Consider the following 113,528-nt stretch of genomic DNA (forward strand, 5'->3'; position numbering starts at 1 on the left):
CCTTGGCTCTTTCAAGGGCAACACACTCTCACTCCATAATCGTCCAATAGCGACGTTTGGTCAGTGTCCGTGGCGTCCAATTGTGACGCTCCTAGGCTCCTTCAACGTCATAAAGGGACGCAAATAGCTTTCAACTGATTGCAATGTATTCCCATCTGCGTCGGGATTTGACGCTCATGGAAGCACGGCATTCGTTTGTGTCGGCTGCCCTTAAAGGTAATGTGAGCGTCCATTCCCATTGGATAACGGAGAATTGTACACCCGGATGTAAGTATTCCTCTTACTGTCGATTGATTTTACAGTGATATCTGCACTACTCATCGACTAAAAAACACCAGATTATCCTTGTTAATTACACAACATTGATTGGCTTAAATTGTGTGCAATGCTTTTGTATTTTTCCCCTTCGATTCGGAGAAACACATATTTGTTCTGAGTAAAGGATGGCAGAAGACACTACACTACCCAGAATCCCCAGCTATCGTTTGGACTACACCATGCTCTGTTTGACAAACCCCGTGATAGTCCTCAAGCTCTGTGATTGGAGAGTGTGCTCCGAGGGTGAAGCCGATTCTCGAACAGCACTTGAAATGGGATGGAACCACGGCAGACTGTCAAAACTGGATTTGAACGGGTCCACCGCGTCCCCATCCCCCACCCCGTCCCCAGAACTACACATGCTGGCTATTCTGTTTCGCAACATGTTCTCTATGGCACGTCTCTACTGGGAGTTGTAGTTTTAAAAGACGTTTTCGTATTTCCCATAATAAGAAGTTGCCAGTATTAAACTGTGTACATCCCTGGAGGTTTAGGGGACAGGAAACACTCACATTTAAAACATATAATTAATAAATGGGTGAAAAGGGCCCTTTATGGGCAGTATTAATATATATACCCACACGCCAGCTAAGGTCAGAAGAGCTTTATTTAACAGCTGGTCTTATGTTTGTGACCCCTGTGATAACATTACATTACATTAATTGATAAGCCTGAAACATGCACTTGTCAAGGTTCAGAGGCACATTTTGCAAATACATGTATGGCAGTAGCCATCGATCATCTTAAAATAAGATATACTTTATTGATCCCAAGTTGGAACATTTGCGTTACATCAGCATGTGTAACAGTTAAATATGCAGTTGTTGTTTATTTGAAAATCATTTAGTATAATCACATACATTCTGTGTTTTATATTCAACAATTCTGTGTTCTTTATTTATTGATTGTTCAATACCTGACAAGGCCGGAGATGAAATATCTACATACATCTATAAGAGTATAATACATTATGTATAATATCAGTTAAAATAAGTGCTTCAACATAGTTAACATTGCTGGAGGTATGCACACATATTGATAGATGTCTTGTAATGCACTATTGAGGAACCTGCGACCCAAGTTTTTCATTCAATGCATAACTACACCACAGTTGTGTAGGCCTATGATATGTCAATAAACCTAAGAAAATCTTGAAATCTTGAAAGGGATGTGCAAAATAGTCATTATATACAGTCTTTACTTAACTATTAGTAGAGAATAACGAGTAATGAATATACTTTATAGGGATCGTATTAATATCTAATAATAAAAATAATTAAATTCAATAACATGCTTTAACCACCAGGTGTCCCTTTATATCAGCTGTGCACCTTTATGGTGTAAATACAGCCTATCTACCAATTGGATCAAATATAAAAGTGAGCCGAATTAGTGTTGATACTGCAAGGAGACGTATTGTGTGAAAAGAAATGTAAGATGTTGTTTAATGGCTGATATATTTATGATCCACGTCACGTTTTAAGTTCCTCATGTTTGTCTAGAGGTCTTCTCATCAGGGCTCTATAAATACAGAACTATGGCAGATATGTAATATTTAATGCAGCCGAACCGTGTATTACAATGCCGTTATGTGATGACTTTCAAAGAGAAAAGCAAGCACACTCGGAATAAAGTATTATTATTATTTTTTTTAAATGTTTTCGGTCTGTTTCCGGTATTTGTTAATGACGATGTGCTATGAGATGTGTGACTGGAATTGCACAGGGGAAAATAACGTAGGCTATCTTTAGATGCGGATTTTGTTAAACTAATATGTTTACGCTGTGGACCAACACTATACATTGACGGGGAAGGGGGCAGCAATAAAGATAACACCATTAAACAGTTACACAACATAACAGAAATAATATCGATAGCAGCGTCCCTAGCAACCACCTTGGTAACAATGAAAACGTCGCGATTTCCTGAAGCAATCTTCGTAATAACTAGCAAACTAAAGATCATGTACATCCACTGCACACATAATCTGAAATAACAACTCATATTTCTCGCATCAAATGACATCAAAACGCATTTTAATGGCCAAACTAACTTTAAAATAGGCATTTTCTACCGAGAATAAAACGAAGTTCGGCCATGTTTTCTTTTTCTGCAGGGAGAAATTTGAAGATCACATGACATAGACGCCAGCCATTGGAATGAATGGTGAAAAAAAACGGGGTTTGTCAAACAGAGCACATGGTGTAGTCCAAACGATAGCTGGGGATTCCGGGTAGTGTCGTGTCTTCTGCCATCCTTTACTCCGATAAAATATTTGTTTCTCCGAATCGAAGGGGAAAAATACAAAAGCATTGCACACAATTTAAACCAATCAATGTTGTGTAATTAACAAGGATAATCTGGTGTTTTTTAGTCGATGAGTAGTGCAGATATCACTGTAAAATCAATCGACAGTAAGAGGAATACTTACTTCCGGGTGTACAATTCTCCGTTATCCAATGGGAATGGACGCTCACATTGCCTTTAAGGGCAGCCGGCACAAACGAATGCCGTGCTTCCATGAGCGTCAAATTCCGCCGCAGATGTGAATACATTGCAATCAGTTGAAAGCTATTTGCGTCCCTTTATGACGCTGAAGGAGCCTAGGAGCGTCACAACTGGACGCCACGGACACTGACCAAACGTCGCTCCTGGACGCTTAGGGAGTGAGAGTGTGTTGCACACGCAGATACACAATTGCGCCATCTGGTGTCACAAACGTGTGCCTGCATTAGCTTTGTTACGGCAATGGATTGTGGGAGATTCTCATAGCACGTGAGGATCTCTTGAGGGTAAGGTGTCTGTATTATGTCGGTGGACAAAATGTATGTTTTTATTTTATTAGGACAATAACGTACTGTTGTGTTTGTTTAGTTTAATGTTAATTGTTTAATGCTCACAGTCACAGCAACATGTTTTTTGTGTGATTGGCTATTTGTTTTATTTGATTTATCAACGTGATCATCAATAGCTAATCTGAGCTAATAAGCTAATGTGAGCAGCATGGTGCTATTTCTCCAACAGAACCCAGCTCACGTGTCCTTTTATGCTGTCCATTGAAATGCAGGTATGTGAGTTTTGTACACCAGTTTATTTATGTTTAATGTTTCACATTGCTCCACATGATGCCTCGACTATAGTCTTCCATGTTTCTACGCTTCTTCCTCTGTGTCACAGTTTCGGGAATATCAAGAATTCAAGATCATGGCACAGGGCCTTGGTCTTGTCATAGACCTCATGTGCTTTCTCGTTACTTCGGTAACTTTTCAGTGTGTTCTCAACTGCTGTTTTGTAATCTACTGCCTGCACCAAGTCAATTGTTTCTTTCTGCAGGTATTTGTGCAGGCCCTGAGTGGTTGAGAGCAGTGTCTGGAACATGACAGCATGTAGATGGTACTGCATTTTCAAAGCTTGCTTTCCAGTCCCTTTGCTAGAGGGGCTGAAAGGCTCCCTAAAGTCTTGATCAAAGCAGGGAGGTTTTTGACATGCCCAGCGAACAAGTTGTTTGTGTCCTACCTGTTTCTGAAATGTTTGCAATCTCTGATGGTGGACAAGAGATGTGGAGAAGAAAGAGTAGAGACACTCCAGGAGATCAACGCAGGTATGTGAGTTTTGTACACCAGTTTGTATAAGTTTAATGTTTCACATTGCTTGTGAAAAATATACTACCACTATACGATCACTGATGTTTTGTTGTTGACTGGACACTTATTTTGTAAAAGAGATAGCATGAGAGGATCTCTTAAGCAATGCAGCTCACATGTCCTTTTTATATGCTGTCCATTGAAATGCAGGAAAGTAATCACCAGCTCTGAGTGATCTGTTGCCGAGGGGACACTACACCGGAGTTACATAAGCAGAGATAAAGTGCTATTTTGGGGGAAACTCACCTTCTATGGGGTCCCCCAGGAAGATTTTTTTTAAATATTGAAGTTAAAAGCATCAATCTTGTGCAGTTTGAGAGCAACATCAAGAGATATGGATACATCTCTCAACACCCATATGTAAAGAAAAAATCAAAGAATCAGAATCAGAAACGGGTTTATTATTTTAAAACACTTCATTTTCCAATTAAATCATAAACTATGTCAAATTATTAGAAGTTGTTAGTAATCAGATTAAACAGAAAAAAGGGATGGAAGGAGGAAATAATAATCCCTCATCACTTGCTGTTTGTGGTTGAAATGATCTCTGTTGCTGGCCAAACATGCTGGATGGAAAGCAGTGATGTCTCACTTGCCTTGGCCCTGTATCTGCAGTCCCTAAATCAGTCATGTTACCCATTGACTCTTGTCTGTTCTGGTGTTCCTGTTCATTGTTGTCTCCATTGTCGTTCTTGTCTGTTGTATCTCCTTCTTGTGTGTCCCTTTCTCCTGTTCTCCTTTCTTCATCCTCTACTCTGTTTGGCTCATCTGTGATGACTGTGTAGGTAAACACAAACAAGTATGTAAGTCAATCAGTTTCCAGCTCTGTCAAATAAATGAATTTCAAGATACACAAATGTGTCTTCATTAAAATGAGTGTCACCACACTGTCACAAAATGTAATACTAACCAATTGAAAATAGTTACATTTACATTGGAAACCTCTTGTAGATATCACTATTAAGAGTAGTTATTTGCCAATAGGACAGAATCATTCCTACAAATGCCGTTTGAGTAATTCACTTAATATATTCACTTTAATATAGTCATTTTCACTTAATACTCTAACGGAGCGTCCACACAGCAGCGTGCGTTGATGCTTGGCGTGTCTGAAGTTTGTGGATTTTTTGCGAGCAACGGGACCAACAACCAATCACATAAATCTCCCGCCCCCGACATACAAAGCAATAGCAATGTTAAAACGAAGTAAACTGGATATAAAATCCCCAAACAGGCGAAGACCTACCAGTTTCATCCACTGTCTCTGCCACCTCCCTCCATGCCTCGCTCCTCCGGTTTGTATCCCGGTAGATGAACAGAGACTGATCATACAGCACCGGCTGATTCACTACCGCTATAATGAATTTCCCTCCATTTTTTGGAATATGAGGAAATGACCTGCATAGTCTCTCCCAGCATACACGCGGTTTGATTGGCTAGCGCTTGTACTGGCAGATTTGCATAAACGGGATTTCATTGGCTGACGCCTCCGTCGAGGCGTCAAAAGTTGAACATTGCTCAACTTTTGAAGCCAGCAACGCCAGCAACGCTCCACGTCGCTTCCCAAATTGCAGTTTGGCTAAAAGTGACGTCACCCCATTCAAAGTGACGGCCCGTCCACACAGCGGCGTGCGCTGACGCTTGCCGGCGGGCGTGTCTGAAACTCGACCAACAACCAATCACATGAATCTCCCGCCCCTGACACACAAGCAGCGGTTTGATTGGCTCGAGCTTGTACTGGCATATGATTCGATTGGCTGACGCTTCTGCCGAGGCGTCAAAAGTTGAACATTGCTCAACTTTTGCAGCGAGCCACGCCAGCTACGCTCCGCGTCGCTTCCCAAGATGCATTTCGGCTAAAAGTGACGTCACCCTTCTTGACTCTTAATGAAAAGAAGACAGAGATTATAATATTTGGACAGTCTGAACTCCTGGATGGCTTTAATAGTGTACTCGGCCCCTTAGCCTCCTACAGCCGTCCCTCTGTCAGAAATCTTGGAGTCATCTTTGATAACTGTTTTAAATTTGACAAACAGATAAGCTCAGTTGTCAAGACAAGTTTCTTCCAGCTGCGGCTTCTGGGGAAGGTAAAAGCCTATCTTCCTAGTAAGGAATTTGAACAGCTAATCCACTTATTTATCACGTCTCGTTTAGACTACTGTAACTCCCTCTATATTGGTGTTGACAAGTGCTTGATCCGTCGCCTGCAGCTGGTCCAAAATGCGGCTGCACGCCTTCTTACTGGGAAGAGACGTTATGACCACATCACACCCGTTCTGGCAGACCTTCATTGGCTTCCTGTCAGTTACAGGATCCAGTTCAAGTACTTACTTGTTGTTTTTAAATCATTGCATGGACTGGCACCACATTACCTGTCTGAGTTGTTGCACCGCCATGCTCCTGCTAGAGCATTGCGCTCAGCTCAGCAGAATATGTTGGTGGTTCCTCGGAGCAGGAAAAAAACCAGAGGTGACAGGGCCTTCAGTGTTGCAGCTCCCAGACTGTGGAACAGCCTCCCAGCACATATCCGGACTGTTGAGTCTATTGAACTTTTTAAATCCCAGCTAAAAACTCACCTCTTTGCACTGGCTTTTAATACTAGTTGAGCATTACATTTTTATATTTGTATGTGTTTTTTATTTATTTATTTTTTATATGTTTCTAGTTATTGTGCTTTTTATTATGTTTTTAATTATTGTTTTTATTATCGTACTCCCATTGGGTTATTCACTATTGTAGTTACTGCCTGCCCTGTACAGCACTTTGGTCAACCGAAGGTTGTTTTAAATGTGCTATATAAATAAATAAAGATTGAGATTGAGATTGAGATTCAAAGTGAATGGTGAAGCGTCAACGCACGCCGCTGTGTGGACGTGCCGTGAATGGGCAGAAGCTTGGAAGCTTCAACGCACGCCGCTGTGTGGACGGGCCGTAATTAGAGATGTCCCGATCCGATCACGTGATTTTTAAAAGATCGGAATCGGGAGAAAAAGATCGGGGATCGGGAATCCTTAAAAAAATTATTTTATTTAATGTTACAAAACAAAAATGACCATGTTCACGTCTCAAAGTCATCCTGAGGCCTTAGTTTTGGTTTAAAATTACACAACATCATGTATGTGTTGCTTCTTTTGGGCTTGTTTTCATAGACCAGGGGGGTATACTGCGAAGCAGGATTTTCGCTTAGCCGGCTAAATTCAGGGAAAACTCCGGCTTTCCGGTCATCTGAAGCTGGTTCTCTTTTTAGCAAGCTAGGTCTCCATGGTAATATATGCTAAGCAGCTAACCTGGTCGGGACCAGGTTAGGTTGCAGGCTAAGAGCTCAACTCAGTGAAAGCACCGCCTGCTGACCAATCAGAGCTCAGTGTGCGGAGATTAAAGCGATCAAGTCATATTACAGGAGAAAGGAAATACAGAAAAACTGCCGTCGCAGGAAAGACGGCCGGCAAAAATCACCGACTGTGTGAACGTGAACATGAATAGAATATCACCTCCATCTTCAGAGCAATCTGACTATTATAACATTAGCGTTAAGAAAGCTTACTTAAATATCGGCCACAACATAAGTAACCGGATCAGAGTACATTAAGTACAGTCCGCGGCATATCACTTCATAATGTATCATATATCTCCTGATCTGAGTCAGCTGAGCCGTATCTGGCCGTGCAACACTCACAGTGTCACAGACTGGATGCAGAAGTATTATTTTAAGCAACACATAAGTTGACGAAACACTCGAGACAAATGTAATTGAAGTCAGATCGTGTTTTAGACGGGGCAGTGATATCATAAACCTGTTCATGTACGCATTCAAACACTTTTTCTGTTCCCAGCTGTATTCACCTTGCAGGTGCAGCTATGTGGCTTTTATCCTGGATAAAGTGTTTAAGTCATGGATGTTTAAAGTTTAACTTCTTCATTTTTGACTAGTATTAAAGTTCACTTTTCATTCAGGAAGTATGACGCTGTGCTGTCAGTACGCTTCTCCATGTTTGTGATTGGTCGAATGCTCCAAATACCACCGCTTTCATGTGAACGCGCACCTAACTAGATAGGACACGGCTGGCTTGAGCGATCCACTTGATAACCAGCGTCGTAGGACCGTTTAGCGAGAGCGCGTATGTTTTGGATTAGGCCAACCGGCTAACTCAAACATATCCAGGTTAGGTTGAACCAGGTTCGTAGTATAGGCCCCTGGTTGCTTATTTCTCTCAAATCTGGCAACAGAGTGGGCAGGGCGCAGTGTCTAATAGTAGCAGTAAACTAACGAGAGGCTACGTTCAGCTGGTGACTCGGGAGTCGGGACAGAGAAAATGTCAGGAGTTTGGAAAGTATTATAAAATTGAAAGCGAAAGCAGTGTAACAGCCAGATGCAATGTTTGCAAGAAGGAGGTTCCGCATGGTGGAAAGAACAGAGCTACGTTCAACACAACCAATCTAATACGATTGTTTGTTTTTTCATTTTTTTCTCCGTTTTCTTTTCAAATTGAATTTATTGAAATCTCCAATATCAACGTAAGAGCTTGTGCCTCTTCGGGGGGTGCTAACACTTAAACATAAACGTTATCGTTTACTTTCTCCGTCTTTATATGTAGATATTACTTTTCTCCGTTAATCTCCGTCACGTTGTTTCCAAAGCAACAACAACTTCCTGTCAACAGCGCTACCTCTCCTTCAAAATAAAAGCATGTCCACAAATAGGAAGCCAAGCCAAATTACACTTAAGACATATACAACTGCAACGAAAGTAACAAACACAATGCGATATCCTTTTCAATTTCAAAGAACACAAATTAGGTTACATTAACAAATAACTATAAAACAACAATACTGTAGGAAAACAAAATTAATGCCGTGAATACACTGAAACACATGTGTTGAAGTGGTTCGCTGCTGATTACTATTGAATTGTGTTACTCCAGTAACATGGAAATATAATACTTTGTTTATTCATGTTATGTTAAGCTGCTGTTGTTCATTGCATTATTACTAAACTAGGCTCTTAAGGCTAGAATTCCGCACTAAGCCACATTTTTATTTTATTTTATTATTTGTGACTGAATGTGAACTTGTGAAGCTAGTCAAGCTTTCCAGTAGAGTTATTTTTGTTTTGTTACTGCACTATCTGCACTCAATTTGTTTACATGGTTATTTTGTGGTGGACCACTGATAAGCTTTATTTTGTTTTGATCCAATGCTGCACAACTGAACTGATCCAATGCTGCTGTGAAAAAAGAAGCTATATCCATGTTGGATAGAATGGATAGTTGGGTACTGTCATTTAAATAAAAAAATAACCTTAAAGGACAACTTGAATGCTTTTTTCCTTTTTTTCTCTTAATGCATTGCATAAAGATCGGATCGGGAAAAATCAGTATCGGCAGATTGTCAAAATCAAATGATCGGAATCGGATTGGGAGCAAAAAAAGGTGATCGGGACATACCTAGCCGTAATATAGTCATCTTTCTGCATTCAACACTAAGGAAAGCTGTACAATTTGACATGATAATGAGGAAAAAAGGCCTCCGACAATGCAGATCATTTTTTGATCATAACATTTTTAAGATGGGAGTCAAGGCTTAATATTTGAGAGTGTCCCTTGCCCCCTTTCAGGAGCCCCACTGGATTGGCTTTGATCTGAAATATTTGTATAAAAAGCTTGTTAGCTGGCTGTCCATCTCATAATGTTCAAATAGAAACTAGCTGTCAATAGGAAATATCAATCAGAAGAATTATAATGGGCAACAGCCTCATCCGTGGCCGAGGCAAAGCAGCGGGTGTAGGAGAAGTTCGGAGAAGACATGGAGAAGGACTTTCGGGCGGCACCAAAGTTGTTCTGGAAAACTGTCCGACACCTCAGGAGGGGGAAGCAGGGAACCATCCAAGCTGTGTACAGTAAGGATGGGACGTTGTTGACCTCAACTGATGGAGTGTTAGGGCGTTGGAAGGAACACTTTGAGGAACTCCTGAACCCGACAACTCCGCCCTCTATGTTAGAGGCAGAGCTGGAGTATGACGGGGGATCAACACCAATCTCCCGGGGGGAGGTCACTGAGGTCGTCAAACAACTCCACAGTGGCAAAGCCCCGGGGGTGGATGAGATCCGCCCAGAAATGCTGAAGGCTCTGGGTGTTGAGGGACTGTCATGGTTGACACGTCTCATCAACGTTGCGTGGAAGTCGGAAACAGTACCGAAGGAGTGGCAGACCGGGGTGGTGGTTCCCCTTTTTAAAAAGGGGGATCAGAGGGTGTGTGCCAATTACAGAGGCATCACACTACTCAGCCTCCCCGGGAAAGTTTACTCCAAGGTACTCGAAAGGAGGGTCAGGCCGATTGTCGAACCTCAGATTGAGGAGGAACAATGCGGATTCCGTCCTGAGAGTGGAACGACGGATCAGCTTTTTACTCTCGCAAGGATCCTGGAGGGGGCCTGGGAGTACGCTTATCCAGTCTACATGTGTTTTGTAGACTTGGAGAAGGCGTATGACCGGGTTCCCAGGGAGTTACTGTGGGAGGTGCTGCGGAAGTATGGGGTGAGGGGGTCTCTACTCAGGGCCATCCAATCTCTGTACTCCCAAAGCGAGAGCTGTGTCCGGCGCCTCAGCAGTAAGTCGGACCCATTTCCGGTGAGGGTTGGCCTCCGCCAGGGCTGCGCTTTGTCACCAATCTTGTTTGTAATATACATGGATCGGATTTCGATTTTCGTTGTCATGGGGGAGGGGGTCTGCAGTTCGGTGGACTAAGGATTGCACCACTGCTTTTTGCAGATGATGTGGTTCTAATGGCTTCATCGGTCTGCGACCTTCAGCATTCACTGGATCGGTTCGCAACCGAGTGTGAAGCGGCTGGGATGAGGATCAGCACCTCCAAATCTGAGGCCATGGTTCTCAGCAGGAAACCGATGGACTGTCCACTCCAAGTAGGGAATGAGTCCTTACCCCAAGTGAAGGAGTTCAAGTATCTCGGGGTCTTGTTCTCGAGTGAGGGAACAATGGAGCGTGAGATGGGCCGGAGAATCGGAGCAGCCGGAGCGGTACTGCAGTCTCTTTACCGCACCGTTGTGACGAAAAGGGAGCTGAGCCAGAAGGCAAAGCTCTCTGTCTAACGGGCCATTTTCGTTCCTACCCTCACCTATGGTCATGAAGGATGGGTCATGACCGAAAGAACGAGATTGCGGATACAAGCGGCCGAGATGGGTTTTCTCCGCAGGGTGGCTGGTGTCTCCCTTAGGGATAAGGTGAGAAGTTCGGTCATCAGGGAGGGACTCGGAGTTGAGCCGCTCCTCCTTCGCGTCGAAAGGAGCCAGTTGAGGTGGTTCGGGCACCTAGTTAGGATGCCACCTGGGCGCCTCCCTAGGGAGGTGTTCCAGGCACGTCCAGCTGGGAAGAGACCAAGGGGTAGACCTAGGACCAGGTGGAGGGATTATATCTCTTCGCTGGCCTGGGAGCGCCTTGGGATCCCCCAGTCAGAGCTGGTTGATGTCGCCAGGGAAAAGAAAGTTTGGGGCTCTCTGCTGGAACTGCTACCCCCGCGACCCGACCACGGATAAGCGGGAGAAGATGGATGGATGGATGATTACACAAATGATTTGTTTGCAACTTATAGTTTTATTTTTGAAATTAATTTTATTTTGCTTGACTTAGTTTTTTTTTCTTTTAAACTCATAGTTTTGCTTTATTCTGAGAAAGTGTTGCTTTATTTTTATGATACAAAACTAATCCCATATTAACCCTGTGACGTTTCACTCAGAGGTCAAGGAATAGGAGATTTTAATTTAGGAGCTGATTTTTGGATCATCGGAACGCAACCTGCCTCTTCCTTGAGACTTCCTTACAGAGCCCCTCCTCCAACACACACGAACGCGCACATGACCCATGAGGGCACGAGATAAATTTGTGCACAGATGGAAGGCTGACAGGCAGGTAGGCCATCCAGTTATTTTAGCCGGGCCGGCTAAAATGATTGGTCATGCTTTTTACAGCACTACGGCTTCCACAGATGACATTTTTTAATGTATTTATTGTCAAAGCATTTCATGTATTCATTGCTATCAGGATGTTAAAGGAATGGTCCACTCATTAGATAATTAATCAAAACTTCAGTATTTAGTGAAACGTTATGTTTAAACCATACCCTGAAGAAATCAGCGATATTCCCCGGTAAATAATGATTTTATAGCTCTTTTTTATCAAGACCTGTATATTCCGTCTGGCCGCCGCCATGTTTGCCATTTTCAGTAGTCACGTGATGGTCGTGACGTCATCCATGCGTTCACTTTGTCAACACACGGAAACATGGCTGAATATTTGAGTTCGGACTCGTCAGCAGAGGAACAAGTTTTGACCAATGTGAAGAGATTGGATGGGGGAATTCAGCCATACATATCAGTATGACAATACGACACCCTCTGTCCTAAGACCCTCACATCGTACAAGGAAAAACTTCCGAAGAAAACCCACAGTTTAAAGGGAACATGGGAGAAACCTCAGGGAGAGCAACAGAGGAGGGATCCCTCTCCCAGGACGGACAGACGTGCAATAGATGCCGTGTGTAAATTGAAAAGATAATACATTTGCAACATAGGTAGTCCAGATGTTTGGAAATGCATGTGTGTATAACAGGAAGATGATATAAGATACTATATGTATGCATGTAGTACCACCCTTGCTAGCGATTCCCTCTCTAGTTTAGCATACTCAGCTTCGTTGTCCCTGGCCATAGAATCACGATTTTATGGGGCCGGAAAAACTGGGGTAAAATACACACTAGCCGGTACTACGCTATATGGAAAGGCCACCAAAAACTGTCCTGGCCTGGACGTTAAAAAGGGGCTAGCCGCTGCAATGGAAATGCGCTATAACATACCTTATTCTTACTCCGAGCACTACTTCTGCTCCTCCGTCGCTTCACACTTGCAGAGGGCGATTTCTCAACTGGCCGAACTGGTGTCCTGGTCGGTGATGACACCAGAAAGACCGATGGTACTGCATCTCCATTAAGTAATGGTTGTTCCATAAATCCCATGTTATGTTTTATCATACTCTCAGAGTAGTCGTCCGGAAATGTGAAATGTTCGCTGCATACATGAGCCTGTGAATCTTTGGGTTCGGGCCGGCCACATTTCGCTAGCCATGCCTCCGAATGTACTTCTTACGCTTACCTTTTGGCAACAGATGGAACCGAGCATTCCGTGGATTGTTCCTATCAGAATTGTGGCAATATTTCGCGATACAGTGAGGCATATTTGAAGAGAGAAACTACAGTAAATAACATGGAGATCAACGTGTCTTCGAAAACCAAACGCATGGTTTACGTCACGTCCGGAAAATGGCGGCGCCCACAGTGTTGATGTTATTTCGGTATATAATCAGTTTAAAATCACTGATAATGTCATCGGATTAAAAAAAAAAAGAGAGAGACTGGCAGAGACTGGTCTGTTTTATCGGATGACAATTATTTAAAAATGAGTGTCATGAGCATACCATTCCTTTAAGAGCATTCCATGGAATATAACAAAAAGTGTTTCTGAAATAAATTACACCTTTAATTACACCTTTAATAACGATAACACGATAACAACTCAAAACCCAATGATCACTAATGGTAAACTCAAACACTAAAAAAATTGTTTTATCTAGATCAACTCAGTGAGAAATTGTTTGCAAAGATTCCACTCTTCAAGGGTTAACATGAGGAATTATAATTCCTGGGCACTGAATTCATATGAATAACAAATATTCTCTCTTCAGTGAAACTGCTGTTAACTTTCTGTTGCCTTTTTACTAGAGTGGACTCTCACTTCATACATCAACAACTTCATCTGATTACTTGTGTGCCTGTTACATTTATCAAAAAAAGTATATATTCTAAGATTATACTTGTTTTACTTTAACAGGAATATGTCATGTACGTTTTGTTGTTACAATGTGATAATGTAAAGTGTGAATCCATCATAGGATGTATGCAGCTTTCTGTATAAAGAGCATTCCCTGTCCCTGTGCCCGGATATTTTCTTCAAGGCCTGTTTTCACTTAATGTGCATACTGTCTCTAGACCTGTGTTACCAGCCGTCGGAAAAGCAGTGACCCAAGCCTTGTTATACTCATAGCTTTATCTCAGAAAAAGAAACTCATTTTCAGGACGTCTCACGATGCCAGCAACATGACCCAGTCGCTGCCAAACCTGCAGAGTCCGGAAGTCCTAGTATGGGGTTTCCTACTGTGAGACTCAAATCTACACATGGTTTACAGGAAGTGTGGGTCATTCCTCTTCCTGTCTAATGTAATGAATTGTGTTCTGTCTCATGTTGATTCCACCAAAACATTGTGTGTTGTCATTGGTGAATTGCTTTATTTACACTAACTTTAATAAAATAAAATAAACGCCTTGTTTTGATTGACATAATTCATCTTCGGTGTAATGGCTTGTGTATTTCAGGAATGTTGTTCAGCCAGTAAGGAATTGATAATGGAACTGCCTTTCATTCAAAGAGCTCTTTGATTCAAGGCTCAATATGCAAATATAAGAGTTGAGAATATATACTCAGATAGTGTACTTGAGTACAATTTCAATGTATATATAAAAGAGGGTGAGAGGAGAGAGGAAGGAATGAATGGAGTGCAACTGCAAACAAGTAAACATTGTGGTAAATAATGCAGAAATAATAAGCGTTGCAAGTAATCCTTATGAAGAAGGAAAGTCGCTCAATGATTCACACAAACATTTTCGGGAGAAACATTGAATGTAAACAGAATATTTTATGTTTACTAGATTTCTCTTCAGGGTACCTTTACATTTTAAACGATGTAATAATATGGAGGTGTAGACATAGAGAAATGTCACCTCATCTCTGAAAACTGACATCTCCTGTAGGTTGCAGTGCTATTGAGCAAATCACTCACCATTTTAATTGCTCCATAGCCGGTTCATAGACTGACAGTACAAACCCCATGTGTGATTCTGCGTTTGTGTGTAGGCATGAGTCTGCAGCTGCTCCCTGTTGTATTGAAAACATCGAGTGTAGTAGCACTGCCTGAGGAATAAAAAAAGATTCATTAACAATCCTTTAAATACCATCACCTTTAATCAGATTTTCATTCTTTGTTTGTTTGGTTGTTTGCTTAGAAGGTCATTACCACAACAAAGAATGTACATGTTATCCGATAGCTAATTTCCATATAAAAGTAAAAATCAATTGTAGTTTCTACACCTCATTAAGCCTGCGTATTGTTATGTTTCAGTCTCTCTCTCTCAAAATAAATCCTCTTTTTGGTGCAGCTCAGTAGTAATGATACATTGTAGTTTAAAGGGTGGGCAATAAAGAAGCTTATATAATGTGTACAGCATTCATGTAGACTGCTATATTCCAGTGATTATACAACTTGAATAATTGCACACACACATCCTCAACTAAAATGCTTTTAAATAACTTGGGCAGTTACGTAAAGACAGTCAGTTTTGTTAGTATCATTTTCAAATCTCAAGACATATGTGGTTATGGTTGAATAGTAAAATGCAAATAAAACAATACCCACAGCAAAATTAATCAAATAATAAAAGTGACAAAAAACTGATCCGCATCAATGTAGAACTATGTGCAAAAGTAAATAAATATCTCAGAGCATTTATATATTTTAATGCGGTTGGTTGTGATTATTCTAATTGGCACAAATGAGCCTTTTGTATCTTTGAGTTTACCAGTGGGGCTTCGTCTAAAAAAGTGTTACTGTTGTGTTTCACCCTCACAGACTGCCACCAGTAGGTGTCGTAGGTACATTGATAATAGCTCAAAGTGTCACGGTGGGTTACTTAAAGCATTCGATGATTCGAGTACCATGTTTTTATGCACCCGAAAGCTGTAACTATGCACTTGAAGCTTTCATTGAACCCCCCCCCCCAGCAGCATGATATGTAGCTTTTGTCTGCATCTCCTAAACCGGTAAGTCACTCCCAGATCTTGAACCGGGATCATCGTCACTCAGCGTCTGCAGGCTATTGTGGTGATAACCCTGGTTGCACTCTCAGGGTAGAGCCTTCAAGATTGACAGTGCACGCGGGTGTCCCTTTGTGTGGAAATAACTCTAATAAGTAGAGTTGGAAAGCAAATTCTCAGAAGGTGGTCTCTCCGTGACAGATCTTCCAAAACAAAATGCTCTTTTTCTATTTTTCTTTTAAACATCATAACTGGCACAGGCGCATTCCTGTACGCGCGTAACCGGTCTCACGCCTGCAACGTGAACGCGCTCAGCAAAGTGGGTCTCACTGGGAATTTGAAGACTGGATAGTTTATATTCATATTTCAGATCAGTTGATTTATTTAAAGAAATGGAAATGTCATCTTTCCTATTGCTTCTTCAGTTCCACGTGGCCAAATCACTCACCAGCCCTTGTAATTGTTTTATTCAAATATTGATTTCAAAGTCGGTATACAGGCTTACCCATAATGTATAACATCAGAGTTTACTGTATGTACTTGTTGGAAACCTGATACGAGTAAAATGAATTTTTTTTCGGTGAATTTGTAGTGTTTTTGTTCAACAACTGTCAAGTCTCAAATGTTGGGGGGAAATTACTAACACATTTTGTGCCTGCAGGATCTGGATCGGCTGACGGCGGGGGGAGCAAACTCCATCCCGCAGATAGGATCTCTGGCAGGCGGAGTGGCAGGCAGCTTTCTCCGAAAGGGCTCGGGCTGGTTGGTCGGCACTCCTAACAAGTCCCGCAGAAACTTCAGAGGGGCAAAGTCCACGCTGAGTGAGAGGGAGACAGGGGGAAGTTAATGTGTGAGAGCGTGCTGGGAACCAAATCACATCATTTTAAAGAAATGCTTCAAAGATGGCGGTGGTAATCGAGACGGGAGTTTCAGGTGCCTTCGGAGTGCAAAAAAGTGGATTTGTGGAGGTTTTGGTGCGGGAGCGGTGGCACAAAGTTTTGGTCAACTTAAACGAGGAAGCGCTTACGTTAAGCTGCGAGGAGGGCTGCGTAAACGACAACGGGGACGACAATGTCAACTCCAACGGGGTTACCAACGGATCCTACCTGGACAACAATAACACCAACTCCAACAACGGCCCCCAAACTGTGCGCACCGCGTTCACGGACCTGCCGGAGCGAGTGCCCGAGGCGATCGCCAACAGAAAGCGGTGCGTCAAGCTGAGCAAGCAGGAGATAGGGGGACTGGGGATCAGCATCAAGGGCGGGAAGGAGAATAAAATGCCCATTCTCATCAGTAAGATATTCAAAGGGCTCGCAGCGGATCAGACCCAGGCTCTGTACGTGGGGGACGCCATCCTGTCCGTGAACGGCATGAACCTGCGGGACGCGACCCATGACGAGGCTGTGCAGGCGCTGAAACGGGCCGGGAGAGAGGTGACACTGGAAGGTAGGCAAGCTGAGACTGTGTGGATGGCAAAAATCATTTTAGACAGAGATGTGAATCAGAGACTGTGCATTGGAATCCTAACTTTTTCATACCTCATGCCCCAATTCCTGTCGTGCATTGGACAAGATAAGGTCTTATTTTAGGAAGAACGATATGAGTGTGTGTACTGATATGTTTTAGTGAAGGAGTGTACAGCAAAAGAGATCAGTGTGTGCGTTTCAGCTTTTTCATAGGTTCTTTTGGAGACCCAATATAACATTACTCAAAGATCCCCAAGGACACACACACACACACACACACACACACACACACACACACACACACACACACACACACACACACACACACACACACACACACACACACACACACACACACACACACGTGCTTTCAACCTACCTAGTTGCAGAGAGGGGTCCTGTGAGATTTTAACATCCCTCTTGTTTTATTATTTCCTCTACTGGCGTTGGGCTGGTTTATGCATTATTCCTTTGCAGACCAGTCAGTGGTCCTCATGACACAACCTATTGCAAATATTTGAATTGTACCTGCCAGTTAATTGCATTCACTCAGTATCCCAGATGCAAATCACTCCCTAAGAGGAACAGAATGAAAAGCAGCAGGGCTCTGAGTGTTGAAGCCTGGGAATGAAAACCTCTGCTAGAATGTTATTTATTTTCTATCAAAGATATGAAGTGCTGACTGGTAGCAAGAGTAAAGGTAGCAGGTGGTTATGACACCAGCCTTATCCATATCTCATCTAATCACATTTGTTTACATTTTTCATTAACAGTGCCTCACTTTGTAGGCGCCAAACAATCTCCCACGATGGGAAACTGTCGTTAAGCTTTTCAAATGTATTTGATCATCAGCAGAAGAGGGGGAACTACTTTATACATTTTATACACAATTGGGTGGTAATCAAGTTTCTGAATGGCTGTCTTTTGCACAAAATAAGTTAAGATTCAGATCAGTATGTTAACACTTACTAACTATGCAACCAGAGGGGCCATGGGAAGATCATACAAGGTCAGCTTATATCGTCTCTTATCCTCTCACGCTTGAACAAATCAGCTCTCGAGTTCCTGAAGTGTCTCTCACTTATAGACAACACACACACACACACACACACACACACACACACACACACACACACACACACACACACACACACACACACACACACACACACACACTTTCAACTCACTCACACAAACTGTGCAGCCCAGTTAGTTTTGTGCAATTTTTAGCCAAAGTGAAGATAAAATCAGGATAATTGCAGTGAAGATAGAATCAGGATAATTGCAGGCACAATCCACCCTGAGGGAAGGACACTATTTCGTCCCCTGAAAACCCACACATACAAACACACATATACTCAAGTATTCAAGCAGAAATATAAAAAGCATTCACACACCGGAAAATGTAACACACAAGTGCCCAGCCCTAAGATTTTTATTCCTGTTCCTGTGACCCAAGATGGTAAGAACAAAGTGTCTCTTACTCTCGCACACACACATGCACACTTACACACAGACACACACGCAGACACACACACACACATGGTGATGATCCTTCCCAGGGGGACATAAGCGGCTACATTGCAGAGGAAAAAGCAGGTCCCAGCTGAAAACTTACCAAGATAAGACAGGAGGAGAGAGGGAAAGAAGCAGGCAAGAAGGAAGGAAGAGAGGGAGATGGGAGGGGAGTCGGAGCTAAAATGTGAATTTAATGGGCAAAGTGCTGTGAGGGAAAGAGATAGAAAGAGACTGAATGGAAGGGGAGCTAACAAGGGAGGCTAACAGTCTGATATTAAGATGACAGCCAGGGTTAACTTAAGGATAACAGGGAGAAAGAAGTGCAATTTAACACAGATAATTTGCGTTTGGCAAAGCAGTGAAGCATAGAGGAATAGTACAAATGACTTCAAAGTGTTTTCAAGGGGTTTCGTGGATCTTAATGCGTAAGCCATCATGTTAACTCTAATTCCAAATAAAAAAACAATTAAAATGGGAGATGTATTCGATTTTACGCCTGAGTATGAAGCATCTCTAAGACAGATTCTGAGAAAGAGTATGAGAAGGAAACATCTAATTCAACTGATGGTGCACGTCTCGAGAGGGTTCTGCAACTCTGTGTGTACAATACAGAGCATGTTTGTGCATTTTGTGACTGTGTACGTAAGAGAGCTTGTACGTGTGTGTTTGTGATTTCAACCATAGATTAGGCAAGCCCTACTGGAACCTTGTTTAAAGAAATGGAGAACACATTTAGCTAGAATAGGCAGCGACTTTTCACTCCTTCAGGCTATGTTAGAGCAGTAGATTGACCCAGTGGCCGAAAACTGAGAGGACCACAGTTCAAGCCCCACTGTCTGAGAGCATCTGCTGTGTTAAAGTGTCCCCTGAGACACTGGGTTTGTCCGGCTCTGTTCTGTTGCTCAGCATGCAGCTTGACATGTTGAAGTGAATTACCCTTTAGGGACCAATCAGGGTGCTTCTGCAGCTGTTCCACAAAGCGCCTATGGAACTGCAGCCAGTGCTATTATTGAGGTCCAGTGAAAATCTGTTGTTCACAAATAACGCCTTTGATTATATATCATAGGAAAACAATAAATAATACAGTCACAGGTTTGTACTTGCAATTTGAGAGTCACACTGGAGATCGCTAGGTTAGCTAACAAGGTCCATCTGAAGCACTGTCTAATCAGGGCACCTTATCTTAGTCACTTGTATTACAGGAGCCATCATTTATGCTATAAGTAACACCTGTGCCTTTATGCTACTATGACTAGTCAAAACGAATGGGGGAAAAGGCCTATGTTACTTGCTATTGGTAGGAGGTTGTGTTATAATTAGACATCACAGTCTGATCCTAAAGCAAAACAGCACCCGGCTGCCCACCATCCTCGAAAACAAAGTGCTTGCTGAACTGTAAAACAGTGTTTGAACCCCCTCTCCCCACGTGTTGCCATTGTTAGATTTATAGAGAGTTGCAGCCAATGTTTTAAGCATATTTTTGTTACAGACAATATGCAAAGCTTTTTGCCTTGTTCTTTCACAGCAGACGTTTAGACCTGTCGATAATAGAAAACTGTCATAAGTGAGATGTCCACTTGAAGGAGAGCAATAATGGAAAAAGCTTGAACTTCTCTCTCAAAAAGACATGCAAAAAAGACCCAATAGCTGCTTTCACACCAAGTACTTTGCCATACTTAGTTCCCAGCACTTAGTTCCCCCATGGAACGAAAGAGCAGATCGCGTTCACACCGGAATAAGTCCCTGAGGGAAGATTACGCAAAAGAATCCGCTGACGTCACTTCTTCTTCTTCTGCTTTGGGTTTACTGGCAGGCCGTAAACAACTTCACGGCGTATACTGCCACCCAAAGTCCCTGGCCGGAAGTCCCCGGAGTTGGGGACTGGCCTTCCGAGTAAATCGCCAGAACGCCGACACCTCCTCATCACTCCACCGCTCCCATGTTTTTTTTTGTGTTGCCATAAGTTAGTCTCTCTCCGTTGGTGCACTGGGCTAATGCTAATGCTAATAATGCTAATGCCAGCAAATACAATGGCGGCTTCACAAAACTTTTCTCAGTTTTACGGGGCGTGGTTTGCAATCCGCCCAGCCAATCATAAATTGGAACTTTTTTCTCCCCAGGAAAGTACCACCTCTCTAGCAGGGACTGAAAAGGGGGTAAAAGTTCTCATGAACTAAGTTCTCTTTTTGGTGTGAATGCAAAATCCCAGGAACTATCGGAACTAAAAGGGAAAAGTTTGGGGAAAAGTACTCCGGTGTGAAAGCGCCTATAGTTCAAGGTTCAAGGTTTTTTTTAGTCATACGAACATAACTACAGTGTAGTTATGCCGATGAAAATCTTGTGTCACAGGCTTCTCCAACAAAGCAACACAATAACACAGATAAACAGAAAAAATATAGTGCAAGTAAATAGTAATACAAAAAGAAAAATAGTTTTAAAATAGTGAAATAGTGCAATAAGAGTCTATATGCAAGTTATTGAAATAGGATATTTAGGTAAATAGATAAATAATTTAAAAATATTTTTTAAGTAGCAGCCAGATGAATATTAGGGATGTTGTTTCAACTGTTCAGGTGTTTTAACAGATTTTGCTTCAACAGTTTTAACAGTCTTATTGCCTGTGGGATGAAACTGTCCCTGAGTCTGGTGGTTTTAGTCCGGATGCTGCGGTAATGCCTGCCAGATGTCAACAGGTCCTGCCCATACACTGTAACTTTATTTCTCTCCCTAAATGAATGGCCAATTGACAACCTATGAGATGCCCTTGATGAAAACATCAGGAGCCATTTCCCCTTTACCTGCCGGTGGTAATAACTTCATGAATGGTGTCAGTAATGGATAACTACTCTTACAGCTCTCAATTCCCAGTTTGCACACCCTTGATTACTCTGCTCGCCTCGTGTTGTTTTTCATAATTGTTTTGTTATATATGCAATGCTGATTGAAAATGCAGTTGAATCATGGGGGTGTTAAGTGTATCTTTTCCCTCAGAACAAAGAACACTTTCATAGGATAAAAAAAGATGAGAACAATTCCTTTGGAGAATTGCGTAACTCAATTCACTTTTCTATAATTAAAACTGGATAATTTCATATGTAAAGCTCTTAACACGTTTTGATTACAGTCTATTTTAGAGCCAGAAGGAGATGTAGATGATGTCTACCCCACACAATGAGGGTCAGATTATTCATAGTATAACTGTATGATTGATGATTATACCTGTTTGATCATTCATTGAATTACGTGTAGGCTGAACAAAGACTTAATTCCCATGGTTGACTTGCTGTAACCTGACCACAAAGTAGTACAGGTTGACTATAGCTAGATTAATTGAGAATACTCATTATATTATTCCCATTAAAGGTGTGTCAAAAGTGTTCTGCAGTTTTCTTTAACAGTAGGCTGTAATAATACCTACTACTGTGAAGCCTATCAAGGCTATCTTATGCAAACGCTAGAGCTGATAGAATGCAACCTTACCATAAGATCTGCCCTGCTTTGTTCTAGCTGCCCCTGGCAAGATTTCCACTCTTGCAATTTATAGCTTTATTGATGGTGGGTTTACCATTTCATATGTAACAATGTGTACATTTTATTCCATCACAAACACACTGTTTAATACATTCCATATGCCCTTTCTGTTAAGTTTTGATTTCAGAAAGTAAAAAGACACAGTCGCCAAAACCTTTTAAATTCCATATTTTTCTCATACTCCCTACCCCTCTCACATCTATGGTAGAGAAATCAAAATGATGGTTGCTACACTAAGAGTACACAATATTGGGGTGAATGGTTCAGCCTACCGTCAACTAACTACTGGCCCCCATATATAAATAATTGAGACAGCTTTTTGTCAGAATGCATGAATACGAGTGGGTATAGTGGGAGAAAAAACAATCCAGGTTGAAACTGGTAGTAGTTTCACTTTGTAAGGAAAATCTATTTCAGTGTGGACACACAGCATCAGACTGTATCATTTGTAAGCATCATGTCCAAAAAGCTGTTATTTAAAAGCAGAAGAAATCAAGAAAAGAGTACAATTTAAGAACATCTGCTACACTTTGGCTGACAGGAAATGAGTCAGTGTCCTGTAAGCTCCCCTGTTGATCCTTTAACAAGCCCTACCTGTCATCACCTGATATCTGGATGAGTGTGTGTGCTGTTGTCAGCAGTGTGTGATGCAAAGTGTGTGGTTAGGAGCTTGTGACGGTTTATATGTAGTCTAGACTGATGCTACACTCAATACTGGTGTGTGTGTCCTGGTGTTAGCATTGTGTGACTTTTATGCCTAAAAAAGATTCAACAGGGTGATCAAAAGTGACAAATAAGAAGTCTGTTTTGCAGCTTCACTGATTGTTGAATCAGTTTTGGTGTAGATGATTACAAAGATTTACATGTTCTGTAAAGCATCTGTTCTCACTTTCTGTGTGTGTGTGTGTGTGTGAGTGAGTGAGTAAGTTAGTTTATGTAGTCATTTATTGCAATAATGAAACCTGCTCAATGAAACACACCGCTCACTGGTTTAAAGATTGATGATAATAACGTTTCCTGTCTTACAGCACAGCGCAGATTACAATGAAAACTGGCAGGTTAACCACTTGAAATTATTTTTGACTTTTAAACAATGTGTCCTGGTCTCAAACAGAAAGTGGGGAAATAGCTACACAGATGTGGCTGTGAACAAAACCTTCTACCCTACAAACATTTGTACTTATGCTATACTTTAATAAGAGCATCAACTATAAAGTTGAATGTAGCATAAGGTCATTCTTTACCGTACAAATAATACACTCAGTAAATAATGCACATAGTTAAGCCTCAGCACTATTTGAGAAAATGGGATTTTAGTTGTTTTTCTCAGCGCATTTAATCCTAGTAGGGAGATTATTTGTCCATTAATATCCATGGTATTGTTTACTGTAATGGAGATGTCACATATAATAGTCTTTCTGTAACGCAGTGTGGAGTAAACATCTACTGTATGTGTATTTTCATCTTTCTGTACAAATTTACATTTTTAAATTCCTACGTACAGCCAAAGTAATATGATTTGTATACAGAAGACCTACTGTATAGCTATTAAACTATAGGTTCCAAAACAGTGTGTCAGCTCACCTTTGCCATCTCTTTAACATTTTAGCAACAATTACCATCATCTTCTTTCTGATTTAAAATATATTCAACATCTCTTGTTAAAAGTTCAGTGCTGGCAGAGAGTTAGTAACTGTTTGACATCAAGTGCAGTGTCAGTGAGTTATTCTACCCACGCACATTTCAAATGTATTGGTCAAATTCCTCCTATAAAAAGGGCCTCCATCCAAGTCACTGTTCATTGTTCAGTTAAGGCGATATTTGAACTCTTTGATATGTTGGTCAAAATCTTACGAAAAGACGTCTTGAGGGTGGATTTGAAAAGGTATTTTGTGCTGCCACAGGGTCCAGCTACCTGCTCAGTGCCGACAGAGTAAAAGCCTTCATTCTGCGATCAGAGGAGTCTTTCCCCTTTTCCTGCCTCTTTGCCCCGCTCTGTTCTTATTCCAGCTTTACCAACGTCAAACCTTCTACTTTCTCTCCCACAGGCTCAATAAAAGGAGGTTTCTTTTTTTCATTGGTACACCTCCTCACCAAATAACAAATCCCCTTTATAAGCATATGGTATAACTTCCAGTGACTTCAGACACCATTAAATACTGTTAAGCGCCATTATGTAAAAGACACAATGAGAAGTGTGTGTGTGTGTGTGTGTGTGTGTGTGTGTGTGTGTGTGTGTGTGTGTGTGTGTGTGTGTGTGTGTGTGTGTGTGTGTGTGTGTGGTGTGTGTGTGTGTGTGTGTGTGTGTGTGTGTGTGTGTGTGTGTGTGTGTGTGTGTGTGTGTGTGTGTGTGTGTGTGTGTGTGTGTGTGTGTGTGTGTGTGTGTGTGTGTGTGTGTGTGTGTGTGTGTGTGTGTGTGTGTGTGTGTGTGTGTGTGTGTGTGTGTGTGTGTGTGTGTGTGTGTGTGTGTGTGTGTGTGTGAGACATCTGAACACCTCTGAAGAAAAAATAGCCTCATTTTGAAAATGTGTTCGAGTTGAGCACAGTTTAATAATCCGTGTTTTTTATTGAATGGTTTTCAAACTGCATAAATGAAGTAGCTTTTTTACTGGTTGGTTGAACAATTTTTCTCTGGTGATACATTGAGACATCTAAATCACAACTACTGAAACAGCAAGCTTCTGTTTCTACCCTCAGTGGAGACTAAGAGTCATACTGAAAAAGATTGAGTTGCATCTGTATGGGCATGATCTCACTTTTTTCTTAAGCACGAGACAGAAAAATGGAAACTAAAATCCGACAGATGGGTGATGGCAGCCTTTCATTTGGATCTTTTGGTTTTGATTTACGTAACTGCTGCTTTCAAACGGTATAAGGCCTATCCTCTCCGAGTTGTTATTGTGCTATTGAGGTTATTGTGCAGAGTTGGCCGTGTTGGTGCTGTAATGGAATAGAAACACGACCCATGGGAACGCACACACATTCACACACTTCCACTGTAATGATCACACCGACTCCATCCCATTTATTTTCCCCTCCGCTGGAAACAGCCAAGCTTTATTTCTGGGCGCAGTGAGGCTGCTGGTCCATGAGTGTACATTTGCTCCATTCAAAATGTCATTGTAAAGGTTAACCAAAGACAAATCAACCACTAAATATGTTTGCGTAATAGCTGCATTTGATTGATTGAGTGTTTTCAATTGAGTCAGGTAATAAAGTGGACTGTAAATCACAGAGACTAAGCTGTTTGGCCATTGGTGAACCTCTCATCTCATTCCTCATTAGCAATAGAAAGAATCGTTTTCATTATCAATTAATTGATTAATCATTTAAAATATGATAAAGGGTTTATTGCCAAGGGTGATAGTTGATGTCTTCAAACTGCCAGTTGATGTATTTAGCCGATAAGATTGTATCATGCATTAATTATATTCCCAACAGCCACTGTGTTTGTATTGTTTCATTCTCTTTTATAAAGCTTATCACATCTTTATATCAAATCTTTGAAGAAGCACATTCTTGTTCACTGACCATTTTGTTGTGTTGCTTCTGTTGGCCGCTATCTTACAATTAAATAGTACATTTGAAAACAGGAGTCTAAAAATATGCTTACTTGCTGAACATTTTTGTTTGTCAGATCCTTTCCAAAGTCTGTCAGAAGTGCTGGATTATCACTGGCACAGACAGTAGGGGTGTAACGGTTCACAAACATTTCGGTTCGGTACGTACCTCGGTCTTTAGGTCACGGTTCGGTTCGGTACATTTTCGGTACAGCAGAAAAAATTATCACAAAAAATAACATTTAATAACAATTATTATTAAACTGTGAATAATGTATTCACTTAAATAAATACAAAATATAATAAAATAAACATTAAGGTGCAGCATTTCGATGAACTGAAATAATCTGTATTTGAACTTTACTGTAGCCTACTAGTACTCACAAAACATAAACTATTAGTTTTGGGTTTTTAATTATTATTAAACTATGAATATTCACTCAAATAAATACAAAATATAATAAAATAAACATTAAGGTGCAGCTTTTCGATGAACTGAAATAATCTGTATTTGAACTGTACTAGTACCTAAGCAGCCAGTTTGACATTAGGACTTGCTTGTCATTGTATTTTCATGTTTTTTTAAAGAAAAATTAACTTGTCCACATTGCTTGCCGAAAGGGCATATCTACTGGCACTAGCAATGTCTCCTGCTGTGGAGAAAACCCTCTCGCTAGGGACAGAGGTAGCAGATACAGCCAGGTAGCGCTTTGCTAACATGGCAACATAAGAATATTTGGCGTTTGTAATAGCTTTGGCTCAGTCTGAACTTTTTGCGAGTGGTGGAGGCTTACATGCTAGTGGGAGTTGGGTTTGCACTTCAGTCTTTTTTCTCTTGGTACCGGTGATATTCACGTTCGGGTGATGCCTTTTCAAATGAGTGTGGAAGTTTGATGTATTGCCAGCCGCGTAACCAATTTTAGTTGAACAATGCCGACAAACAGCTTTGGTTCGGTCCACCTGTCTTTGTCCGTCATCCTGTACGTAACTGCGAAACCAAAATGTTCCCAAACCGGAGACTTCAATAATACTGGAGGATTTTCGAGCTCAACTTTATCTGCATTCGCCATTTCGACAGTTCCTCAAATTACTGACTACATTTGAACGCATCCCTGTGACCAGCTCTCATAGTATTCCTCTCGTCCAATGAAATGACTTGCTCGCTCTATGAACCCAATGTGAGCAAATTACTCTGAATGCTGCGACGCAGCACCTGAGATTACTTCCAAGAAGTTGTTCACGTTCTCAATTTTTTACGTTTAACGTTATATTCGTTCGGTACACTTCGGTACACACGTGCCGAACCGAAGGGCCCGTACCGAATAATTTCGGTACGTGTACCGTTACACCCCTAACAGACAGACATTTGGGGGATTTAATGTATGTGCTGTTCCTTTGCAGCTTCATCATGCTCTGCAGCACAGAAGATGAGGCAGACAGTGTGCGTGTCATCTTCGTACTTTGATAAATATATCTCAAATTTGAAAGCTTTGTTACACTTGCTGCCATTTGCCTCTTTTCTATATTAAATCCTAAATGTGCTTTTGTGTCACATAGAAGTATGGCTCCTTAGAAACATCACCAGACAAGGTTTTCATCATCTGCAGTAGAATTATTATTTTCAGTCCATTGAATTCAGTTGTATAGCACCTTTTATCAAATAGATTTTCCGCCCTTTAATCTGATTAGACTATGCGGGTTATTCTATGCTGCTGTTGTGCACCGACTGAAATGCTAGAGAGGTTCATGTTGTTTATGTTTGCTATCTCTCATTCCAGGCTTCTTGATTGTTTGCACCTGTCATCCATCCTGTGTCTCCTGTGCTCATCAGTGTCAGCCCCGCCCCTGATTGGTCCCACCTGTGTCTTGTCACCCTGTGCTTAAATTCCCCTGTCTCCCAGTGTTCTTTGTCAGTTCGTATTGTCTTATGCTATGGTCAGGTCGATGTTTCTTGTGCTCGTGAAAAGTTTCATTCCTCACTTCGTGAGCGCTTTCATTTTTTGTTCGCTATTTTTGTCATCTCGGCTAGAGATTGATAGTTACCCTTTTTGTTGTTCACTGCTGTATTGGAAAATAAAGTATCTTACAAATACTTTACCTCTGTCTCCCGGGTCGTGCAATTGAGTCCTACATCCTAAGTGTCTGTGTTCGTAACAGAACGAACTGACCATTATGGACCCAGCAGACCCAAGAACGCTTCACACCGCTCTGTCAGCACATGGCGCTGTTCATCACGAGGAACAGCTGGGCATAGTCAGCCAGGAAATGCAAGAGATGAGAGGACGCCAGGCCGGGATTCAGGAAGACTTATCAACACAGATGCAACAACTGGTTGCCCAAATGAATACTTTTTTCACTCACCAACAGACTGCTCCTCCGGTGACGTCATCCACAGCTGAGAGGTTGCCTGTCAATACTCCAGCTGACTACCCAAGTCAGGCTGTTTCTTCCCCTTTACAGCTGGCTCTTCCGGAGAGATTTTCCGGAGACTCCTCGAATTGCAGAGCATTTCATTTCATTTAATTTCAAACCTTTATTTATACAGATAAATCCCATTGAGATCATTGATCTCTTTTTCAAGGGAGACCTGTTCAAGTAGTTCCACATGAAACATAAAAACATAAACAGAACAACAAAAGGACATCATACAGCATCATTTACATAATTATCCACATAAGCAGGTACCAACAGCTTCCGATTGAGTAGCATCCAACTGAGCTTTAAAAACATTTAGAGGCACCAGATTGTTCAGTTTCCAATTAATTTGCAGACTATTCCAAGACAGAGGAGCTGTGCATCTAAAAGCTGTCTTCCCTAAGACAGTATTGGCAGTTGGCACATTTAATAAAACCACAGCATTCGATCTCAGGCAGTAGCCACTTACAATTCTCCGAGAGATCAGGGAGCAGATATAAGATGGAAGTTTCCCTAACATGGCTTTGTATATAAAAATGTACCAGTGACTGAGCCTCCGTACAGTTAGTGAAAGCAAACCAGCCCTTGCATACAGGGTACAGTGATGGGTTAATGCTTTACAGTTTGTCACAAATCTCAGTGCACTGTGATACGCAGCATCTAACTTGACCAGGAAATTGGCAGGTGCATTCATATACATCAGATCCCCATAGCCCAACACAGGTAAAAAGGCCACAGTGACTAGCCTTTTCCTGGCCTCAAGCGAGAAACAGAACTTGTTCCTGTAGAAGAAACCTAGCCTAACCCTCAGTTTTTTTAGCAGGTTATTGACATGAAGTTTAAAAGTGAGACAATCATCAAGCCAGATACCAAGGTATTTGTAACAGGCAACAACTTCAAGTTTTGTTCCTTGCGTAGTTACAATATCTAAAACAGGCTCTGGTGTCTTTTTGCTTTTGAAAAGAGCATTACCTTGGTTTTATCCACATTTAAAAGAAGCTTTAATTCAGAGAGCTGAGTCTGAATAGTGTTAAAAACAGCCTGTAATTTAACAACAGCCTCTTTAATGGGGGGACCTGCACAGTACATCACAGTATCATCCGCATACAAATGTAAAGTAGCTTCATCCACATTATCACCTACACTGTTAATATATATGGAGAATAAAAGTGGTCCTAAAACAGAACCTTGTGGTACACCATTAGAAATGTTTAACCACTCAGAAGACAGTCCATCAAAAATGAACACATTGGGACCTTTCAGAGAGGTAGTTCACAAACCACCCCACTGCAAGGCTGGATATGCCAATACTGAGTAGCCTCTGCTTTAAGATGCGATGATCAACGGTGTCAAGCGCTTTGGAAAGGTCAATAAACAGAGCTGCACAACTCTGCTTATTATCTAAAATACTAGTAATGTCATTTACCACTTTCATTGTTGCAGTGATGGTGCTGTGTTGCTTTCTGAAGCCTGACTGATGCTTAGACAGGATGTCATTTATACATAAAAACTCCTTTACTTGTTCACTCACAAGTCGTTCGAGCACCTTAGCCAGAACTGACAATTTAGAGATTGGCCTATAGTTATTTAAAATAGTTGCATCCCCTCTTTTCAGTAAAGGCAAGACATAAGCAGACTTCCATACTTTTGGAATTGTGTTTGTGCTGAGGGAGAGGTTAAAAAGAGAAGTAAGAGGTGGAGCAATAAAATCTGCAGCTATCTTTAAAAAGAAAGGTTCTAAGTTGTCCGGGCCAGCCGGTTTCCTAGGATCTAACTTGGATAATGCTTCATGAACAATACCAATAGTTAAAGGAGTAAAACTGAAAGGGTTTTCCAGACCACATTGTACAGAGTCAAGGATTGGAGCGTTCACAGAAGCAGAAGTACAGTCAGTGACAGAATCAAACAGAGAGCCACAGGACACAAAATGCTTATTAAAGCAATTTAGCATAGTAGCCCTGTATGATATAATGCCAGATGCGGTGGTGAGGCACGGAGGTAGCTCATTTGGGATATCACCAGTGGAAATCGATTTTATGGCTTTCCAAAATTTCCTAGGATTATTCAGGTTTTCTGTGGTAACTGACAAATAGTACTTTGATTTAGCACTTTTTATTTGAGATGTGAAGCTATTTCTTAGCTGCCTAAAACGTAGCCATTCTACCTCTGAGCCTGATTTCCTAGCCATAACCCAAGCATTATTTCTCTCATGAGGTAGACTGGACAGCTTAGCAGAAAACCAGGGATTGTTTCGTCCCTTCACTCTAAATTTACGCAGAGGTGCATGTCTATCTATAATTTTCATAAAACCAAGATAAAAATAAGACCATGCAGTTTCTACATCAGCACACAGATTGATTTTACCCCAATCAAAATCAAACAGATCATGTAAAAAACCCTGCTCCACAAAGTGTTTTTTGTCTCTCTTTGTGATGATACGTGGTTTAACCTTTTGGACCTTAGTGTCCCTAATTGTGGCTACAACACAGTGGTCACTCACATCATTAGCAAATACTCCCACAGATGAGTATTTATGTGGAACATTTGTTAAAATTAGATCAATTAAGGAGGATTTATTTGGGGACTTAATATTTGGGCAAGTAGGACTGTCTATAATCTGGGTAAAATTCAAAGAGGTACACAGGTTTTTAAAATCCTCTGACACAGAAGTTAACCAGTCCCAATTAAAATCACCAAGCAGCACTATTTCCTTGTAGGAAAGTTGTGATAACAGTTTTGCCAATGACGATAAAGAGTCCTTGACAGCCGAAGGGGCCCTGTAGCAGCCCACCACCATGACCTGTTGACCCTTTGTTACCTCAATATTCACAGCTAAAAATTCTAGCTGTTTACTAACAGATTTGGAAACCATATTGGTTACACAAAACTTATTTTTCACATAAATGGCAACGCCACCACCTTTTTTAGGCCGGTCAGTACGATATACACTGTAACCATTTATGTAAATGTCAGAGGCCAAAATGGATTTATCTAGCCACGTTTCTGATAAGACAAAGACATCAGCATCAGTCGAACTCGCCCAAATACGGACAAAATCTAATTTAGGTAACAGACTACGCACATTTAAATGAATTAAACCTAGCCCAGATCTAGATATAAAATCAGCAGGAGTAGCTATTTGACTAATACTGCTAGGTGGACCTGGATTTGGCTGTACATTTCCTGATAGTAACAACAATAAAAATACCAAGCACCTTTTCCTCTTAATCAACACATTATATTGTTAGCTATTCTAGAGTCACCAGCAAACTTCGCGAAAGTGAGATTAGAGTTTAAAAAACAATTCTGAAGGACCATCGTGGCAGGCATGTGAGAAAGACAAACATTTTCCGAAATGAATGTCCGCGACAGTGCAACCAGCAATTGTTTGTGCAACACCTCCGAAACTGTACAAGGGATGTCCACAGCGGGCGGCAGAACATACCCGAATCCAGTAGATTGTTCAGGACGACTAGCGATCTTCTCCTTGTCCAGCACAGCCAAGAAAAGGCACAGCAGAAACACGACACGCGCCATTCTCCCAGTCCAGCACAACAGTATCCACGCTGTTCCCGGAGCAAGGTGGAACCAGGCCTCAGCTACAGCAGCACAGCAGAACAGAGCAGGTGGAACCAAGCCTCAGCTACAGCAGCACAACAGAGCAGAGCAGGTGGAACCAGGCCTCAGCTACAGCAGCACAACAGAGCAGAGCAGGTGGAACCAGGCCTCAGCTACAGCAGCACAACAGAGCAGAGCAGGTGGAACCAGGCCTCAGCTACAGCTGTGCCTTTCTGGTACAGTGCGATCTGCATTTTCAACACAACCCAGGAGCTTTTTCATCTGACCATGGTAAAGTGGCGTTTATTGTGTCACATTTAACGGCAAGAGCTGCAGCCTGGGCTACTGCAGAATGGTCTAGACTAGAGACACCGAACTATGTTACTCATTGGCCGATTTCATAGAGACTATGAGTCACATTTTTTACCACTCATCGCCTGCTACAGAGGCCAGCAGAAGACTGTTTCAAATACGTCAACCCGACCGTCAGGTGGTTGATTATGCCATCGAGTTTCGTACAGCAGCAGCGGACAGCGGATGGAATGTTCCGGCTCTTCGTGACGCCTTCATGACGGGACTTTCGGAACCGATAAAGGACCAGCTGGCTCTACTGGAGACACCCCGGGATCTGAAATCCCTCATCGCTGTGGCCATCCGGATCGATAACCGTCTTCGGGAAAGAGAGAGGGAGCGTCGACGCAACCGAGATGTTATTCCCAGCTTCCAGAATTCATCTCGGAGGGTCGCGCTGCCAGCTGAGGATTTCCAGCCCATGTTACCGGACCGTCAGAGGACTACACTTCCGAATGACTCTGGTGAACCCATGCAGCTGGGAAGAACCAGGCTTTCTCTGGAGGAGAGGCAGCGCCGTCTACGGGAGGGTTGTTGTTTCTACTGCGGCCAGCCGGATCATCAACTCGCTTCATGCCCGGGAAAAGATCGTGCTCACCAGTCAAACGGAGGGCGCTGGTGAGCAAGTTTCCCGCAGACTTCCCTCCCCGACATGTTACTCAGGTAAACATTTGTATTAACAATCAGACCATTGACCAGGGTGTGTTAATTGACTCAGGGGCTGACGAAAGCCTTATGGACTGGGGCGTAGTAAATCAGCTAGAAATAAAGACTGTTCCGCCATCTCATCCTATTAATGCCAGTGCCTTAGACGGCCGCTTGTTGTTCACAGTTACCCATTGTACTGAGCCCATTCAGATTACTGTGAATAAAGACCATACCGAGAGCATGCAATTTCATATTTTTGAGTCGGCTCAGCACCCGATTATTTTGGGGTTTCCATGGCTGAAGACCCACAATCCTCACATTGACTGGCGTTCAGGGAAAATTAAGGAATGGGGAGAGGATTGTTTGGGCAGGTGTAAACTTTCGCAACCTGTTAATGCACCAACAGACTCTAGTAGAATCATTATAGATCACCCCAGAGGTCGCGTTAACCGAATATTTTCCGTCAATGACCGATTTTTTCTAACAATGACGGAAAAATCTGAAAGCAGTCCGTCATTTTGACAGATTAGAACACAACTCGGAACAGCGCTAAAATGTCCACCAGCGGCCCACATTATATTACATCCTTAGTGGCCAGGTCGACTGAGGGCGATCTACTGTAGGCTACTGTAGTCTGTAACTATTATTTAGTCATTCACACCCCTGTCTAGTTGGTGGTGAGTGTGTGTATATTAAGTAGCTATTGTCTAGTCTTGTTTTTGACCTCGTTGATTACCTCGTTGTTTAACCGGCTTTAGCAATCGCAGCTGATCGTCCAAAGCTTTTTTAATAAACCCAGTAATTGTGATGGTGTGGATAAATGAGGTGAAAAAAGAGGGATTGATGCGGTGGAGGATGAAGGACAAGCCAGTAAGACTAAAACTGACAACGTTCAGCCAGCAGCAGAGGGGCAAGCAAGTGGCAAGGAGTTCAAGCGGGAGTACCGGGTTCAGTGGGAGCAAGAGTTTAAGTGGCTGAGGAGGGAAGATGGCAAAATGTTCTGCGACATCTGTAGAAAAGCTAAAATGAGTAACGGATTTGTCCGAGGGTGCACGACGATGCAGAAATCAGCGTTCAGGCTAGGCTACAGCAGGTCAATTGAGTTGTTCTTGTACATGTTTTGTTCATATTCTGATTGTAATTGTCTCATTTAAAACGATGGCATTGTTCATATTTGCCTGTTTAGGCACAATGGTCGCGGTGTTTTTAGCGGTCTCTGCCCCCCTCTGCTGTGCTATCAGTGCAGGAAAAAATAAATCATTCATGTTCGTGTTGACATGAAAAGTGACCACACGGTCGGTGTCTCTGTTCATCTTTTTGTTTCTCCATGCCCTTAAAAGTTCTGTACTGTATGAATCATTAAAAAAAAAATGTGATTTGCTGCTCAGTACCCAAACATAAATATTAAATATGTCTCATCTCATCATTAAAACATGAAAAATAAAATGACGGGTAATAATGGATTATGACGGAAATTTTACGATCCTGTCCGTCAAAATGACGGACAACGAAAAAGTCTAACGCAACCGATCACCCTGACTATCCTGATCTACAGAAGGTACCTCCCTGTTACCATGATTTAAAGGAAGCCTTTAACAAGTCGAAAGCCCTGTCGCTACCTCCTCACCGAGATTTTGACTTTCCCATTGATCTCTTACCGGGAGCCCCCATTCCCAAGGGGAGACTTTACTCGATTTCGAGACCTGAGAGAGCAGCAATGGACGAATACATCTCCTCTTCACTCAAATCAGGGATAATCCGTCCGTCATCTTCTCCAGCCGGAGCGGGATTTTTCTTTGTGGGAAAGAAAGACGGGTCTCTGAGACCTTGCATAGACTACAGTCCGCTAAATGACATTACGGTGAAGAACCGCTATCCTCTGCCACTCATGTCATCTGCTTTTGAACTGCTTCAAACTGCCAAGATATTCACCAAGTTAGATTTAAGAAATGCATATCACTTGGTTAGAATATATATATATATAGAAATTGTATTCACTGGGATAAACCCCTTGAGATGCACCATCTCGTTTTCAAGGGGGTCCCGACAATAGCAACAACTTACAGACATACATAAACAAAAAGACAAAATGCAAAACATGACACACAAGACAAACCACATACAGTCTGTTAATTGAAATTCAAGCAATGCACACAATCATTACAATTTGAGAAAGTCAAGCAAATCAGTTTCATCAATATCAGTTATAACAAGTACAGACCAGTTGAAAGTGAGATAACAATGCATGTTTAAACATACCCAATGATGCAAGAGATCTAATGGCAGCAGGTAAAATATTCCAGTCAGTTGGGGCTTTAAACATGAACGCTCTTCTGCCAATCAATTTTTTTGCATAGGGGACAGAGAAATAAATCTGAACAGAATGTCTAACTTGATGAATTGGTGAGTAGCGTACAAAATACTGCTTTAAATAAGGGGGATAGTTAAGATAAATGCATTTAAATATCAGCTGAGCCAATGCATGTGTCTTCTTACATTTAAAGAAGGCCATTTAAGTTGGTTATACATTGTGCAGTGATGTGTACGAAAAGGACAACCAAGAACAAATCTGCATAGTCTGTTGTAGGCTATGTTGAGTGGAGCAAGATCTGATTTATGTGCATTTTGGTAGACAACATCACAATAGTCCATAATCGGAAGAATAAGTTGAGAAGCAATTCTCTTTCGGACACTGAGCGTAAAACAATTGCGAGAGCGGTGTAAAACACTGATTCCGTAATTGACTTTTTGTATTACATGCTTTATATGTAGTTTAAATGAAAGTTCAGAGTCTAGCCATACACCAAGATATTTAAAGCTATCAACTTTATGCAGAGAAGTGCCATCCTTACATGTTATTACTACATTAGGTTTGGATTTGAGCTTCTGCCTGGTACCAAAGACCATGGTATAAGATTTTGTTTTGTTAAGCAGTAGTTTATTGTGTGATAGCCAGTCCTGTAAGATATTAAATTCCGATTGGAGAGAGATCTGAATTTGTGAAAAATCTGATTTGGATGTATATATGACAGTGTCATAAAGGTGAGTACAACAATTAATGAGACAAGAAGATAAATCATTTATGTAAATAGAGAACAGAAGTGGGCCCAGAGTTGATCCTTGGGGTACACCCTTTTGTTGGATCAACAGGTCAGACTGTTTTCCATTAACAACCACACATTGCTTTCTACTGTGAAGGTACGAGTTAAACCATAACACTGTATTATTAGAAAGGCCAATGCCGTGAAGTTTATCCAAGAGCAGATATCGATCAACGAAATCAAAGGCTTTTGTCAAGTCAATAAAAATGGCACCTGTGAGTTCACCATCATCTGCAGCAGAGTACAAGTCATTCGTAAATTAAGTAGGGCAGTTGTTGTGGAGTGATTAGGCCTGAAACCAGATTGAACCGGAGATAAAATATTATAAGTATTGAGATAATGTGACAGTTGATTATAAATTATTTTCTCCAAAACTTTGGAAATAGAACGAATTATAGAGATTGGTCTATAATTATTTGTATCAAGTAAATCACCACCTTTATGCAGTGGAATGATGCGTGCACATTTCCAAATAGTCGGCAACTCACAGGTGGACAAAGACAGGTTGAACAAATCAGCAAGTGGGTACATGAGAATATGGGACGCCAATTTTATGAACCTGTTTTCTATACCATCGAGTCCTGCACTGCCATCCACTTTTAATTCTGTGATAGCATTATGAACTTCGTGTGGTAGAATCTTCTTAAAAGAAAAAGGACTGTTGCAGTATGAGTTACTATTAGAAATACCAGTCGTCAAATAGGAGTCAGATAGTAGTGTGGAACATACATTAGCGAAATGCTGATTAAATATTTGGGCAATGGATAATGGGTCATGAATTATTGTATCAGCAGTTCTTATTTTATTAATAGAATGTTTACCTGATTTATTTAAAATAGATTTAATTTTAGTCCAAAATTGCTTGGGATTCTTAAAGTCCGATGTGAGAGATTCTTTATAGTAGTTCGATTTAGCATTTCGTGTTTTGGTTTTACTCAGATTTCGAGATGCCTGTATACTTCCCAATCGGCTATAGTTCTTGAATGACGATATATCGACCATGCTTTATCCCTTTCCCTAAAGAGACTGATGAGTTCAGAATTGATCCAAGGGAGATGTTGACCTTTGACCTTAACCGTTCTCACAGGTGCATGTTTGTTCATGACATCAGTGAGCTCTTTATGCAGAAAATCCCAAGCATCTTGTACAAAAGGTATTAGTTGAAATCTGTCCCAATTAAGGGCAACAACATCATTAATAAATAAATCAACATTCAATTTTTATATTGTCTGATTTTGACTAGTTTTGGAGGTAGTTTAATTAATTTGATTTTCCATACGCAATAAACAATTGAATGATCGCTGAAGCAATCCGACATGACACCAGCTTTTAAGATTCTGTCAGGGTGTGACACCAGTATCCAGTCAAGCAGAGATTGGGTTCTAAGAGTGATACGAGTTGGCTCATTAATTAGCTGTTTAACATTTAGACTACTGAAAAGTCTTTTCTCTCTATCAGATGATTTATCCAACCAATTTTTGTTGAAATCACCAAGCAAGATTATTTCATTTCCGCAGGAAATGGAGTTGATAGTGTCAATGATGTGGTTAAAAGACTCTGCAGGTGAAGAAGGTGGCCTATAGATGCTACCAATAGTTAAGCATTTATTTTCATGAAAAATAATTTTAAGAAAAATGCATTCAAAATCAAATCTTCTTTGAAGGTCCATCCAGGACACTCTCACATCCCCCCCGTCTCCTGCTCTTGTTTTGTGTCAGCCTGTCATCTCTCGTCTGCAGGTTGGCGTTAGGCTTGCTACACACAGTCTCACAGGGGTCTATAGTGCTTCTTCCAAGAATAGTTCACTTTTTGGATTACAAACGCCACCAGCCATATGCCAATTAAACACGGCTAGTACAGTAGGATATGCCAATTAAACATCCAGGGCATACCAAAGATCCAGAACATTTGGGACAAGGAAAGCATACCGCTTTATCTCTGCGTCTCTATTTCTGTCTTTCACTGAAACATGTGTCATGTCTTCCTCTCTTTTCTTCTACCCTTATAGACCTAAAAACACGATGAATTTCAAATCAAGCCCCCAGTGATTGAGCTTATTTATGTTTTGCTGACATCAAAATAGGCTTTCTGAGGTACTTGGCATAAGCTGTGATGGTTTTATCAGGAAATGTTGGAGGCTGTGGGGGTTAGATGGCTCAGTGTTTATGAGATGATAACTTTTTTTGATGCTGCCTGTCTGTAGCAACGGAGACGAGGTGTGAATCATCAGTGCAGTTAACAGCATGAATACATTACATCATGCCTAATATTAAGAAATTAACTAAAGCTAAGTCTGCTTTGAGTATACGCATTTTGACTTTGCTGTTGTTTAAAATTGACAGCAGAGAGCCAACTGGGCCAGTTTACGGGCATTAGAAGGTAATAATGTGATCAAGTGAGTTTTCCTGCTGTCAGTGCAACAAGCACGCATCATTTTATTTGCATACTTTTAAATGACAGAATAACTACATGTGCAAAATGTTATTTTAAAATCTAACTCGTGGACTACCCTAATGCAAACCTAATACAGCTATAAAAGTCTCATAGTCTAAAATAAAGTCATACAGTACCGACAATTCCCTAGGCATTTCCATGCTACACTTGCATATCTTTAATTAATGCATCAGTTATGCACTGAGATATTGCTGAGAGAACTCTGCCCCATGACTGTCTTTAATACTTGCCAAATGCCTCCGAGGTACCATCATTAAACAGTTTCTCTTTCTGTTGTTTACCTAAACATCCTCACATCCTCCCTTTGACATACACAAACTCTCTTCAAAGCAGTGAGCCTCGTAACAGCAGTTTGTCTGTTGCCTTTGATATAATAAAAGGGGTCGCATAAAAAGATGGCTTTTACAGTCACACATTCGGGATATTCTAATCGGATTTAAATAAACATCTGCGTTAACACAATTCATATGAAAAGAGACTAGAGTGTTCAGAGCAGTTGAGCAGTACAGCATCCACTTCAATGTAATGAGTGTTTTTGCACTGTGAAATTCGTAAGTAATCTGTGTCAACATTTTGCCAGTTAATGTGATAAAAATGAAGCCCCCATAGCACCTTGTTCACGATGTCTGACTGTATACTGGAAATCTCTTTCTTCCTTTTCTGCCCAGTGAAGTACATGCGTGAGGCCACGCCGTACGTCAAAAAGGGCTCCCCTGTGTCGGAGATCGGCTGGGAAACCCCCCCTCCTGAGTCTCCTCGCCTTGGCAGCCACTCCCTCACCTCCTGCTCCCCCTTCGACCCCCCAAGCTCTCCCACCCAGCCTTCACTGTCCCTGCAGGGCGACAGAAGGTGCATACCACTCAGGATGTGTTGTGTAACCCGAGCCATGACCACACCTGACCCAGAGAACAGGTAGGTGATCGACACACACACACACACACACACACACACACACACACACACACACACACACACACACACACACACACACACACACACACACACACACACACACACACCATAAAGATGCCTGTATCCTCATTCTTTTGCTGAAGGCAGGTCACTGGAGATACTGCATTTTTCAGACTCCTGAATATGATCTGCCTGCTGCTCTTCTGCTTTTAATTCACAGACTAACGACTAGTTCATCGATTAACTCACATAGTTCAGTCACGTGTAGGTGTAATCGTTTTTAAAGATTTACATCTTCAGGAGGCACAAATGGGCTTGGGGCGGCATGACATAAACAGGATTCTAATTTTTTGCTAAGTATTGACAGGGGGACAAACACAGATTGTTGCTGTTTGTATTGCATTTATGTATAATATTTAAAAAAAAAGAGAATATTGCTGGTCATGCTTTTTAAAAGAGCAATAGAAAACATTTTTGCTTTAACTTATTATTATGAAGTTTGTTGATTGATCAACGCAATGGGTTTATAATAATCACACATCTGCGTTTATATTCCCTAAAGCATTGCTTTACAGTGAAATTCTGTCTGCTAATTCTGGGTCTAAAACGTCCTCTTCCAATAGAAGCCCAAGACTATCACTGCATACTAGCCTTTGCTAAAGGGCAAATTAATAAAAAAAAGCAGCAGACCAACCATAGTAATGTAACTGGCCTTAACCTGGCTAAAGCCAAAATGATTAATCATATCAAGGGATAACCTTATCAATCTCCTATTTCACATGAAAATCAACAGAAGATATATCATCACTGTCTCTGTTTTGAAATTCCAGTGGAAACAACCACGTTTTTGGTAAAAAGTATAATCACCAAATATAAATTACATTTTATTTCCATTTTATGTTCACTACATTTATGAACAGGGTGCATTTGATACAGGCTGCTGCAGTGAGAAAAGTCATGTGACATGTCTTGTGTGTGTTGTGGTGAACCCAAACTGCCTAAACTATCCCAGAGAGTTTGTGTCCATACTGTCACTTGCTATAAAGTTCAACTCTGAAACAACCAGAAGATGACTCTGTGAATGAACCAAAGGTTAACCAACCCTCCTCTGCTCCTTGACTCTACAGTCTGACAGACAGACAATAGGAAAGTCTTCCTCTGCGTCTTCAGCCCGCTTCTTCTTCAGTTTTTAGACAGACCTTTGAAGTGGCACTCTGATTATTCTCGGTCAGCGGGGGGTGGTCTGTTAGGAGGTGTTGTCAAGTGAATTGGTTTGTAATATGACAATGGCCCAATCAAACAGCATGGGGGCAGAGAGAGATTTACTGTTTAAACATTGTTGGTGTCACACTGTATGAATGTGTGCTTTCTGTCCCAGATGTCTCTCTCTTACCGGGTTGTTTCCCTTCCCGTTTGTCTCAACATTGTCTCTCTTTCCCGTTTTATAACTCTTTCTCACTTGTTTGTGTTTTTCTGCCCCTTTTGTTGTCTCCCTTTTTGTTCTTTCATGATCCAGCTTCTGTGTTCCCAGCTTTTCTGCAATCTATTCTCTCCTTCTACCGCATCTCCATCCTCTTGTCATTACCGTCTTGATTTGTTTTCTGTTTCTCTCTTTGCGGTTCTCAGTTGTCTTTTCTGCATATGTATGATTTGAGAAGTATGAAATAGTTGAACCTCACTAAAGTTCAAAGCTTCAGACAACATCAAAGTCAAGTCATAAACGTGAATAGTGACTTCAAAGTCCCTCTGTCTGTGAAGACGTTGTTAGACAGCTCTACGCTGCATCTGTTAAATGTAAATGCTTATACACACACAAACAATCAGTTTATGAAAAAATAAGCACAGAATAAACAGACAAGGCAGATGGTTCTCTGCTGACTGGCTGTCCAGTATCATACAACTTTAATTTCCCTCAAAATAAAAAAACAAATCATAAGAAACGGACATTATTCATTATTCTGAAATGCAGGTGTCACTTTTTCTTGCTTGGAATGTGTCCACTGTTTGTAGAGTGAGTGACAGAGATTGTGTCCATGAGCCATTGCCAGTATGAGCCCCCCCCCCATGTCTCTTCAAAAATGCTCACACTGTGTAGATCACATTTGAGGAATCACATTTTGTCTTTGAAGCAACAGTAAAGTATAATCCAATAGGTTTGTTATTGTCAATTAGATAATACAAATCTGCATGCAACTAGAACTCGGAGGTGATGAGCCTAGCTTAGCATGAAGTACAAGAAGTGTAACTGTGTGAGTTAGTATATTTGAGATATTTATTTACCTATTAAACGGCGCATACAATGCAGGCCTTACCACCAATTACTTTTAAAGCCATTTAACTGCAGCAGACGAATATGCGATGTCATAATAATAATATTAATAATATAGTAAGAGTTTTGCTAGCCAAAGCAGTCTTTGGTCAGTCTTTTTCAACTGTTGTTCATCTTTAATATTATCATACTTTTTTTTGTTTTGTGAAAATGTGACTGAATCTTTGAGATATTACAGATTGTCTTTGGTTTTGAGAGGGCTCTAGTTTTCAAAGCATTCTGGTGTATGGTAGGCATTAGATAAATAAATGAAATACATAAAAACAGATTTTCCATTACAAAAAATGAAATGTAATCCTACATTTCAAAATGCCGGAGCCTGTTTGGTAAGCATTCTGCTCCGATCTTGGTTTAAATATTAGACTTTTCACGAGCACTGTTGGGTTGAACATTCACTATGTTGGCCATATGTGACTTTATTGGTCATCCAGTTACACACAGAACTGGGGTCAATAACTCTTCTAGTGTTTTTTACTGTTCACAGATAACAGTGTTTTAGTGGTTTGGTAAAGCTGGCCAGGTTTACCTTGACCAGCATGTTTTTTTATGAAGGTCCTTCCTTGTTTTTCACAGCCATGGAACATTCCACTTTAACTGAACCGTAAATATTTAGTGAATGTTTAGATGGGAGAAAACCTAATTTCAACCTAGCCTGTTATGCGTTATCCTTGAAACGCATATTTATACTAAAAGTTAAAAGTTGGAAGATTCTTAGTATCATGGTGTTTATAGATAATGTAAGTCAGATAAAGATTGTCGGGTTAGATTCAAACCGATTCTTTGTTTTTCTTATTTTGGGATTCGAGCTAAAATAGGTTTAGGGGGCTTTTTGTTAAGTTTTGCTTATCTTATTATACTAGACTCCCCTTGAGGGTTGCTCTTCTCATTTCAGCATGTTGTTTAAACTTTGTGTAAGCCTGAAAGGACAGGCAGGAGACAAAGATACAACGGAAGGCAGAGCACGTACAGTGATGAAACGAGATGATAAAAGACGAGGAAAATAAAAGTGAAACCGTATGGAGGAGAAAAGATAAGTGAAGATTTGATTGATTCATCTTTCTTTCTAGTTTATAATACTCTGAAGACATCTTCCTCACCTTACTGTAACATTTACATTTTATAGGCAAATAAAGTATGATTTCCTGGGACATTGATTAAATACAAAAAAAGAGGATTATACTCCTATCCTTTACAGTTTGGATTACAAATGTTAAGTGAAGGTGTGGAAACAGGGGACAAGAAAAAGAGAGGAGGGTGTGGGCAGGGAAAGGACAGACATTGAGAAAGAACAGAAAAGGCAAAGAAAAGGGAAAGGAAAGCTTGTGTGGCTTTGTAAGAGGAGGAAATGAATCCTGGCAGAAACAGCACAGTTCCCGGTTTGACAGTTGTCTACAGTACCTTTGTTTAACCTTAAAGGGATGAAAATATACACTCTTTTGGTGCATACTGTACCAGTGCAGGAACATTGGCATATACATACTTTCCTGGTACTACTGATCTCTTAAATTGTCTCCAGCATTATTGCTTCAAAGCTGATATCCTGTTTGTATTCCATATCTCATCTCAAATGTCCACTGAAGAGGAGGTCAAACTATTAGCCCTACCCATTTACAACCTTTCTTAACATCTCATCTGATTATTTTCATGCTGAAATGGCATTTTATATCTCAGCTGTTTGGCAAAATATCTTTAAGACTAAGCGAAAGAATGGAAGTGCAAAATCTGTGAAGGAGAACTATGCAGACGATTCAACAAGTGGCTTAGTCAAACATACAGACCTCCATTCTGAATCCGCAGCAGGGCCGAAGAGCTGCATTCAACAAAAGCATTGGATTGGAAAGACTCACTCAAGTGACAGCTAAATGTCCCAGGACAGTGCTGCCCAATCCTCAAACCACTAAAATAACTGGCCACATAGGGTGGTTCCCTTTACTGCAGCTTCACACTCTAATAACCCCGCGTCAGAGCTGTAGAGGCAGTCAAAAGCTTACATTCTGATCTGAGAGATCCACTGCAAACTTGCAATTTGTATATGAAAAATTGCCCTCAAGGACTTTACATTTTAGATATGATTTTCCAAGACTTAAAAACATCTCTACATGAAACCTACTGTATATGTGCTACAACTATTCCATTGTTAATTATTATTTCGCCAAAGAAATATGAACTGGATTTATTGTGAATTCAAACCTTGTTTTTTTGTTATTTGGGTCATCTGTGACACACATTTATTATCGTGATTCAAATAGGCTTGTATTTTGTATGTTCAGTATTTCAACAGTGTTCTAAAATGTGTAACTGCTTTAAATTGGATATTTCGCCATTAAATAATTTATTTAATGCAACTGTTGTGTTCATACAAAGTTCATCAATTCATAATTCAAATACAATGACTGCATGACTCGCATCTGTATGCTAGAAGTGACCTACCAAGCTGAATACATATTTGCTATATATATCATGCTAATCCTGGGAGAACAATTACCCTTTGATCAAGGGAGACGTTGATCTTTTTTCAGGCAGGACTTATATAATAGTTCATCTACTGGTCTGTGTGCTCTTCTCCCAGTTATTCCCCGTATTTAAACATTGTGTCATTCACCCAACAGATGGGTAATTCAGTCCAAAAGCTCCTCTACATTTGAACCATGGCAGATACAGCTTCTTCTAGGTCTAGCATAACTCACAGAAGTCAAGTTGTTGCTAAAACAAACACCTTCCTTAAAGAACCTCCTCTATCAAACGCACATCTGGCCCTGGAGTCTCCCCCCCCAACCCCCCCCCCCTCCGCCCTCTCTCACTCTCACTCTCTAGCCTGTTCTTAATCAACTTTCCTTTTACAGGCACATTTCTATTTTTAACCCCAGAGAAACACCTGGAGCTGCTCTGGGCGGTCTGTCCCACCTCTGAGAGTTTGATGGAAGAGCAGATTCATCACATTCACCGGGGCTTTTCCAGGTCCCCAGAGTGTGCTGTGTGAATAAGAAAAGCTGCTAAGACAGCATGTTTGCAGAGTTGAAACCACCCTGGTTTTGGAGTTTCTATTTTAAACCACCGGGAGCACCTGGACTGTGGAGTGAACAGAGAGGCTCGACTGTGAACTCACAGCCAAATCACAGCATGAGCCGCACGCCTAACAGTCACTTACCAGGTCTTGTTTTCTAACACTGTCCATATTACAAGCAACAAACAACAAAACTACTGAGTTTCAGGCACCTGGAACTGGCAATAATATGTTCTTTCTTAGATTTTTAATACAGGTGTAGAGAGAGAAGGAATCCTGAAATAGTGAAACAAAAACATATGATTGGTTAACGATTCACTGCTTGTAGATTCATGTTACCGGCTTTCTTTAAAAAAGACTTGATGCCTTTTGCGCCGCCCATTACTTTAACACAGCATTAGCGTATGACGCCCTACTATATTTGTCAAATGTAACTGTGATGTTATTTGCATCCTTTTTCATTTGTCCTCAAATAAGTCCTACTGACAGTTGAGCTTTGCTTCAGCATCACTGAGTATTTTTTACTGATGCTGTTACTCCTGAAGATGAGCAATAACTGTATTGATATTACAATCTTAAGCGCGCCATAATGGCTGAAACATGCACCTTTTTAAAATTCATAATCATTGACAACACAATCAAAGAGCCATTCAAGAGAATGGGAACCATCCTACAGACGCATTTCTCTCAAGGCCAGAAATACTCCCAATGATTTAAGAAGATTATCTATGGAAATGTAGTGTGAGACAGCACTGTGTCATATGGCCACAGAGGATGCATAAGCAATGCCTGTTTTCTGTTTTGAATTGACTTGAATAAAATGCAATGCATTTCATTTCATTGTTCTCACCGGATTCCCATTTGCATGTGGATGAGACAAACAAGCATCTGTTGAAGCTGAGAACCAAAAGGATCACATTTGGTTTCTATAACTATGGGTTGAGATTAAATTGAGTCCAATTGGGTCTGCCTGATAAGGCTAGCAATGGATTTTCCGAAATATATGAATGTATTCATTGCGGCATTAAAAGTCTTAGAACCTGTGGTAAGATAACACCGAGGTGGTGTTTTAACTTTTCTTATCTCCCCCTCCAGACAGCTGGAGCTGCACTCCCCTGACGCCCGGCACACCGTGGTGCTGCGCTGCCCCGACCAACCCTCGGCCCTGAGCTGGTTCTCCGCCATGCACTCTGTCACCTCCACTCTGTCACAGGTCTGTCTCTGATTTCATTGACTTTAAAGGTAATTCTCACCATTAGAATTACATATTTTAATTGGCCTCCCCGGTGCTGTTCTGAATCTAATGCGTCCTGAATGATCGTCCCTCCACAGCGGGCGCTGGCAGAAGTCATCCAGAACACAGCCAGGACCGGGGTGGCTGGAAGCCGAGAGATACGACACCTGGGCTGGCTGGCAGGGAAGGTGTGTGTGTGTGTGTGTGTGTGTGTGTGTGTGTGTGTGTGTGTGTGTGTGTGTGTGTGTGTGTGTGTGTGTGTGTGTGTGTGTGTGTGTGTGTGTGTGTGTGTGTGTGTGTGTGTGTGTGTGTGTGTGTGTGTGTGTGTGTGTGGGTGTGTGTGTGTGTGTGTGTGTGTGTGTGTGTGTGTGTGTGTGTGTGTGTGTGTGTGTGTGTGTGTGTGTGTGTGTGTGTGTGTGTGTGACATCCATGCTGCTACATGTTTTAATAGGGTAGCTTATCTCTTATTACCATGGTGTATAGCTGTGCATATTTTTGTGCATAGTTTTACTTTACACACACTTTCATTGTCAGGGCTGTTAAAGGGTCACACTTAATTTTGGGATATTTTTTTCTCTTCAACTGAGAAACATGATAAGATTAGAGAAATGTGATGTATGGGTTGTATTTCAACAGGATTTCTTGTTATGCATGTGTGCATGCATGCCTACCTGTGTTTTAATGCATACTTTATTTTTGCATTATGAATATCTATTGTCTATCTAACAAATACCCACATCTTTGAAATGCATACAAGCATGTGCACAGGTACAGGTTTATTCTCTCTTTAGATACACACACCTGTGTGCACACACAAACATATTCATACCTGTCTAATGTAGTCTCCATGAATTTTGAATTTGCCAATATTTGATCCTTTAAAGGCAGTACAATTCTGTCACTGTCAACATATTCTTATGTTAAAAAGCTGACCCTTGACCCTTTGATAAATCCTTTGATATGATTGGCTGAGGCAGCACTTGAAAGAGCAGCTTAGGATTCCACGGCTGGGCTGGAGATAAGCGCTCATAATGAGAATAGTTATGGAGCTGTGTGTGTGTGTGTGTGTGTGTGTGTGTGTGTGTGTGTGTGTGTGTGTGTGTGTGTGTGTGTGTGTGTGTGTGTGTGTGTGTGTGTGTGTGTGTGTGTGTGTGTGTGTGTGTGTGTGTGTGTGTGTGTGTGTGTGTGTGTGTGTGTGTGTGTGTGTGTGTGTGTGTGTGTGTGTGTGTGTGTGTGTGTGTGTGTGTGTGTGTGTTTAGAGATTAGCAGTCTGTTCTGAGGGAAAAAAGAGGGATAGGTGGGCAAGGGGACTCTGCAAAGAAAATATGTACAGTGGGGCAAACAAGTATTTAGTCAGCCACCAATTGTGCAAGTTCTCCCACTTAGAGCTGCTTACCTATTGCAGATTCAGTCTTCCCAGCCTGGTGCAGGTCTACCATTTTGTTTCTGGTGTCCTTTGACAGCTCTTTGGTCTTGGCCATAGTGGAGTTTGGAGTGTGACTGTTTGAGGTTGTGGACAGGTGTCTTTTATACTGATAACGAGTTCAAACAGGTGCCATTAATACAGTTAACAAGTGGAGGACAGAGGAGGCTCTTAACGAAGAAGTTACAGGTCTGTGAGAGCCAGACATCTTGTTTATTTGTAGGTGACCAAATACTTATTTTACCGAGGAATTTACCAATTAATTCATTAAAAATCCTACAATGTGATTCCCTGGATTCTTTCCCCCCATTCTGTCTCTCATAGTTGAAGTGTACCTAGGATGAAAATTACAGGCCTCTCATCTTTTTAAGTGGGAGAACTTGCACAATTGGTGGCTGACTAAATACTTGTTTGCCCCACTGTATAATGTGTACCTGCATCTGCAAACCAGATACATTCATTGTTTGGTTAATCCTCCTCTAGCTACACACAACAGTATAGTGATAGTTCTCATGTCTAGAGATGTCCCAGAACAGCATTGTGACATTTAGATCCGTTTTGGAGCATTTGGCAGGGACATAAGACAAAAAGACAGATAGAAAGAGTTAGGTTGAGAGATGAACACTAGTCTACTACCACTGCAGAGTCTTTTACAGATCAGACACACACACCATTCCTCTCTCTGATACACCATAAGTCCCAAAGAGCCAGCTCACTGGTAAACAACCAGTGATGAAATACCTGCTTTTGGAGACCTTTCAGCGTTTGTGACTAGGGGTTGTGCTTTATTCAAATATAATTCTGAATAAGCAGCCTTGTATGCTTGAATCAATTAATTTATATTTTTAAGCTCCACAAAGATCCCTTAACATTATGAAAAAAAGTACATTGAGAAATATATAAAGGGATATTTAAAAAATAGACCCTTTTGGGCTGCTGCTGAGCACACTCAGTACTCATTATAATTGATTACTTCAGGGTTGGCAATTTGACAAATTATTGAAGAAACTAGGTTTAAATGTCTTTATGTTTATGTAAATGTGTTTCTGCCCATGGCCCTGTATTAGATAAGTGGCTATAGAATATCAATAGATGTTTACAAACGTTCCTGTCTCATTGTTTGTGTTTTTGCTGCAGACGGAGAGCGAGAAGCAGAGCTGGAAGCCGGTGCTGGTGGTGGTGACAGAGAAAGACCTGCTGCTGTATGAGAGCTTACCGCGAGGCAAGGAGGCCTGGCAGAGCCCTGCTCACACCTACCCACTGTTAGCAACACGGTAGGTCCACTACCAGAGGTACAGATATCAGAAGAATCAGAGACTTTTGTGATTTAGAAAGCAATACTAAATTAGATATCAATAAAAAAAATACACTCTGCTACAATATCAATTTTATTAAAGCCACTTCTTGTGATTTTGTGCTGCTAATTTGTATATTGCAAAGGATTTTAACATGTTTTGCTAATAGGTTAACATCATGTGCTTAATACTACCAAGTTAGCATTATTATTGTGATCACGTAAGCATTACAACCGTAACAATACCAACCTCTACCATTTTTTATGTACTTCACAACGACTCCTCAGAATCATCAAAAGCAGCTTTGAACTTCAGCTTCTATCCATCGTCAAATTTGGTTTTGTTTATAATGATCAGCATCACAGAGCTGCTGTATGAATGTAGACCTTTAGGCTCTGTCTCAAATCTCTCCATTCACTGATTTCGGTATAATAAACCCTCTAGAGATGTCAGGCTTTTGCCTCACCACGGACAGGTGAAGTGTTGCACAACTGGGATTGTTGAATGTATCAAAGTCAACGTATTGGATTTTGAGGGTTTTCAAACAACAGTCCCCTGCCATGCTACATGCTCTTTCAGGCTGTACTTAGCCACAGCGGTGCTTTGACTGTAATGAAAATGTAGCAGTGTTGCAGATTGGTTATAGGCCAATTTCACCAAGATAAGCAAAAATATGAATTGGCGCCTGCTTCTTGGTAACAGTTTTGATCACAAGTGCTTTTGAAGCTTTGCAACGAAATGTTTTCTATGTGTGTGTTTCTCCAGTTTGGTCCACTCTGGTCCTGACCGGGGGTCGCCGCACTCTGGCACCGAGTTGTTCTTCGCCACTCGGACTGGCACACGGCTCGGTATCGAGACTCACCTGTTCCGGGCCGAGACCACCAAGGATCTGTCCCTGTGGACCAGACAAATAGTCAATGGATGTCACGCCTCAGCCGAGATGATCAAAGAGGTCACGACAAGTGAGTGGTACTGAATTTAGATGCCATAAGACATGTAGCTGTGGATTGAGATTGAGAGTTGTATAGGTCAATGCGCTGGATTATGTGATGCATCCTCAGACGTGTGGAGGCACGCTGTAGCAAAATACATGCTAAGAGACTTAAGAGTTTGCAAGGGTATGCACTGCAAGCACCACAAGTTAAGTGCAAGAAGCAAATCATATACATTCACCATACGCCCACTTATACGCTGAGAAGGTTTGTGATATAACTTGACAGCTATATGGACGATGTGGAGGGACAAAGCATTTAAAGCTATTTATAGAAAGGAATGCTATTTTAGTGTGTGTGTGTGGGGGGGGGGAGGTATTTGGCATTCAATTTCTGCCGTCCAGGGAATTCCAACAGAATATACTCTCTCCCCCCTCTCCCCCTCTCCCCCTCTCCCCCTCTCTCTCCCTCTCATACATAATGTCCTGGGAACTGCACTTCTCCCCTGGGCCCCCCTCCTCTCGTCTTCTGTGATAACACTGTGCCAAATAAAGTTCGACTTCAGACTACACTCATATATGAAATAGAGAGATTTCAGGAGCAAATCATACACACCCTCAACACTACATCCCGGTTGTCAGTGTTATTTACACATCACCAAGCTTTTGTTAAAACTTTCTGGAAGTGTGTCTTCACCCAATTATCCAGGTGTAAATGTTACACTGTGATTGGCATAGCAAGGCTACATTCATGCCTGGAGAGCTCAATTTGAATGTAACATCCCCAAGATGTTTGAAAATAATCACATTTTCTTTGTCAAGATCATTTGTGAGGAGATGTGAATGCTAAAAGGACATATTTTTTTTTAATCCCATGACAAAACGCTGTCTAGACTGAAACAACAGGATTAGTATTGACTCACTGTAAGATAAGGCAACAGATGAGGTAGAGGGCCCTGGCCTGCAGACCTGTGGTGCACCCACACTGGTGATTACACTTATTTTGGATAAGAGCTTCATAGGAGTGAATAGGATTTTGCTTACTGTTTTTAATGAACATTTTACATTTCCTTTATCATTCTTATTGGTAATTTGTGTCCTGTTACCGCATGCAATTTGCTGCCCTCATTTGGCTGCTAAATGTTGCACTAGCATTTGCCACTGACAGATGACAGGGTCCACTATGGCTGTGAGGGAGCGGGGTTTTCTATCAATTATGGTTTCGATCCCAGCAAGATACTTAAAGCAAAGGTACTCCCGATGGCATTGCCAATGTTGTGTAAGTGTCTGTGAATGTTAGTTTCCCAGAGCAGATTCCCTGAGATCTGTGTGAATGGTTGAATGCTGACTTGTGTATGAAAAAGCACTTTGAGGGCTTGTGTCATACAGCGCTATAAAAGCTACAGGTATGTAAGCTCCATATGAATGCAGTCCATTCACCATTTTCCATGAATGCTTGTTGACATGTTGTGTCACTTCTGGTTACAAAATACCAAGGAGGCCACCGCCAAAAAACAAAGATAGCGACGGACTAAATGCCAAATTCAAGGCCTTAAAACAGGAGTCCATAAGACAATGTGTGACAATGGAATAGTCCTAATGTTTACACTGTTCGCCATCTTAGTTTAGCACACAGAATCTCACTAATTAGCACTAAGTGGTGGCGCAAGAAGTCAGGGGTTCACCAAAATCATAACGATTTATCCTCTGGGGACGATGAATGTCAGTACAATATTTCAGAGCTTAATTGTGGTTTAGATGCTTCAGTTTGTCCAAAAGTGGCAGACCCACAGTCCAACATCACCATCCATAGAGCCATGGCACTACAATAGGTGGAAACATTTATTTTCTTTCATCTTGGAGTGTAATACAGATTTAGGATACAAAAAGATGAGGAAAAATGAAAATGGTTGTGAATCTTTATTGCTCATCATTGAATTTCTGTCTAAATTGGATCCTATAACTTTTCTGAAACAGGTTGATGTTAGCACCAAGCCCTTGATTTCGTGTTATGGAAGGAGAAAAAGTAATTTACACTTCCCCGAAAGCGAGTGGGATAATGCATGCCACCTGCAGTTGTGGTGCTGACCTTGTAATCTTTTCATATGTGTCACGTTCTGATAAATCATTGCGATGGTTTCTTCACTGTCGAGGCTTGTGATGAAGATGTTCTCTGAAGAGATTAACACTCAATCACTTGACGGGCAGCAGGCCATTCTTAGAGCGATGTTAAGAAGGAGAGAGATTTGTTAGACTCTCAAGTCAAATTTCACAGACACATGGCCCGGAGTCATTTCTATTATGTTTATGTCCAAGGTGACTTTTCTTAGGTTATATTGATATTTTTAGCAATTAGCAGGATAAGGCATCTGTCCATCATGTTCTGAAGTTAAAACCCTGCTTATGTTTACCGCATTTCTGCTCTTCCTAGTGTCCTCTAACGCTTTACTCACTTCACTGGAGTCTTAATCAACCTATCAGGAATCAATAATCTGTTTTATGCAGTATTTCATGTTGCAGAATATAAATAGATCTGAGGATGGATTTTACCGTCAGTTATTTTGCAGATTTTACTTGAGCACTTATGTTAATAGTTTGATATTTTGGGCACTTTAATTTGCTTTGTTGCAGAGAGATAGATAAGAGACTTGATACCAATCAAGTCTGTCATATAAAAACAAACCTACAACCAGCTGTCAGTTTCCTTACCTAAAGCTTTCCATTAAGAATGGAAACACAACACTTCTTTATGACCAGCTTCGGATGTATCTGTTTAGTCAGTAATCCCACTAGTCCCTCTTCTACACCCGCAGCCTTCTCATTAATGTTATTGTCAAAGGTGCCAGCTGTAAAATGGTCTTAGGGCTCGACTGGGTCTCCTTAATGAACAGGTAAACAGCTTAATGACTCGAAGCACACGAAGCACACGAAGCAATTTTACCTCGGTGGTTGTGGAGAATCATCACGGTAACCTGCTGTGACACGAGTTCAGCACAGGGGGAAGCAGTTTTAAAATGTGAAGTATTCCATTTAACAAGTTTAAAACTAATGACAGAGAAAACCGAGTTTCTGTCCCCTAATAACCTTTTCAGTGTTTGCACTTGTGGTAACAGAGTTGGTGTCCCTCTCCTCTCTCACTGTCTTCTTTCATTCAGTTCCTCTCTGTGTTATCACTCTCTGCCCCCCCCCCCCCCCGCTGTCTTTTCCACTCACCGTCAGACAGAAAGAGGGATTTTTGTTGAAACCTGAAAAGCGTGTGTGTGTGTGTGTGTGTGTGTGTGTGTGTGTGTGTGTGTGTGTGTGTGTGTGTGTGTGTGTGTGTGTGTGTGTGTGTGTGTGTGTGTGTGTGTGTGTGTGTGTGTGTGTGTGTGTGTGTGTGTGTGTGTGTGTGTGTGTGTGTGTGTGTGTGTGTGTGTGTGTGTGTGTGTGTGTGTGTGTGTGTGTGTGTGTGTGTGTGTGTGTGTGTGTGTGTGTGTGTGTGTGTGTGTGTGTGTGTGTGTGTGTGTGTGTGTGTGTGTGTGTGTTCTGGTGGGAGACCTTGCCTGCAGATCAAGCCTTTCAGGTGGAAGAGTAGGGTTTCAGGTCTAATTTTCATTACAAAGACCAGCACTCTTTGCCCTACTTAGAACTGTTATGCCATTAGGGAGACATTTGGCCTGCCAGATTGTTTATAAATCATTAGAATAATATTACACATTATGAGACTCATTTTTCATCATGAATGGGATGACTTCAGGGTTAGGGTATATTACACTGTGTATTTCACTCCGTGTGCAGCACATTTTTCTATGTGATGTTTTCTCCTTGTCAACATTACATTACCCTTGGAAGTTGTAATCAACACAAATCTGATGTGTTTAGTGTGTTTGAAAAGGCCATACTGTAGCCTACACTACTTCTCTGCTCCTGACACAAAATGTTGTCTAAAACCCAAAATGTGCACTTTCTACTGTACATTACTTCAGTGGTATTGCTATCCTGGAATATGCACGATACTATATATTACAATAGAAACAGATTTTAACCTTGTGTAGCTGTCTGGCTGTTGGCAAAGCTATACACATTTAAATGTTAGCGGTGGGTCAGCGTTTGATAATACCTAGTTTAGAACAAGTTCATCCCAGCTCTTATTCCCCCCTCAACAAGCACACACAAATATAGCTTGTTTTTGCACCTTGATAGTGAAACACAGTGTACACATACACATATTACACATAAGTAATAATAAAAAGGGACGGGTGGCGCAGTGGTCTGTGCGTTTGATCATCAGATCAAGGGGGCGTTGGGGAACTCCAGTTCGAAACCCGCTCCCGCCCCACTGCGTCAGGCCGTTGTGTCCTTGGGCAAGACACTTCACCCGAATTTGCTCCTGTGGGTATTGTCCACAGTAGATGACCATTACATGTATGATCTGTATGTGTAATGTGTATTTGTAAAGCGCTTTGAGAGTCTTTGATAAAGCGCTATAATAAATATAAGGATTATTATTATTACGGTAATAGAAGTCAAGCAGCTAATGACTTGAGTGCTCTGCCTGTACCTGAAGGCTGAATTAAACTCACTAGAACAATTTGCCTTTGACCAAGTCTGGTGTGTACATATTTGCCAACCTTCCGGTTTCATAATTGCCTTTAGGTAAAGAAGCGAACGTCAAAGGAATTAAGGTGTGTATAAGGTGATTAGGGTTGTTTGACTGGCAATGTGATTGAGTAGTCATAGAATCTCCGGTTGACTCTCTGACAAAAGAGACTGATGCAGGACACTGAGCGTACATATATGTAAACAGACATGCTATTCTAAAACATACAAAGAGAGAAGACGCACACTCGTACATGTATGCATCTTCATGATTGTTTCACATTACTGCAAGATAGAAAATACACCCTTTTACATAGCCTGCTTAGAGGCATTATACACACACTTTCACTTTCATATGTAAACTCTAGCAAACAGACACTCCCTACCTGTACATACAATACACACACACACACACACACACACACACACACACACACACACACACACACACACACACACACACACACACACACACACACTTCCTGCTCAGGCTGTCAGCAAACACTGGAAAGATAACAACTCTTTTCTTGCTCACCGTCTCTTTGTCACAAACACGGCGCTCAATTGATCAGATGTTGTCAAGAGAGTGAAGCCTATTCTGTAAATGAAGTTTTCAGCATGCAAAGGTGGAGGTGGGTGGGGGGGAGGGGCTGTAGCGAGGGAGCTCTGCTGTCAAGGCACTGAAAACATCAGACTAAATGCAGTGAGATTACACTGTGTGGAGATGCGACAGGTTTGTCATTAAAGCAGAGGAAAGTGATGTGTAAATTGGGAGAGTAGATGCTACACTCTGCTTTCAAGCGGACACATGCTGTGAGGAGCGAGGAGAAATTATGCAGAACAGATACATTGCAGACCATCGGTCTCCATGTGAAGAGAGAAGCCCGTCACTGAAGTGTGGCAAATTGTAATGTGTAAAATATACATGAGTTAGAACACAGTCTGCTTTAAAGATATGACAGAAATGTACTGTGTTTTAAAAAGAAGATCATACATATATGCTTTAAAACTAGCTGAAACTAAGGTTCAATGCAGTAAGAAGTGTCACTTATGTTTAGTCTTCCCTCATTAATATAAATCCGAATGACTTGAATAATACTCCAAATACTAAAATGCCGTACAATTCTGCGGCAGCAAGTCTCTAAAGATCGGATCAACACAGTAACATAAACAATCATCAATAACCTCAATGAAGAACATGTTTTTAAAGACTTCCACTGGAAATGTATCATACCATGTTATTGTTTTACCAAATGATGTAGTCAAATGTAAGGCTTTTGAGCAAATTGTATTGAAAACGTATATCTTTTTTTGTTTTACATGCGAGTACAGTGAATGACACATGAAAAAAAAGAGACTTTATCAATGTCATCCATTTTGTTATATATATATATCTAAGAAAACTAATTCACTTTGTACTAACATCCAACCTAGTAACATATCACATTAATCATACTGGATAGCCCTGCCCTGCCAATACAGGCCAACACTTATTACTTAAGTAATTCGACAATAGAAAAACTACATGTCCCTAAAAGAGAAAGTGTTCCAAGGACAAAGAAGATGCATTTGATTTGATTTTGCTAAATACAAGTCTGTGAGTCTAACGTTTACCTCTCAGTGTAATGACATATTACATATAGCATGTACCAGGTGAATCGAAGTGCGCCTGTCATCCACACATCAATAATGAGGAAATGTGTTTTTGAAAGGATTTTGATTTTGTTCATCTTCCAGGTTGTCTGTACCAGAGTCAGGAGTGCCGGCTGGTGATTCACTATGAGCAAGGCTTCTCTGTGCTGGCTGACCCCTCACTGGGGGAGGGGGGAGACGGGGAGGAGAGAGGAGCCCACACACCTACCAGGCCCCGGGTGCTCCTCTCCTACCCCTACGAGAAACTAAAAATGTCTTCAGATGATGGAGTTCGCTTGCTCTTTCTTGACTTTGGAGAAAAGGAGGGAGTGATAGTGAGTATTTCTTTTTTTTAAAGCACATTTTTGTTACACAATTTACACACATGACCAGAAATCATAAGAAGGATTGTGAGTAGTACTCTCTAAAAACCCATCAAAGATGAGGCAGCCTTTTTCTCCTCAGTATCAGCTGCAATAGAATATAGAATAGTCTTTCAAATGAAATTTGAACAAATCTGGACTAACATGTAACTTGTTTGTATTATTTTTTTAACCCATGAGGCTTAATCCTAAACTACAATGTTTTTATACAACATAGTTTTTTATGTAATTTCCAAAATGTTCCCACACATTATTTTCTTAGATGGGGTATTGTCTGTTCAGCATAGCACGCTAGTTTTCTCCATTTTGCTTTAGCAAACAGGACATACCACTCATTGATGATAACAGTGGTGCAAGATAATTGCACTTAATCATTTTAAGGTAGGATGAGTGCAAATGTAAGCCTTAATATTAATAACTCTGCTTCCTAGTTTTTCCAATCACACTGATTGGAAAAACACATATAAAATCAAGTATGTTTTTGTAGATGTGTACAACCCCGTACAATAGAAAGAACGAGCTCATATTCACTCTCAGGTGAGTTTAGGAGGCCTTCTGGGAAATGAAGCCAAACACAAATTGGAGAGGTTGAAGTGCACAAGACAGGCAGAGGGAAAGTGGTACAGCAGGAACTGAATTACAGCACTTCATCACAAAATAAAGAACTTCACATATACCAGGTAAGAGCAGTGGAGAGTGGACTTTTCTTTATAAATAGCCTGCCACTTACTGTAAGAGATTTCATCTGTTTACCACTCAGCAGCTCGAGAGGGTCCAGGTGGCCGGGCTCAAGCCCACCCTCAAAGTTATCGACTTGTATAGCTAAAAACAATCAACAAAACTCTCCCTTCCCAATGTCTTTATTTCATATGCTGTAAAAATGTAGTTTTTCGCCTCTTGGAGGGTTAGTGAAAATCCCTGATGTGAATATTAATCATGGTGTTAGGAGGATCACATCTCTAAACTCATCTATTACCCTCTCTTGACACTTACCCAGAAAAACATTTACGTTTTATCATACATAAAGCCATTATACTGATTCACCATGTGCTGGAAATTAAAGTTACAGTAAAATCTAAAATATTAACTGTCTAGGCATATGGCATTTGAAAATTGGAAACATTTTATTACATTTCTTTGAGTAGTCCACATACAGCTCCATATAAAACTCCTGTCAGATACACTTGTTTCCCAGCTCAGACTCTGCTGAAGGCAAATAAGCAGAGACTTTGGAGCTTTGATTCAGAACCCTCTGTTGGCTACCTTAGCAGAACTGTCTGTAGCCTTTCTGAATCACAACACAGTCATAGACGAGGCTTTATAAAAATCCCAAGACACCTTGCGGATGTGGCTGAGGGCTCATTAGCCAACATTTGAAAGCGGAATCAGCTGGGCTTTTTTCTCAAAGTGTTGACTATACTGTCATTAGTTGGCAGGGACTGTGTATATCTAATTTTGTCACAGCAATTCAAAGATACAGAAAATGGTTTATAAAATAACAAGGACGCTAGTAGCTCCTAAACACAGAAGTGCGTTGTGCTACACTGCGAGTCAGCAATTCTAACAAACTCTCAATGTCATCGCTAACATACCAATGTTAGGCAGATACAATATTTACTTTTTTATTACCTTCCAGTTTAGCCTGTTTGCATCCTAATATATGCTTATTTGCACTAAACACAATTTACAACTGAGGCTGAACATAATTCCTTCTTTTTTTTTTTAGATATTCAGTCATAGACGAGGGTGTTGAACAAATTGACATTTTGACTTGAGGATAGTACTAGATGAGAAGTAGAATTCACAATCCACCTAGTTGTGGTTGATCAGTTGAAAAAATGTTAGCCAATATACACAAATTGCTGGCGGTTTTAGTTGAAAAGGTAGGGGATAACGAAAGTCATTTAGAATCTTTGCCCCTCATGGTTATCTGTATAAAAATCCATAGCAAACCATCACAGTGGAAATATCTTCCACTGGACTAAACCACTACTCATAATCAATCATTCAATGTTTTATTCCAGGAGGTAATTAGGTTTTGTGACAGTTATTAGTATACAAAATATATATTTGAAAACACAAGTTGAAGTATAAATGTGCATTAAAAGTATGTTTAGCCTCTGGGACACATCGTCTCAGGCACAGTAACGAGGCAGAGCATCCTCCACAGCTGTCACGATTCTTGTGTTGTGTCACGTTTTTAGTTTTGTGTGTCTGGTAGTGGGTGTTTTGCTTGTCTCCTTGTCATGTTTTCCTCCCTGTGTATTGTCTGGGGCCTTATTTATAAAGGGATATACGCTCAAACAATGGTGTACGCTAGTTTCTACGCAATGTTTGCGTAAAATACTAACTTGACGGGAAAACATGCGGTCCTCCACGCAAACTCTAACCCATGCCTACGCACTAAGCACAAAAACGGGAGAGACGAGAAACTGCGACACCGTTGGCAGAAGGAAGAATGGAGAGAAATATGTGGAAATAATACCATAAATAAAATGTTACCTCTCATTTATCATATATGAAGAATTCATTTTCAAACATTGATTAAAGCCAATCTTAAAATGATTAAACAAACGCCTGTTTGAGACTCCTCAGTGCAAACACAAAAACATAACTTGGAGAAATAAATAAATACGGATATGTTATTTAAAACCACCTCGAATATGTTGTGTTAATGTTATGAAATGTTTTCTCATAAATGATGCGGTTTTGCATTTCTATAGGTTGTACGAGCATGGTTTTATATACTACCATGTTTAATCATGTGTTATGCCGTTTGCTAAGACTTGATAAGTCGCTCATAGAACACAGGAGGTATGGAAACTAAGAACACCATATGTGGTAAATTGTACAGCTAATATAACACAACACATTAGTTGTATTTCCTCTAACTGGTGGATATAGAGTTGCTGCGGGGAGGGGGGGGGGTTGAGATGCACAGGCTGCAGTGGAGACGCTACGCACAGCTGATCGACAGCTGGGACACAAACCACCAAATACGAAAACATAATTCAGATCCAGTTGTCATGACTCCACTCCGGAGGGATTCCCCGATCATTTCTTACAGTTTCTCATCAAGGGGGGGTCTCCTGTCCCCGGTACAAACACACTGCCTGAGGAAGGCTATGTGTATTTTTTTTGCCATGAACCTTTTTCGGACCACTTATTTATTTATTTTGGTGACGATCCGACCTCCATGCTGCTACTCTGGTTCAAACTGCATCCACCAAACAATATGATTTATCTCGATTTTATAACCAAAATCTGACACGGTGTGAGATGTCTTTTTTAGCTGTTCTGTCGTCATTTCCTGCGATCTTCTTCATAAAGTCAGTCAGAATGAATGAATGAATGGGCGTTTCTTTGACTATTTATAGGCAAATATGGGCGTTACGTGAAGCCCGCAAAAGCTGCACCGCATTTCGAGTCGATTGTGATTTATAAAGGGAAACCGGCGTAGGAAGTGCTGTACGCATTTTCCTCGCCGGTAAGCAATGTTTGGTGAATCGGAAAATTTCTGTACCTATTTTTTGGATTTCTACTACGTAAGCAACCTTCCCACGTGAATCCTATGCACGGCGTTATAAATGAGGCCCCTGGTATATTCCCCTGTGTTTTCATGTCTGTCGTTTCCCTGGTGTGTCTAATTTCCTGATTGTTTTCACCTGTCACCCCTTCTGTGTCTCCTGTGCTCATCAGTGTCAGCCCCGCCCCTGATTGTTCCCACCTGTGTCTTGTTACCCTGTGTTTAAATTCCCCTGTCTCCCAGTGTTCATTGTCAGTTCGTTTTTTTCTATGGTCATGGTCAGGTCTATGCTCCTTGTCTTTTGCCTTGGTCAGGTCTATGCTCTTTTGTGCTCTTGAAAAGTTTTGTTCCTCACCACGTGAGCGATTATCATTTTGTTCTCAATTTTTGTCATCTCATCCTGAGATTAGTTATTGACCATTTGTTGCTGTATTTTGTAAAATAAAGTATCCTACCAATACTTTACCTCTGTCTCCCGAGTCGTGCAATTGGGTCCTACCTCCTAAGTGCCTGAGTTCTAACAGAACGAACTGACCATTATGGACCCAGCCGACCCAAGAACGCTTCATGCCGCCCTGTCAGCACGAGGCGAGGAGATTTATCGCCACGGGGAACAGCTGGGCATAGCCGCCCAGGGAATAAAAGAGCTGGTAAGACACCAGGCAGAGTTTCAGGAAAACTTTTCTACACAGATGCAACAACTGGCTGTACAGATGAATCGTGTGATCACTCACCGACGGACTGCTCCAGTTCCGGCCCCAGCAGCCATGGTTCCGGCTTCACTACCGGCCCCAGTAGCCATGGTCCCGACTCCAGTTTCGGCTCCAGTACTGGCTCTTCGGCCGATGCCAGCTTCCTGTGTCCTGTCGGCTTACCGACCGTCTCAAGTCTCCTATCGAGTCCCCTGTCAAGGTCCTTTTCAAGTTGCCTCTAAAGTCACCTCTCAAGTCCCCTCTCGAGCCTCCTCTCGAGTCCCCTGTCAAGGTCCTTTTCAAGTTCCCTCTCCAGTTCCCTTTCAAGTCATCTCTCAAGTCACCTCTCAGTTTCCCCCTCGAGTCCCTACTCAAGTGCCATTGGAGGTTCCACTGGGGGTCCTGCCAACTCCATTTCCTGTCCCGTTGGGGGTCCCGCAGACTACTCTTCTGCCGGGGATCCTGCCAACCCGATGTCCTGTGCCGTTGGAGGTTCTGCTGGGGTTTCTGCCAACTCCATGTCCTGTCCCGTTGGAGATCCCGCCGACTGCTCTCCTGCCGGGGGTTCTACCAACTCCATGTCCTGTCCCGTTAGGGGTCCCGCTGACTACTCTTCTGCCAGGGGTCCTTCCAACCCTGTGTCCTGTGCCGTTGGAGGCCCCGCCGACTACTCTTCTGCCGGGGGTCCTGCCAACCCTGTGTCCTGTGCCGTTGGAGGTCCCGCCGACTGCTCTCCTGCCGGGGGTCCTGCCAACCCTATGTCCTGTGCCGTTGGAGGTCCCGCCGACTGCTCTCCTGCCGGGGGTCCTGCCAACCCTATGTCCTGTGCCGTTGGAGGTCCAGCCGACACTTGTTTCGTCTGGGGTCCTGCCGGCTCCATGTCCTGTTCCGTTGGGGGTCCCTCCGAGACCTGCTCCGCCAAGTTTCCTGCCAACACCGTGTCCTGTCTCGGGTCCCATCGACACCAACCCTTGCTCAGTCGTGGGTCCCACTGACACCAGCCCAGGTTCCGTCCAGGGTCTCGTCTACGCCTGACCCGCCAGGGGTTCCACCAGCTCCTGCCCGTCCTTGTGCCCGGCCTCCTGAGTTCCCAGCGGCTTTCGCCCTAGAGCCCGGCCTCCTGAGTTCCCAGCGGCTTTCGCCCTAGAGCCCGTGCCCCCGGACGTTCCGCCCAAGGACTCAACCATGAACTCTGCCTTGCCCCCGGGCCGTCCACTCGAGAACTCCATCATGAGCTCTGTCTTGCCCCCGGGCCGTCCCCCCGAGGACTCTATTATGAACTCTGCCTTGCCCCTGGGTCGTCCGCCCGAGACACCCATCATGGACTCTGCCTTGCCCCTGGGTCGTCCGCCCGAGACACCCATTATGGACTCTGCCTTGCCACTGGGTAGTCCACCCGAGACACCCATCATGGACTGTGCTTTGCCTCTGGATTGTCGTCCCGGACCCCCTCCACCCACCCTTTTTTTTTTTTTTTTTGTACGTCTGGAATCCGTCCCTTGAGGGGGGGTTCTGTCACGATTCTTGTGTTGTGTCACGTTTTTTGTTTTGTGTGTCTGGTAGTGGGTGTTTTGCTTGTCTCCTTGTCATGTTTTCCTCCCTGTGTTTTCATGTCTGTCGTTTCCCTGGTTTGTCTAATTTCCTGATTGTTTTCACCTGTCACCCCTTCTGTGTCTCCTGTGCTCATCAGTGTCAGCCCCGCCCCTGGTTGTTCCCACCTGTGTCTTGTTACCCTGTGTTTAAATTCCCCTGTCTCCCAGTGTTCATTGTCAGTTCGTTTTTTCCTATGGTCATGGTCAGGTCTATGCTCTTTTGTGCTCTAGAAAAGTTTTGTTCCTCACCACGTGAGCGATTATCATTTTGTTCTCAATTTTTCATCTCATCCTGAGATTAGTTATTGACCATTTTTTTGCTGTATTTTGGAAAATAAAGTATCCTACCAATACTTTACCTCTGTCTCCCGGGTCGTACAATTGGGTCCTACCTCCTAAGTGCCTGAGTTCTAACAACAGCACAGGGACCCTCTGAATACTCAGGCTGGTTTACAATAATTCATTGCCCTGGGTTTCCTGGGGATAAGGTATCTGCTAAAATGTACACCGTGTTAAATATGACCAACTAAACAGTAGTCTTAGTGTAAATGTACAGGTTCAATTTTCCTAAAGGTGAACAGGAAATGAGTCACACTGCTGTTGATTCAGGCTATGAACAGAGCGTTGTTCACAGTGATGTTAGTGTGTGTGAAGTGCTGAGCTCAAGCTAGGTCTGTCTAATCCTTGCCTCATGGGGACCTGTTTCCTGTGAAGCTAATCTTTAGCATACTTTTATGATTGTATGTGCCTAACAATCACTCTTTCTCTTTTATTTCCCTCCCCTGTGTCTTCCCCTCTGTGTCATCCCTTCTGCTCTAAAACATTCTCACATCTTTCAGTCATATTCTTTCTTTGACTTCTCACAAGTGCAGTGCTTTATTCTGTCTAGATCTACTACGTAGTAAATTCTGTTATTTTCCGCTTCTCCTCCAGCAGCTGGATCTCCACTCATGTCCGAAGCCGATGGTCTTCATCCTCCACTCCTTCCTCTCTGCTAAGATCTCCCGCCTGGGTCTGGTGGCCTGACCCCTCTGAAGGGACATCTCCTTGGAAATCTACCTGGTTTCTCCACCTCTCTGCAGCCTGCATGCAGTTGATCACCACATCAAACTCCTTCAGTCGGGGACCCAAGCTGAATGAATGTAACTTCTATCTGGAAATGTAACTTTATTTTGGAGTCCATGTCAATGAAACACTGGAGAAACCAATCGAGGATTTTTGGAGGGAATTGGACAGATTTATTTTGGGGGGAAACCCTTTCCTTTAAGGGCTGCATGGATTGAAGTGATGACTGAAGAACCACAGAAGAAGACATGGACTGAACTAGAATCAAAGGGATGATATATACAGACATTGGGCATTACTGTCATGTGCATCATTGGAAGGGCTGAACACGTGCAACATGGTTGAGATTAATTCAATCAAAATGTAATATCAAACTGGCTTATATTAACCAATTATATAATGTATTCACCATTAGCTCTGAAAGCACATTATGAATTTCATTCGGTCATTTTTCTTCACCAAACATTTGACACACTGGAAAAACGTCATGCATTTGTCTTTATTAGTGTCCCCTGAAATGTCTTGTCTGTGTCAGCATTCATCATTGGAACTGGCGGGCACAGTCTCCCACAATGTGACAGCTGACTCAAATTCAAAATGTCACATTATTCTGTTAACAGGTTGCAGGAGGTCATATAGTTTGATCTGACGGTGGTCTGAAGTCAGTTCTAATGTATTCAATTAATAAAAAGGAAGATAATTTGCTATAGTTAAGATTAAATATAATATATGCAAGCATTGAGATAATTGGCTATAGTTAAGATTAAATATAATATATGCAAGCATTGAGATCTTTGGCAAACACATTTAAAACCGACAATTTAAAGCAATACTTTGATCTTTTAGGGAAATACACAGATGAGCTACAGCCAGTAGCCGATTAGCTTTGATTGAAGGCACAGGATTGAGAGGATGAGTAGGATTTGTCATTTGCGGTTTGTAAACATTCAAATTGGCATTCCTGCCAGGCTCAAAGGGATGTTGCTACTAACAACCCCAGATTCTCTCTTGTTTTAGAACTAGCTTTGTCAGCTTGGCATTTCACCAACAAAACAAAATAAGAAATAGAAGCAGAGGGCAAAGTCATGGCGACACCAACACCACCAAACAGTTTTAGTAGGTCATAATCGATGATTGAGAGGGATTATTTGTGTATTAATCTATATATTGTTTTTAAGTAAAACTATTCTCAATATGCCTTGAGTGGTAACAGAGGAAAACAGAGAGCTGGGTAATTAGTGAGCTTTAGAGGTGCTGGGGTGGTTATGTTACCTTTGGATACTAGGTTAACTTGTAACCTTATATATAACGGACACATTTGAAAGTAGTTTGTTCTCATCTAACTCTGCAAATAAATATATTTCCCAAAATGCTGAACTGTTCCTCATAGGGTCTGCCGTCTGATCAGACACGATAATGCTGTTCACTCCTTCCTCCCTCATTTTAGAGTGATATATTTATGATTGTTAACTTGAGTTACCAACTGATATCTTCTAATTGTCTACGCAGAGCTGATCTTATTTGCCTGTTATCTGAGAAACTGCAGTCATGTGCTTCCCCCAAGCAAACGTCTGCCATCATACTTCTAATATTCCTATTTAAAAAATTGATACTCAATCAAACTGTGCCGCTTATCAGATCATCAAGTGTTATTTGTCTTTTTGTAGCAAGGTGGCCATGATAGGAATCTCAATAATTGTTTTAGTCCTGTAGCAGCCAGTGTAGGGTTTTCTTTTTGTTTTCTTGTTTTGGGATGTTATGAAATTTGCACACTGCACTGTCTGTGACATGGCTGACTGCCGGGACATTCCTCGTGCCTTCAGATGACTGAAAATGAGACATTTTAATTTTGAAAGAAATTCATTATAGAGATCACAGGATTGAGCAACAATGTGACTTCTATTGTGGCTACTTTTGTTATTCTGTACTTTTCTGTTTCTCTACTTTATATCAGCATATTTTCAATAATCATTTACCCACAAACTGAACAATGATTTACATATTGTAATCCCACCAGTCTGTAGAAGAATAACCATCTGTTTTGTTGCTATTAAAAGATAGGAAAAGGCATTGTAACACTTTAGTTCAGCCACGAATCCAGCACTTACTTATAACCTCAAGTGGAGAGAAGCTCCTTGAGTAAAGGCTGCTTTGACATGTAGACTACTCTGATGCCTTCGGCAGCTACTGTACTGTCACTCAGAATGATAACGCCTAGTTTTTAATCTCAAAACGGTGCACATAAATCATGTATTTAACAAAAGTGACATGAGTTTTTGTCTTCACTTGTTTGTTATAAATTGCTCAGCAGCAGATACAAATCAACAGAAAAAGCCTGGGTTTTAATTTAAGTCATTTAAATGTAAATTACATTTACATTGTTTGTTAATAACACTGGTTCCTAGTAATACAATATTATTCTCTTCTTGTACTTTCAGATTTCAAATGCTGTAGACACACATATTACTATATATTTTATAAGGGGCGGCTAAGTTGAAATGTGGTGTACTAGTCTACTGTATATTAGTGACAATTTACCATCATTTGGGAAGTTTTATTATTGAGCTCAGCAGGAAGAATTCACACATCTTTAGCCAAATAACTTTAGAGTTATTGAATTGTAGGCAGCGTTTTACACAGTCGTAACTCTGACATTGTTTACTTGGCTCCTAGGTAATGAGCTGGCAACTCTCCTCTCCTCTCAAACAAACAAACACACACACACACAAACAAACAAACACACACACAATAATGGATGGACACATTCCTGTAATTGAGGGTGAAGAGTTTCGACTTCAAACACATTCATAACTCTTGACATTGTTTACTATAGTTTACTAGCATTTGTTCCCACCTCTTTGTGTTCATCACTGTTTCCCTTCTGTTCAGATTGCTATTGAACCTGTCTCAGTGGGACACTAAATGTCTGCACGTAGCAATTGTTGCATCATGAAAGAAAAACACAAACCACTCAAGGTCATGGTTTACCACTGGGGCGGACAGGAAGCTGCATTTGTGCCAATTGTAAGACCGTAAACACAAAAAATGACATGTTATACTAATGAAATTTCGACACACAACCGCATGAACATGCACGCTCACTAATAACCATCTTTTTCATTGAGAGAGTAAGGGAGGGCCGTATTGACTTGGAGTGTTAGCTTTTCATTTTGAGGGGCCTGGACAAGAGCCAAATCAATTAGCAATCAGAGAAAACTGTGTGTGTGTGTGTGTGTGTGTGTGTGTGTGTGTGTGTGTGTGTGTGTGTGTGTGTGTGTGTGTGTGTGTGTGTGTGTGTGTGTGTGTGTGTGTGTGTGTGTGTGTGTGTGTGTGTGTGTGTGTGTGTGTGTGTGTGTGTGTGTGTGTGTGTGAGAGAGAGAGAGAGAGAGAGAGAGAAAAAGAGAGATGCGTGTGCTTGAAATGAAGCTTAGCGCAAGTTCAATAAGGAAGACCTAACACGAGCCACTTACACGTCACTCGATGGCTCCCTTCCCCCCTCATTAAATATGAGGGCGTCACCCCTCAGCAGCCAATAGCTGCACATGCTAAATTCCTTAAATGCCTGCTCTTCCTCCCTGTCAGTTGTCATTTGCAGATGACCGCAACCCGCCTCCACCCCTCTCGCCTCCAGTCTCCTCCAGGACAAAGCTAAACCTTCCTTCTTCAGACCGGTCTCACCTACTCAGCACCACCACCAGTGTCTAGACCCCGGGGATTTCATCAGAGCGGTGCTTTCCCTCCTGCATGATTATCCTGCAAACCGGGGCCTAATCGCCAAACACCATTACATTCTCCTGTTGTATTATCATGGCAATCATTTTATTCATATGACGTGTAAACAATAAATATGTAATTCTTACATCACGTCTCTCCGGTTTGAACTACTTTATGGGGGTTTATATCTAAATTGTGTAGGTAATGGTGGAGGGTGAGAACATATTGGGCAAAGGGACTGAACATGCATTTTAAGATCATTTATTGGGAACTGAAAGTGTGTATTCTCCATAAGGGAAGCGAGGTCAGCCATGATCAGTATTTCTGAAAGTAAAACTGGCATCAATTTGGTCTTTTTTTATTTTGCTGATATAAACTAAAGAAGTAAAGATGATTCCAAAAGCTCCAAAGTTCCAATTTCAGTAGTCTTGGGATGGATGGGACTCTGGTGGGTAAAAATGCAAAGGTGTTGATCCCTTTAGCCAACTCTACAACAAAATAATGAATAGAAGTGTGTTATTAATTCCGAACTGTTTATTTGACCATTAATCCATCTGGAATTAGTCTGCTGTTGGGTTCTACTGGCATGCAAGCTAAATGTTAGGACACATGTTTGTTCATTTGTATTATTGACTTCACAAATAATTCATGTTTAAGTACATTTTGTATCTAGTCTTAATACATGCTCAACCTTGATATATAGTCTGATATATTTACCTTGCTTTTAAAAGGCCTTCTTAATATGTTACGTGTTGTACTAGTAAGACTCATATGACAGAAAGAGGAGATAATGGAAGCCTGCTTTAATGCAGGAGGGAGATGGAGAGAGGACTGATCACTGGAAATAAAGATTCAAACCCTATAGAGAAGAAGAAATAGAGTAGTGCTTTTAGTGTGAAATTACCAGTCACATGCAGAAAAACAGGTTGGACCCCTGTATGTTTGAAGTGTCTTCCAATCCCTCAGACGTGTTCCTTTGAAAAGCTTTTAAAAATATAAAATATATGACACATTTCAAAACCCATGCTCTGCTTAACTGAACAGACTGGCACTGCTGTTCAGTTCAGCCCAGAGTTTCTCAGGGACTGATTGTGTCATGAACTCATGATCAATAATTTAATATTGGGAGATATAATTAATGCATAGACAAGTTATCTACAAACATCATTATTAAATGTTAAAGCATCTGAGTAACATCCAGCAACTCTACATAGACCAAACCAGTGTTTTTGCATGTTGCACTCACCCACCCTACACCCTCATTTCATGAAAAGAAGTCATGATGTAGTTAGGTAACGTACCTTTAGAATGGTTTTCAACTTTTGAAAGATTTAAAACGTATAACTGGATTAATGGATCAATGGATCAATCCACATGTAAAGCAATCTGAAGAACCACACTTTGAACTGAACTGTGTAAGGTAGCATAACAAAACCTCCTTCCTTCTATCCATCCATTATTTCTCTTTTCCACATTTCAATTCCAGCAGTCTGTGAGACAATAAATACATCCATGGACAGCTCAACTTCATCTTCCCCCACCAACCTCGCACTAAATACCTGCTCCCTATCCCTAGAAGTTTGAGGAACTCATAACTTCTGGGCAAGGGTGGTTTTGAAAAAGTGGTCAAATGTATGCAACAAGCCACTGAGCTGAGAGACCATAAATATTGCAAAAAAACGATGATGTTCAGACAGGAGGTGGGACACACTGTGGGTTTTGTTGCCACAATTGCAACTACACATTTGGAAAATGGGGTTGGTTGGGATGATTACAAATTGACATGGTAGTAACACAGGACTGTTTGCTACGCTATATATTACATATCTACACCAAAGAAGAAATCAATACCATGATGTTTACAGTATACTGTCCAACAACGTCAATGGGCACCACAGAAAGTGAACTCGACATGATATTTACTTCTTCTTCTCACTGAGTTTAATAAATGTATAGGTTTGTCAAGATATTAGTGCAAGTTATAATTACAAAGCAAGGAAACTGAGGCAAAAATAGGAAGCAAAACTAAATAGATCAATATCTCAATGCAGTTACATGTAGTGTCCTGTGATCAAATGCATGTTTCTTCACATAGTGAATTTGATAGCTAAACTAATAACTCAGCAGACACAAACTGGTCTCTGATGCATGAGTGAGGACATTCAAAACTATTTGGGCACTAAAAAGCTTGGGTCTCCGTGTGTATCTGCCCCGTGATTTTGACCCACTTGAACATTCCATGGGTTATTTCTTAATCCAGGCTATACCCTTCCACCAAGATTCATAAAAACTTAGCCATAGATTTTTTTCCTTATCCTGTTGAAAAACAATCCCAACTGAAAATATAACTTCCTTGGTGGAGTTGATGAATCTCGGTAAACAAAAGCACACTGCAAGAGAAAGAAATTGGGTCATCTCTTCACTCTGTCCCTGTTGTTATCTGTTGATGTACAAGAAAAAGGATAAGTGACCTTCTTGGCAACATACACAAAATGGACACAATCACATGACAGGACCCTCCGTCTTACATCAGAGGATGAGGACGTGTTTGAGAGGGGATGTCGCTGCCTTGACCCTCCCACTTAACACGCGCCATACCTCAAGCTCTGTTAATCTAAAAAACAACCGCCCACATGCAACCAATATATATGAGGCCTCGAATCATGAAACTATGTACTCACACATGGACATACAAAGTACCGGTCTGTGGGAACCTGATGATAAAGGAATGTGTGTGTGTATGAGAGAGAAAGAGAGAAGGGAATGTTTTGCGATGCCACTGCCAAGTCCACTCCTGAATGCACACCCATCTCTTTTTCACACACACACACACACACACACACACACACACACACACACACACACACACACACACACACACACACACACACACACACACACACACAGGGTGTTCTTTATATTCTCCTCTGTCATGTGAACCTATGATAGATTTATAGACTGTGTGTCAATGGGTGTGGCAAGCTGTCATGAAAATAGTACCAGTGGACGTTTGAAGAGTTGACATTTAACCCTTCAAACACCACGGGAACATCCTGTCATTACAATCAGAAGAGCAGGAATGCAACTGCTTCTGCAGAGGATACCTTCCTACTGACAAGCAGGGACCAGGACCATGCAAAAAATCCAGGGTTGAATTGCGCTCCATTTTGATCTTTCACGATCAGTATCATATTTAAAATGTGTATGCAAACGATAAGTGGGAGGGAGGCAGACATCACAGGAGACAAAAAAAACTCAGGGAGACGATATCTGAGCTGACTCAAGCAGAGAGAGAACACGTTCCCATGCAGGAGGATCAGGCGATGAGATTACAAACTGAATCATGACACTGTGACAATGACAGGATGTACTGCAGTAATATTTTTTAAAGGAGCGTTGGGTGTCTTGGCTGCGTCCCATCTCTCCTAATGTTTTTATTGTTTTCCCCGCTCCTTTTATGTTCCATGATGCCAGTGTGTCTCTTACTCTCTCTCTCTGTTTGTCTTCTGAGCTTCAGGACCCCAGCCAGCCTGTCTGCGTCCCTGCCAGCTAACTCATGTTTCCTCGCAACACCTTCAACCACTCTGCCTCGACATCTCTATCCTTCCTGCCGTCTCCAGCTATCTCATGACCTCTGAAGTACATTACAATAAATCTGTTTAACTTCCTCTCAGTCTGTGTTCCAAAACAGAGCTTATGGTAAAACATTAAGTAAACACATTTCTGTCAATGTTTTAAAGTACACATGATTGAATTAATACATTTGAAGGAATGTTGTCTGAATGTCTGTGTAGTAATCCATTTTTAATTATTATGTTGTCTTACCCTACCCCACCTTTGAGCATGGTCATTTGGAACAGTTCAAACTACTTTTGCCCTAAGGCTTTGTACTACAACAGCATACTGATTTGTTTTTATAATATGGTTTACCTTTAGTAGAAAGCATCTCCATACCTTCCATGTTGCATTAAGAGCCGTCGCTCCTCTTTATCCAGGATCGGCAAATTAGAATACCCCGATTACTGCCCTATGTCTAAAAGAAGGTTACAAATATGTATGGTACATTTATATCTTTAAATGTTTGTGATTTACTGTAAATGCAGAAAGCTATCATTCTGCGCTTTATCTTTAGCATCCATTGATCTGAACCTGTCTTTTTTTTAAATACAGCTTTGATTAACAACCAGCAGTAATACCTTATTCAGCTCAAGGAGGTCAATGAGGTGTTGCAGCTGGAGACAAAACACAGCATCGTATTAACAGGTTCAGCTTGTTCACTAGCAAACATTACTTTAATTAAATCCAGTTAATAAATATGCGAACCAAGGCTGGATTATAAAGATGCAGTAATAATTTGGAATGGTAAGCAAACAGAGATCTAGTAATTGTACATTTCTCACTAGAATCGGTCAATTCTCCCTGGTCAAAGCACAAGGCCAAACACCATGATGGAAACGACAAAGAAGCCCTGAATGTGAAAGAGAAGAATTCAATGAAAGTTAATTTACAGCAAAGTACATTAACAATCAGCTCTGTCTGAACGTCTGTTGTAAAACCATTCGACTTTTACAAATATTTTTGTATAAAAATCACATTTATCTTGGTCATCACGGAGTGTATGGGTGTTAGCAAGCAGATTGTATTGCTTTGTACAGAGGCATAGGGGTTTGCAATAGTTTCTGTCTTGAGGCAAAGCTAAGCTAAACATCTTTCTTTCTTTCAGTCTTTATTTCGAACAGATTAAATGTGAAAAACAGAATACCATATTGTTATAATACAGTATTTATCCACATTCATGGTAATATTTGTATATTCAACAAAAAAAAGTCTTCATATTAATAATAATAATAATAAATCATATGTGTCCGAAAGGGAGTAGGAGGAAGCAAATGCTTATTAATTCCCACCCCTTACTTGATCAATGATTGTCCTTTAAATCATTATGCAAGTTATTCCTATATACATTTACATTTATACATACATATACAATAATTTCTCATCTTCAATCACCTCTCTTCATTCTCATATTTTTCCAAAAAAGTGTTTCTGTACATCCTTTTAAACTGAATTATGCTTGTGCTTTGTTTTAACTCCTGCTCCAAAGCATTCCATAAAATCACCCCACAGATTGTTAAACTCATACTTCTCAGAGTTGTTCTGACCTTGAGTTGTTTAAAATGTAGATTTCCTCTCAAATTATACCCACCCTCTCTGTCTACAAACAATGTTTTTAATTTCCTAGGAAGTAGATTATGTCTGGCTCTGTACATGATTTGTGCCGTTTTAAATTTAACCAGATCAATGAACTTCAATATGTGTGACTTCAAAAATAATACATTAGTGTGTTCAAGATATCCAACATTATTGATAACTCTTATAGCCCTTTTTTGTAATGTGCATAACGGCTGTAGGTTGGTTTTGTACGTGTTTCCCCAAATCTCCATACAGTAAATCAGATATGGCAATATTAGTGTGTTATATAGAGTATGCAATGAGTTGTAGTCCAGAATGTATCTGGCTTTTCCCAATATTGCGATAGTTTTAGCCAGTTTTGCTTTTACATGAGTGAGAGGTTTCCAGCTGATTTTGTGGTCTAAAACCACACCAAGGAACTTAATTTCATATACTCTTTCTATGTGTATGTTATCTAGTATTAATTGTATCTGTGGATTTGTTATATGTTTTTCAGATAACATAATCTTTGTTTTGCTTATATTTAATGATAATTTGTTTGTGTCAAACCAATGTTTTACTTTAATCATTTCTGCTGTTATCACTTTCTCACTTTGCTCTTTCAAATTGTCACCGGAACAACAAATATTAGTGTCATCTGCAAATAAAATAAATGTCAATATATTTGATACTCTGCAAATGTCATTGCTGTATATTATGAACAGCTTTGGACCCAACACGGACCCCTGAGGTACTCCACAAGTTATGTTCATGTATTCTGATTTATGTTCACCAATTTCAACAAATTGTTGTCTGTTGCTTAAATAATCTCTCACCCAGTTTAATCCCACCCACTGGAATGGTATGATGCCATACAATAATTTGTATGGAACGGTATGATGCCATACCGTTCCAGTTTTATCAGTAAAATATTGTGATCTATGGTGTCAAATGCTTTTTGTAAATCTATAAATATTCCCACTGCTTGTTTTTTATTGTCCATGCAGTTTGCTATTTCCTCACTTAATTCCATTAGTGCCATAGATGTTGATCTATCTTTTCTGAATCCATATTGACTGTCGTCCAAAAGCTGATGCGTTTCCATGAAACTGTCAAGTCTTTTTGTAAAAAGCTTTTCAAGGATCTTGGAAAACTGAGAGAGCAATGAAACAGGTCTGTAATTTGTGTAATGGTGTTTATCCCCAGTTTTATATAATGGTATAACTTTTGCTATTTTTATTTTATTTGGGAATTTACCAGATTGGAAAGACAAGTTAAAGAGATGAGTCAATGGTTCTGCAATTTTTTCAATAATGTTTTTTACTATAATCATATCAATATTATTCCAATCGGTCGAGGATTTGCTTTTACATTTTCGCACAGTATCAATGATTTCTTTTTCTTCGACTGGTGTGAGGAAGAAAGAGCTATTGTTTTCATTCCAAAGGTCCGTATCTTCCCCTTTAGTTGTTTCTATGTGGGGCCAGATCTGGCCCCACATTTACAAAGAATTCATTAAAACCATTAACCACATCTTCTGTATTATTAATAACATTATTTGTGTCCACAAAAAACTCAGGGTAACCAGAGCTTTTTGCTCCATTTCTAATGACACTATTTAATACTTTCCATAAACCTTTCATATTATTCTTATTATTCTCTAATATTTTATTATAGTATTCTTTTTTACATATCCTCAGAATATGGGTTAATTTATTCTTATATCTTTTATATTTATGTTCTGCTTCTGAAGTTCTATATTTTATGAATTGTCTATATAATGTATTTTTCTTTTTGCAGGCATTTTTTAGGCCATTAGTGATCCATGCACTGTGAGTTTGTTTGTGTCTCTCTCTGCATTGTTTCACAGGACAGTTTTTGTCATAAAGTGCTTTAAAGATGTTTAGAAATTCATCATAGTCCTCATCAATATCGTCTCCCTCATATACTACCCTCCAATTCTGCTTTAGTAAATCATTCTTAAATGCAATTATGTTATCTTCAGTTCTCAATCTTTTGTATTTGAAATGGCTGGCGACTTTCGGTTTCTTAGAACTGCAGTGAAAGACAATAAAAACAGGTAAATTATCACTTATGTCACTATATAATAGTCCGCCTACTGTATTGTTTTCCATAATGTTTGTGAATATGTTATCTGTCTATTAATGTAGCAGAATGAGAAGTGATTCTACTAGGTCTGGTAATTTTACGATACAAACCCATACTGTACAATGTATTGATGAAGTGTTCTGTCATTTTATGCTTATTTGGATTCAACAGGTCAATATTGTAATCCCCACAGATAAACATAATTTGTTGTAATGATTTAGTAAACATGTTTTCTACCCTATCTGTAAATGTGTCAATACAGGTTCCAGGAGCTCTGTATATACAACTCACAATAACATTTTTAGACTTTTCCATACACATTTCTACTGTAACACATTCAAACAAATCGTCAACAGCTGTTGTCATGCTCTCCACAACCTTATAGTTCATTCCTTTATCCACATAGATTGCCACACCCCCTCCACTCTTATTCCTTCTGTTTGTATAATTCAGTTCGTAGCCATCCATCTCAAAGTCCACACCTTTCTCTGTACTGATCCAGGTCTCTGATATTGCTATGATGTTGAATGGGTTCTTAAACTGACTTAGATATTCTTTAATGTTGAGGAAGTTGGCATATAGGCTTCTGCTATTGAAGTGGATAATTGATATGTTCTCTTCTGATTGACACGTTACATTGAATTGCTCTTCTGTGAAATAGTTGCAGCTGTTGTTGATATTGTTCAGTAAGTTGTTTACCGGATTGTTGCGTGAGACATTATATTCAGCAGAAGTCTCCACGTTTGCAGTCAACCAAAGTAGCTTGTAAGTATGCTAACGGACAGAAGAAACACACGACCACATCGCTCAGAGTTTGGCCTGGAGTACTGCCGTTTATTGTAACTGCGCATGCTCATTAGCATCACCACGTTTCAGGCACATTCTGATGATGTCATACACATGAACTCAAACATGACTTTGTTATTATACAAATATGCTCAACACTCCCACTCAAAGACATGTTGATAACTCTCTACAGTGGTACACAGAATCCAAATAAACAAAACAAAAGCTTCTCTAGCAGTGTTCAATTTGTATACCTGCAATTTACATTACTCTCCAAACAAATACCCTTTGAACTTGTCAAATTGTGCCTTTGTCAACGGCTTGGTTAGGACATCAGCTACCATATCTGCAGTAGGACAATATGTAATAGATATCTTCCCCTCAGCATGTGCAGATCGTACAAAATGGTATTTGATGTCTACATGCTTGCTTCTCTGTCTGGATACAGGGTTTTTGGATAGAGCTATTGCTCCCTGGTTGTCCTCATATATCTTCACTGGTACATGTGGGCTATTACGGTCTACCCCTTTTAATAGCTGTACAAGGTACATGCTCTCTTGAGTAGTAGCCGCTAATGCCATGTACTCGGCCTCACAGGTCGATAGCGCCACTGTTGGCTGCTTCCTGCTTTTCCAGGATATAACTGGACCATTTTCAGTTAAGCTGAAACAATATCCAGTTGTGCTTCTCCTATCATTTTGATCGGCTGCCCAATCAGCATCACTGTATCCCTCAAGCTTTAGGCTTTCCTCACTTTTCTTGTAATGTAGCTCTTGGTCTATTGTACCCTTTAGATACCTCAACAGTTGTTTTGCTGCAGCCCAATGTTGTTGTTTTGGTTCTGCTAAGTGTTCCCCTGTTTTGGATTCTGCCTCAAAACCTTCGGGCTGTTCCATATATAACTCGCAGTCTATTGGTGCATGGAGATAAGCTGTCTTCACATCCATTTGGTGTAGGATAAGATCCTCCTGTATAGCCACCTGCATCAATGTACGTACAGAAGTCATATTTGCTGTCGGTGAAAAAGTTTCCTTGTAATCAATTCCCTCTACTTGACTATAGCCTTTAGCTACATATCTGGCTTTAAAAATCTCAGATCCATCTGGGCTTTCCTTTACTGCATATACCCAACGACCTCCCACTGCTTGCTTTCCCTTTGGCAGTGTGGTCAGACTGAAGGTCTCATTCTCTGTTAAAGAGTTTATCTCCTCTTTCATTGCATCAGCCCACATTTTTGATTTCCTAGAGCCTACAGCCTGCATGTATGTTTTGGGTACGTCACAAGCAACCCTGTAGAAATAATCTACATTTTCACCTTCATCTTTACAATCAGCCTTACACTGATACTCCATTAAATATTCTGGAGCGTTTCTTTGTCTAGTGGGATAGCGTCGTGCACTCTCTCCCTGTTCTCTTTGAGTACCATCTGTCTGGATCTGACTAGCCTCAATATTCTCCTCACTATAGGACTGTACACCCACATTAGGCTCTCTCTGATTCTGGTTCACCATTTTTGTCCCTGCTGGTGTTGTGGGAATAGTTTCTCCATAAGGGTAAAAATCCATATTATGATTTGTCTGAGTCTGACTATCTGCACTACTCTTTGTAGCCTATGTTTCAGGACTTTCCCTGTCTCAGGATAAAATACTTGGAATGCTGGGCTATATTTGTCGTATCCTACAAAAATACCCTTTGCACATCTAGAATCTAGCTTCTTCTTATCCTGTTTATACACGTAGCATTCTGAGCCAAATATTTTCATGTTGGACAAGTTGGGTGTTTTGCCAGTAAAAACACGGTATGGTGTCTGCTCTAGACGCTTACAGTAACACCTGTTACGTATCTGTGCTGCTGTCTGTACAGCATATGTCCATAACTGCTTTGGGAGTTTGCTCTCCAATAGCATGCATCGTGACATCTCAAATAAGGTCCTCCAACCTCTCTCAGCAGTACCGTTCTGGTGAGGTGAGTATGGGGCACTTGTCTCGTGCCTTATCCCTTTCGTCCTAAGTAAAGTTTGAAACTCATGCCCAGTGAATTCAGTACCGTTGTCAGATCTTATGCACTTAATGTGTCCATATGGAGCAGTATCCGCTATGAATTTTTCAGTAGCTTTTGCTGTATCACTCTTTGCTTTGATAAAGTAGGGAAAAATCATCCCACTATAATCATCAGTAAATGCTATTGCATATCTGTACCCGTCTTTATCTGCTGGTTCTATTGGACCGCATAGGTCTGTATGTACTAGCTCTAGTGCCGTCTTAGCTTTTGCATCTGCCTGCCTGTTTCTGCTTTGAGTAAATTTTCCCTGCGTACATGTTTCACAGTTATGGTTAGAAATGTCATGTTTCCCTTTGATCGACATACCTTTAACCACTTTCTCAAGTTTAGACACATCCTCAAAATTACAATGACCAAGTATTCTATGCCATGTCTGGATGTCATGACAACCATTACAAACATCATCAGTATTTTCATCCTCTACTGTGCTAAGGTAATATAGCCTACCATACACATCCATTTTAAACTTAGTACCATTTTGATGAATCAGCCAATCATCACCGTCTTTGAAGCGGACCTCAGCTCCGCTGGCTGTCGCTGCTTTCACGGAGAAAATGTCTTGTGGAAAAGATGGGATGTAAAGCGCTCGTTTGAGCCTCGTTTTCACTTGCCGTCCCTCGCTGTCGAGCAGAACAACTTCGGCTTCTCCTCTCATCTTCGCCATCCCGGTCGTTTTCGTTCCATCTGCCAGCTCTATCACATGTTCCTCGGGTCTAAAACTCTTATCGATTGTCTTAAACTTTGCCGGGTCATTAATCATGTGTGTCGTGGCACCACAGTCGACCATAAGACCTCTCTTATTTCCTACTTGATTTTGACAGTCACTTATTTTGAAAAAGAATGATGCACCGGTATCATCCTCCGTGTCTCCGTCTGCCTTCTTCACCTGATCACGGCCCAGCCCTCTGCCTCGGCCCCTTCCTCGGTGTGGCGTGTCCCACCGTCGCTCCTCTCGCCTCGCTTGGATCTCGTTAGGGCATGTCCTAGCCATATGCCCCATTTTCCGCATGTGTAGCATTCAGTGTCGGCTAAGTCCATCTTCTTCCCTCTTCCACGTCCTCGTGTCCTCGCCCCGCTAGTCCTCATAACGCCGTCCTCGTCCGTTTTCATGTCACTCGTCCTATATTTGTCAGTGCTCTCATAGCTCCGCAGTTTAGTTTTGAACTCACCGAACGTTAGACGGTCGTTGGTTTGAGTGACGTGCACGACAAACGGGTTGAATGAGTCCGGTAACCCCTTCACTACCATGGCAATCTGCAACCCGTCACTGATATTTTCTTCGGCCCTTCTCAAAGACGTGAATATAGTCTCCGCTCGAATAATATAATCAGTAACAGTCTCGTTGCTTGCTTTGTGGAGAGAAGAGAGTTCACAGTACAGGCTCACGACTCGTGGTTTGTCCTTTCCCGCGTAGTGCTCTCGGAGTATTGCCAACGCTTTTCTTCCATCTCGTTTCGCGTCTCTCATTATGAGTGATAAACTCTTATTATCTAGACACTGCACTAATTCAGCATATGCCTCTGCATTCTTTGTTGCGTCTTCTTCAAGTGCTTGTTCGTCGTTGTAGTCTATCGCTGGCTCTTCCAGGATAACTTCACTGAGGCCGCGCAGTTCCATGTGCGCCAAAAACCTCGTCTCCCATAACTCAAAGTTTTTCTCGTCACTGTCGAATAACAACTTAAACCACCTTTGGCCTCCTTGACTGGGCCCATAACCTGTTTCGTGAGACATTATATTCAGCAGAAGTCTCCACGTTTGCAGTCAACCAAAGTAGCTTGTAAGTATGCTAACGGACAGAAGAAACACACGACCACATCGCTCAGAGTTTGGCCTGGAGTACTGCCGTTTATTGTAACTGCGCATGCTCATTAGCATCACCACGTTTCAGGCACATTCTGATGATGTCATACACATGAACTCAAACATGACTTTGTTATTATACAAATATGCTCAACACGGATCAATGTCATTTTCCATGTCCTGTGCTTTATGCTCTGTATATGCAAATGTTTCAAGTCTTGATGGAGATATGTGTATATTATCTGGAATTGTCAAGGTAGTGTTTTATTTTCGTTACCTTGTCTGATTTGTTTCATTGGTATTTTTCCAGTTCCTCCAGGTCCCTGATGATTAACACTTTGGCTTGTTCTGGTGATCCGTTAAGCTTGATGAAGATGTTGCAGTTTGCAGTCCATGTTGATTGTATTTGTTGCTGTTTTCTCAGGAATCGGGCCTTTCTGGCGATCTCAACATTTCTTTTAGTGAGGTGTTCATTCATACATCCGAGCCCTTAAGACGTCTTCCCTGTTTCAGAAGTTCCGTTTTATGTTTTCTGTTGGCAAACCTTATTATTATTGCCAGTTTATCAGTTGTATTTCTCCGTGGTAGCGGGTGACAGGCCTCGATGTTGTCGCTGTCAATCTCTATTCCCTTGGTGTTGAGGAAGGCCGTCACCTGTAGCTCCACAGATGTAGCATTCTCCTCGCTTGTGTCCCCTCCGATCATCCTCGTCGCTGCCCGAGCGTATGAGCGGGGTTTCGTCTCCAGTCCAGTGATTATGATGTTGTTAATTCGGGTGTATTGTTCCAGCTCATCCACCCGATTTTCCAGCGAGAATATCCTCTTTTCTTTTTCGGAGTTTTCTAGCCTCAGGGCTTTAACTTCCTCCACCAGGCTCATAATTGCTATCTGTTGCTGTCTTACAACAGATACCTCCTCCGTCAACATGTCTAACGATCGTTTAATGTCGTCAACCTCCTCAGCATGCGGAGGAATCTTTTTTGGTGGCATTGCGTGTTGCTTATTTCGAGCTACTTTCCAAAAAAGGTTAGTTCTGTTATTGCAGCCGTGGTTGAAGAGGTTCTTCTCTCTGGCCTTCTAGTCAGAGCTGAGTCTCTCCACGCTATGGCTATTTAACACAATTAAAAACAAATTCTTTAAGTGTAATTTAACATCAAAATAAAGCTTTTAAAAACAGGAAAAAGTAAAGAAAGAGTGAAAAGAGTATAAATACAATGTGTGTCAGAAGTTGGTGACTTGATGTCTGGTCACGTTCAGGCCGGTCCTCCATCATCACAGATGGTGTCTGGCAGTGCAAGCCAGATAGCAATCATGATTGTAATTCAATCTTAATGGCTCCCCATTCTCATCAGCTCTTATCAAACTTTGTTGATGTGTTCAACTGTCTTTATTACCAAAATGAGCGATGTCACACGCTGATACACCTTTACAAAATCTGCTATCTAATTCACACATCACACACTAGCTGTCGAGTCTGTATAGTCCACAGTCTGTGTTCAGAACTGTTCAACAACCGAAACTATGGCTGTGAGAGCATAATTCAGCCTCATTCATTGTATTGTACACCTGTGCTGTTGCTACTGTGACAAGTCTTAATGTCTTCTGTGCAAAAGGCCTATTCGAGTATTTTCCTCTGTAGTGTTTGTGAGAATTTGGGGGATTTAATGACTTAAGAACTAATTAAAAAGCCATTTAAAATAGGATTGTTTTTAGGCTAAATGGAAATTGTAATCGGATAAAAGTATTTAGCACAGTAGAGATAAAATGTACAGAGGACACGTTTTTCTAAACTTGCAAAGGTTCACTTTGTCTGTGTTATAATTATACAGTGTCATTATTTGAAAAAAACAACTCTTGCTTTGCTTAAAGGCCACACAACAAGGAGGATGACAACGCAATATCCTACTGGATGAATAAACTCCTCAGTACACAATACTCATCTGAGGAACTGCACTTGTTAACTGCATTTTTTTGTATTTGTCCAAAGAAACAGATTAAAAATAAGAATAATGGTTTCCATCTGCTTCCTCCTCCACCCTCTTCAGTTGCATAAATCTGCTCCAGAACATTGTCCCCATCGTTCTTCTTTGTTTTTTCTTTTCTCATCCATCGGTCAAAAGACAAATCCAGAGAACAAGAACCTCCCACGGCCATTAATAACATTTATTTTACATGTTGCAAAAAGCAGCAGCGACAACAGATGGCCCGCTCATTTATTTGTTGCTGTATTCATTTAATGGCCCCACAGAACATATCTGTAAATCATTTAGGGTCCTGGAATTAAAACCAAGACTACTGCGACAACATGATGCAATACATGCTGTAAAATTAAGGTTGTGAATTTCTTGTCAGTTTTCAGTCTTTTATTAACACAGTAAAGAAAACATTTTGATTCTCCATACTAGGTTATTCTTATCTCTCCATACCAATAGAGTGATAAGTGGCACCATTTATTGTCGTATCCCCTGCACACATACTTATTTTCCTTTTCTGGTCAATTTCTACCAAAGAGTCGTGAGTGACGTAGATGCACGAGGTACAATGTAAACTGTATTATCTCTGCTGTTGGTCCACTGCGATACAAAAAGCACATGCAGATAATATAACTTGTATTATCTCCACTCCCCCTGACATTCAGCGGTGCTCCCACACGCTGATGGATACCACACTCAGTCCATTCCCACAAAATTAAAATGTCAGGTTATGCAGTTTACATGCCCTTTAAGACCCTCAGATGGAGACTGTCTGCTAGGGAAAACAGACACTATATTTGGAGTCTATAGCTCTCCAATCAGCTGCCTTGAAAGTAGCAATAGTTGTTCAACAAAGTGCAGCTTGTTTTATATGTATTTTCAAAGGGGGTTCATTGAGCTAATACCAGTGCCTATCCTGAAACTAAATATACTAATTTCAACTGTGATACCGACCTCATACTCGTTTTGTGAACCCTGTTAAGCCCCAAGCCTGTTGTTCAGGTTTCAGGCTCGAAAATGACATTCCCAGAACAAATGACCATATCTTCCCTTCTAAAAGAGTTAAATTAATAATCTTTTTTCTCAAAGTAATGATAAACCTGTGAGTTGGATGTAGAAAAGTCAGAATCTATATATATATGTTTTTTAAATTAAATTATAGTGTCTGTCCAAAATATATTTTGTACTTATAGTGAAAACTAACGTTGGATGATGGGTTAGTAGACTAAAAGCTTTAGGAATCCAAAGTACAACATATAATAAGTACCCTGTATCAAGATTGATGCTAAACAAGTGATATTTGACCTTTTTAGACAGATTTAGCAAAAAAAACCTCTTCTGGGGCCATTTGGGTGGGTTTTCCATATCTCTGGCCCCCCTTGTTCGATTTTGACATGTGACATCTCTTTCTGACCGTTAGAGCCAATAGAATCGAAGGGAAATCATCCCGCACACACTCATGTTAAAAAAAGGTTGCGTCTCTGCGCATGCAATCTTGCTTCAGAGCGTAGGAATAGCCCTGCTCTGATATTTGAAAACGGAATTGCAGTTTTACTGAAATTTCAAAGGGGACACAGTCACATTGGATATTAACCTATGGATTAACTACAGCATCGTTTTTATCGTTGTAATGCCATTGAAGACCAGTTTTGACCAGACAAAGACCTAAGTAAGCCATGTTAGCGTTTTAGGCTACCTAGCGCCCAGTGGCGGCTGGTGGAAAATATTTTTGGGGGGGCTATGGAAATAAGGACCAAACCATACTAAGGTGGTCCGGGGGGATCCTTCCCCGGAAGACATTTTTGAGAAATGACCCCTTAAATTATCTGGTTGAGGTTTAAAAATATGAGATAATCCATAATCTTCAGTGTGGTTAGCTATGAATCTTCCAAAACTGTGCAACAGTACATTAGGCCCAAACTGCAGAACACTGGTGCTTTGGGAACACTCAAATGATTTAATTCCCATTTAAAATCAGGAGACTAAATACGAACATTATGTGTGTGTGTGTGTGTGTGTGTGTGTGTGTGTGTGTGTGTGTGTGTGTGTGTGTGTGTGTGTGTGTGTGTGTGTGTGTGTGTGTGTGTGTGTGTGTGCGTGTGCGTGTGCGTGTGTGATACTTGCCAACCCTCCCGATTTTCGCGGGAGACTCCCGATTTCATTGCCCTCTCCCCGGTTTCCTCCCGGGGTCATATTTCTCCCGATTTCTGACAAAATCAGATTTAATCACGACTGTTTCCACTCGGACTTTAATACAGCTACACCATTGTTTGGTTTCCATGGTAGCGCGTCTCTTTAGCAGCGCACGCAACTCAAAGTTTGAGAGGGTGAGGAAGATGAAAACTGAACAAGAATCGACAACTCCACCCTCTGCTCACTCCTTTCCTGTAAAATACAGGTCCAGCCCACACACATACTCCATGGCGCTACAGGCATTGCTTACTACAATAAGCATGTAAATGTTAATCTACTGCTCCGGCGATCCACTAGCAGAGACGCAGCCATCCTCGACAACTACTGTAGCGTCACCTTGGATACGAGTCCAAACAACTCACAGACACACAGGCCAGGGCGCTGACACTGCGCCCTTTGAGCATCAGATCTGACAACGCTGATTGGCTGAAATTATGTTTCGGCGGCATAGTTTACAGATAGCAACAGTCAGCTTGTTGGCTGCTGCTGCTCTGGCTGCGGGCTCCTTTCTACCGCCCAGACGAGAGAGGGTAATGATACACGCTGCGGCCAGGCAGGAAACATGTGACTTATCAGTAACTTTAGACATCGTAAAACAATTGTAAACAAGATTTTATTGTAGATTATACATTTTGCTGATACCAATTATATAATATTTACCTTGTTCATTAAAAATTAAAATTAAAAATTAAATAAAAAAATTAAAAGAAATTGAATTTTTAATGACAATCAAACATGTGGGAAGAGGGTGGGCGGCGCCCCTAGCGCCCCTATGGGCCGGCCGCCACTGCTAGCGCCACATGTTTTGAAGTACGTTTTTGTTGATAACGTCGCGAGTTTGTATCTTTCAGTGTTGAGGTGGGCACCGTTAGATTATGTGTCTTTACGATCATAAACGATGTGTTGGATGTGCAGCTAGGTTACGTAATAAGGGAGCTAGGAGTGATTTTCGGTGCAGCAGTGGCGAGCCGTGACCTTTATACCTAGGCCCTCTGACCCCCCTTCCCTCGAAAAAAAAGAAGAGTTATTACGTCACAGCATATACTTCAGCGGAATATCAAAACAGCGGCCCGGGGTGCAAAACGCATCAATGACAGCAACACTCTACCACACAAAACAACACCATTTATATAAACACCTATCATGACAGGGCACCCACAGCCATGTAACAATTACAAATGAATTAAGTCGGCACGGCGGCCTATATTGAAAATGACTTATCACTTAAACACAAAGTCCATCCTCCTGTCCTTTTGGATGAAGCACTTGCGGGTCATGCACCCGGCGGCAGACATACGTCTCTGGGCGGGCATTTGATGTACCAGGGCGGGTCCACCCAAAAACTGAATTGTGAAAGAGCTGACATGCTGAAAACCCAACCCCTGCAGGGGGTCTGGGGAGATTCTCCCCCAGGAGATTTTTTGAAATACTAACATAAAATACACATTCTGGTACTCTCTTGAGAAGAAAAATAAATAAATCTATTACTCCACAACATATTTAAAAAAATGAATGCCATTTCAGTTTTTTGTTACTTTGTTCTGAAAGCTGAACCTGCTGCTCCACACAGAGGGAAGAGGCTGTGAATGACTTTACATTGTGGATAAGGGTGGAAAGCCCCCATTGTTCTGTGTGTCAACATGAAAGACAGCCCACACATCAATCATCAAACCGTGGGGTCTTATTTAATTACGTGTTGATTTCTATCAACACGTAATGTTGTATCGATGTATATAGAGATGTACTACAGCGAAACTATTCTCCGTCGGGACTTCCTGCAACAACACCACGTCGTTATAATGCCAGAAGACATTATCAAAGATGTTCTATTGAGAAGATGATCACTACGTGACAACAGTTTTCAAACCGTTTCTAGTCTTCGGTATTTCCAGACAAGTGACTGCTGAAATCAATCTGACTAACTGCTGTCTGTGCAATTTACTCCGCGCGAGTTGGCGGACTTTATTTAGCTTACTTTAAAATCATGTTTCATGGTGGGGCTAAGCCATTTCTTGGTATGGCTGTAGCCTACCCAAGTATACCCTGGCGCCGCCACTGAACATAATAATAAAACAATTAAAATGTTGTATTCAGCCCTGATTAAAACAGCGGGCCCAAATCCTGGATGGGCGGGCCCGGCCCCATGGGGCCCGCCCATGACGCCGGGTCTGGTCATGCAGCTGATCCTTTGCCACTCCAGTTTATCATTGTAACTTGAAATCTTGAAAATGACTCTATACAATTGTTTTTTAAGTGCTTCACCGTTTTTCAAATATAAATGTCATTTGTAACTAAACTTTGTAAACTAGCAGAGATATGGCCAGTGTTGCGTGAATTAAATGTAATTAATGAAATATGACTAGAAAAAGAAAGGTGCTTTTATATTGATTAAACCATTTTTATTTCTTTCAGCATTAAGAAAAAAGAAGATGGCAACCTCCTCCACGCCAAACTGCACAACCTGTCCATGGGCATAGCCATAGACCAGTGTTTCTCAAACTTTTTCATACCAAGGACCACTTAACCAATAAAAAAACACTCGCGGACCACCTAACTCCACAAATATCCAAAAACACATCGTTTTTCTAGAACAGATTATAAATCGCCTGAAAATTGTACAAACAAGTGGCAACATGTGTGATGAAGGTGTTGCCCTGGGCCAGGGGTCGGCAACCCGCGGCCCTTTAAGCCCTCTGCTCTGGCTCCCTTGAGCTTAGACACAAATAAGAAGGAAATAAAATAAAAGTATTTGTAGGACTATTTATATTTTGTTGCATGGTTGAAAATGTTTCGTATGTTGTATTTTGAGGTGATACTGTGACAAATAAATAAAAAACAAAACGGTTTTAATTAGGTCAACTAAAATATGCGTCACATCCTGCTCCGGTCCCGCGCGAGCGCCTTTTCTTGGAGGCGAATAACCTGACCCCCGGCTCGATGAGCGAACTATGGATAAATCAAAGAAAAGTACCGGAGGAACACAGGATTTAATTCTGCGTGGACAGAGTTGTATGCTTTCACAGCAAACGATGCTGGTTTACCAGTATGTTTGATATGTAGAGAGAAGTTGGAAGTTGTCAACGGTGGTGCAGCGAGGGAGAGGAAGACAGCTGACGATCCAGTCATAATTCAATGGGTATGTAATTTATTTCAGAAAACACTTTTTGTTATATTCCATGGAATGCTCTTAACGTCCCGATAGCAATGAATATATTAAATGCTTTGACAATAAATACATACAAAAATTAACCTCTGGAAGCCGGAGCGCTGTAAAAAGCACACGACCAATCATCTGAGCCGGCCCGGCTAAAATAACTGGATGGCCTACCTGCCTGTCAGCCTTCCACCTGGGCACACACTTATATCGTGCCCTCATTTGTCATGTGTGCGTTCGTGTGCGTTCGTGTGTGTTGGAGGAGGGGACTCTGTAAGGAAGTCTGAAGGAAGAGGCATATTTTTTCCGGTAGTGTATTTTCAAATTCTAGCGCACTCGAGCTGGTTTCTCCATTCTTACCTTTAACTCTTTTTAGGGTGCAGTTATATGTTTTATTTATTTCAAAGTGGGCCCATTTAATAATATTGTTTTCCCCTTCAAATGTGCAGAGGACTCCCCAAGTGCTGTGTTTATTTATTTTAAAGTAGGCCTGTGTATTATTTTTAATTCTCCTTATAAAAGTTATTTGTTTCTTATTAGAGGTTAACAGTTTTATATCATGTAATAAATAGCCTAATAAATGCAAAAAAACTGTAGTTTTTGTCTGATATAACAATAAAAAACTATGAAATATGTTTTGCGGCTCCAGACAAAACATTTTTTGGGAAAAAGGAGCGAAATGGCTCTTTTGGTCAAAAAGGTTGCAGACCCCTGCCCTGGGCTATATCATGCAATCAAAGGAAACTTAACCTCGCTCCATAGCTGAAATATTCCCGCGAGAGTGCGGAAAACTTAAATGAACTTATTTATTTAAAATGTGAAATGTTACAAATATACTCACGGACCACTAGGGGGCGCTCACGGACCACCAGTGGTCCGCGGACCACATAGACCCATGGACCACAGCGGGCGGAACTTGTCATAAAGTCCGCGAAAATAAAGCCCGCCCATTTAGAGGGAAGATATGATTGGTCAATTGTACTGTCATTTGACATTACTCTCTCGTTGAATTACCGGCTGGCCTCTGACTTCGCTGGCCCTCTGTGAATGTAGAGAGGGACCAACAAGCTCTCCCGTCTTCACAGTTACTCGCAGAGACGACATTTAACCCTTCACATTCTAACAGAAACTGAACAGGCAGATTCGAAGGATTTATTTATTTGGAAATGTTATTTTAAATACAATTAAATCGAGTTATGTTGGTAAAACTAATGAAAAAGTAGGGTAAAAATAATATATATAATAATATTATAATGTTTTTTTTTTAAATGTTTTCAAATATTATTTTTTAGAATATCTTAGGCCCTCACAGAGGGCCTAGAAGGCCCTGACGGCTCGCCACTGCGGTGCAGTAATAGGTTAGCACAGGGGTTGGCAACCTTTTTGATTTAAAAAAAAAAATTGTTATCAGCGTGCCAACGATCGAGAATTATCAATGGGAGGGGGGGTTTGAGGAGCTTGACGCTGGTCAACTATCAGCAGGAGGGCGGGGGAGCCTCGCTGTGGGAAAGCAGTTTGTGGACCTGTCAGCGCAACTTACATGATGCCGAATTTAACAAATACATTTAAATAATTGGTTTAAACGGCATAATAATAAGGACGATCGTCCGTTCTGTGATTCTCCAGAGCACACATGTTATGATATTAGGGTCATGCAGAGTGAGATGAGATCGCTGTCCCTTTAAGAGAGAGAGAGAGGGGTGTGGCTTGTGCATGTGTGTTTGTGGATGGTAGAGCGACAGTGAGGGGACGTGTGTATGTTTATGGAAGTGAAACGAGGCAGCAGAAAAACAGAGGTCTGTGATGTATTTTGTGAAACAGAAGAAGAACAGCTAAATAAATTCAACGGCCTCTCAAGAAGAGCTCGCCTCTCTCCAGTCATTTAAGCTAAAGTGGGTTATTGAACCTGAAGCTTGTTGCTTCTGCCCTCCTCGACTACGGTCTGGGAGCCGACAGGAAAGTTCAACACACAGATGGCCAGTCCGCCCCTTTGTAGCATATTATTTCGATGAGAGATGAGCTGGGGCCTAATTTATAAAGGGATATACGCTCAAAAAATGGCGTACGCCAGTTTCTACGCATTGTTTGCGATTTATAAAATACTAACTTGACGGGAAAATGTGCGGTCCTCCACGCAAACTCTAACCCATCACAATATGCCCCCCTTGCTATCTTACAAAATAAAAGTGTGACATTCATGAAACTTGCTCCATTTATTGGTACCAGTCCTAGAACCATACTCTGAAAAATGCTTGAGGGTGGGATTCATAGAAACCTCTTTTTTTTGGGGGGGGGGGGCATTTTATGACAGGCCTGGTTTATCATCCGAGTCAGAAATAAAAACCAATATGGAGTGAGTGCTAGTCCTGCAATTGTCCAATACATTTACATACACACAGTAATTAATACTACATGTTGAATGAAATAAAGTGACATATTATCCATACTAAAATTGTGTACATTATCCAATTGGGGTTGTTTGCGTGGTGCAGACACGTGAATGTAACAAAGTTAGTGACTCCACCATGCAATGCGGTGTTAAGGAGTCGTGGTGGAGTCACGCATTCTGGTGAGATCAGGTTGACATTATCACACATAAAATAAACATTTATTTTGAAGATTTATTAGATTTTTATAGGCAAAGTTTAATATAAGAAACCTTGCAGTCTCCCTGTAGCAGCCAAAATCATATATAAATAAAACAGATAATTAACTTAAAATAATACAGCCGCTGAGGCGGATCTTACGCAGGGCAATGATCATCCAAATCCAGACAAGAACCTCCATTTGTGCATTTTATTCCATTAACAAAGTACAATGAACAGGTTTCCTATATATCTCTTCCTTAAGCCTTTCCTATGGCTTTCCTTTGTGTGGCTTGAAACAGCCTGCTAAAAAAACATTTGCCTACTAGTGCTCTGGCTCCCACCACCCACCTGTCTCAATTACACCAGGTGCTCTAATCACCCAGTGCCCAAAACATGCCTTCAAAATAAAAGCATAGAAACTACTTTAACTTATAACACTAACTAAGAATACATTTACAATAAACACTATAAACAGCAAGAAAATAAATGTTAAACCATTAAATAATATTAAGAGATATATAGCTCCAACACTCCCCTTATTATAGCCCAGATCAAGAAAGAATGTAATGCAGGTAATTGCTCCTGTGGGGATTGTCCTGAATGTATGTAAGTCACTTGGATCACTTGAAAATAGCCAAAGCACAGCTGCCCCGAATCCCTCACCAAATTAAAAAAACAGCAACAACAGCAGCACCCTCCACATCACCAGCCTACATGGAAGCTCCATCAGCGCCAGCCTCACCTGCTGCCCCATCAGTCCCACCTGCTGCTCCATCAGCCTCACCTGCTGCCCCATCAGCCCCACCTGCTGCCCCATCAGCCCCACCTGCTGCTCCATCAGCCTCACCTGCTGCCCCATCAGTCCCACCTGCTGCTCCATCAGCCTCACCTGCTGCTCCATCAGCCTCACCTGCTGCCCCATCAGCCCCACCTGCTGCCCCATCAGCCCCACCTGCTGCTCCATCAGCCTCACCTGCTGCTCCATCAGCGCCAGCCTCATTTACTCCAATAAATACTGTCACTCTAACTGACACATGGTGTTTTGATATTGAGTGTTACATTTGATTAGTAATTATGTAAACATGAACTAATTCTTTAACTATATCATGGTTGGTGCATTAATGTTTTTTTTTCAGATGTGCAGGAGGCATGGGCTGGGAAGGATGTACACGTCCTCCTTTCAAAGATAGGGCCATACAAACTTTTTTTGGGACATCACAAAGACTGGTCCAAACAAGGAGCTGGAGAGTGAGGTATTGCTTTGTCACATTCTAATTTATATTGTTATATTTTATATAGTTCCGTTCCCTAATGGGCAATATTTGTTTTAATGAAAGTCACAAAACATTGTATTACAGTTTTATTGACTTAAATCATAAAAGGAAATGCAGTGACGTTACAACAATGTAGTTGAAACTACAGTAAACATGCCTCTTTTTAATACATTGTGATCATTTTTCTCAAAGGTGATCAATGCCTACCTTACACTCATTGTAATAAAATTCAACCAGCGCAATGACGGTCAAGCAGCTGTTATTTACAGCTACGCTATGACCGCCATCTCGAAACACACATTTGGAAGAATCCGGGTATGTACATGATTGGAATGACTTTGCATTTGTAAATGTTGCAAATGTGCATTTTTCAACAGGAATGTAATACTTTTGCAACTACTCTCAGGTTGATCCAATGGCACACACAGTCATCGTGGGAATTGTGAATGAGAACCATCACTGGATGTTGGTGGTGAGAATAGGAGCATATTTTAAGCTCCAATCTGTATCTAGTGCTGTATACACCATATATAATTAGTGATTTGCAAGATAACCGGGCCACACATACATGCTGTCACTTATTATTGATAACATCTAAACAATACCCTACATTGTACCTGTGTAATGTATGGTTCCTGCCTAATGCATGTTGTGTTTCCATGTGAATAATAAAAGGTAATGTACCCCCATGAGAAGAAAACCCTCTTCTTGGATCCACTTGGAGAAGGGAAAGGCAAAATGAGGGTGTGCCTACAGTCTACAAGGTACATTTGATACAGTGTACTAGTTCCGGTGTTGTATGAGTTTTTTGACAATGATGTGCTGCATCTTGACACATGTACTATCTACATACTGTAGAGCCTTTATGAGGATGAAAGGCTGCAAGGTGTCAAGGTGGACATGCAGCACCCTCCCCCATAATCGCCAACAAGACAGCACATCCTGTGGTGTCCTGGCCTTAAAAGTGAGTGTGAAATGCATTTAGCCAAACATTACTCTCAAACTCAAATTCAGTAGCAATTAGACTGAATATCTTGACTTGCTTTTATACATCTTGATCAAAGATGTATTGAATTGTGTCAAACTACACATATACAACATGTCATTCTTTAAATCTGTTGGGTCATTTTTCTGTATTCCATTTGAGGGTGAAATCATAGACCATGCAGTCCATATACTAATCAGAGTTCTCTTCAGTTTGCAGAGAAGATTTGACTGGAGGAGGCAATTGAGTTTGAAACTCACAGAAGGCAGTGCACGAGCTGAGGCTGGACATTGCTACTTCTCTCCTCAGAGAATCTGGTTTGTTACCTTTTCTCAACATTGTCAATGACTTCATGTAGTTACTTTTATTAATTGTATCTCATAAGTATGCATCAATAACCTAGTATATTAATAATGTGCCATGCAAATTGTTGTATTGTATCACTGCTTGGACCATTGGAACTGTTGGGTTAATATTGACCAGGGACATTATCAGGGTTTTAAAAGCAACACAGTGGCTTAAGTATAGATAGTAGGTAAATAGTCACTACATACAGTATTGTGTATCTCAACTCCAAACAGATAACATATGAAGCATCGCAGGCAGGCATCTTCAACTGCAATTTCATATAGGCTACACACGTCACACTCCAACACACCCTTTCAATTCTGCGGTTTATTTAAGATGTGAGATTTCCCCATCTTCCTCCTTTCAATGTGCTCATTGGTGTGTATTACTTTTAACTGATATCCTCAGTTAATTTTTACCTTGAACTTATTATAATCAAAGCTGTAAAGCTAATACATGTGATGAACAACAAAAGAACCATGAGAACCAAACTTAAATTGATGCGTACAATGCGAAAGAAGTTTTTGGATGTTTTGTAATGACATTAATGTGCAGGTTCCCATTCTACAGAGGGTAAGGAGAGTGTGAAAGAAGGAGCAGATGGCTCCTCTGTGCTCAGATTTAATAATTTAGAAAATCTATGTGTTTGTGTGTTTTGCCTTTTCTTCACACAAAATAATAAAAGACAACAACAAATGTGTCCTTATATAATTGACCTTTTAGTCAAAATATGGAATGGGTCACCTTGACCCCAAATCTGCAATGTGGTTTATCTGAAGATATTGATTACGTTTTGTCTCAACAGATGATCTAAGCAGGCTTTGCTTTTACTGCGGGATGGAGGAGCAGGATGAAGAACATTGGGTAATTTCCTATTGCACATTACAAATAAAGAAAATTAGCAGAAATATGTTTCCAGACTTTATCAACATAACATTTGCGTTGGTAATTGCTACTATATTTGGCATCTTCAGCATTAACTGATAAAGGATTAATGTTTTGCTTGTTTTTCCATACATTTTTGTTGAACATTTATTTATTTCTCATAACACAACATTTATGTTTTTGAAAGATTTCGATAATTGAAGGAATGGTTAGAATGTTAGTGGGAAATACATTAGAGATATTCTATTATCATAAAAAATCCCATAATGCATACCTTACATAACAAGTATTTATTGTTTTCTCAGATTTGCTGTGACATTTGTCAGCGGTGGTACCACCACCAATGTGTACAAAGGCCTCCAGTGGATCAACCGTACTTGTGCCCTGGATGCACATAATGCCCCGAAGGGACCATCATTAACCCACTGTCATTTCAACCAATACAACTATTGTTTGGCCTGTCATAAAATGCACCCCACCCCAAAAGATGTTTCTATGAATCCCACTGTCAAGAATTTTTCAGGGTATGGTTCTAGGACTGGTATCAATAAATGGAGCAAGTTTCATGAATGTCACACTTTTATTTTGTACGCATAGCGTAGATAATAATATGCTGACAAAGACTATGTAACATTTGTAAACATATATTTTGATTATTAGATGACAACTATGTAAAATTAAACAATACATTTTAAAGCACGTTTATACAGACAGGACGTAACAATAATGATAAAAAAAAGATTAAAAAAAACATAAACTGAAAAAGAAGTGATGAATGAATTTTTGACACCTCAAATACAGAGCGAAAAGTTAAACCAGAAGAATCAAGACTATGAGCTACCACTAAACAACTCGCAGTCTGAAAATTACCATTAATAAAAACCCTGAACGTTTACTTTTCGTTTTAAACATCGTTTTAAGGTGTAAACCTATGGTGTAAACGTGTCATTTAGAGGTGTAAACGTGTCATTTAGAAATGCGCGTTCCCGTGACAAGGGGGGCATTTCATGACAGGGAGGCATAATGTGACACCGGCTCTTCCCCAGAGTTTGTCGCTTGGTTGAGATCAAGCGGCAAACTCTGGGGAACAGCCGGGAAGCCAATACGGAAGTGCCACACACTGCAGTTCATACATGGGCCGCTAGGGACTGGCTGCAGAAAGGAGCAATTTCCATAGACCCCCATGTTAAAATGCCCAACTTTACAGCAGAAAAAAACATGTTTCTACCCCTGGACGCAATAAATATTATTATCGATATAGTTAGATTCCACCTTCATGATTATGAATCTGTGAGTGAATTGTTTTCTAACACGACCCTTTTATTTATATTAGGTCTTAAAGTGTTTGCATAAATTAGGGCGTGGTCACACTGATGGACATGCCTCACTGTCAGCTAACAGCAACTTGTCCACTCTGCTAGGCTACAACCATAGAGGCTACAACGTTAGTTAGTCATAGTACTGTACTTGACCCTTTAGCTTTAGCCGTGTTCATGGTGATTGTGCCTTTTAGGGAATATTGTTACAAATACCAGACAATTAAAATGTCGTGCTGTGCGCTTGAATGTACTAACAGAACTTCCAAGAAGTCTAAAATGATAATATTATACATGTTAACCCCGTTCGCAGGTGTTTGTGTGCTTGGTAGCTTAGCTTGTTACTTATTAGCCAGCTAAGGACGTAACCCTTTATTCATACATATACATTTTAGTTTATGATTCAGCCTTGGGTAAGACTTTTATAGTCTATGGCAGGGGTTCTCAAAGTTTTGATGAGTGAGGGCCAATTTAGGTACCCAATATTGGATTGAGGGCCGCTAAAAAAAAAACGGAACACAAAATAATTCAGGTGGCGCAGTTTTACCATTCATAAACCTCTGGAGTCAAAGGGTATTTTCTCGATTTTTAGATGTTTTCTTAAATCACCTTTTAAATGTATTTCTTCTAACATGGCACCCCATGTGTTACATATCAAAATGTTCAGGACAATCTCTGGTCTTGCTATATATGCACATTGCTCACCTTAGAGCACTGTTTGATGAGATAAGTAGCTCAAAATCTTAAAATGTGAAATCAGATTTTTGGAAAATCTTCAAAACCCTCGTGAAAACACCCATTTACTCATGCGATCGAATTGTTTTGGTGTTTTAGATTTGCTTACCAAAGTCCTAGGATCACAAAAGCAGTGAAATATTTGAATTACACTGTATATAAATGTGTAATTCATGTCTAAAATGAAAAACATAAAATTCAAATTTTGAGTAAAATAGGTGTTCACCACAGCAGGGACTGAGATACATTAGGACTGAATAATGACTTCATATTACATACCAAGGTTCATGTGATGTGTACAAATTAGGGCTGTCAGTCGATTAAAATATTTAATCGCGATTAATCGCATGATTGTCCATAGTTAATCGCGATTAATCGCAAATTAATCGCACATTTTTTATCTGTTCTAAATGTACCTTAGAGGAATATTTTTCAAGTTTTTAATACTCTTATCAACATATGAGTGGACAAATATGCTTTATGCTAATGTTTATTATCATTTGAACAATGACAAATATAAACACAACAACCTCTGAACATTACAAATATTCGCCTCAATTAAACCTGGAACCTCTCTTATACAATACAAATGTTGTGTGCGTGCGCGTGTGTGTGTTGGATCGTTGGAGCTATGTGCAACTCAAGGCATATGCTCGAACGGGAGCTGCCTGGACGCTGCGATCATGTTGCTGCAATCATGAGTGTGCTGACTTCTCCTACAATGTCCCACTGTCTGGCTTCCTGCATAAAGTCAAGTGCTCGGTGCAGTTGTGTGGATAGAGCGCTCCTCTGTTTTCATTTAAACAGCTCCTTATATCCGTTAGCGCAGCTAGCTAGCACCCGATGCTAACAACAACAATGCACGTACGGTCTCTCTCTTGCTCACTCGCGCCACACAAACACACACCCTCCCGGTCCTCCCGATGGCCAGTCGGTGCCTGCCGGTGAGCGTGGAAGTGTGGTCTGCCACAAGCGGGCGGCAGGAGCGGGGCTGTCAGCAGCATCAGCTTGTAGATGGTATTTTAAACTCGATGCGCTCTGAAACTACGGGGCGGCCGAGGAAAAAAAATACACATGCGTTAATCGCGTTAAAATAATTAGTGGCGTTAATTTTTTTTTGCGTTAACGCGTTATTAACGCGTTAACTTGACAGCCCTAGTACAAATACAAATTGAGCATTCAACCTTTTTTTTCAACCAACAATTTATTATAAATATGTTTTTTTCAACCAACTATTTATATAAATATAAGAAACTGGAAAATCTCACTATTTACAATATTGAACATCAGAACTTTCAACCAACTATTCATTATAAATGTCAAGACAGTGTCAAGGTCTTTGTCTGTCTTCCAAGACAGTGGGTCTGGTTGCTGTGAAGATGGGGGTGATGGTGCATGGGCTGCTGTGTAGGTGGGGTGTACAAGTGCTATACGAGACCTCCACGAGACCTCCTTGCTGGCTGTGGTGGAGCCTTTGTGCTGAGGTGTATCTTGACCTGGTGGCAGCCGCAGATGGAGGCAGCTGTAGTGATGATGGTCTGCTGGTCCTTGGTGGTGATGGCTCTGGGCCACAGTAGATCTTGACCTGGGGGCCGGCACAGATGGATGTGCTGGCTGCTGGATAAACGTCGCCTGTGTAGGACAATAATTACAACTAATTTCATTGAAATAAAGTTCAAGTAAAATGTTGCTCAAGCACAAATAACAATGCACACATAAAAATAAAGTTTGGGAGGTTGCAGAAGGAGTCTCTCTCAATCTCACACACACACACACGCACACACACACACACACACACACACACACACACACACACACACACACACACACACACAGGCTACATCTGATTACAAAGTCTCATCTGTACAGGACGGTAAAATAATAACAGGCACACATATAAATAAATCTATGACAAAGTCTCATCTGTACAGAACAGTATGATAAAATAATCGATGGCAAAAACTTGTCACTGTAAATGTCTCCGTTGTGGGACGAATAAATGATTGATTTAATCATCGACACATGTAATCTCACTTTTACACACCAACATAACGTTAACACAGAGTAAACGTTTGCTAATGGAGTCTATTTTGTCATGACTATCGATACAAAATATATATCAATAAACCTATTGTTCATTTTCGCGGTATTCCCCACACATTTCCAGTACACTATTACTGTAATATTTACACCTACCCATGTCCAAATGGATCCTTGTTGTTGTCTTTGTATTCTTCTTCTTCAGAAGAGTCGAAGACTTCAGGTTCTGAGGGTCTATCTTCACTGCTGCTAGCGAAAACAATCTCTAGCGAAGTCGGCAACTGTAAAGTTCATTTTAGCCATTTTCTCTGTCTCTCTCCCCTCACAGACGTAAACTGATGGGAGACACGTGGGCCCTTTCTCATTTCTCGAACTCCCCTCCTTGACTCCCCTCCTCGACTCCCCTCCTCGATACTTAGTCCCGCCCACAGGAGATGCGAGCGGAGGAGCCGAGGAGGGGAACCGAGGAGAGAGGAGGGGAAGCAGCAGGCAGTTAGAGAAATGAGAACTCCTCTCCTCTGAGCGGTCATTTTAAAGAGACGTCCATTAATGATGACAGGAGGCAGCAGCCTCTGTCTGATGGACAGATGTGTTCATGACCACTTCTATATTTACTTTGATTCATTCACAGTGCGGTGTCATGAGACAATAATGGCTACAGATGCGGACACACACATATATATATGTATATCCCTGCTGAAAAAACCAGCATGGACCAGCATGGACTTCAAGCTGGTCCAAGCTGGTCCATGCTGGTCCAAGCTGGTCCAAGCTGGTCCATGCTGGTCATTATGCTGGTGGACCAGCATGGACCAGCTTGGACCAGCATGGACACCAGCATGAACCAGCATGGACCAGCATGGACTGCTGGTCGTTATGCTGGTCTGCTGGCGCAAAAACCGTTATTCCAGCATGGACCATCATGAACTTCATGCTGGTCCATGCTATAACATGGTATGAAAAAAAAAAATCTATTATTATTAAGATGGCATGAAATACAAAAACATACCAATATTTCAGTTATACATAACATAAATAACTGCAAATTCATAGAATATCTATATTAAATACATTTGTTCACTCACACCCAAAAGATTACCGTTAAAAAAACACAATATTAGATCTATCTTGCAGCATAAAATAATTATGACATTGACTTCAAAATGTAGCTTTTTACTATTTTCGACCATATATAGCAATTTCTCATGTTTGTCTTTACAAATACAAATGCATTTTGTTTTTGCGAATCATTGATCTATTCCATAAAGAAAAAAATACCCCACAAGCAATGGCATTACGTAAACAAACATTTAAAGAGTTAAAATTCTGATAAATGTAGAATTTCTTTGAAAGAATTGCAATGATATACGGTTGAAATAAGGAGTAATAGCATATAGAAAGCTTATATTCTTGCATTGCTATAATGCATTTCAAAACTATAGACCTTTTAAAAAGTCACTATGAGACATGGTCCATCTACATTGGCACAACCAACCCCCTGGCTCATTAACTAAGTATAGTTTTTAACCTAAATTATTGAGTTATACATTCATATGTTATCAATTAATATGTTAATTGCTTTTACGATGCTGAATAGCTTAACTGCTATTTGTACACAATAGTAAGAAAATACCAATTCAAATTTCCAGAGGCATAGACATTACATACACAATGATATACAGTAAAACAGAAGGAAAAACAGACAGAAGCCGCAACCAAAAGTACCCATTAACCCAGGGGTGGGGAACATTTTTCCTCTCAAGGACCATTTCAATTTGTTCAACATCCTCCGAGGGCCGTACAAATGATTGACCTCTGCTTAAAAAAACTAAAATCACAGCCCATTCATTCGGCCTTTCTTTCATTCTGTGCAAAGAAAAAGCAACCTCTTAATCCAGATATCTCACCATGACTCTCGTATGCATGCACGTGCACAGTTGTGGCATGACCACCAAAACAGAAAGATATGGACACAAGATGTGTGCAAATGTATTTAGTTTTCTATCCATGTGAACATGATTAAAGTGAGGGGCGGACCTAACCTCCTCTAGGGGGGTCCCATGCTACCCCAGGAAGATTTTTTTAAATGTTGAAGTTAAAAGCATCAATCTGGTGCATTTTGAGAGCAAAATTAAGAGATCTATGGATACATCTCTCAACACCCAGATGAAACACAACTGTAAACAGATTTTCTTTTTTCTTTATGGATATTTTATAAATCACTCCCCTTTCAAACTGTATTCTTGTTTATTAACAAAAACTTTTTTTACTGTCATATAGTATTTTATACCCGTTTACTTTATTCTCTTGTGTTTTTATAACTATAATGATCATATAAAGAACCAAACCAAAGACCTGTAAGCATTACATTCTGGAATCTTATTTTGGGAGGGAGCTCGTTTAAAATGTAGCTGTATGGGCCATATTGAAAGCGGGCGGTGCACGCTTTGTGACAAACAACAAAAACGTGTGAGTTTTAACAACATGTTTATTTATTGACTTTTCATTCCTGTATGGCAATATTCATTTTGCACAGAAAATAATGTTTGTCTAAATGACCAACTAAGATATGCTAGTTACATTTGTTATGAGTTTTGGCTAAAATGGTAGCGTTAAGGTAATGGTTCTCCAACTAGCAATTGCTAGTTGGAGAACCATTTAGCGAGTTAAACAAGCTAACGTTCGAGGCATGCTAGCGTTAGCTGCAAGCTCGCGTTAGCTGCATTAAGAATATAGGTTCTGCATACTAAATAGTACAATATTTTACTCAGTAGTAGTTGTCAGAAATAGCCAGAAATGGACACCCTCGGGTAAAGTAAATCTACCCTGAAAACAAAGCAGTTCGATAAAATGCAATCAGTTACTGTTGTATTATACTCTGGTGCTGGTCCATTAACTGCTATCCGCAGACATGCAGATGTAATGTTTGAGGACCTGGAATGACATATTATACATTTTTCAGTTCAAGGAAAACAAATATTGAAATTAAAAGTAAGAAGGGATGTATTTACATCTCTGGCCCATATCTCTTCTCGGGGCGCTCCAGAATTCCGTGTGTCCCCTCCGGCAATGCTAAAGGCCCCAAGTCCACCTGGGTTGTCCAGGTCTTGGTGTAGGCGAGCAAGGAACGTTCTGGGGAGTGGGGTCTCGCCTGCCTCCAGAATTCTCCCCAGAGTAACATGTGTTACTGGCACCTAAATGTGGAAGAAAAAAAACAATATAATAGGATGGATAATGCAAATAACTGGGAGCATCAAATGCATTTCTTTGTAATCTACCTGTTTCTTTATGTAGAATTTCTATTATAGGGCTCTGGATGACCCACACGGCAACCACATCAAACGATCAATTAAGCAAAAATGTTTGCCTACGTTAAATACTTGGACGACGGAGTTAAAGAAATCGTTTCAACGTCTTATATTAAGGACTCCAGAAAAACAGTGCCTTCAAATGGGGAATCCCAATCCATCTGCTGGGCAATGGAAAAAAACATCAGAAAACATGTATTTAAGAATGCAGGTTCTGCATACAATGTGAGTGAATACAGAAATGTATGACAACCCAAAGCACAAAGGGAATTGTGATTGCATTTACCTCAACATTTGAGACATAACTTGTACGTGGAGACATGGCAGGGCTCGACAGTAACGGTTGCCAGGTTGCCATTGGCAACCATTCAGAAAAAATGTCAACCACTTCTTGGCCTTTGGTTGCCTTCAGTGGCAACCAGTTTTTAACATAAAGAAATAAGGACAGCAAACAGCAAAATGTGCACCCCAAAATAGATAAAAATTAATTATTTGTTGTATTAAGAGTGATATTTAATTATTGTTGTGACCAGTCGGAACCTGATACTTAAGTTGCATGTGCATTGGTGTGATTACCGAGCCATAAAGCGATGCGCGTTTACTCGCGTGTGTTTATTTTACAAAAAATGGCGAAGCTAATTAAGTTGTTTGACTGTGGAGTAAAAGGTTTGGCCAACCCGTCAACATCTCAAACGAATGTTCAAAGTGATTCATTCAACTGATAAAGCGCAAGATGAACCCGGACGAAAAGCAAAGAGGAATGTTGTCCATTCACTTCTGGTAAAAGTTCATTCAAAATAAGAGTCCCGATCTTATTACTACCAAAATAAAAGTGCAAAACGAAACTTTACCATTTAAATATTGGCATAAAATGATAATCACTTCTATACAAAGGTAACACATTTTAAATATAGTTAGACATATTAAAGGTAATTTACAGCATTAATAATTAATATCTAATTCTTAGCTGTGAATGGTTTTCATTTATTTAACATTAGACATGTTAATACATGTCTAATGTTAAATCTGTCTGGCCAATTCAAGACTTCAATGCTGAAGGGCCAGTGCATCTATGGTGGGGGTCAGCACAAAGGTAAACAAAAAACACATTTGAAAGGGAGACAACGGATGACCAAGAAACTAGTGACTTGCTCAATTCATTTGTGGATCTGTGAAGAACATGACAGCAGCTGCACTACTGGTATTTTGTATACCAGCAATTGAGGGTGGACAAGTTTACTACCACTTAGGTTTAAAATAATTGTGTTAATTACTTATTGTAAAGCATTTGAACATTCTTTTGTGTCACATGTTCATTATTAAGTTGATGTATAACTGTATAGTATCTTAATTATTTAAAATACAAGGTGACTAAAAATGGCAACCGTATTTTCAGTTTTGGCAACCAAAAGCTGATGCCTGGTTGCCAGCCTGGCAACCACTTTTAAAAGATAGCTTTGAGCCCTGCATGGTCTGCACAGGATAAAGAAAACGTTGTTTTGTCCAGTCCGAAATAATGTCTTACATAAATTGAAACAGCATAATCCTCGCTCACCTCAACATCTGCAACGTGTAACCCTGAATTGTTTTTGAAGTCATCTGCCACCTTAAAATGACATCACCAGGTAAGAATGAAAAATAATAATTACAGAATTGATACTTTGAAAGGTTTAACACAAAAATATCATGAATTAACTTACATCAAAATGTCCACTTTTCAGTTTAGCTCAGCGTTGATTGTACTGTGAGGCTCCAAGTACTTCCGTTTTGAAATTCTAAAATGAAAAAAGAACATGGGTATCATTAACAGACTGACTAATGAATGGCAATTTCACCAATAATAGGTTGAAATTATTCTACTGACAGTAAAAACCGAACAATTTAAATTAACGAGCAGTTTTTACTAACTCGGACTATAGCACCAGTGTAAGGTGACACTCAATTGTTGGTTTTAAAAAAAGGTAGAAAAATCCACACTTTAAAAAATAAATAATTGTTAAGATCTATATTATAAATTCAGATGTGAGAGACACAGCTACAGCTCCATCAGAACAGGAGAGGAAAATAATATGAGATATACAGCTGGGGGGGGGGGCATTGGGGGTCATTAAATGTAATATTATGGAGCCAGGGAGAGGGGTACATATTCAGACAAAACACAACATTTACAAGATTACATTTGTAATTTTAAATGAGAAAAAACAATGAATATTTTTAGATAAAAGTAATTTATTTGCCAAAAAAGAAACTTGGATATTCTAAACTGATTAGTATAATTTAATTTGTAAACCTTATCTGTGTTGCTAGAGTTCAAAAGATTGCAAGCATTATATATCTATATACTACGTCTACTGCACACAGATACAAACTGTAAGAGAAATGCAGTCTATGGTATTTACTTCCATCCATCCATCTTCTCCCGCTTATCCGTGGTCGGGTCGCGGGGGTAGCAGTTCCAGCAGAGAGCCCCAAACTTTCTTTTCCCTGGCGACATCAACCTGCTCTGACTGGGGGATCCCAAGGCGCTCCCAGGCCAGCGAAGAGATATAATCCCTCCACCTGGTCCTAGGTCTACCCCTTGGTCTCTTCCCAGCTGGACGTGCCTGGAACACCTCCCTAGGGAGGCGCCCAGGTGGCATCCTAACTAGGTGCCCGAACCACCTCAACTGGCTTCTTTCGACGCGAAGGAGGAGCGGCTCAACTCCGAGTCCCTCCCTGATGACCGAACTTCTCACCTTATCTCTAAGGGAGACACCAGCCACCCGGCGGAGGAAACCCATCTCGGCCGCTTGTATCCGCGATCTCGTTCTTTCGGTCATGACCCATCCTTCATGACCATAGGTGAGGGTAGGAACGAAAATGGCCCGGTAGACAGAGAGCTTTGCCTTCCGGCTCAGCTCCCTTTTCGTCACAACGGTGCGGTAAAGCGACTGCAATACCGCTCCCGCTGCTCCGATTCTCCGGCCCATCTCACGCTCCATTGATCCCTCACTCGAGAACAAGACCCCGAGATACTTGAACTCCTTCACTTGGGGTAAGGACTCATTCCCTACTTGGAGTGGACAGTCCATCGGTTTCCTGCTGAGAACCATGGCCTCAGATTTGGAGGTGCTGATCCTCATCCCAGCCGCTTCACACTCGGTTGCGAACCGATCCAGTAAGTGCTGAAGGTCGCAGACCGATGAAGCCATTAGAACCACATCATCTGCAAAAAGCAGTGGTGCAATCCTTAGTCCACCGAACTGCAGACCCCCCCCCCCACGACTACGCCTCGAAATCCGATCCATGTATATTACAAACAGGATTGGTGACAAAGCGCAGCCCTGGCGGAGGCCAACCCTCACCGGAAATGGGTCCGACTTACTGCCGAGGACCCGGACACAGCTCTCTCTTTGGGAGTACAGAGATTGGATGGCCCTGAGTAGAGACCCCCTCACCCCATACTCCCGCAGCACCTCCCACAGTAACTCCCTGGGAACCCGGTCATACGCCTTCTCCAAGTCTACAAAACACATGTAGACCGGATAAGCGTACTCCCAGGCCCCCTCCAGGATCCTTGCGAGAGTAAAAAGCTGATCCGTCGTTCCACGACCAGGACGGAATCCGCATTGTTCCTCCTCAATCTGAGGTTCGACAATCGGCCTGACCCTCCTTTCGAGTACCTTGGAGTAAACTTTCCCGGGGAGGCTGAGTAGTGTGATGCCTCTGTAATTGGCACACACCCTCTGATCCCCCTTTTTGAAAAGGGGGACCACCACCCCGGTCTGCCACTCCTTCGGTACCGTTTCCGACTTCCACGCAACGTTGATGAGACGTGTCAACCATGACAGTCCCTCAACACCCAGAGCCTTCAGCATTTCCGGGCGGATCTCATCCACCCCCGGGGCTTTGCCACTGTGGAGTTGTTTGACGACCTCAGTGACCTCCCCCCGGGAGATTGGCGTTGATCCCCCGTCATACTCCAGCTCTGCCTCTAACATAGAGGGCGGAGTTGTCGGGTTCAGGAGTTCCTCAAAGTGTTCCTTCCAACGTCCCAACACTCCATCAGTTGAGGTCAACAACGTCCCATCCTTACTGTACACAGCTTGGATGGTTCCCTGCTTCCCCCTCCTGAGGTGTCGGACAGTTTTCCAGAACAACTTTGGTGCCGCCCGAAAGTCCTTCTCCATGTCTTCTCCGAACTTCTCCCACACCCGCTGCTTTGCCTCGGCCACGGATGAGGCTGCTGCCCTTCGGGCCTGTCGGTACCTTGCAACTGCTTCGGGAGTCCCCCGGGATAACAAATCCCTGAAGGCCTCCTTCTTCAGTCGGACGGCTTCCACTGACCACCGGTGTCCACCAGGAGGTGCGAGGGTTACCGCCCCTTGAGGCACCTAAGACCTTGAGACCACAGCTCCCCACCGCGGCTTCGGCAATAGAGGCTTTGAACACCGACCACTCTGGTTCAATGTCCCCAACCTCCACAGGAATGCCCGAAAAGCTCCGCCGGAGGTGTGAGTTGAAGGCCTCCTGAACTTGGGCCTCCTCCAGACGTTCCCAGTTCACCCGAACTACACGTTTGGGCTTACCAGGTCTATCCAGAGGCTTCCCCCGCCACTCGACCCAACTCACCACCAGATGGTGATCAGTTGACAACTCCGCCCCTCTCTTTACCCGAGTGTCCAAAACATACGGCCTCAGGTCCGATGATACGATAACGAAATCGATCATGGACCTTCTGCCTAGGGTGCTCTGGTACCACGTACACTTATGAGCATCCTTATGTTCGAACATGGTGTTTGTTATGGCCAATCCATGACTAGCACAGAAGTCCAGTAACAAACCACCACTCCGGTTCAGATCAGGGGGGCCGTTCCTCCCAATCACGCCCCTCCAAGTGTCTCCATCATTGCCCACATGTGCGTTGAAGTCTCCCAGCAAGACTAAGGAGTCCCCTTCAGGAGCCCCATACAGGAGTCTTTCCAGGGTCTCCAAGAAGGCCGAATACTCTGAACTGCTGTTGGGTGCATAAGCACACACAACAGTCAGAGTTTTCCCCCCCATAACCCGCAGGCGTAGGGAGGCGACCCTCTCGTCCACTGGGGTAAACTCCAACAACGAAGCACCTAACCGGGGACTTGTGAGTATCCCCACACCCGCCCGGCGCCTCACACCTTGAGCAACTCCGGAGAAGAATAGAGTCCAACCCCTATCCAGAAGTAAGGTTCCAGAGCCGACGCTGTGCGTAGAGGTGAGCCCAACCAGATCCAACTGGTACCGCTCCACCTCCCGCACAAGCTCCGGCTCCTTCCCCCCCAGAGAGGTGACGTTCCACGTCCCCAAAGCCAGCTTCTGCCGCCCGGGTCTGGTCCGTCGAGACCCTCCGCTTTCACTGCCACCCGTCTGGCAGCGCACCCGACCCCATCGATGTTTCCCGTAGGTGGTGGGCCCGCGGGACAGAGAAGCGGAGGTGTTGCCCACGTTGCCTTTTCGGGCTGGGCCCGGCCGGGCTCCGTGGCAAGCCCGGCCACCAGACGCTCGCCGACGAGTCCTCCTTCTGGGCCTGGCTCCAGAAGGGGACCAGGGCTTCCTCCGGGCCGGGTATCCTCACTTCTTGTTTTTCCTTTCATGAGGTCTTTTGAACCAATCTTAGTCTGGCCCCTTGCCTGAGACCAATTTGCCATGGGAGACCCTACCAGGAACACAAGGTTCCAGACAACACAGCCCCCAGGTTCATCAGGGCACACAAACCTCTCTACCACGGTAAGGTGCTGGTTCTTCAGAGAGGTATTTACTTGTCTTATTATATTTAACTATACAAAGCGGGAAGCGCGTGAGTTAAATTCACTCTGTGATTGGCTGAGAGACAGGAGATGTTCGACTGATCCAGAGATCTATAATCTCTATTATAGGGCTCTGGACTGACCCACACAGCAACCACAAGATCGTGAAATACTTGGACGACGAAGTAAAAGAAATCGTTCCGACGTCTTATATCAAGGACTTTGACAGGGAGAAATATATACAAAGTAACCTTGACACTGTATATTGGGTACGCTGGGAGGACGATTTCTTCAAGGGACAAATATTATTTGTAAAGGGTGAGCGATGGTGTCCTGAATACTGCATTAAAACGATAGCGTTAATAAATGACCAACTAAGATATGCTAGTTACATTTGTTATGAGTTTTGGCTAAAATGGTAGCGTTAACGTAATGGTTCTCTAGTTGGAGAACCATTTAGCTAGTTAGCGGCAAGCAAAATACTTGGCCGCTGAGTTAAACAAGCTAACGTTGAAGGCAAGCTAGCGTTAGCTGCAAACTCCTGTTAGCTGCAAACTCCCGTTAACTGCTTGCTCGCGTGTTGCAAGCTAACGTTAGCCGGAAGCTAGCGTTAGTTGCAAGCTATTGCCGCTGCAGCATAATAAGGAGGTTGACAAAAACAGGCACTAAAATAATAGACTGTATCGCGCCACTGCATTACATAATAAGATGAATGACAGCGTTTCATGCTATAATGACAGCTCTTAGAAGAACATTCTAGAATTCAAGATTCCAGAGCAGTGTCTCGTGCGCAAAAGAAATAGGTAGCGCGTGAGGCCAATAATGTATACAAGTAATCCGTTCGGCCCGACATCTGCCAGCTAGGATGTTTGCTTATGTGAAATACACGGACGGATTTAAGGCTATTGTAGCTACCTATAACAAACATCCAAAACTTCAACCTAAAAACATATCAAGCGGACATCCTCTATCCCATTCTTTGGGAAGAAAAATATTTCAACGGCCAGGTTCTGCTTGGGAAAGGTACGAATAATTAGGCTACCAATTAACATTAATAAGCGAGTAGCCAACGGCTTATTCTAACCGTTAGACTCTAACGGTTAGAGTATGCAGACTTCATAAGCCGTATATACATATATATATTATTTGTTAGGCCTATATAGGCCTAACAAATAATATATATATGTATATACGGCATATATGAATTATATACTATTATAATATATGTATTATTCTAGCCGTTAGAGTAAGCCATCTTAATGTACCAGTAATGAATATATATTATATATATATATATATATATAATATATTAGTTACTGGTACATTAAGATGGCTTACTCTAACGTTATACTCTAACGGTTAGAGTATGCAGACTTCATAAGCCATATATATATTTAATTATTTATATAAACTACCGAAATTAAAGTAAGGTAAAATCATTACCATGGACATTAAACATTAACGTTAGCTTCACTTACACTTACCTTTTGACAGAAACCCAAGAGATTCAGGACTCAACTTCAAATCCTCCAAAACGAATCAGAGTTCCAAGGATCCAAGAAGATGTTTTGATTTGATCATTGTGAAGGGACATCCACAGAAATGGATGCTCTAAAAAAGAAATCGGTATGTTTTTCTTATTTTTAAGGAAAATGTTCTGAAAAATTCTTCTTCTTCTTCTTCTTCTTCTTCTTCTTCTTCTTCTTCTTCTTCTTCTTCTTCTTCTTCTTCTTCTTCCTGGTGCATGCTGGGAGATTTTCGGAGGATGAAAGAAAGAGAAGACTGGTTGTGGACTTAAAGGGAACCACTTCCTGGCCTTCCAGGAAAAAGGTGAGATTCAAATCCATGTTAATGCCAGAATTTATTGTTTTTAACTTTTTAAATATGATTTTTTTTGGGGCATTTCAGTTTTATTGGAAAGAGGCAGCAGAGATCTACTGGAAACAGTGGAGAGGGAGGAGATGATATGCAGCAAAAGGCCCATCCGGATGGTTGCTGCTCCGTGTGGAACATGTTCTATCAGGTAAAGCAATTTGCTACCCAGTTATTTTTGAGTTTGAATTTAGCATTTGGAAGGTAATTTCCAACAGTGCATTGTAAAGACTGAAAGATGTAAAGCTTGACATGATTTGGTCTTTTACTTAAGAGGATGTTTGTCTCTGATCGTCTTTAATGCTTATTTTTTGTATTGATGATATTGTTTTGTTCTTTATTTTTGTAGTGAGAATCACTTTGCAATTGTGTAAGTGCTATATAAATAGTTATACTAATATTATTGTTGTTACCATCATTGCTATTATTAATAATGTTTTCTTTGTTTTGCTGCAGAAAGGATCATGCCAGCCCACTTCAAACACCTGATCAAGAACTTGTGAATCTTCAGGCAGAAAAGATGAAAACACCTGTTCAAAGTTCCAGTTTCCTGTACATGGAACCATGCCTGTATGGGACTCTGTTCCACATGTCTTCAGTCAGTCCTGGACCCTATGACTAGTTCTACCAAGGCTTATTAGAGGTAAGCAGTGGTAGGAGAGGAGTGGAGTTATCTTTGTATTTGAGCTGCAAGTAGACAAAGGTGATCAAATGCTGATGCTTATAACGATCCGAGTAATTTGATATTGATTGTCTGCCAATACCGAATCCTTACCCGATTCTTCTATTTCCCAGATAATACAGCTGCACAATTACAACAGGAACTTATCTTTAGACGGTTAATACAGAAGGTACATTTAATAACAGATTTGACTGGTGGTAGGCTAAAAGGCTGTTTTGTTGATCATTTTATTTTTCATTACATTATAAAGATCTGCTACATTGGAGGATTCCAAAGCTGAGCTGGAAGGGGAAGTCACCACCTACAGGACAGCAAATCTAAACATTAATTTGGATAAAATATGAAACCAGGTATTTTCACAAAGTAAGTACATTTGTTTTTAAATTGCAAGCAAATAATAATGACAGTCTTGGATCGATTTTGCATTTTAACTTTCATCAGCAACTACAATAAAAGAAACAGACAAGATGGCAGTGAAATGTGTAAACAATCAGCCCATCGAGATATACACATATGAATTTATACTATTGATGAAATGTTTTTGTCCTTTCTTTGTCTTATTCACATTCTGTAGAAGAACAATCTGAGATACCTGAACAGCGTGAGCCTGCACCCTGGACACCCACACACCCCAATAATTCCCCTTCAAAGAGCGAGCCACATGGGAAGGTATATATTATTTCCATAGTGGAGCTTTTTTATTTTTGCTCCTCAGTCTCATATTGGTGTCTAGCTTTTATGTATAGGCTACTACACATTTTATGTTTCAGATTGTTGTCATTGACTTGCAAGGGGAGATTCCAGTGCGTCCAGAGGTCTGGGCAAAAATAAAAAACAACACAAGGGACTCCATGTTCGTGAAGGAGTTGGCTGTGGCGTTTTGGGGCACCGACACCTTAGGGGAAAGGAGCCTGACTGGAAAGGAATGCCCCACCACCAAGACCACCAGGCAGCCTCTAACCCCACAGAAGCTATCAGTTTTGAAAGGTATGTTCTTAGCAGCACTAGCCACTTGCTCTTTGTGAGATACCAAGTTCTTGGTTATTTGAAATGTAATATTGATGATGTAATAATTAAAACTAGGGATGGGTACCGAGCCCCAGCATTAACGGGCCCCCGGGGCTGAATTATTAAAGACCGTGGTACCGTTAAGGTCCAACGTTAACAATCTTTTTATCGGTAATGGAGACGTTAAAAAAATAGATGTCATATGTATTATTGCTACATAAACATTATATCGCAGTCTTACTGTCGCCAACTCTGTTTCTAATATGCAAAAAGACTACAACATTTATTTTCGATCTTACATAGTTTTGTGTGTGAAATAGATCGCTGCAGTGAACACGACTTTCTGTATTTGTTTATGGTTTATATATTGTTTATTTCATTTCATTTTGGCACCATGGCAGAGGCAATTATAGAGTTAATGTGCAGAGATTATAATGTCCCGTTTACTAAAATATGTATTGTTTTATGTTTAGTTGACAAAAGTCACTGAGCTACATTTCCTGCACTCAAGCATACATCTGAAGACAAGAGTTGTGTCCCCCTTTGGCCACAAGGGGGAGTATATATAATGTATATATATATATTGTATATATATATTGTATAGATGTTGCAACTATACAGAGCTTTGGTAATACTATATGTAACTGAGGTCATGCTAATAAAGCTATTGAATTGAATTGAGTATACCTTTAAGTGATCTGTCAGGAGGAAACAAAGGTTCGCCAACACATTACTCTACTGCTGAGAAAGGCTCTACAAAGACGTGAAACGATGTGCTGCAATCTGTGTATTTTTGAAGAATGCCAAGTAAAGGAAGAAAGTTAATAACTATTCTGTTTACAGTTCTGTCATCACATAATTTAATACGATTTGTTAAAACATTGTTGTTTCTTATTTTCAGTTTGCTTCAAGCAGTGGCTGTACGAGAAAGACCAATAAATGCTGGCCGGATTGGCAAAGACCGGAAGATACATAACAGAGAAGATAATGGATATTAACAAGAAAAAGAAAAAAAATACTTTGAACATTTTTTTTTATAATTTCTTTGTTGCTATTTACATTTTGAATTATATTTGTTATTTCTAAATAATGCATCTATTATAGATGATATTTTTATTTAGATGTAGGTTTTTTTTGTAATATTATTGTATTGTTAATGTATAATTTATTAAATAAAAATACTGTTATGAACACTATGTCTTTATTTTGATAGTTACCAGAATACATTGTATATTTAATACTAACATAAGCTGGTGATAGATCAATTCTGGTCTGCTGAAAAATCCAGCATGGACCAGCCTATGTTGTGTTTTGGTCACCAGCATGGTCCACCAGCATGGACCAGCATGGACCAGCCTGTGTTTTGGTCACCAGCATGGACCAGCATGATCTACCAGCATGGACCAGCCTATGTTGTGTTTTGGTCACCAGCATGGACCAGCCTGTGTTTTGGTCACCAGCATGGACCAGCATGATCTACCAGCATGGACCAGCCTATGTTGTGTTTTGGTCACCAGCATGGACCAGCCTGTGTTTTGGTCACCAGCATGGACCAGCATGATCTACCAGCATGGACCAGCATGGACCAATGCTGGTCCATGCTGGCAGATCATGCTGGTCCATGATGGTCCATGCTGGTGGTCCATGCTGGTCCATGCTGGTGGTCCATGCTGGTCCATGCTGGTAGATCATGCTGGTGGTCCATGCTGGTAGACCATGCTGGTGACCAAAACACAACATAGGCTGGTCCATCCTGGTTTTTTCAGCAGGGATATTTATATAAATATATACAATTTCAGAATCAAGCAGAGCACTCTCAAAATAACGTAACAGTATCAGAGACTGGATATATCCCCCCCCCCCCCCCTCTCTGGTCGCTACAATGTGGAAAATAAATTACGGGCCAAACGTTTTATTTACAAGTATTACAAGTAAGCAGAGGACACCAAACCAACTGAGACCTGTCTGTCCGCTGCATCTACGCACACACTGTACCACACACACACGCATAGACAGCTCCTAAAACAGGCTACAGCCGTGGTGTATTTTATTGTGAAGCACTAAATGGTTTTAGAAAAATATCGACTCTTTGTTTGTAGATATCTACTAAACTAAAGCAAAAAGAGTAGGCCTGTTCTACTGAGTGATATATATTATACACACTGCTCTGCTTTCGGACCTCACAGCTGTTCTCACTGTAAACATCGCGTCGCGATGAAAGCAGTTAATAAAATAATATCCAGGGGATGCATGCAGAGCTGTCATTGGCTGAGATAAGTCCGGCCGTACGTCACGAGTCTTTGAAACATCTCTGTTGCGGGAAATGCATCCACGAAGCAGCCGTGGAGGACCGTGGAGGACCCATCAGTGTATCCTCGGTTAGAGCTCCTCCAGAGAGCCTCCTCGACGCTCGATCCTCGGTCCTCGAAGTGCATTTAGAGAAATGAGATGTCCTTCAACATGGCGCGCTGAAATTCATTTCCGGGTCACTACCGGAGGACCGAGGAGTCGAGGAGTCGAGGAGGGGGATTTGATGAAATGAGAAAGGGCCGTGGTTTATGTTTTGTTTACTTGGTGGGTAGGCCCTTAGTGATTTCTCGATGTCCATTGGTCATTTCAGATCATGATGGCTGCCGGCCGAGATTTCCTTGACGGACACACAAATCCACCAATCCCACACAGTGTAAAGTCAAGCTGCTTTGAGCGGCCATATTGGCTGCTGTGCCCTGGTTACAGTCTCACAGGAGATACCGCTGGAAAGCTACTCATTCTAATTCTTACTAGATACAACCACGGAGGATTAAAATATAACGCATGCATTTCAGCGTGTCACATTAACTATCGTGGGCCGCCAGAAACATTTACGAGGGCCGCCATTGGCCCGCGGGCCGCACTTTGAGAACCCCTGGTCTATGGCTATGACACCCATAATGCTAAACGGGAGCAGTTAATAGGGGACCCAATTATCCCAGTAGTGGCCGCCGGAGCTAACGGAGCCGCAGGGGGCTAGCTCCAGCCGGCGTCCCGGAGCTAGCCCACTGCGGCTCCGTTAGGTCCGGGCGGTGGAGTCTGTCTTTTCTCAACGTGTGAATGACAAGCATTAAGAAAAAAATATATAGCTAATTCTCTTGCAGATTGTCTCATTTGATTATGAATGTAACGTTTATATAGGGGAACTACACTGTTAGCAGTAACTTGGTATGCATGTATTTCATGTTAGCTTAGCTTCTTAGCCTGAGCTAGCTCTGTTTACTTCCAGTTCGGAGGCAGCAGGTCCCGCCTTGGCTCCGCCTCTTTGCCCTTATTTGGAGCAGGCGGGATTAGACTCTGACGTCACAGTCGAGCCGTTAGTGGCCGACTCCGCCTACTAAGGGCTTCATGGCAACTCTGCAGAATTCTATGGGTGACGTCACGGACACTACGTCCATTTATATATACAGTCTATGGTTGAGCAACACACTCTCACAGCGTCCAGGAGCGACGTTTGGTCAGTGTCCGTGGTGTCCAGTTGTGATGCTCCTAGGCTCCTTCAGCGTCATAAAGGGACGCAAATAGCTTTCAACTGATTGCAATGTATTCCCATCTGCGGCGGAATTTGACGCTCATGGAAGCACGGCATTCGTTTTATGTCGGCTGCCCTTAAAGGCAATGTGAGCGTCCATTCCCATTGGATAACGGAGAATTGTACACCCGGAAGTAAGTATTCCTCTTACTGTCGATTGATTTTACAGTGATATCTGCACTACTCATCGACTAAAAAACACCAGATTATCCTTGTTAATTACACAACATTGATTGGTTTAAATTGTGTGCAATGCTTTTGTATTTTTCCCCTTCGATTCGGAGAAACAAATATGTTTTCGGAGTAAATGATGGCAGAAGACACGACACTACCCAGAATCCCCAGCTATCGTTTGGACTACACCATGTGCTCTGTTTGACAAACCCCGTAATAGTCCTCAAGCTCTGTGATTGGAGAGTGTGCTCCGAGGGTTACACCGATTCTCGAACAGCACTTGAAATGGGATGGAACCACGGCAGACTGTCAAAACTGGATTTGAAAGGGTCCATTTGCGTTACATCAGCATGTGTAACAGTTGTAAATATGCAGTTGTGTTTATTTGTAAATCATTTAGTATAATCACACAAATTCTGTGTTTTATATTTAACAATTCTGTGTTCTTTATTTATTGATTGTTCAATACCTGACAAGGCCGGAGATGAAATATCTACATAAATCTTATAAGAGTATAATATATTATGTATAATATCAGTTCAAATAAGTGCTTCAACATAGTTAACATTGCTGGAGGTATGCACAAATATTGATAGATGTCTTGTAATGCACTAATGAGGAACCTGCAACCCAAGTTTTTCATTCAATGCAGAACTACACCATAGTTGTGTAGGCCTATATGTCAATAAACCTTAGAACATCTTGAAATCTTGAAAGGAATGTGCAAAATAGTCATTATATACAGTCTTTAATTAACTGTTAGTAGTGAATAACGAGTAATGAATATATTTTATAGGGATCCTATTAATATCTAATAATAAAAATAATGAAATTCAATAACATGCTTTAACCACTAGGTGTCCCTTTATATCAGCTGTGCACCTTTATGGTGTAAATACAGCCTATCTACCAATTGGATCAAATATAAAAG

General features: G+C 41.2%; 1 protein-coding gene and 2 long non-coding RNA genes across 9 annotated transcripts; 2 read left to right on the forward strand and 1 right to left on the reverse strand.

The window, feature by feature from the left end:
- Positions 1-16,562: 16,562 nt before the first annotated feature.
- On the forward strand, positions 16,563-65,426 carry sntb1 (syntrophin, basic 1). 2 transcript variants are annotated; one of them, XM_034103157.2, is made up of 8 exons: positions 16,563-17,344; positions 39,169-39,412; positions 45,841-45,958; positions 46,078-46,167; positions 48,540-48,676; positions 49,463-49,659; positions 55,944-56,173; positions 62,965-65,426. In XM_034103157.2, the coding sequence occupies exons 1-8, from the start codon at positions 16,798-16,800 to the stop codon at positions 63,055-63,057; spliced, it is 1,656 nt and encodes a 551-aa protein (XP_033959048.1). In that variant the 5' UTR covers positions 16,563-16,797; the 3' UTR covers positions 63,058-65,426. The 2 variants fall into 2 exon arrangements, with proteins under 2 accessions (XP_033959048.1, XP_033959049.1); XM_034103158.2 differs by having other exon boundaries at positions 62,968-65,426.
- Positions 65,427-98,760: 33,334 nt separating this feature from the next.
- Positions 98,761-106,990, reverse strand: LOC117461322 (uncharacterized). Of its 2 annotated transcripts, none has more exons than XR_004553685.2 (6): positions 106,784-106,990; positions 101,238-101,312; positions 101,093-101,143; positions 99,508-99,698; positions 99,241-99,423; positions 98,761-99,163 (listed from the first exon to the last, which is right to left on the reverse strand). It is a non-coding gene; the product is annotated as an uncharacterized lncRNA (long non-coding RNA). The 2 variants fall into 2 exon arrangements; XR_004553684.2 differs by having other exon boundaries at positions 99,508-99,701.
- LOC117461371 (uncharacterized) lies at positions 105,861-109,881 on the forward strand. Of its 5 annotated transcripts, XR_011644731.1 has the most exons (10): positions 105,861-106,322; positions 107,054-107,129; positions 107,208-107,322; positions 107,521-107,541; positions 107,628-107,814; positions 107,967-108,022; positions 108,104-108,216; positions 108,428-108,522; positions 108,624-108,840; positions 109,763-109,881. It is a non-coding gene; the product is annotated as an uncharacterized lncRNA (long non-coding RNA). The 5 variants fall into 5 exon arrangements; XR_011644732.1 differs by lacking the exon at positions 107,521-107,541; XR_004553690.2 differs by lacking the exon at positions 107,521-107,541 and having other exon boundaries at positions 107,227-107,322.
- The last annotated feature ends 3,647 nt before the right edge of the window (positions 109,882-113,528 follow it).

Source organism: Pseudochaenichthys georgianus, chromosome 16 (assembly GCF_902827115.2).
Source record: "Pseudochaenichthys georgianus chromosome 16, fPseGeo1.2, whole genome shotgun sequence".
NCBI lineage: Eukaryota > Metazoa > Chordata > Actinopteri > Perciformes > Channichthyidae > Pseudochaenichthys > Pseudochaenichthys georgianus.

What these genes read in the sequence shown, in the direction of transcription:
- sntb1 (XM_034103157.2), top strand. Translation starts at nt 16,798, where the DNA reads ATGGCGGTGGTAATCGAGACGGGAGTTTCAGGTGCCTTCGGAGTGCAA. An exon ending in ACACCTGACCCAGAGAACAG is followed by an intron (nt 39,413 to 45,840) that starts GTAGGTGATCGA and finishes CTCCCCCTCCAG; the next exon opens with ACAGCTGGAGCTGCACTCCC. An exon ending in GAGAAAAGGAGGGAGTGATA is followed by an intron (nt 56,174 to 62,964) that starts GTGAGTATTTCT and finishes CTTCTCCTCCAG; the next exon opens with CAGCTGGATCTCCACTCATG.